The sequence below is a fragment of the Canis lupus genome, chromosome 13 (genome assembly GCF_048164855.1).
Source record: "Canis lupus baileyi chromosome 13, mCanLup2.hap1, whole genome shotgun sequence".
NCBI classification, from domain to species: Eukaryota; Metazoa; Chordata; class Mammalia; order Carnivora; family Canidae; genus Canis; species Canis lupus.
In genome coordinates, this window is record NC_132850.1 from 3,788,024 (window position 1) to 3,932,202 (window position 144,179).

Below are 144,179 nucleotides of genomic sequence, written 5' to 3' on the forward strand. Positions count from 1 at the left end.
CCTCCTTCCGATGTGGCGGCTTGCACCGCAGAGCTGCGAGCCCGAGCCTCGCACTTGGGAGTCTGGCTGCTTGGGGGTTGGGGCTGAGACACGGAGGGGCCGGTTGCTTTCATGTGGGCGGGGGTCCTTTCTGGAATGTCCTCGCCCCGGCTCCTCTGGGCCAGCAGGCGTTCTCACCTAGGGTCGCCAGGGGTCAGAGCATGCGGCCCTCACTCCCACACGCCACTGCGGTGCATAGCCCCAGCCCAGGGTGACCCCTGCCAACCCCCCGGGTATGCTCAGATGCGATTACTGCTCAGGACGGGAGCTGAGAAAGAGCTAGAAGGTGAAGAGTAACGTTCAGTAAAGCAAAATGACAGCTTTAAAAGGAAATAAGCGATAAGGCAGCTGAACTTGAGAAAGCTGAGTTTATAATTAGTGTACATACACACCTTTGTGGTTTGCCGAGTTGTGACTACCTGTTTAATTAGCATGTAGTCTTAGTATGGAAAACTTTGCGAGACAAGGCTTAACTTAGATGTGATGGATATTCAGAAAAATCACTCTCATGCATAAGCCTTCACCCATCATCACCCTACAAAAACGCTCATGAAAGAAAAATAATTCCAAGTTCACACATTTAATACTAAAACTTAGGTTTGCAAGAGAAAAGCTGATTTAGAGAACTTAGGTTGAAGCTCAAGGCTGGACCTAAGCCTCACAACCACTGAAGAAAGGGTTTTAAAGACTTTCACATTATCAAGCAACACTTAAAGTGAAATGTAAAATTTCCACTTAAATCACTGTTGGTTCATGTGTCTTAAAAGAAAACAACAACAACAAAAAAAAGAAAACAGAATTTACATAATGTCAAATTAAAAAAGAGCTGCTATACAGCTCAAGGAAGCAGAAAAGGTTTTCAATAGCTTGATACACCTGTGCTAGTCACCTGGAAATTTCCAAACAAGCCTATTTCTGAATCCACTTCCAAAATGAAAAAGTAATAATTTTCTTCCAGAAGTCTCTGCAAAGGATCATGATGCCTAATTTTTCTAATGAAGTACCCTAGTTATGTGCTGCCTGAGTAGGTTCACTCCTACTTATGTAGCTGTGCCAGTGAAATAGGATGGCTTTTATTTACACGATTACCTGAAGAAATGCGTCTCTTCCTGTATTAAGTGCTTGAAGTATTACAAAACACAGCTGCTTTCTTTCTTCAGTGTCCAATCAGGATTAAATACACACACACACACACACACACACACACGTTTTGGTGTTCTGCATAGACATCAAATATATTACCCAATGTCCCAGCTGAGCAAAGGCAGTACAAGACTTCATCACTCTCTCTGACTTATGTTATTTAAAAGGAGGCTCCAGAAGGCTCAGTAACAACAGCCACAACTATACACAGGTGCCATGAAATGGTTAGAGATAAAGTTTACAGTACTGAACTTTATTCTATACAGTAAGCCATAAGTTTCACGAATTGGCAATCCTGCATATGGTGATTTTAGGTTTGAAGAGACAATGATGGTATTTAGCAGATATTTTACCAGATATAATCCTAGTTTGAAGTCTTATATATTTTTTTATTGCAATAAAATTTACTATTTTAACCATTTTAAGTGTACAATTCATTGGCATTAAGTACAATCACAATGCCGTATAACCATCACCATAACAGATATAATTTTGTGTAAGAAGTGCATAGCATATATTTCAAATCTACGGTTACCCAAACTTCCTCAGTTTTACACTATATAGTACGATTTTCAACTTACAACTCAAAATTTTCTGTAATCTTCTCAATAAAAGTAGTAGTATCACAGAATATGAATTTCAGAGCATGCTTTTCCACATTTATCCAATTCTCATGATGAATTCTTTGCTGCTTCATTAAAAGGCTAATTAACTGCAAGTTTTCCCACATTCATGCAGCTTCCATGTTTTTATGACTTCTTTGATGGAGAATAAGATGTGTCGTCCGGTTAAAAGATTTCCCACATGCACTACATTTGTTTTGGTCTGCTGTAGGAGTTGAGTAATGTTTAAGGAGATGTGACTTCTTGATGAAGGCTTTTCCACATTTAGTACATCCATGAGGTTTCTCACCTGTATGCATCCTCTGATGCATGACAAGCACTGAGGAGTCTGCAAAGGCTTTGCCACATTCTCTACATCTGTATGGTTTTTCTCCTGTATGAATTCTAGAATGTTATAAAGGGATGAACTGTACTTGAAGGTTTTCCCACATTCTTTACATTCACATAAGTTCTCAAGTGTATGAGATTTCACATGTTGGGTAAAGGAAGAGTGCCAAGTGAATGACTTCCCGCACTGATGGCATTCATAAGGTTTCTCTCCAGTGTGAAGTCTCTGGTGGACCACCAGTTGTGCTTTATGCATAAATGCTTTCCCACAATCGTTGCACACAAAGGATCTCTCCACTATGAATTTTTTGATGAGCTATAAGGTGTCCCTTACTGTTAAAGCCTTTCCCACAGTCATTGCATTCAAAGGGTTTTTTTTTCCTCATATGTTTTTTTCATGTCTAATGAGATGAAACTTCTTTTGGAAGGCTTTCCCACATTCAGTGCAGCCAAAGGTTTTTTTTTCTTATAGGCTTCTTTTCATGTCTAATGAGACAAAATTTGTTTTTGAAAGCTTTTCCACATTCCTTGTATTCACAAGAGTTTTCTCCAATATAACTTCTATTATAACTAAGCAAGTACAAATTATGTTGCAGACTCTTTCCATTTGATTCACATTTATGTTGTCTTTGTCTTGAAGAAATAAATTTTATATTCAGATTGCAATTTTGGACTCTCTCCTTGGTCAGTGTTTTCTCAAAGATGAACATCTCTTGATTCGAAAAATTGTCTTTGCTTCCCTCCTGTCTCTCTAGTATATCATCGAGTAAGCAGCTAACTTCTAAAAAGGTGATAAATGAAACATTCCCGGGATCCCTGGGTGGCGCAGCGGTTTGGCACCTGCCTTTGGCCCAGGGCGTGATCCTGGAGACCCGGGATCGAATCCCACATCAGGCTCCCGGTGCATGGAGCCTGCTTCTCCCTCTGCCTGTGTCTCTGCCTCTCTCTCTCTCTCTCTCTCTCTCTCTGTGACTATCATAAATAAATTAAAAAAAAAAAAAAGAAACATTCCCAGTTACTCTTTCCAATCTCATGTTATAAAAAGAAAAAAATTTAAATTTATAAGGTCAGCGACGATGCCTATCTTGACCACTTCTATTCAACATAGCCCTGAAGTCCTAGCTAGGTAGATTCAGTAAGAAAAAGAAGTAAAGGCATCGAAACTAGAGAGGAAGATGTAAAAATATCTCTGTTCACAGATGATAGGATTTCATATGTAGGAAACCCTAAATATTTCACATAAAAACTATTAGAACTAATATACAAAGTCAGCAAAATTACAGGATTCAAAATCAATATACAAAAATCAGTTATGTTTCCATACACTGAAACACTCCAAAAAAGGAAATTAAGAAAATGTTCCTATTTATAATAGCATCAGAAAGAATCAATTAGGAATAAACTTAACAAGGAGGTTAAAGACTTGTATACTGACAACTACAAAATACTACTGAAAGAAATTAAAGACAAGTAAATGGAAAGACATCTTGTGTTGGTGAACTAGAAGACATAATGTTGCTAAAATGTCCACACTACCCAAAACAATCTACAAATTCAATGCAATTCCAATGACATTTTTTTTTGCAGAAATAGAAAAAAACAATTCTAAAATTCATATGGAACCACAAAGGACTCAAATACCTAAAATATTCTTGAGAAAGAAGAACAAAGCAGGAGGCTTCACACTTCTTGACTTGAAACCATACTACCAAATTACAGTTATCAAAACAGTATAGTACTGGCATAAATATAAGACATATAGACCAATGGAAGAGAAGAGAGAGCCTAGAAATAAACCCATGCTTACATAGTCTTCAAAAGCAAAAAGCAGGCTTCCATCCTTCAAAAAGTGAAGGATGGGGAAAGGATGGTCTTCAACAAATGGCTGATATCTGGGAAAACCAGATACTCACATCTAAAAGAGTTAAAGTGGACCCTAATCTTACACCATATACAAAAATGTGTTAAAGGCTTAAATGTAAGATCTGAAACTATAAAATACCTAGAAGAAAACACAGGGGGGAAAACTTCTTATGATTGGTCTTGGCAAAGACTTTTTGGATATGACTCCAAAAGCACTGGCAGCAAAAGCAAACACTGATAAGTGGGACCACATCAAATTCAAAAGCTTCTGTGCAACAAAGGAAACGATCAACAGAGTCAAAAGGCAACCTACAGAATGATTTAGAAGAAATACTTTTAAAACATTTATCAGAGGGGATCCCTGGGTGGCTCAGTGGTTTAGCGTCTGCCTTCGACCCAGGGGTCCCAGGATTGAGTCCCGTATCGGCTTTCCTGCGTGGACCCTGCTTCTCCCTCTGCCTGTGTCTCTGCCTCTCTCTCTCTCTCTCTCTCATGAATAAATAAATTAAATCTTAAACAATTTATCAGATTAAGATCTCAAATCTATAAGCAATTCCCACAACTCAATGGCAAAAAAAAAATGGGCAAGGGACTTTAATAGACCTATCTATCTCCAAAGGAGACATAAATGGTCACCAGGCATATGAAAAGATGTTCAATATCATTAATCAGTGAAATGCAAATCAAAACCACAATAAGATTACACCTCACATCTGTTAGGATGTCTATTATAAAACAACAACAACAAATAACCAGTACTGGCAAAGATGTGAAGATACTGGAACCCTGGTACACTGCTGGTGGGAATGTAAAATTGTGCAGCCTCAAAATATCAAAAATAGAACCACTATATGATCCAGCAATCCCACTCTGAGCATTTATCAGAAAAACTGAAAACAGGATTTCCTGGAGATAGTTACAGCCTCATGTTCATCACAGCATTATTCACAATAGCCAAGAATTGGAAATAATCTAATGTTAATCAACAGATAAAGGGATAAAGAAAATAGAGTATATACATACATACTTTTTAAAAGAAGGAAATTCTGTCATAAGCTATATAGATAAATCCTGAAGACATTAGGCTAATTGAATAAGCCAATCAGAGTGGGATAAATACTGTAAGATTCCGCTCATATAAGGTATTTAAAAGATGAAACACACATGGGGCACCTGGGTGGCTCAGTCGGTTAAGCATCCCAACTAGATTTCGACTCAGGTCATGATCTCAGGGTCCTGAGATAGAGCCCTGCATGAGGCTCTGCATCTGCATGGGGATTGGATTCTCTCTGTCCCTACCCCCTGCCACAATTTCTCTTTCTCTCTCAAATAAATAAATAAATCTTTAAAAAAAGACCAGACATAAATTCCTTTTGCATCTATTATCAGTTATTTCTATCACTTGACATGACTTTGTCCTGAAAATCACCTACTTTTTATAACCTCTTTCAATCTCCCAGATAGAACAGTCTCCAGAACCCTGCTTTGCCCATGCCACCACATGCTTCAAATCAACATTTCCCATTTTGGTCTCCACACTTAATGACTTCTATTAACTCTGGAGACCTGAAACACAAAACTTCTAGTTTTTAGCAACTTTGCCTTTATATGTTTTGTAGTCAAGAAGGTCAGTTCTGATTGTTGCCATGATGCCGCAACTTGTGCAGTGTAACATCATCACGGCCAAACTCAAATCCCTACAATGCTAAGTCCACTAATATAGTAACATTAGGGAAATTGGGGAGAAGAGGGTTTTTCACTATTTCTGAGATCGGATTCCCTTCCATTAAGGGGGAATATTCGTGTAACACTTGAGACTCTTAGCTTATTCCTTATTTCTCAAATCCATACAACATAACTACCTTACAAGAACCAGATGTCTGGAAAAGATCTGTGAACACACCAAGGAAGGAAGAAGAATGAGGATTTCACAAATTAAAAGAACAAAGCAAGGACCTACATGGAACAGGAGGTGCAGGGAGCCAGGGCACAGGGGAGAGGGATATCCCTCCATACAAGAGCTGGCAAAGAGAAAGAGCATCTATGTGGACAGAGTGACAGCGAAGGTGTTATCTGGGGATCTGACGATATTATGTCAAGTGCACCCAGTCACTTCCAAAGGTGTGGGGCTCTTAAGAGGTGCTTCCTGAAAGAGTTGCTTTAAAGGTACCTTGTCCCTCACACTGATCAACTGGAATCTCAATTCCAAGGACTCTCATCTGCCTGGTTTTCTTTCACTCACCTGGATAGTGCCAACGTGGCTTCTCTCCCTCTGCCATCCATGGCTCTTGTCCTTGCTCTGCCTTGAAGATCACTTTTGTTTTGGTAACTGGGTCCCCTGTTCATGAGAAACAAAACAGAACTGGAGACAAAATGCTAGAGATAAACGACTACCTCACAATTCAGGTCTGCCTCCTTGAGTCTCAGGGCCTGGAAAGAATGACAAACAGACTTTAGAATGGACAAGACTGGGGCGCCTAGGTAGCTCAGTGGTTGAGTGTCTGCCTTTGGCTCAGGTTGTGATCCTGGGGCCCTGGGATCAAGTCCCACATCAGGATCCCCGCAGGGAGCCTGCTTCTCCCTCTGCCTGTGTCTCTGCCTCTCTCTGTGTCTCTCACGAATAAATAAATAAAATCTTTAAAAAGGAAAGAACAGGGATCCCTGGGTGGCGCAGCGGTTTGGCGCCTGCCTTTGGCCCAGGGCGCGATCCTGGAGACACAGGATCGAATCCCATGTCGGGCTCCCGGTGCATGGAGCCTGCTTCTCCCTCTGCCTGTGTCTCTGCCTCTCTCTTTCTTTCTCTGTGTGACTATCATAAATAAAATTTAAAAAATTTAAAAAAAAGGAAAGAACAGAAAAGATCCTGCTCCTCCATTTGAGAGGTAGAAGCATAAACACACTGTTTGTGCATGATCTCAAAGAGTTAAGATTAAGAATCTGTAACCGCTACCATTCAGGGCCAAACTTAGGAAAGCTTCAGAACATCCACAGCTTCCACAAGTCCTAAGGGAAGGGCACTTATGAGTATATTCTTAGTTAAATTGAAGAGTTATCACCCACTGTCCTTATCCACTGAGACTGAGGGGGGCACTTGATGGGATGAGCACTGGGTGTTATTCTATGTTGGCAAATTGAACACCAATAAAAAATAAATTTATTAAATAAATAAATAAAGTTCTCCAGCATCACATCCCAGTACAGTTTCCTCTGAGTACATTCAAGCAGCTGCCACTCCTCTGGGGTGAAGTCCACAGCCACATCCTGGAATGTCACTGATGCCTGTAACAGCACATTCATCTTCAACCTGTAGTGAGGCCACTTGGGGGATGTGGAGGGGATTCAGAGCAATTCCTCTGATTCTGTTCATTGTTCTGAGTTTGCAGTGAGTTATACGGGGCAACTCTATGTACTATGTACTATGTACATACTACGTACATACTTGACTCAGAATTAAAATTTGTGAGAGAAGAAAATCACATTCAAACTGTCTCATCACATACATACACACAAGTATATATACATACATGTATATACATCCATATATATGGGGAGGGAGAGAGGAAGAGAAGGAAAAAGAGAGAGAGACAATATTAAGTTCAGTGAGTATTGTTTTAGCCTCATGTATTATGTTTATACAAAAGGACGCTAAACAATGGTCATAGGAAAACTGCTATTGCATCCATAACAAATCTCTTACATAATAAACACTTGGCAAAATTTTTCTTTCATAGTCTGTGCCAGCCCAACCTTTATCAATGGAATTGTTAGACCTTATTCTCTAGGACAAGGGCAAGAATTCACTGACTGCATATGGTTTTCCTATGACTGCCAAGATTAAACACATGTTTACAAATGGTGTGCAAACCCTCTGGCCTTCATATCAGCTTCCTAAGCTTGTATTCAATTTAAATTTCTATCTGTATTTTTCCTGTTTTTTAATATATTGAGACTTTTCCATGTTAGTACGTGGATTCTTAAAAGTCACTGCAAATCTACCAGAAAACAAAGCGAAATTTGATTGAACAAATGGATGAACAGATGGATGGATGGATGTCTTGCCTGGAAACTGGTCATTTTCTGATGCTCATGGGAAAGGACATAGATCTATGAAAACAAGACTACAGGTATTTTTCTCTGCCTTTCCAGCCTAGAGATAAGTATTCATATGCCAGCTACAAAAAAGGCTACTTGCGGAAGAATGACTTTTCAAACAAGTCAAGAAGTCCATATTCTGGAAGCACCAACTTGTCCACTTTTTTAAAAGATTTTATTTATTTATTCATGAGAGACACAGAGAAAGAGGCAGAGACACAGGCAAAGGGAGAAGCAGGCTCCATGCAGGGAGCCCGATGTGGGACTAGATCCCGGAACTCCAGGACCACATCCTGAGCCAAAGGCAGACACTAAACCGCAGAGCCACCCAGGGATCCCCTTCCAGTTTTAATTCTGATATGATTGTAGGAAACCCAGACAAGGATGTTCTCTCTTGGGCAGAGAATAACATTTCTTCCCTATTGATCTATCACGACTTACTGTTAATTTCTTATCTAGTGATTTCTTTTCACCCAGAAATTTATTCTAAGAAATAAAAAGAGATGGATGCAAAGATTAAAGCCTGGGAAGGGGAGCCAGGCAGGCAGGGTTCAAATTCAGCTACTCCACCTACTAACAGTGTGATCCTGAGAGAACTACCTTAACCACTCTGTATTTCACTTTCCTTATCTGCAAAATGCTGATAATAACAGTACATATCTCACAGGGCTTTTGTGAAGATTAACTAAATTAATGCATGTAAAGCATTCACAACAATATATGGCTCATGGTAAGCACTCAGTAAAAGTGTAATTATTTTTAAAAATAAAAAAAGGGAGGACAGGAGAGATAAAAAGCAGTTTTCACATCATTGCTTATAATATGAAAGCACTAAAAAAATAATATGAAAGCACTGACAACAGCCTAAATATCCATTAATAAGGTGTTTTTAAAAAATGCGATAGGAAGATATTGTTATGGAAAGGCGTTCCATCTATATTTGTAGGTGAAAAAAATACATTAAAATACTAGTACAATCCTTCCCTGCACTTTTTAAAAAATATGGACACAGACACAGAGATGCACAACCTTGGCAGCCATATATCAGACTGTAAATAATTATTACTTAAGAGGTGTAAAGAGATAGGGTCATATGTAACTTTTATGGTTGTACTTTCTAGGTTTTTTTATAATGCATTACTTTTTTCAAATATATATATGCACATATACACATAAAAAACAGATTTGCAATTTGCAAAGATACAGATAAAATTTAAGTCAAGGTCTGTAAGTCCCTACACCATCTTGGTTTCACCTCTTCTAACCTCGTCTACTTCAATCTTTCAATCCCTCCCTTACAGCTCACCGTGATCAGACCTCAGCTTTCTTGCTATTCTTCCAAAAGAATACCAAGGTTGATTACTCAGGATCTCTGTACATTTCTTCTGCTTGGTCTGTTCTTCCCCAGGAAAAACCCAGATATGGCACAGCTCACTGTCTACATTCCTCAAGTCACTTAGCAGTGAGGTTTTGCTTCACCACCTCATATAAAATAGCCTCCCTCACTGTCACCATCACTCCATACACCCTTACTCCTTTTCCTCAAACACAGATTCTGTACCTGTTCATTTGGTTTTTATTTCCTTCCATGAAAAACAGGCTCTATTTTGTTCACTGACAGTACACCAAGCACCAGCACAGTGTTTGGTCCACAACAGATACTTAGCATATGTTTGCTGAATTAATTAAATTAAATTAAAAATTAATTAAATTAATTAAATTAAAGGATAAACCCCTTTTAGTGTTGGTTTTCTCCTTGCTACACGTTTTCTAAAGAAACTTATTAAGCGGGCAGCCCCGGTGGCCCAGTGGTTTAGTGCCACCTTCAGCCCAGGGTGTGATCCTGGAGACCCAGGATAGAGTCCCTGCATGGAGCCTGCTTCTCCCTCTGCCTTTCTCTCTGTGTCTGTCATAAATAAATAAACTAAATATTAAAAAAAGAAACTTATTAAGCAACTTGGGCCCAAAGGAACTGTGAGGCAGGAAAAAGAACAATGGTCTGGAAACTAAAGACTGGATCTGGGGCCTTTCTTAGCCACTAACAAGACACGAGGTCGCAGGCACTCAATGGCCATCGCTGAGCTAGTTTCATTCCTCCTTAAAATGAAGAAGTGGAACTAGAAGATTCCTAAAGACCTTTTAGCACTCCTGGTCTGTAATTACTCTGTAAACTATTTCTGCATTTAGGTAAGGGGAAGAGAAAGAATCAGTATCCCCAAAAGGCAAATGTAACAACAAACAGTATGGAGCCAGCCTCATATTGAAAGATCCAATGGACCAAAAGGAAATGAAGGGAACACAGCTGTGCTGATGTGTTTGTGAGAGACGGGGAGAGGGGAGGAGACACCAACAAAGGGAAGGGCAGGCAGATGGAGAGGGGGGTGGAAATGTGTTTAGCAAAGAGCTACCAGTTTCTTCTGGTAGTAGGTCCTGATTCTTCCTTTCCTTGATCACACCCCTCAGGCTCCTCCTGTGACTATCCTCTTCCTGTGGAGTCTGACCACATACACCCAACTCTCCGTTTTTCTGTAATTCTCACCTCTCTTCTCAAACACTTAGGACCCCTCTACCCACACAGTCCTTGAAGGCACTCACAGGTAATGCCATGAGTCAAGCCCTACTCTCACTAGACAGGAGGGACAAACCTTGATGCCTGTCTCTCCTGAAATGGGATTGGAAAGTCACAGTTCCGGACAGTCTCCTCCCGTTTCCTTCTTCTAGAAAAGACGGACTGGATGACAGAGAAGCAACACTCCTTCAACTGGAACCTTCACGTTGGGCCCCAAGTCTGTAAACTCACCATCACCTGTGGCCCTAGGTCGGCCTCCTGCAGATTTTAACTGGGGCGGCTGGAAACCAAAACTGGCAGGAACATGCAAGAGGGACCCACGGGTTCAATTACACAGCCTTCCTGCAGAGACACCAAGAGTTCTCTCAAAAACCAGGGATCACAAAAACACAAAAACAAAATCACGGATCACAAGTTGAGATTCACTTAGCACTCACTCCTCAGAAAGAATGCAAACTTCTTTGTTGTAGGCAGAGTACTACATTACAAAAAGAAATGAAATCTCAGGTAAAACTGCGTGGAGTTTGAATACTATCTCCTCCACTTACTTGCTGTGTGATGTGAAGCAGGCAACTCCGCATCTCTCTGTAAAACGATGAGGACACTTACCCTACAGAGTAACCATGACAAGTAAATGCCACATTCTTTGCAAAGTGCTTAACAGTGTCTGGCACGGGAACGCTGGTTCTCATCCCCGCCGCCCTGAGGGGGTTCACTGTCCTCTGCGAGGCAAAAGGCTCCTGGAGCGGGGATCCCTGGGGGCGCTCCGCGGTTTAGCGCCGCCTGCAGCCCAGGGCGTGATCCTGGAGACCGGGGATCGAGTCCCACGTCGGACTTCCTGCAGGGAGCCTGCTTCTCCCTCTGCCTGTGTCTCTGCCTCTCTCTGTGTGTGGCTCTCATGACTAAATAAATAAAATCTTAAAAAAAAAAAAAAAGGCTCCTAGAATGAGGTGAGCAAGTTCAATGCCCAGGCTCCGTCCGCAGTGCACAGCGCAGTGCACAGCACCTGCAACAGAGCGACTGACCCGCCGCACCCCAGCCACACCCGGGCTCCGGGAGCCTGGCCCTTCCTCGGCTTTCTCCGAGCCAAATGCTCCCGCGCAGACGGGTTACCGACAGGTTTACTTCTTTTGCACGAACCAGCCGGTCTTTGCTCTTCATCTGTCCCTCCAGCCGTTCAGAGTCACTGACAGCTCAGCGACCAAGCCGGCGGGAGAACACAGGGCACTTCCCCCACGGCCCCTCTGCGCGTGCGCGGAAGGAGCGCCCCGCCCAGATTTCCCAGGGTCCTCCAGGGACTCCACCTGAGACTACATTTCCCAGAAGGCTCATGGAGTTTTTGTCCCGAGAGCAGTAGGAGTTTCCTCTTCACCTGGTGGAGATTTCTGGTTGGGTGGCGCTTGAGCTTCATGGCCCAGGGCTCTGGTCATATTGAAGGCAAACGTGTACGGAATTTTTTATTTATTATTTTAGACGTGACATATAATAAGTATATGCCATATCGACACACAGCAAGTAGGAAACAGTAATTCATTAAAAGGAGTTGGTGTCTGAATAGATGTCCAAAGAGATAAAAGTTGATGAATTTGTGACTCACAGTCTTTTGACCGAATTAACTAGGCCTTCGACCTGTTGTATGCAGGAAAGAGCATTCGAACTGTTGTAAAGCTTTAAATCCAACAGAGAAAACATGTCCATCCTTGTACCCAAGTCTTGTGGTCCAACTGGAACAGCCAGACAAGCAGGGAGATGCTCTTCCAAGTTCACAGCCTCTTAGACCTTTTCTACTCCTACTTCTAGAATAACCTTCTCTAGGGAATAATATTTTTTGTATGATTCATAAATCTCTAATCAAGGACAAGGCTAATACAGTCATAAATCTGTTTTCTGAACTCTCCTTCACATGAATAATTGCCAACCCATTAAGGAATATTCTAACATAATAAAAGTAATCTCTGCATCTGTCAAATAAATAAATAAATAAATTAATTAATTAATTAAAAAACATATCTTGGCCAATTATAATTTCTTCTTTCATTTTCTTTCTTTTTTTTTTTCTAAAGATTTTATTTATTTATTAATGAGAGACACAGAGAGAGAGAGAGGCAGAGACACAGGCAGAGGGAGAAGCAGGCTCCATGCAGGGAGCCCGATGTGGGACTCGATCCTGGGACTCCAGAATCAGGCCCTGGGCTGAAGACAGGCGCTCAAGCACTGAGCCACCCAGGGATCCCTTCATTTTCTTTTTAAAAATAATTTAACTTCTTTTAGTGATACAGGAATAACATAAACAAGTTTTGTCAAATAATTTTAAAATATAAATTGTTCAGTGTATTAGAGCCCTGTTAAAAAGGGTTTTGTTTTTGTTTTGTTTTGTTTTAGGCAGCCTAATTTTGAGTATGTTTCAAAGCTTTGGTTGTTGTTTTTAAAGACTTATTTATTTATTTGAGAGAGAGAGAGAGAGAGAGAACAAGTAGACGGAGACGCGGAGGGAGAGAGAATTCTGAAGCGGACTCCCTGCTGAGCTGGGAGCCCCAGGGAGGGTTGGATCCCAGGACACTGAGATCATGACCTGAGCGGAAACCAGTAGTCTGCCACCATCTGAGCCACCCAGGCGCTCAAAAGTTTCTGGTTTTTTGTTTTGTTTTTGTTTGTTATGTCTTGCTATAAAGGAACATTGGCAAGAGGCCAATTTCAAGTTTCATTTAGGGAAAAGACTTTGTAAGTGGAAAACAGATGGATTACATAATCATTTTTAGTCAGCTACAGAAAGAGTATAACTGACAGGCATCAAGGTGGGGGAAACGGCTGATTTCTACAAGTCTTAATCCTATTAAAGTCATTTTAAAATTTCTTATTGGGAATGTTCATTTCTCCCAAAATTCTCCCAGAATGATCATTTCCACTGTAGTATGCAAAACAAAAACAAAACCCTTTCCCCAGACTAGGTTTGTGATATTTTCTCTTCTATAGGATTTTTAAAACCTTTTTCCCTCAACCCTGTGCACCCACCCTTTAAAAGAAAACGTGGGAATGCCTGGATGGCTCAGCGGTTAAGCGTCTGCCTTTGGCTCAGGTCATGATCCTGGAGTCCCACATGGGGTTCCCTGCATGGAGCCTGCTTCTTCTCTGCCTGTGTCCCTGTCTCTGTCTCTGTCTCTGTCTCTCTCTCTCTCTCATAAATAATAAAATCTTTTAAAAAATAAATAAAATCGTTTTAAAAATTAAAAGAAAATATGTGTATACTGTTAGACATTACTGTAAGTATATTTTTAATATTCTTTCAACAAAAACATGTTGATCGAGCTATTGTTATGTACCACACATTGATTTAGATCTGTACTAATGAACAAAACATATAAAAATACTTGCCCTCATGGAGCTAGTGTTCTATTTTATTAGACACTAATGAATTTTTCTGAGGAACAGGATATTTCCCTGCAAATTACTTGGCTTATACTCTTCAAAAATATCAATATCATGAAAGATGTTGAAAGGCTGAGGAATTGTTTCAGATTAAAGGAATCTAAAGAAATATAATGCAGTGGGTAATCCTGGTTTGGATCCTGGACTGGAAAAAAACCAAATGGTTAAAAAGAACATCATTGGTTTAAATGCAGCGTAGTATCTTAGATTGGATCCTAGAACAGAAAAGGCACATTTGTGGAAAAACTAGACAAATATGAATAAAATCTGGAGTTAATAGTGATGTACCAGTGTTGCTTTCTTAGTTGTACTCCAATAACATGAGATGTTAACATTAGGGAAAATAGGTGAGGAGCATATGGGAGCTCTCTACTAGTTTTGAAGCTTTACTTTAAATCTAAAATTATTCCCAAATTAAAAAATTTATTTTAAAAAGAACATTATGGAGGGATGCATGGGTAACTCAGTCTCTTGACTTTGGCTGGGGTGGTAACCTTGGGGTTGTGGGATTGAGCCCCCAGCTGGGCTCCATGCTGGGTATGGAACCTGCTTGGGATTCTCTTTCCCTCTCCTTCTGCTCCTCTCCTCCTAAATTTTTTTTAAAAGAACATTATTGAGACAGTTGGAGAATTTTATGGATGACAGGTTAAATAATAGTATTGTATTAGAGGTAAATTTTTTTATGTTGATGGTTGAACCATGGTTATTTAACAGAATGTCCACATTCAAAGGAATGGAATGTTAGTGGACATCTGCTCAGCCCACTTCCTCCTTATTTCTTTTTTTTTTTAAGATTTTATTTATTTATTCATGAGAGATAGAGAGAGAGAGAGAGAGAGGCAGAGACACAGGCAGAGGGAGAAGCAGGCTCCATGCACTGGGAGCCCGATGTGGGATTTGATCCCGGGTCTCCAGGATCGCGCCCTGGGCTAAAGGCAGGCACTAAACCGCTGCGCCACCCAGGGATCCCCCTCCTTATTTCTTCTTTTGGGAGACTGCACTGTTCCTATTACATGGGTTCTTGGTGATAACATAAATAAAGGTTTCTTGCACTCCTGCAAAGGGGTGAACATGTTATTCAATCTAGGCCAGGAATTTAAATATTTAATAGAGTGACTATATAGTCTGCTAGGTCTGCCATAACAAAATATGACAGAGAGGCTTAAACAATAGAGATTTATTTTCTCACAGTTCCAGAGACTGTAAGTCCAGTGTCTCAGTAGCTATGGCTTCTTCTGAGCTCTCTCTCCTTGGCTTGCAAATGATCTCCTAGCTGTATCCTCCCATGATCTTTCCTCTGCATGCATGTCAGTGTCCAAATTTCCTCTTCTTATAAGGACATCAGTCAGATTGAATTAGGGCCTACTCTAAAGACCTTATTTTAATTTAATTATCTATGTAAATATCTATCTCCAAATATGGTTACATTCTGAGGTACTGGGGTTATGCCTTGATCATATGAATGGGGGACAGTGGGTGGACCACAATTCTGCCCATAGTAGTAACAAAATGATGTTAGGTAATTATAGCTGAGTTATTCCAGAGGCAGCACTATTATAGAAAATCAGAATTTTTAAAAGTAAATCTGTTAAAGACTTTTTTATTCTTGAGAAATTGCATTTTAAGAAAGCCTATTTTTAGATATTTTTAGATTAGATACATTCCTAATATTAAGAGGGTCTTCAGTCTTTAGAATATATTATGCTTATTAAATGTGATTGAGTTCATTAGGATTGTTTGAGTTCATTAGAATTGTTTGAGTGGAGTCAGGATCAAGAGTTTACTTATTACAACCCCCAAATCTCACTGGATCAAGATTAAGATGTAAGATTAGGGCTCAAGTATTTATGTTTTGCACTTGCTACACATCCATTGCAAAACAGCATGAAGTTACTTGCTGTCACTCAAGACCCAGCTGGAGGAGTAGTTCCCATCTTGAACATTATCCTTTGGCATGCCAGAAGTAAATCCAGTTTTGAAGGGTCTTGTATCAGCCATTAAGTACTATAACTGAAATAATTCTTTGGTTTTGTTTATAATTCATGGGCCAGAACTAATCCCTTGGCATCATCCAAACATGGAAAAAATGGAAATTCAATCCTACTCAGTGCCTAAAAAAAAGTTAGAAACATTTGGCAAATGCATTAACTACTGGTCACCAAAAATTCAACTCATGTTCCCCTCTGAAGGCAAAATATTGTCACCCTCTTTCCAACAGAGAAACCCAAAAATTCTCATCCTGTCACAATACAAAACTCCCACGTTCAGGATTTCTGGGTTATGCACAATAGTGTTTAAATAAGAGGTGATAAATGGTAGTCTTTTTATGAAGTCCAGATATGGCCACTTGATCTTTGTGACCTAAAGAGACAAATTTCTGTATGTCACACAACTTGATTTGGCAGAGGGTACAGGGTACAGAATGATAAGAATATACACTCCCATGGTGAAAGATGACAAGTGGAAGAGACCACAGGTCCATTTTCATACTGAATACAACACTCCCTGCAGGGTGAGAAATGAGCCTTGTTTCGGTCTTGGTTCTCCTTTCTGGGAGTAGCTTTTACTAATTGTTGTTTGTTATTGTCCATTATTCTCCATAGGCCCTGGCTCTCTCTTTGAGCCCTAATCTTACATCTTAATGTTGATCCAGTGAGATTTGGCGGTTGTGATAATTAAACTGTTGACCCTGACTCCACTCAAACAATTCTAATTTTCCTTATGCATTATCCTCACCCCCATCCAAAAAGGGCTTTGGAGATTATGTCCTCCTTGTGTGGCTTTCTTAGCTCACTTTCTGTGTGGTCTGGGGCTCCAAGAGCTGTTTTAAATCTTGAAGAGTCACAGTCTCTTAGCTGAGTTGGAAGAGCATATGACTTTTGATCTTGGGGTCATGAGTTTGAGCCCTGTGCAGAGATTACTTAAAAAAAAAAAAGAAAAACTTCAAAGAATTCTTATTTAATAACTTTCCCTGAGTGGCTTCTGTCTCCTCATTGGACCACAATTGATACATATATTAAGTGAAAAAAATAAGCAAGATGCAAAACATTATGAAGTAATATGCTGTGTTTAAGATAAAAGAATATATAATAACATATGTATACGTGTTTAAAAGAAGAATATATAATAATAACATATATGTATGTGTGTGTGTGTGTGTGTGTGTGTGTGTAAGAACCTGGAATAAATCATAAATGAGTGAAGTGGCAATGGAATGGAGGAGATATAGTTTGACTTTTGAAGCTTGAAAATATTTGTTTAAAAATAAATAAGTATTGTTAGTAGAGATAATAAGTATTGTTAGTAGGGACAATCCCATTGTGGTCATGTTTTTAAAAAAAGAATCCTTGACTTTTAGAGACAGGTGTTGAAGTATTATGAATGTAATGACTGGTTTCTGTGATTCACTTAAAAAATTAATTTGAGAGTGAATGGATATTGGGAACAAATATAAAGAAACAGATTGGCCTCAAATTGCTGACTGTTGAAGTAGGAAGCAGGTACATGGATGGGAACTCATTATACTATTCCCTCTTTTTATGTGTATGTTTGAAAATTCAAGAAAAAGTAAATTAAATAGAAAAGAAAAAACAAAAACCCTAAAATTAAAATGCAAACAGAAGAAAATGAACCTAACTGCATATTAAATCAGTAACAAACATGCAAAGAAATGAAGAAATTTAAATAACTTTGAATCATGGTACAGAAAGCATACAATCCTGGGGCTGAAACTCCTCTCCCAGCTCCTGCCCCTCCTCAGAGAACCACCACAGTGTACTAAAGAAGTGCATAGAGGGCTCCAGAGTAGTGAGCAAAGGGCAGCTGAGTCGGTCAAGGTGGCAGGAAGTGTCCAGCGGTATGCTCTAGCTCACTGGAAATTAGAGGTTTTTAATTTGCAAAGGAATTTATTAAAGAATGGGTTGTCTGGGTGGCTCAGTTGGTTAAGTGTCGGATTCTTTATGTCAGCTCAGATCATGATCTCAGGGTTGTGAGATTGAGCCCCGCATTGGGCTCAGCACTGGGCATGGAGCGTGCTTAAGATTCTCTCTCTCCCCTCCCTCTCCAAATAAAAAGTAAAATAAAAAATTAAAGTACTTCTAGAAAAATTGCCTATCAATAATGTTAACTGCAAATGGGTTAAAATCACCTGTGATGAAGAATAACTTCCATTATGATAGGCAATTATTTATTTATGCCTTTGTTTACTTTCTATTTACCTTTTTTCTGCACCTTTCATCTTTCCTGATCACTGTTGGATTTATTACTTTTCTTTTTTTTTTAAGATTTTATTTATTTATTCATGAGAGACACAGAGAGAAAGAGAGAGAGGCAGACACAGGCAGATGAAGAAGCAGGCTCCATGCAGGGAGCCCGACGTGGGACTCGATCCCGGGTCTCCAGGATCATGCCTTGGGCTGAAGGCAGGTGCTAAATTGCCGAGCCACCTAGGCTGCCCTTAAGTTTTCATGATTCCTCTTTTCAGATACAGAAGTCACACATTCTATTTCTAGTTACTCTTAAAGATTTTTACATCTTAGAAGACCTAAAGGTTCTCCTTATCTTTTCGTAGAACATGAAGACTCTTAAACTCAGACTTTCCTTTTCCACTTTTTCTGTTTTCTTCATTAGATTTTTTTTATATTTGACTCTTAAAAATTAGCATGTGTGATATAACCAGAAAAATGAACAGTTTCATTGGGGGAGAAATGCCAATCCACCATCTATGTATAAATAAAGGAGAGAGAAGGCATTTTTGAGTATTCTTTTTATAGAATGAAAAAAGGAAAATCTTAAGGTATGACAAACTCTTAGAGGTGGGAAAAATCAAGGGATTTCTGAACTAAATTGTGTGTGGCTGTTTCAGCCAGAAGCACAAGTAGACTAGGGAGTTCTGGGAATCTGAGATGTTTGGATAGATCCAAGCATAGTTTTGGTCTTCTTGCCAAAATCTTGTACAGCCTAAGACAATGAGGTCAGCGACAAACGCTTCCCAGCAAGCCATTTATATTTGCCCAGTATTGGAAATAATTTTATCTTCTACTGTACTGTTACTTCCATGTAAAAGAGGGGGCAAAGTAATTTATGTAACCCAGATTATGGTACCCTGATATATTACAATCAAAACTCCCTTGTTTTATTCCTTTATTTCCAGAACAGATCATTGCACACTTCTTGCCACCTTGACTTACACAGCTGCTCTTTCAAGGGACCTCACATCATGCTGGCAACAGTAGAGCTCCCTGCTTCCTCCCTCCCCGTAGCCTTAAGTAGTTTAAATTTCTCAGATGAAAGGCACAGGCTTGGGGAAGGGAGATAGGATGGAATGGTAAAACTAAGTAGGGCAAAATGAGGATTTCATATAGAAAATGAGAAAATAGTTGAGCCAAGAAAAAGGCAAGTCCTGTAACTATAAATACCTAAAGAATTTCCTGCATAGCTGTCAAACTGATGCTGAAGACAATTCCAAAAGAAATAAGTTCCAAATTTTTTAGAACTGCAAGAGTGAAATCAGCATGTGGCCTCTTGAAATATTCGGGGTGTTGAAGAAAGAAGATATTCAAGGACACTTGCTAAAGATGGCAAAGCAGACTTTATTGCAATAGGTATAAGGACCGCTGTAATGGAATTTTATTTTTTAAGAGATTTTATTTATTTATTCATGAGAGACAGAGAGGCAGAGGCAGAGACAGAGGGAGAGGAGGAAGCAGGTTCCTCACGGAGCAAGGAGCCCGATGTGGGATTTGATCCCAAGACCCCAGGATCACACCCTGAGCAAAAGGCAGATGCTTGACCAACTGAGCCACCCAGGTGCCCCTGGAATGGAATTCTAGTCGGGTGGAGAGATTGGGCTCAACTGTGAATATAATTATGGGCAAATGGGAATTTACGACAAAGGAGTAGAGGCGAGGGTGATCAATGGATGGAAAATTACTAAGAGAAAACATCAGAGGTAGGGAGGATTCCGACTAAATCGATCTAACAGGAGTGGGCATGTATATACGTATGTATTTATTTATTAGAGAACATGTCTGCATGATATATATCTATATATCTATATATCTATATCTATATCTATATCTATATCTATATATATATAGGGAGAGAGAGAGCACATGAGCAGGGGTAAAGGGAGAAGCAAACTCCTCACTGAGGATCCCTGAGTTGATCTCAGGACCCTGAGATTATGACCTGAGCCGAAGGCAGATATTTAACAGATATTAACTGGCTGAGCCACCCAGGTGCCCCTTGACCTAACAGGAGTCTTGCTGAAGAAAGGCCAGGCGATCAAACCTCACCTGATGGACTGTAAAGGGTAAGGAACCTGATCAGATATCTAGGGTAGGGAATTCTGGTTAAACTGACTTAGCAAGATTCTTGCTAAAACTAGATTTTACAAGGGAGTGCACAGAAGAGAAGGCCTAGAAAGTTCAGAAGCTTAACTAAAGTTGGGTCAAGCATAGAATTTTTGCCTCAGACAGGATTTAATTTAGTTCCTTGAGTTCCATCATGCTTCTTCCAAAAAGTACTTTCACTCATTTTTAATCATTACTCAACATTACTCTTCAAGAAAAAATGGCTAATGGAAGAAAAACATGCAACAGAGTTGTAACTCAGCTTAAACTTGAAAAGTCTTATTTCCAAATTTAGGTTCAGGTTGTTTTGTCACCACTCAAGAAAAGGCATAAGGGTTTTTGACATTATCAAAGAATACTGCAGACAGCAATAAAAACTCTAGCTTAAATAATGGCTGGTTCATCCTTTTAAGGGAGTATGTGTAACTTGCATAATTCACATTCCAATGAAGTTGCTTAACAGAGAAACTTGCTCTTTTCAACTTGATTAATGCTGCCTATGCTGTCACAAGGACGATTCCAGACACCCCTAAGAGCTAAACCTTTATCAATTTCTTTTTTTTTAATTTATTTTTTATTGGTGTTCAATTTACTAACATACAGAATAACCCCCCGTGCCCGTCACCCATTCACTCCCACCCCCCACCCTTCTCCCCTTCCACCACCCCTAGTTCGTTTCCCAGAGTTAGCAGTCTTTACGTTCTGTCTCCCTTTCTGATATTTCCCACACATTTCTTCTCCCTTCCCTTATATTCCCTTTCACTATTATTTATATTCCCCAAATGAATGAGAACATATAATGTTTGTCCTTCACCGACTGACTTACTTCACTCAGCATAATACCCTCCAGTTCCATCCACGTTGAAGCAAATGGTGGGTTATTTTAAGATTTGTATGGAATCAGAAAAGACCCCGAATAGCCAGGGGAATTTTAAAAAAGAAAACCGTATCTGGGGGCATCACAATGCCAGATTTCAGGTTGTACTACAAAGCTGTGGTCATCAAGACAGTGTGGTACTGGCACAAAAACAGACACATAGATCAGTGGAACAGAATAGAGAATCCAGAAGTGGACCCTGAACTTTATGGTCAACTAATATTCGATAAAGGAGGAAAGACTATCCATTGGAAGAAAGACAGTCTCTTCAATAAATGGTGCTGGGAAAATTGGACATCCACATGCAGAAGAATGAAACTAGACCACTCTTTCACCTTACACAAAGATAAACTCAAAATGGATGAAAGATCTAAATGTGAGACAAGATTCCATCAAAATCCTAGAGAAGAACACAGGCAACACCCTTTTTGAACTCGGCCATAGTAACTTCTTGCAAGATACATCCACGAAGGCAAAAGAAACAAAAACCTTTATCAATTTCTTACAGGAAAACAAAAACATACCCAAAACCTCACTCCCCCAAAGTTGCAAAGTATCATGACACCCAACTCTACTAAAATCAAATACAGATGGTACCCCTGTTAAACACCACTTGAGCTAAGCTTATATTTTATGTAGATACACCAAAGAAACGAACAGGAATATCTGAAGTGCAAATGTTTTATTTACAAACTTATTTAAATACTTATTCTCCTCAACTGAATACTTATCGTAATCCAGAATACAACTGCTTTTCCCTCTCATTTGGTGTCTTAAGTTGTTTGTTTTGCTGTTTACATACATAGGAAAATATCTTTTAACAAGTTTTATAATTGAAGAGGGGACTGAGATGCTGTAACACTGCCTTGCCCATTAAAAGTGCCAGCAAATGGATAGAGTTACTGAAATTAATATTTCATATTAAACCACATTTTGTCACTTGCATGTTGTTAGGATTGGAAGAAAAAAACATGCACTTCACCCTTGATTGATATAATTTAATGTAATACATAAACATTTTATACTCACACTTGTATAATTCCATAATTTTATAAAAATAAAAAAGTCAGAGATAATAAATGCAGTTTTCACAGATTCCTTGATGCTTACTAAGCTCTATGCTCTATTATTTACAAATAGATGTTTTCTGTGATCTTTTTCTGTAAAAACCTTATTATCACTTCCAGAACATGATTGACATTATTTTCTATGGAAATCTAGTCTTCCAACTCCATTCAAATTGGTGGATTTCTCACCATGAAATCTGTTTAATAAGACTTAATCTAATATTTAAGGCTTTATCATATTCACAACATAAATATTATGTATGAATTTTCTGATGTACAATAAGATTTGACTTCTGGGAAAATGCTTTCCCACATCTATTACATTCATAGGGCTTTTCTCCTGTATGAGTTATCTGATGTCTAAGGAGATGTGACTTCTTGATGAAGGCTTTTCCACATTCAATACACCCATATGGTTTCTCTCCTGTATGAATTCTTTGATGTGTAACAAGCACAGATGTGTTACCAAAGGCTTTGCCACATACAATACATCGGTAGGGTTTCTCTCCTGTGTGAAATCTAGAATGTTTATAAAGGGATGAGCTATACCTGAAGGTTTTCCCACATTCCTTACATTTAAATGAGTTCTCAAGTGTATGAGATTTCACATGTTGGGTAAAGGAGGAGTTCCAGGTGAATGACTTTCCGCACTCATGGCATTCATAAGGTTTCTCTCCAGTGTGAAGTCTCTGGTGGACTACCAGTTGTGCTTTATGCGTAAACGCTTTCCCACAATCGTTGCACACAAAGGGTCTCTCTCCATTATGGATTTTCTGATGAGTTGCAAGGTGAGCCTTCCTGCTATAGGCTTTCCCACAGTCACTGCATTCAAAGGGTTTTTTTCTTGTATGATTTTTTTCATGTCTAATGAAATGAAACTTCTTTTTGAAGGCTTTCCCACATTCGGTGCATTCATATGAGTTTTCTCCAGTATAACATCCATTATAATTAAGCAAGTCTAAAGTAGGTTGCAAACTCTTCCCATATGATTTACATTTATATGATTTTTTTCTTGTAGGATTAAGACTTGTGCTCATGTTATAATCATGGAGCCTTTCCATAGTCAGAATTTTATTGAATGTGAACAAAACTGAATTCAAAAAATTGTCTTTCTTTTCCTGGTGCTTTTCTGATTCACCAACAAGCATGTAATCAGCTTCTAAAAAGGAGTACAACAAAACATGCCTAGTTACTTTTTTCTATAACAATCTTAGAAACAAACATTATTTCAAATCTAGTATCTGATTCTGAAACAAACCCTGTATTTGCTTTGCTCCTGAGCTTTAAGAATAAAACTGCCAAAGAGGAAGTAGGATCAGATGATAGACAATAATGAGAATAGATGACCTATGGAAAGATAATGAAATAGACACAAGTCACAGTGAATAGGGCACAAGCATCGATACACAGTTATCTCACATGAAGAGATAGATCTCCCACTGTGGAGATCTGACCAATGGATGAGGTGACGAGGAAGGAGAGACTAGGGAGCTAAGCGAAAATAGCAGAGGAAAAATTAGATCTGGAGATGGCAGATCTAGAGTCCTCACCACTTCAGTCCTAGATTACCCTGGTGGGACAGCTCCCCATGTCCCTCATTCATATCTCTTTTTCCTCTTAATCACCTGGCACAATGGCAGTTACCTTCAGGAACATTCTAACATCTCTAGTCCTCTAACTCCAACCAAATCACAGATAAGACATGCCTTTAGACAGGGCTCCAACTCTCCAACAGCTGAGATTCATTCTCCCATGTACTTGTAAGCCCCGGCACAAAGTCAGTCTGCTTGCTATTGCTTTTGTTCTGTTTGTGTTTCTTATTTTGGGGAGTGAGGGGGAAAGCTCCTACATATGACCATTTGTCATATTTCCATTTGACAAGTACTGTTTTTACATTTTCATTCAATCTACCTAACAAACTAGTTCCCAAAAAGCTGCTGAAGTCACATTTTTTCATTCTCATCCTCAAAACCCTAAAAATCTCCAACCACGGGATCCCTGGGTGGCGCAGCGGTTTGGCGCCTGCCTTTGGCCCAGGGCGCGATCCTGGAGACCCGGGATCGAATCCCACGTCGGGCTCCCGGTGCATGGAGCCTGCTTCTCCCTCTGCCTGTGTCTCTGCCTCTCTCTCTCTCACTGCGTGCCTATCATTAAAAAAAAAAAAAAAAAAATCTCCAACCACTTCTCCATTAAAAAGGGGAGGGCACCAGGCTGGCTCCGTCAGAGAAGCATGTGCCCTGTGATGTCAAGGTAATGCATTTGAATCCTAACACTGGCTGCAGAGATTGCTCAAATAAACAAATAAGCTTAAAAAAAAAACTAGGGAGAAGAGATTATATTCCCCACTCCTGAGATTTTTTGCTTTCTTTGAATCATTCTCAGGAAACATAAAAAAGCCTCACTGAAAGAATAAGAAACATCCCTACAGTGGCTGACTTTATAACAGTAAATTAATGAAATGTTAATCAAATATCTGTTGTGTGCTCAGCAATGGTGTAAAAATTTAAAATGGTACAGGACTTTTTCTTCAGGGCATTATCACGAGAAAACATGCCTTTAAAGCCACAGGGTTAAAAAAAAAAAAAAAAACTAAGAGAATATATATCAAGTTTTTATGATAGAGTCATAGGAGGCTCCAAGAAAGTAGAGATTAATCTAGGCTGGAGTTGCCATGAAAGAGAAGATTGAATTCAGACTTAATAGCATGTTAGGCTTAGTTAGGTAGAGCACATCAGCATCAAAAGAACTGATGCTCAGAAGAAAATCATGTACAAAGTTTGCTAAAGAGCCCAATTGCCATGGCATAGGGAAAAGATGGACCATTCTGGTTAAATAAAATGGAATCACACTAAAGAGGGCCTTAAAAGCCATTTATATATCACAATACAAGGTATAAGGAAATAATTTGTGTTAGGAGAGTAACAAGGAAAATGTAATGATTTGGATACATCTTGCAGGAACATCTAAGATAAACCAGAAAAAGAATGGAATTGGCAATATAGAATCATGAACAGTCTAGACATCACATCAGAAGTTAAAATTCATTTGGTCTATGTCATTAGAAGTTGGGATCCTAAGGGACCTAAAATACACTTAATTTGTGTCTTAATCACTTAAAATACATGTCTCTTATGGGGTCTGTGGAAAAATAAAATTTTATTTTATTATCAGTCTTGTACAACTGGTAGTTGAAATCATAGGTAATAAGTCATAATAGGATTTAAGGAGACATCCTTGAGAGAAAAAAGCTAAGTTGCTTACCATAGTGATTTGGAGATTGCAAAGCGGCAGGCCAGTCATTACACCTTTATTATAATGTAAACAGAAACATGAAGGTAGAATACTGAATAATGGTTACTACAAAAATAAAAAAAAAACGATGAAGGCCAGGGAGGGAAGAGTATGGGAATGGGAAACTGGAGAGGCAGAGATGCCACAGGGAGCACAAAGAAAACCATGTTAGTTCTTCAGAGGGATGTAATTTCCAAGGGAGCTACTGTGAAAGAAGTTCTGAAGGTAGCCATGAAGGCAAGAAGCAAATGGAGAAGGAGTAAGTGAGGGTGAGCGCAGATTAGTAAGGAACCAACTCAAATGAAGCTGGGGAATTTCCAAGTGACATCAGTATTACCAAGTGAAGCAGAGATGCACAATAAGGTAGATACCACAAGTCAGCAGTAGACTAAAGATGACCAATGGTGGGAAACACAGGTAGGGTATATGCTATACGAAGAGAAGACTTTTTTTTGAAAAGGGGAAATAATTAGAGCATAATGTTACTAAAGTTTTGAAATAAAAACCAACATATACTGAACACTTACTATATGCCAACTATTTGAAGGGTTTTACATGTATTAACTCGTATAATCTTTAAGAGAAACCAGAGGTGAGGATTAACATTATCCCTGTTTTATAAATAAAGTTGTGCTACAAAATAATTAGGTTAGATATTGACTGGTGGAGTAAGACTTCAAACCCACACGACCTGACTACCTTACAAGAACCAGATGTTTGGAAAACAACTGTGAATACACCAAGGAAGGAAGAAGAATGAGGATTACACGAATTGAAAGAACAAAGGAAGGACCGACATGGAACAGGAGGTGCAGGGAGCCAGGGCACAGGGGAGAGGGATATCCCTCCATACAAGAGCTGGCAAAGAGAAAGAGCAGCTATGTGGGCAGTGACAGCGAAGGTGTCATCTGGGGATCTGACGATATTATGTCAAGTGCACCCAGTCACTTCCAAAGGTGTGGGGCTTTTAAGAGGTGCTTCCTGAAAGAGTTGCTTTAAAGGTACCTGTCCCTCACTGATCAACTGGAATCTCAATTCCAAGGACTCTCATCTGCCTGGTTTTCTTTCACTTACCTGGATAGTGCCAACATGGCTGCTCTCTCTCTGCCATCCATGGCTCTTGTCCTTGCTCTGCCTTGAAGATCACTTTTGTTTTGGTAACTGGGTCCCCTGTTCATGAGAAACAACACAGAACTGGAGACAAAGTGCTAGAGACAAACGACTACCTCACAATTCAGGTCTGCCTCCTTGAGTCTCAGGGCCTGGAAAGAATGACAAACAGACTTTAGAACAGAAAAGACCCTGTTCCTCCATTTGGGAGGTAGAAGCATAAACACACTATCTGTTTATGCATGATCTCAAAGGGGATTAAGAATCTGTGACCACTAACATTCAGGGCTGAATTTAGGAAAGCTTCAGAATGTCCACAGCTTCCACAAGTCCTAAGGGAAGGGCACTTATGAGTATATTCTTAAACTGAAGAGTTATCACCCACTGTCCTTACCCACTGAGATGAGGTTTCTAAAGTTCTCCAGCATCACATCCCAATACAAGGTTCTCTGATCACAGTCAAGCAGCTGCCATTCGTCTGGGGTGAAGTCCACAGCCACATCCTGGAATGTCACTGATCCCTGTAACAGCATATTGATCTTCAAACTACAGTGTGCATAATTTGGGGACTTGCAAGAGAATCATGGCAGCCTCTTATGATTATATCATATTTATTGTTGAGTTTTTAAAAAGTTATATATGATAAGTTTTATATGCTTGACTCAGAAATAGACTTTGTGATAGAAACAAAAATGACAAAAAAAAAAGAAAGAAAGAAACAAAAATGACATTAAAAATATTCACTAGTGTCAGGACAATTCAACTGGGTAAAGAATAGTCTTTTTTTTTTTTTTAAAGATTTTATTTATTCATTCACGAGAGACAGAGAGAAAGAGAGAGATAGAGGGAGGCAGAGACACAGGCAGAGGGAGAAGCAGGCTCCATACAGGGAGCCTGATGTGGGGCTCGATCCCGGTACTCCAGGATCACGCCCTGCGCTGAAGGCAGGCGCTAAACCACTGAGCCACCCAGAGATCCCCAAGAATAGTCTTTTTAACAAATGGTGTTGGGTCAGCTAAATAGCCACATGCAAAAGAATGAAACTAGATCCTCTTCACACATACAAACACCTCATATTATATGTGAAAATAAACTAAAGGTGGATCAGAGACCTATATGCAAGAGCTAAAACTATAAAATTATTAGAAGAATACACAGGAGTACATCTTTCTGATCTTGGATTAGGCAGTGGTTTCTTAGACATGACAGGAAGTATAAGTGACTAAAGAAAAAACAGATAAAATGGAAATCATCAAATTTAAACTTTGTGCTTCAAAGGACAGCATCAAGAAAGTGAAAAGACAACCCACAGAATGGGATAAAATATGTTCACATCATAAAACATGAGAGGAGACTTGTATCTAGAATATTTTTTTAAAAAATTATTTTTTTAACTAACTTGAATTTATTTTTTTAATTTTTTTATTTAAAAAAAATTTTTTTTATTGGAGTTCAATTTGCCAACATATAGCATAACACCCAGTGCTCATCCCATCAAGTGCCCCCCCAGTCACCTCCACCCCCTGCCCACCTCCCTTTCCACCACCCCTTGTTTGTTTCCCAGAGTTAGTTAGGAGTCTCTCATGTTCTGTCTCCCTTTCTGATATTTCCCACTCATAAAAAAAAAAATTCTTACAACATAACAATAAAAAGATAACTCAACTTAAAAATGGGCAAAATATTTGAACAGACTTTCTCCAAAGACACACATGGTCCATAAGCACGTATAAAGATGCTCAACATTATTAGTAAACACAAATCAAAACCACAATGAGATATCACTTCACACCCACTATGATGGTTAAAATCAAAGATGCACAATGACATGTGGTAATAAGGATGTGGAGAAACTGGAACTCTCATACATTGGTAATGGGGTTGTAAAATGGTGCAACTATGGAATACGGTTTTAGAGTTGTTCAAAATGTAAACTACTGAGCTACCATATGACCCAGAATTCCTCCTAAGTATACACCCAAGAAAGTTGAAAATATATGTCCACATAAAAACTTGTACACAAATGTTCACAGAGAAATATTCATAACAGCCAAAAGTGAAAACAATATGAGTATCCATAACTGATGAATAGATGGATAAACAAAATGAGGTATATCCATATAATGTAATATCATTTGGGATACATATAACATCAATGACCCTTGAAAATATTGTGCTAGGTTAAAGAAGATGGTCAAAAAAGATCACATGTTGGGACACCTGGGTGATCTCTGCCTTTGGCTCAGGGCGTGATTCCAGAGTTCCAGGATCAAGTCCCACATCAGACTTCCTGCATGGAGCCTGCTTCTCCCTCTGCCTATGTCTCTGCGTCTCTCTCTCTCTCTCTGTCTCTCTCTCTCTGTCTCTCATGAATAAATAAAATCTTTAAAAATATCTAATTTATATAAAAAAAGATCACATATTATATTGTCCTAGTTACATTAAATGTTCAGAAAAGGCAAATCCATAGAAATAGAAAACAAATTAGGGCTGAGAGATGAAAGAAACAAGGAATGACTGCTAATATGGGGTTTCTTTTGAGGGTAATGAAAATATTCTAAAGTTAGATGGTGGAGATGGTTTTACAATTTGTGAGTAGACTAAAAACCATTGAGCTGTATATACTTTAATGGGTCAATCTGTACTATTTTAATTATGTCTCACTAAAATTATTTAAAATATTTCTTATTTGTCCTTCATTCATTTACTCATAAAATGTTTAATAAGGACTTATCAGACATTGCACTAGTGATACAAAAAAGAAGAAAGGTATTACTGGTCTCAGAGATCTTACAATCTGTAAAACACTACAAAGTAAATACGTAAGTTAGAAGGGCTATAAGGTTAACATGTCAGACTCATATGACCATAACAAAATAGAAAATGGCGTTTTTTAACATGATAAAAATATATCCTCTCAACCATAAAGCCAAAATCATATTTAACTAACTTAAGCTGAAATTAAAAAGGCATGTAACTACATGTCTATCATGGAGATAGTTAAAACCACATAGAACAGGGGTCAGCAAACTACAATCCATGTACTGACCTGCTGTTTTTGTACAAAAAATGTTACTGGAACATTTACACCCATTCATTTACTTCAACTCCAAAGTCAGAGTTGCATAGTTGTCACAGAGGCAGTATGGCCTTCAAGCCTAAAATATTTACTATCTGGCCCTTTAAAAAGTTAGAAGACTAGTTAGGGTTTGTCTTATGAATGCATAGATAGTTCAGTATTAAGAAATGTATTAGAAATTCTCTAAAATTGCTATATTAAAGAAGACAAAATATATTATTTTACCAATAGGCATTTTGAAACATTTATGAAGCAAAAAGTTCCCAATTTATGAAAACAATCTTAACAAGCTAAAGTCTTTTAACTTGATTAAAAACAACAAAAAAACAAAACAAAACCCAACTATCTACCGAAATACAACAGGAAACAATGAAATCCTGGAACTATTCCCATTAAAATTGGAACAAAAAAGATATTGGCTAGTAATTACACCTGAAAATTATAGTTCCTAGAAGTCCTGTCCATTGCAATAAGACAAGATAAAAAATTGAAGACATATATATTGAGCAGTAAGAAACAAAACTCCATTTGAAGAGTATATGACTGTCTATCTAGAAAATCTAAGAACCACTTAAAAACATCTTGGACTTAATAAGAGTTCTGTAAGTTGACAAAAAGTCAAATAGATAAATGCATATTTTCCTATACACCAAAATAGCCAATTAGAAAATATAATGAAAAAAGATTCATCCCATTCTCAACAGCAACTTAAACCAAAAGAGTAAATTTTACAAGAAATGTACAGAAATTATAATAATAAATCTATAAAAATGTAAAGAAGGACTTGTATGAAAGATTAAATGGAGAATACATTATTGAAAACTCATGAATTCTCTAAAAATTAATGTAAAAGTATACTGCAATCACAATTATAACACCTAATATACCCCATTTATAGAGACTGACAAGCTGATTCTAAAATTCACACGGAAAAAAAAAATAAATAAATAAAATAAAATTCACACGGAAGACAAGATGCTGGAGCATACCAGGAGATGCTGGAAAAGGTACAAAGTTTACATATGGGTCCAGAAGAATATAAGAAAGGCTATGTACTTGAACTTACAAATTAAGTTCAAATAGTGCTGCTTGTTGGCACTATGTTCTCTGCTTACTCTGGGAAACACTTTAAGGAAGTCAAAGGAAATCTGATGTTAAATTTATCACAGGGTTGTTGCTGTGAATGTTATTTTTAATATTATCTCTATGAACACCCATTTTAAGATATATTTTTCAAAGAATTGAATCAGGAATATCTTTACTTATCTGAGGAATTGTTTTTGCTTCATCTTCACAGATAATACCAATACTTTTAAGTGGCTATCAATTTCCTGTGATTGCTATAAAGACTGGGTCCACATATGCAACTCAAATCTATTCCAACTATGTGCAGCCCCTGTGACCTGGATATCAACTTAATCAAATTTTCTAATGGACATGATCTATTCAATCCACATTTTTCCCTGTCTTTACATTTCCTTTTTAAATAGATTTTTGTGGGATTTAAATGACTAAATAAATGGATACCTTACCTGGAAGCTGATCATTTTCTGCAGCTCTTACACAGAAATCTATGAAAGTAAAAATGGGAAAAAGAATAGAAAGGCATGAAAAACTAGAAAGAATGTAGAAAACAAGCACAGAAAAGAAGGACTCACATTGCAGTTTCAGTAAATGCCACCTAGTGGGAGAATGAGGATTCTAGGCGATGTCAGAAAAGTCCATATTTTATAAACACCAAATTTGACTGGTGATTCTGTTATGAATATATGAAGGTAGGATAAGTGTTGTACATTTCTGTCCTGCTGATCTAACAGCGAGCAGTTAATCTCTGAACCAGGGACATTTTTTTCCTCCCAAAAATTTATCCTAAGAAAATAATAACAAATGAGTTAAAAGACTAACTAAAAGCCTGGTCTCTGAAACTCAGTAGTTCTGGAAATCTCTGCCCTGAAGCTGGGATAAGAAAGCTCAAGTTAGGTTGGGTTTTCTTGAGAAGGCTGGACCAGGATTTTTTTTTAAGCTGGAGCATGTTCAGTTTAAACTCTAAACCTGTCCCCTCCCTGGAAATTCACCGTCTCCTAAGAGAGCAGTATTGGTTTTTAGAAATTCCAACCAGCAAAACTGGGGGCATAGAAAGACTAATATATGCAAAAGGGACTCCCAACTTTATTTACAGTGTTCACTGGAAGATCTGCAGATTCAAAGAGACTCTTAAAAAAAAAAAAAAAAAAGACTACAAATCCAAATTTACTTAGCATTCATTGCTCAAATATTTCAGAAGGAGAATAAACTCAACTCTTTTTGCAGGGTGCTATTTTGCAAAAAAGAATAAATTTGGAGCAAAGCATAAGGAATACAGTCAATGATACTGTAATAGTGAAATAAGGGGGGGGGTACAGATGGTAAGTACACTTGTGGTGAACATAGCACAATGTATAAACTTGTCAAATCAGTAAGTTGTACACCTGAAACTAATGTACCATTGTGTGTCAACTATGCTCAAAAAAAAAAAAATCTGGTGAGAACTCATCTGGGTCTGAATCTCAGCTCTTCCATTTACTAAGCCTTCAGTATAAAGCAAGTACTTTAAGCTCTCTCAGCTTCAGTTAATTCATATGCAAAATGGAGAGAACACTTCAGATTATTGTTGTGAAAATACACAAATAGCAGTTTCGCTAGAAAAGCTTTCTTCCTAGATCCCTTTGAATGGTTTAATACTACCTTTTGCAAGCTCTGGTAGGGCCAACGATGTTCTTGCAACCAGAAAAGGTAACAGCCTGATGCACATGCTCCTACACAGTGACCTCTACCTACTGGAGCAGGAATGCAAACTGAGTCTGTCCCAGCCCACCCGGAATCTGGGAATCCAATGAGTGGCAGTCAGACCCTCCTCTTGCTTTCTCTGAAGTACTCCAGAATTGCACAGGACCCACACGCCCAAACACCAAATCGCCGCACGTGGGGGTTGAGAAGTTTTGTCTTCGGCTTGGTAAGCCAATAAACTGGTCTCTGTCTTTCTCCCCGCCCTTCCCGTCCGTCCCCAGGCTCCGCAGAGTCATACCTGCCAGCCTTTCACCGCCACGCTCCCAGCTTTGCTTCTAAGAGATCAGGTTACAGAGATCTCCTAGAGACTCGCGGCTAGAGCCGCACGCTCCCTTCACTCCGCGCAGCTCGGAAGGTTACGGAATACCGGCTGCCGCCCCACTGCGCATGTGCGGAAGTAAGTGACGCCCAGGTTCCCAGGTCCCTCCGCGGTGCGGCTAGTCATAGGGGACTACATTTCCCATAAGGCCTGTGAGCTCGTTTCCGGAAGGCGTCAGAGCATCTGCCTCTTAGGGAGGAGATTCCTGGGTTGGTATCTCTGGGGCTTCCCTGAGAACCATGCTTATTTGTAAAAGGGAGGTGTATATAGGATTTTAGTTTAAAAATATAAAAGACATCAGAATTTTTAAAACAAGAAAATCTAAATCAATGGTGTAAAATAATAATCTACCCTTAGTTCAGTTTCTTCTAGCAATGCTCCAGTTTAGGTCCCAACAAAGGAAATAAAGAGGACCCAAGAAAGACGACTGAGAGAGGATAATGTGTGAGACAGACTTAAAAGTAGAAGAGTTTGGATCTGCAAAATCGAGGGAAGAAAATGTTTCAAGATGTGGAGAGTGATCCACTGTGTTAAATGCTATTGATGAATCAAGTAGGATGATAACTAAGACTTGACCATTGGGTTTAGCATGGTGGAGACTGTTAAAACATGCCGTTTTGGTGTAGTGTTAGAAGTTTGATTAAATCTGATAAGGATTTTATAAGAGTTGGATAAAAGAATGGGAGAAAGTGTACAAAGCAAATATAGAAAGTACTTGTAAGATGTTTGGCTTTATTTTTATTTTTTTTATTTTAGATGTTTGGCTTTTTAAAGAAAAAGATAGCTGTCGTTGCATATGGATTTTGGGTCCAGAATTTTTTTTTAAGCTGGAAGAAATTATATTATGTATGCTAACTGAAATGATAGAGTAGAGGAGGAAATTGACAATACAGGAGACATAAGACGATTGCAGGAAGAAAGTCCTTCAGGAGAAAGGGGGTGGAATCCAGTACACAACAGAAGGATAAGTTGTAAGTATGGACCACTCATGGATTGAAATAAAAAGAGAGGCAGAATTTATAGGTTACAGACACAGATAGGCATACAGATTTGTTAGTAGGAGAATGAGGATGTCCTTTTCTGAGTGCTTCTGTTTTCTTAGTGAAATAGGAAGCTGAAAAATGAAGATAGGGAAGGTATTGGACATTTGAGAAAAGAAATACTCTATTACATTGATTCTAATACACTTTTCATATTTTAACATATGTGAAATTGCTGTCTTACAAATGTTGCCATGCCATTGTTTAACTGGAGCATTTTTTTCTTTTTTTAGAGTATATGAAATATTTATGTACCTTATAATCAATGGCATCTGAGATTCTAATGTTAGTTATTTAGGAATGTGGGAGCATGAATAGATTAAGGAAATATAGGGGATCCCTGGGTGGCTCAGCGGTTTAGCGCCTGCCTTTGGCCCAGGGCTCCATCCTGGAGTCCCGGGATGGAGTCCCGCGTTGGGCTCCTGGCGTGGAGCCTGCTTCTCCCTCCTCCTGTGTCTCTGCCTCTCTCTCTCTCTATGTCTATAATAAATAAATAAATAAATAAATAAATAAATAAATAAATAAATCTTTAAAAAAAGATTAAGGAAATATAGTACTGTTGCTTGGTAGCAGTAACAGCCCACTTGATATAGTTAGCCATTGACTTGCATTTTCAGTGTCATAAAAACATATTTTTATATATCATTTTTAAAAAACATCTTTGCTTGGGGTGCCTGGGTGGCTCAGTCAGTTAAGCATCTGGCTCTTAATCTCTTCTCAGGTCTCGATCTCAGGGTCATGAGTTCAAGCCCTGTGCTGGGCGGGCATGAAGTCTACTTAAAAAAAAAAAAAAAAAAAAGAATCCGTTTTTGATCTGTAGCCCACTTGAGCAATTGCACCATTTCCTAACTTTCCTTCGTAGAAAAATTTTCCTAAAGAGTTGCTTCTTGTTGTTGTTCACATTTTTTCCCAATTCTCTCTGCAGTTCACTCTAATGGCTTCTTGACTCTCCTCTCCGGAAACTGATCTTGTAAAGTTACCAATGAAATTCCAATTCTGTCCTCATATTAGACTTCAACAGCATTCAACACTATTAAAACACTTCCTTATCTTGGTTTCTATAACATGTCAAGAAAGCTAGTTTCTCTCATTTCACTAAGAATACTTCTGTATTTCCTGTACTAAAACTCTTCCTCTGTTCCACCTCCAAATGTTTGAATACTCAAGGGTTTGACCTTGGGACTTTTTCTGAAAATTTCCCCTAAATGATCTCATTTGATCCCATGATCTTTAACGCCATTTATGTAATGATGACTGAAAAATCTGTATTCTCCGGCTTTCATTTCTCCCCTGAATAGCAGACCCCTAATTCCTTATGCCTACCTGAAATTTCCCCTTAAATATCTAAGAGTCACCTCTAACTTCACATCTCCAAACCAACTGATTCCTGCTCCCTCCATCTATCCCCCACTCTAGCACTTCTAGTTCAATACATATACCCTCACCACTTCATTATTTAAGTAAAAATTTAGGAGCCATCCTTGAGTTCTCTTAATTCTTTTTCCTTTCTTTCGTTCATTGTATATATGTTCTAGGAAAGCATATATTTTTGTTTTGCGATATTGTGACTTATAAGAAGAAATATATATTTCATTTTCATCCTTGTTTCTGATGCAGAGCTCCTAAAATTCTTGGAATTTCCTAAGTGATAATGGTGTCTTTTCTTGTATTAATGAAGTGACTTTTGGACTGTACCTAAGGATGGGTGGCTGGCTGGCTGCCAAGAGAACCAACCATATGATTAGAGGGTGGGAGGTCAGTTCCAACTCCCTGACTCCTGGGGAGGGGAATGAGGCTGGTGGTTGAATTAACTGCCAAAGACCAATAACTTAATCAATCATGCCTATGTAATGAAGCCTCAAGAGACTTTCTGGGTTGGTGAACACATGGAGGGACAGAGAGAGTAATGACCCAGAAAGGTCATGGAAGCTCGGCACACTTTCCCCATACTTTGCCCTGTGCATCTCTTCCATGGACTCTTCCTGAGTTATATATCCTTTTCTAATAAACTGTAATCTAGAGAATAAAGTGTTTCTCCAAGTTCTATAAGCTACCTAGCAAATTGGTCAAACCCAAGGAGGAGTTGTTGGAAGCTCTAATATATAGCCAGTGGGTTAAAAGCATAGGTGAAAATCTGGACTTGTGACTGGCATCTGAGGTTGGGAGAGAGAGCCAGACTTGTAGGACTGATTCCTTAATCTGTGGGATCTGACACTATCACCAGGTGGTGTCAGAAAATTGTTTGGTGGTGGGGAAAAACCCACAGATTGGAATTGGTATAAGTAGAATTTTAGTTTTGTTCATGACTGTATCTCCAGAACCTGGAACATAATAGGTGCCAAATAAATATTTGCAATTCCAAATAAATGTGTAATTGTCTATAGTTTTATTTCCATAAATGTGTCATGGAATTTGTCATTTGTTTCCCATATCTATGGATCTGTTTCTGTTTTATTTGTTCATTTGTTTTGTTTTTCAGATTCCATATGTAAGTGAAATCATATGGTATTTGTCTTTCTCTGACTGATTTCAGTTAGCATAATATTGTCTAGGTCCATTCACGTTGTCACAAATGGCAAGATTCCATTCTTTTTTATGACTAATATTCCATTTTCCATTTTGTGTGTGTATTTGTGTGTATGTCTGTACACACACACATTTTCTTTATCCCATTCATTTGTTGATGGCCACTTAGATTGCTTCTGTATTCGACTATTGTAAATAATGCTGCAATGAATGTAAGAGTGCATGTATCTCTTCAAATTGGTGTTTGTGTTTTGGTTTTTGAGTTTTGTTTTGGATAAACACCCAGATATGGTATTGCTGGATCACATGGTAGTTCTAGTCTTAATTTTTGGGAGGAATCTCCATACTGTTTTCTGTTGTGGCTGCACCACTTTACATTCCCACCAACGGTGTATAAAGGTTACCTTTTCTCTGCATCCTTGCCAACATGCTATTTCTTCTTTAAACATTTTTTTAAATAATATCCAACCCAACAGGTGTGAGGTGATCTCATTGTGGGTTTTTTTTTCCATTGTGGTTTTGATTTGCATTTCCCTGATGATTAGTGATGTTGAGGATCTATTCATGTACTTGTTGACCTGAGTTTGGAAGTATTCCTTCCTCTTTAATTTTTTGGAATATCTTGAAAAGAAGTACTAACTTGTCTTTAAATGATAGATTTCACCTATGAAGCTATCTGATCGTAGACTTTTTTGTGTGGAGGGGTTAAAAATACCGATTCAATTTCATCAGTTGTATTAGTCTATTCACATTTCTATTTCTTCATCAATCAGTTTTAGAAAGCTGTATGTTCCTAGGAACTTATCCAGTTCTTCTAGGTTTTCCAATTTGTTGGCATATAATTGTTCTTGGTAGTTTCTTATGATCCTTTATATTTCTGTACTGTCAGTTGTAATTTCTTTTTCATTTCTGGTTTTACTTGGGTCCTCTTTTTTTTTTTTTCTTGATGAGTGTGCCTAGAGGTTTACCAATTATGTTTATCTTTTCAAGGAATCAGCTTTTCATTTCATTGATCTTTGCCATTTTTTAAATCTCCATTTCATTTATTTCTGTCCTTCTGTCCTTTGTTATACTAACTTGGGGCTTTGTTTATTCTTCTTTTTCTAGTTCCTTTAGGTGTAGTTATTTACTTTGGATTTTTCTTGTTTCTTGAGGTCACCCTGTATCAACATGAACTTCCCTCTTAGAATTGCTTTTTGCTACATACTATAGATTTAGGAATGCAGAGTGTCCATTTTCATTTGTCTTAATTTTTATTTCCTTTTTGATTTATTCATTGACTCATTACTTGTTTAGCAGCAGGCGTTTAGTCTCCAAGTGTTTGTGTTATTTCCAGTTTTTTCTTGTAATTGGTGTCTGGTTTGATATTATATTAGTTGCAAAAGATACTTGATAAGATTTCAATCTTCTTGAATTTATTATCTTGTGACCTAACCTGTGATGTATCATAGGGAATGTTCCCTTGAAAAGAATGTGTATTCTGCAGTTTTGAGATGAAGTGTTCTGTATGTACCTATTAAATCCATCTGGTCTAATGTGTTATTTAAAGCCAGTGTTTCCTTATTGATTTTCTGTCTAGATGATCTATCCATTGAGGTAAGTGGGCTGTTAAAGTTCCATATTATTATTGTATTATTAGTTTCATTTTTATAGGCTCTCCCTCCTATATGGCCTATGCAATGAATGTGAAGACCTGCACTCTAAAAATCTTGATACATTCTTCACTTTTTCATAGGTCCCGATGTGTGAAAAGATTATTATGATCATCTAAGCTTTTTAAAAGATTTTATTTATTTATTCATGGGGGGTACACAGAGAAAGGGGGCAGAGACACAGGCAGAGGGAGAAGCAGGCTACCTACAGGGAGCCTGATGTGGGACTCGATCCCAGGATCCTGGGATCAGAACCTAAGCCAAAGATAGATGCTCAACCACTGAGCCACCCAGGTGCCCCATGATCATCTAAGTTTTGGCCAAAGCTCCTGAAACTCCTCTGCAATGCACTTTCTGATGAATGTGAAGACTTGAGTCTAACTGAAGGCCTTTCCACAACTACCACATATGTGGACTCTGATGTACATGAAGAAAGATTTGCATTTTGGCTGAAGCTCTTACCATGCACAACACATTTGTTGGGTTCCTCTCTCACCTGCACTCTGACGGATGTGAAGTCTTGAGTTATCACTAAAACCTTTACCTCTCTTCACACATTTAGAGGCCCTTTCTCCTATGTAATCTCTCCAAAGAACTTGAAGACCTGAATTCTACCTGAGGCTCTTGTCACATTCACCATACCTGTAGGGTTTCTAACCATATGGATTCTCTGTTGAATATGAACATTTGAGTTAGCACATAAACTTTTCTGCATTCCTCACATTTAAATGGTTTTTTCCTCTTTTCAGGACATGAAGAATTATATTACAACTGAAGCCTTTACCATATATATATATCACATTTACAGTTTCTCCCGTGTGAATTTTTTCTTTATAGCAAAGATCCATCTCTGTTTGAATCCCCACTATGTCAATCAAACTTACAAGGTTTCTGTATGGTCTTTCTGATGAGCTCGATACTCAGGCTGAAGCATCTACCATACTTGCTATGTTTGGGGGTGGACATGAAAAATAAAATCACTGGACAAAATATTTCAATGGCTACTTGAATAGAAGAGAAGAGTGGAAACTGGAAGTGCTGGAATCTCAGTTAACTAGACTCCTGGGTAAAAGAAGTCTTAGAATGTAAAGATGGAAAACAAAAAGAGTGAAATATGAAAGAGAAGATAATAGATGTAGAAGGCAGGTCAAGGAAATTTTACATATAACAGGCACACCAGAAGAGAACAGAGGAATACTAAGCAAAGAAATACTTTCTAAGTTGAAGCAGTTGAAGGAAAGCACAAAATTTTCAGTACTAAAAGAAAATGACAGAGTATAAAATAATGAGAAAAAGTAGGGAGATGCAGGAGGTATATATAATAGAAATATATGTAACAGTTTGCAGAAAGAGAAAAATAAAAACAGAGAATAACCTACACAGAAAAGCAATAGTTGAAAACATTTTAAAGAGAATACTTTCTTCCTTACATCTTAGTACATTTCTATAATGAACATGTATTATTTAACCAGAAAAATCTACCATCGAGGCAATTAAAAGACATGCAATAAACTGGCTTTTAAGAATCATTTTAAAAGATTAAAATCTTCATTCATAATGTGCAGTAAATATAAGCAGTCAACTCTCTCTCTCTTTTTTTAAGATTTATTTATTTATTTATTCAGAGAGAGAGAGAGGCAGAGACACAGACAGAGGGAGAAGCAGGCTCCCCGCAGGAAGCCCAACAGGGGACCCGATCCTGGGTCTCCAGGATCACACCCTGGGCTGCAGGCAGCGCTAAACCGCTGCACCACCAGGGCTGCCCTCAACTTTTTTTTTTTTTTTTTTTTAAGATTTTACTTACTTATTCATGAGAGACAGAGAGAAAGGCAGAGACACAGACAGAGGGAGAAACAGGCTCCCTGTGGGGAGCCCAACGCAGACTCGATCCCAGCATGATGGGATCACACCCCAAGCCAAAGGCAGACGCTCAACCACTGAGCCACCCAAGCATCCCTAAGCAGTCAATTCTTAAAGGAAATACAAATTACCAATAAATAGCACTCAGCTTCCCAGCTTATCTGAATAGTGGAAACGGTGGTGCAAATTTAGAAAGTGTATCCAACATAATGCCCTTTTCATATTTCGGCCTTATGCTGAATATGTATGGGTGACTGGAACTTGGGCAGCTGTTTTTGGACTATGAAGTAGGAAGATAACCTGTTGATGCTAGAGGAACAAGAGAGAAGGAACCTGGGTCCCTGACACTATGGAGTGCCACCTCAGACCTAGACTAACTATATATAGGTTCTTTGTCATAAAATAATTTCTATTTTGTTTCACCAGTATTGTTTTTAGCAAATTCTACTATAAACAGTTGAATCTAGTCCTAATTAAAGTATTCAATCCATTCTCTGGCCCAGGAAGCATTTTTTTTTTTTAAATCAAGGAAGAGCTTTTTTATGATGTCTCTTCATTTATTCACTCACTGAGCAAATATAGAAGAGCTCCATAATTTAGAGTTTAGATACCTCTCCCTCTCTCTCTCTTTTATGAATAAATAAATAAAATCTTTCTTAAAAAATAAGGATTTGAGAGCTCAGGGTATTACTGAATTACAGAACGATTGAATTCTGACAATATCACTATCTGAAACCAACTGATTTTTTTTCCCTCTTTTTAAAGATTTTTTTAATGAGAGACACACAGAAAGAGGCAGAGACATAGGCAGAGGGAGAAGCAGGCTCCCTGTGGGGAACCTGATGCAGGACTCAATCCCAGGACCCTGGGATCATGACCTGAGCCAAGGGCAGACACCACAATGAGCCACCCAGATGCCCCTCTTTTCAAGCTTTTAGTATAACGGAGATGATGCCAATAGAACCCCAAGCAAGTTGTTTTCTTGAAGACTGTTAACACTATTTATCCTATAAAGTCCAATTTATTTACTATGCCCCCAATTGGATTCCAAACTTCCTACGCCTAGAATAAGATATAGAATAGGAGGTTTAACAACAGCAAAAAATACTTTGCAGTATAATGGTTAAGAGCATAAGCACTGCATTTCAGACATATCTAGGCTAGTCTACCACTTTCAAACTGTAGGATCTTGGGCAAATTTTATAACCCTTCAAAACCTTGATTCCCTTATCGGAGATAATAATGGATATATAGATTTAATCATATAAGTACTTAGTACAGTGCCTGGCACATAATACTCATTCAGTAAATGAGAATTATCATTACAAGATTCCCACTATCCATAAGAAAAGTTTCTATGTAGCTCAGAACACCTCCAAAGATAATCTTTTTTTAAGATTTTATTTATTTGTGAGAGACACACAGAGAGAGGCAGAGACACAAGCAGAGGGAGAAGCAGGCTCCCTGTGGGGAGCCTGATATGGGACTCGATCCCAGGACCCCAGGATCACAACCCGAGCCAAAGGCAGACGCTCAACCACTGAGCCACCCAGGTGCCTCCCTCCAGAAGTAATCTACTGTAACTCCAAAAATGTTCAACTTTTACCAGCTCATGTAGACATGGAGTCACATTAACAATATTCATCATGGTTCTGATGTTCTTCTAGTTCATACAGAAACCTCTACCCTTACAAACTCTTCTCCCCCTCCATCTACTTATGCAAATTCTCTAGTAGTATCTGCATAAACAAGCTTTTTTCCTTCTGGATGATATCCAAATCATTTTCCACTAGCCTCTTTGGCAATGTTTGCAGTAAGGGCTCCACCACCTTCTAAAATACGCTGAGATTCCTCTCCACCATCCTTACATTTTTCTTAAAATGTTTTTATTTTTGTTGGTTCTCCCTTTATTAAAAGGGCACTGTACTGTATGCAACTTCAGGGGGCTTGTTTTTTTCACTTAGTATTGTGCTAAGATTCACCCACGTTGTTGCTGTGGCTCATTTCTTTTAGCTGCTGTACATCATCCACACGCTTCTGATAAGCCCTTGGATAGTTTCTAGGTTCTGGTTTTACTACTGTAAAACTACTACAGAGTGTATTCTTGTTCCTATTTCCTGTTGTATGTATGTAAGAGCTTCTCTTGGCATATCCTGAGGTGTGGTATTATAAGGTGTAAATGTTACATGTTACTTTGTGTATTATATTTTTTATATCTAATGTTTTCATTTTTTTATGGTCTTCTACTCCTGCTTCATTTTCACTTATTTCTTTGAGCATATTTATCATGCCTATTTTAAATTCTCAGTCTGCTCATTCCACTAATTCTGCTCCAGAAATACATTTATGTACTAAAGGCATAGAATAACATACACACAACTATTTATAGTGGTCATCTTTGAAAGATTGAGATTATGAAAAAACAAAAAACAAAACATCAGTTCAACTGACCTGGACAGCATTTCATTTTATTTTATTATATAAAATGCAGAAAGCTTTGACTAAGAAAAAAAAAATAGGGAAGAGACTTAATAGAAATTTTAGAATCTTCTTAGGAAAGCAATGATGGCTAAAGGATACCTTTTGTTCCAGTCATGATGAGCAACTGTCTTCTTGGCAATTCACACACAGTTCCAGAGACCATATAATCCCAGATTCCTCCCACTCACTCCTGAATCTTGGTCATGATTTTAGTCATCAGAGTTTGAGGAAATATAAAAAGATCCAAAATAAGAACACTCTCCGTGAGAGCCAAGCTCAAAGACTGGCCCTCTTTTATTCTGCTGAGTATATTAGGAGCAGGAAGGATCAAAGTTCCTGAAGGCATATCCTTCTGTTCATTTCACTTTTTTGGCCTGGGGCTCTAGAATGGAGCTGGGCATCCCACCGCCCTTCCTCCACTCACAGATATCTGCATAGCTGCATGTCCGGCACTTCCAAGCCTCCTCTACATCAATCCCTTGAGGCTCTCGGTGGCCCATCCAGTAGGCCATATAGTGCTGCACTTTGCTTTTCACCTCCTGCTCTTCAAAGTCCACAATCTCTGTACCCAGCACAGTGGTAGTCTCTTGGTGGATATATTCAATCTTCAGGATATCAAGAAGTGGGAGGTCAGACAGTGTTAGAGACAAGAAAACTAGCTCCATAAGGTCACCCAAGGACTTCACAGAGAAGCCCCCTTGCCGGGCTTGCCTCAGCACTGAAGGTCCCAGTGGCTTATCTGGACATATTTTTGTGTGGTGGATTAGGCTAGCACTGGTCACTTTCCCTTGAACCATGGCATCAAAGATATATTTGTATAGGCTGACTTGAAAACGGTCTTTTTTTTTCTGGGCTTCCAGAGGGAGCATAGGGTGCCTGCGTGTCTTAAGTTCAGCCAGTTCCAGTTCTCCCTTGGCTGTATAGCGCAGCTCATCAATTACTCCAACAAGCAGCACACCCTCCACTTCTCCAAACACTGGAAACTCTCTGATGCGTCCTTGTGACTGCAAGATAGGAATCATTGATAATATATTCAGAAACTTCACTGCCCAAGCATCTTCTTTAGTAGTGATGGGGATAGTCACAAGATCATGAACTTCTAGTTCTCTAGCTAGGTGGATGCTGGCACCGGTATCCAAAACAGCTGCCTTCTCGGGAGCCAAGAAACCAGGAAGCTCCTTCCCATATACCATTTGCTGTTCACACCAGTCCTGAGTAGACAGGTCAGTGACATACAAGTATTTAAGGTGGAATCGCTCCATAGGTGATGAGACATCCAATCTTCTTTTCCACTTTGGTAAGCTTATGAGCTTGTCATCCTTCCCAGGGAGTTCAGAAGAAGGGCCAGGCTTGCTCAGTGAAGCACTTGACTCTTGAGTATCTTCCAGGTCCAGATACTCTAGAAACTCTGAGTCACTCAAGTCTGAGAACCCTGAGGCCTCTGCTGACACCTCTTCTGCCGACACCTCTTCCCCAGTCTCTGCCATGGCACAAGGCACTGCGTATGTTAAAAAAAAAATGTATTATCCATATAAAAATTTTTTCCAAAGCACTGTCAGATTCTAATAAGATTAAAAGAATCGTAACTATTTACATTCTTTAAAGAAGCCTATCTATTTACAACCAATTAGTAGTGTAACAGAGTTGCCTTGGCCTCAATTTCTTCATTTAAAAGGAGATTTGAGGTTTGCCTTTTCTGCTTCAATATTCTACTACTTGGGGGCATTTTACATTATTTTGAGTATAGATTTTTGTAAATGTTGGAGCAATGTTGGTAAAACCATGTCTACTTTGTTTCCTTTGACACAAAGTCCTTGACTAGGAAAATAAAAGTCAATTACAAAATTTTCCTTGAGAAAAATCAGCTCCACAATGACTGTTTTTAATTTAAGTATAGCTCTCAGGAACATAGTATGGCAAAATTCAAAGACTAACTATAGATAAGTAGATCGGCTCACACACAAATTAATGGCATGATGTAATGAGAGAGGATGTTCACAGCAACATGAATAAATCAGCTGCTTTTTATATTTAAGCTCTATTAAGGAAATGGCAAGGAGGAAAAGCTTAGTGGATTCTGCTCTACCCTTAACTGATTTTATAAATTACCCTCCAAACATTACTGAAATTGGTGTTTCCCAGCAGGTTTATTTTTTCATTCCACAAGAAATTAGCTTGCGAAGGAAAATATCTGTCAATAAGCACTATAAAATACCACTGTATTTGCTATAATAGTGAATATTTTAATGTGCAGTTATTGAGTGCTGGACACCAAGCCAAGTGCTTCCCATCCAATATCTCACTACTCTACTGTGGGACAGGTACTCTTTCTGAAATTTTTACTACAAAAAATTTCACACATACAGAGAAATAGAACAATGAACATCTATATACATACCACCTAAATAAATGACAGTTGACATGTTGCTGTATTTGCATCTTTCACGTGTGTATTTTTTTTGTGTGGCTATTTTAAAGTAAATTATAGATATCATAACATTTGAGATACAAATGCTTCAGCATACATTTCCAGATAAAGACATTCTCCTACATTAATTATAATACTGTTATTACATCTAACAAAATTAATAATTACCTAATATTCCCATCCATATTCAAATTTTCCCAAATCCCCTAAAATGTCTTAGGCAGCTTTTCTTTAAACCAGGAAATAAAGACCACACATCATGTTTGATCTGTTTTGTCTCTCAAATATCTTTAATCCTAAGAAACTAGGCAAATTATCTTGTAAAGATATACTTAAGCCTTCTTCCTAACCTGACATATCTAACCTAGCATAGAGACAAAATGAAACAAAATGAAGTATGACCAGTCTATCAGTATTTAACTTTGGGTGCCAGGAAAATAATCTGACACAGAATTCAAACTGATTGAGGTAACTAGGAGCCAAGTTTCCTCTTTGCTAATCTAATAAGTAATGAATAAACTGAATGCGCCAACTCCCATATTAAAAGCTTAAGAAATGATACCATGAAAATGGCATTAACATTAGTTATGGTTGTACTTAACTCATTTTTAAATAATCTAAATGTCCCTAATGAAAAAAAACAGAGGTGTTATTTGCAATGAACAAAAGTAACAGAATGAGAAGACCTTTGCTTATATCCTATAAAGTCACTGCTTTATAGGGTACTTCAATAGTAAGAAAACACAGAAGCTGCACATGTGTACAAGTGTTTTAAATTATAAATGTGCCTTAGATAATGACAGTTTTATTTTTTTTTTTTAATTTTTTTTATTTTTTTTTTTTATTTATGATAGTCACAGAGAGAGAGAGAGAGAGAGGCAGAGACACAGGCAGAGGGAGAAGCAGGCTCCATGCACCGGGAGCCCGACGTGGGATTCAATCCCGGGTCTCCAGGATCGCGCCCTGGGCCAAAGGCAGGCGCCAAACCGCTGCGCCACCCAGGGATCCCAATAATGACAGTTTTAAAATGAGTAATGTTATTTGGATTATGAAGTCCCTGAAAATTGGAGAGAATCTTTACCCTCTGTCAAGAAACTGAAGCTAAATGGTAATTAAAATGTACGTTTGAAAAAAAAAAAAACAAAAACACTTGGAGTGTTCCCCTCCTCAAGGGGAAGGGCACTAAATCCAAAGCAACTGACCTTGAAAACATTTCATTTCAAATATTTAGACCTGGACTGGCCAATATGTAGTCCCTAGCCCCATGTGGCTACTTAAATTAACTAAAATGAAATAAAATTTAAAACTCAATTTCTCTGTTGCATTATGCACATTTCAAGTGCTTTTAACAGCTACATGTAGCAAGTGGGTCCCACATCATAAGTCAAAAATACAGAACATTTCCCTGATCACAGAAAGTGCTACTGGACAGTACTGATTTAGATTATTTCATGTATAAGTATTAACTCCCAAAGAGAGAGTAAGCTCCTGAAAGGTATGGACTTTGTACTTGTTTTTACATACTGAAAATAGGGTAGCCCTGAACAGGTTAAGTGAAATGTTTTGTACAGAAGACACAAAAAGGGGGCCTTCTGTGTGGAATTATTCATCTAAAGGAAGAAAACAATACACTGGGGATGGACAATTTAGACTGAGATGCGTTGCCTGCACTTTCCTATGCAGAAAAAAATCCAGACAAGAGCATGATGCAGTGCATTGTGTCTCTAAATGCAGTTTATATCCTTCGGACATGAGGTGATTTTACATGGTACAAAGGTCAACATTGTTAGATGTATCTCAGAATATAAAGCTATTAGAGTTTCCATTAAATGCACAATTTCATAGAGAGTGTTTCTTAGAACAAGTTGGGTTTTTAAATAAATGAAAATAAAAGGGATCCCTGGGTGGCGCAGCGGTTTAGCGCCTGCCTTTGGCCCAGGGCGCGATCCTGGAGACCAAGGATCGAATCCCACGTCGGGCTCCCGGTGCATGGAGCCTGCTTCTCCCTCTGCCTATGTCTCTGCCTCTCTCTCTCTCTCTGTGTGACTATCATAAATAAATAAATAAAAAATAAAAAAAAATTAAAAAAAAAATAAAAAAGCTAAAATATGAAAATAACGATACAGGTAGTACATAGGAACGGCAACAATTATTAGGTGGTAAGTGAATGAAATGAAATGTGTGGGAAATACCAGCGATACCAGTGTCAAGAGTCTGGGGGTCCAATGGATCTAGATTATAAATCTTAACCTGCCTAGGTCAGTGGTATTTAGTAGAATTCTACTTGCCTCATGAGTACTCTGGGCAAGTTTTTCCTTTTCCTGAAGATACTGACACTTAAGAGTACTCCCTTCCAAAGGTACTCAGCTACCCAACATAATAACGCATTATATACATGCTACCATTCAACCAATGTGGATCTCCTTCCCCTTCCCAAGGAAGAGATGGGACACTCTATTCCCCCTGACAAATGAGATTAAGCTTCAGGAGAAAGGAAACCTAATTCCCTGGGACTTGGCTGATTCTTCTGCTCAACAGAAGTGCAGAATGCTACAATGACACAGCTAGGGGAGGAGGAAGGAGCTCTGAAAAACCAGGTCTGCACTAAAGAATCCAGATTAGCAACTCTGCACCGTGTTGTCCAGAACGGGGACTTTTGGTCCTTTCTCACCTGATCAGTCCATCACATTGCAGCATTCCCTTCTCTCTGATTCATAGGGCAGAGGCTGTTGCCCGTCCCAAATGCTAGGTAATAATGCTTGGCCTGCTCCTGGGTCAAATTCTTCATGACTTCTTCGTTTTCCCCACACCCCGGATGCAGTTACTTAATCCAATCTTTGCTCCCTGCAAGCAAAAAAGTCAAGAATAACCGAAGTCCCCCAGGAGCTCCAAGATCAGGTCCCTCTTACAGCCTCAAACCTCAGCCCAAGTGCTCAGCAGAGACCTCAGGTGAGAGGCTTTACTTCTCTAAAGGGTTCCTGCTGCCTGTGGGACTGCCACGACCTTCACCCTCAAGATCCTGACCTGTTGGGTGCAGCCCGGACTTGTCGGCTCCGCGAGCGCTTGCCTTGAGCCAAGACCTTTCCAGACGCCCCAAACCTCTGTCGCCCCAGGAAGTCCCTAGGGGCCTGCCCTAAAGTTTACTGGGCACCCCCTACAACGTCCTGTAGGAGCGGGAGACAGCAAGGGGTCGTCGGCCTCGGGAAGGGGTCCCAGTGGACCTCCGCGAAAGGTCCAGAACCCAAAGGAGCCTGGCCTGCGAAGGCAGACGCGACCCGCTCCCTCCCGGGGACCCGCTCCCGCCCGGGGCCGCGGCAACAGTGCCGACACTCCCCTGCGCTCCGCACCGCAGCCCCTCAGCTCCCCACCCCCACTCGCGGCCTTGCCCTAACCTTGGCTGCTCCTCCGAGCCCCGGGCTCCACCTGGCTCCGCCGCGGCCTCGGGACCGCTCCCGGACTCTGCCCGGGCAGACCCCGCGCCGCTGCAGCAGAAGAGCCCCGCGCGCCACGGCCCGCCCCGCCCCGCCCCGCCGGGGGAGGACGCCCAGAATGCCCAGAGGCCGCCCGGGCCCGCCCCCTCCCAGAGTCCTCCGCGGCGCCGCCTGGTCCTCGCGATTCCTCGGCCGAAGCGGACTCCCTCTCGCGGCGGGGCGGGGCGAGGAGACGGGGCGGGGTCGGCTCGGGGCTGGGCAGGATGGGGCGGGAGTGGGCGGGGCGAGATGGGGCGGTGGGCGGGGCGACGGTCCCTGCGCGCCGCTAGCCGTGCGTGTGGCTTCAGTCGGGCCGGAAGCGCGCTGCGGCCTGACCCGGAAGCTGTCCCCGCGGCGGGGCTCCCGGCCGCCGCCGAGCGTCTCCCGTGTCCCCGTGCCCCGGCCGCTGTCCGTTCAGTGCCGCGGCCTTGGCTTCGCCTCCCCGGGGCCCCGCGCCGCCTCTGCTCCTCGCGCCCGCCCTCCCGGCTGAGAACACCCAGGAACTCCCTTTGCAAAGATGCTGGCGCCCGTCTTTTAACCGTTATAACACAGCTCTAGTCTGACATAGAAAATAAAGGTAGGGATCCCTGGGTGGCGCAGCGGTTTGGCGCCTGCCTTTGGCCCAGGGCGCGATCCTGGAGACCCGGGATCGAATCCCACGTCGGGCTCCCAGTGCATGGAGCCTGCTTCTCCCTCTGCCTGTGTCTCTGCCTCTCTCTCTCTCTCTCTCTCTCTCTCTGTGACTATCATAAATAAATAAAAATTAAAAAAAAATAGAAAAAAAAAGAAAATAAAGGTAAATTTAAGTATTGAAAAGATATGTCATCGTTAGATCAAAAACAGAGAAGTGGCAAGCCCCTTCCAAATACCCTCCCGTGCCCCCTTCCTGAGCAAACCACCAGCCTGACCTTGCCCAGTCTCTTCCTTGCATTTCTTTTTGTTTTTCCTTTTCTTTTTTTTTATTTTTTCTTGCATTTCTTGACAGTTTTATCACGTATGGGAGACTTGATTTACGGTCAAGGTGCCATCGCATAGTAACGGAGAAAAATGGTCTTTTCAGTGAAGGCTCTGTGATGATAGGGTATCCTTATGAAAAAAAGTATATGAAATGAAACCTGAAACCTCTTACTTCTTCACGAAAATCAATTCCAGGAGTATTAAAGTCCTAAATGTGAAAAGCTAAACTATAAAGCTTTTGGAATATGATACCGTGAGCTATTGTTTGGACTTCAAAAAAGGCAAAGATTTCTTTTTTATTTATTTAATTTTTAATTTATTTTTTATTGGTGTTCAATTTGCCAACATATAGAATAACACCCAGTGCTCATCCCATCAAGTAAGGCAAAGATTTCTTTAAAAATAAAATAGAAAATACTGTATTTGTACTGACACCATAGTCTTACACACCGGTCCCAGAATAATATAAAATTACAACCTCATGTTGTCAGTCTTTGATTTTAAAAATCCTGTGAGTTAAGACCTATCTCTATATTTGGTAAATTCAGCCAAAAAGTCAAGTGTTCATCCAAGAAGGCATAAATTGTGTGTAGTATTCCCTGATGACGTGACTCAGATTTAATCTGAGAGGATAGGTAGGAGCTAACTGAACAAAGAAATTAGGCAGAGGGGCACCTGGGTGGCTCAGCGGTTGAACGTCTGCCTTTGGCTCAGGGTGTGATCCTGGGGTCCTTGGATCGAGTTCCGCGTCGGGCTCCCTGCATGGAGCCTGCTTCTTCTCCCTCTGCCTGTGTCTCTGCCCCTCTCTCTGTGTCTCTATGAATAAATAAACAAAATCTTTTTTTTAACTTGTTTTTAAAAAAGAAACTAGACAGAAAGAAGAAAAGTAGCACAATTGAAGACCAGAAACCATGCAATAGTATGGAATATTTATAAGACTATAAGATCTTTATGACTGGAGCAAAATATGCTTGAGGGGAAGTTTGGGAGCCACTGCCAGAAAAATAAGTAATGCTCTGTGCCAAGTGTTCTGTATTAAGAAGAATACAAAAAAAAAAAGAAGAATACAGAAGGTGAAGTTTATCTTCAAGTTATGAGAACCCATTGAGGGGTTTTAAGCAATGTGATTCAATTAATTAGATTAAGTTTGATTAAATACGTGTTTTGGAATGATCACTCTAGCAACAGTGGAGAGGGTAGAGACATGAGTCCAACTCCAGGGGTGAGGCGGAGCTCTGAGCAGGTGGCACATTATGGCCGACATGCAAAAGCTGGTGGAAAGATTGGAGAGGGCAGTGGGCCGCCTGGAGGCAGTATCCCATGCCTCTGACATGCACTGTGGGTATGGAGACAGCGCCCCAAAAGCAGGAGCAGCTCCATATGTGCAAGCCTTTGACTTACCGCTTGCCAGTCCTGGAGCAGAGTACCTGAAGATCAGTGAAGAGGTTGGAGGAGATGGTGTAGTAACATGCGGAGGTGGTCCACATGGGTCTGAAGTTGGAGCAAGCTCTCTTGTTTGCAGCCTCTCAGTGCCAGCAGCCAGCAGGCAGTAAGCTTTCTGACTTGTTGGCACCCATCTCAGAGCAGATCCAAGAAGTGATAACCTTCCAGAGGATGAACAGAAGCAGCAAGTTGTTCAATCACCTGTCAGCTGTCAGCGATAGTATCCAGGCCCTGGGTTGGGTGACTGTGGCTCCCAAGCCTGGTCCCTGTGTGAAAGAAAGGAACAATGTTGCCATGTTTTATACAGATTGAGTCCTCAAGGAGACAGATGTTGATAAGAAGCACGGGGACTGGGTCAAAGCTTACTTGAGTATATGGACTGAGCTACAGGCTTACATTGAGTTCTATACCACTGGACTGGCCTAGACCAAAACAGAGTCTGTGGCAGAACTTGGTGGATTGCCATCTGGACCCTCTGCTGGATTAGGTCCTCTTCCTCCCTCCAGCAGCGCCCCCGCACCCCACAGCCACCTGTTCAGGCTCAGATGGGCCTGCTTCCCAGCACTGTTGCATAAATTAACCAGGGGAAGAGCATCACACATGCCCTGAAACATGTATCTGATGACGTGAAGACTCACAAGAACCCCGCCCTGAAGGCCCAGAGTGGTCCAGTACGAAGCGACCCCAAGCCATTCTCTGCACCTAAACCAGGAGTCAGCCCATCCCCTAAGCCAACCACTCAGAAGGATCTGGCTGTACCTGAACTGGAGGGCAAGAAGTGGAGAGTGAGAAATCGGGAGCATGTTTCTAACCTAGTGATTGATGATGACACAGAGCTGAAACAGGTGGCTTACATATCCAAGTGTGTCAACATGACATTGCAAATCAAGGACAAAATTAAGTCAATTACAGTAGGTAACTGTAAGAAACTCGGTCTGGTGTTCAATGATATGGTGGGCATCATGAAGGTAACCAATTGCAGGGATGTCAAAGTTCAAGTAGTGGGTAAAGTGCCAACGATTTCCATCAGCAAAACAGATGGCTGACACGTTTACCTGAGCAAGAATTCCCTGGATTGCAAGATAGTGTCAAATCTTTGTTTTAAAGATTTTATTTGAGAAAAGTAGAGAGGGACAGAGTGCACAAGCGCAGGAGGGTGGGCAGATGGAGAAGCAGTCTCCCTGCTGCAGGGAGCTTGATGCAGAGCTCAATCCCAGGACCCTGGGACCATGACCCCAGCTGAAGGCAGATGCTTAACTGACCGAGCCACCCAGACAGCTCAGTGCCAAATCTTCTGAGATGATTGTCTTTAATCCTACAGAAGGCAGTGACTTTAATGAATTCCCAGTCCCTGAGCAGTTCAAGATCCTATGGAATGGGCAGAAATTGCTGGATAAGCAAAGTGCCACTGGGTTCTTTGCCCTCCCCCTCACACCATGGGATAAGTCTGTATCAGGACAGTTCTTTTCTAGATTTCCTTTCAGCTCTTAAACTGCTTCTCTTGGGCAGCCCCGGTGGCGCAGCGGTTTAGCGCCGCCTGCAGCCCAGGGCGTGATCCTGGAGACCCTGGATCGAGTCCCACGTAATAAAAATCTTTAAAAAAATGATTAAAAAAATAAATAAGGGATCCCTGGGTGGCGCAGCGATTTAGCGCCTGCCTTTGGCCTAGGGCGTGATCCTGGAGACCCGGGATCGAATCTCACGTCAGGCTTCAGGTGCATGGAGCCTGCTTCTCCCTCTGCCTGTGTCTCTGCCTCTCTGTGTGTGTGTGTGTGTGTGACTATCATAAATAAATTAAAATTATAAATAAATAAATAAATAAATAAATAAATAAACAAACAAACTGTTTCTCTGCTCTGAGAAGCCCAGCTACCTGCCTTCGCTGAAATATACCTCAGGCTGAGATTTGGGGCAGGAGAGCAGGTCAGCTGATCTTCTGTAGGAAGGTACGGCTTTTCCCTATCACCCCAACCACACCCCCAGTCCATTCTTAGGGAACCGCACACCAGGACTGTGTGTTTTAGCTTTCAGCCTTTGGGGGTTATTTGACCAACAGTCTTTCGGGAAGAATAAAGCAGTCCCCAGGGATTAACAGATCAATCAGAATGTTCACACAACTTCACCTTTTTCTTTTTAATATTTTATTCATGAAAGAGAGAGAGAGAAGAGAGAGAGGCAAAGAGACAGGCAGAGGGAGAAGCAGGCTCCATGCAAGGAGCCCGACGTGGGACTCGACCCTGGGTGCCAGGATCACGCTCTGGGCTGAAGGCAGGTGCTAAAACACTGAGCCACCCAGGGACCCCCCAGTTCATCTTTTTCTAACACTGAGCATGAAGGTAGCAGAGGCTGGTGTGATTCTAGGCTGTTCTTCTAACCAAACTAATTTTTTCACTGCTGACCAGTGAGGCAGGGGTTGCACTGGACCAAAGGCTGAAGCTTGGCCATCTAGCATTCCAAGCAACATGGTTTCCTCTAAACATTCGTTTTATTCTGCATTCCACCCTGGGTGGGCCTGAACCTGAGAGTGCAGGTTCTCCTGTATCAGCTGCTGGCAGTGCCCTGCACCCAGGCCAGTTAAAGGAGTCTTGGCCCCTTCCTTTCACTGGGGTGGGTCCCTGCCCAGCACCTTCCTATAGAGACAACTTAGACAAGAAAAGAAAAGGAAAACCCACCATTCCGAGGAGGAATCTGGAATTCCTTCCTCCTTCCATGCTAGATGCCTCTCCACCTTCACTGCCTCCTTTGCCCTGTCATGCTCAACTGCTTTTGGTTTCTGTCCGGGCACCTGATCAAAGGACTAAAGTCTCCACTGCAGCCTGGTCTTGGGTCTTTTTTTTTTTTAATTTTTATTTATTTATGATAGTAACAGAGAGAGAGAGAGAGAGGCAGAGACACAGGCAGAGGGAGAAGCAGGCTCCATGCACCGGGAGCCCGACGTGGGATTCGATCCCGGGTCTCCAGGATCGCGCCCTGGGCCAAAGGCAGGCGCCAAACTGCTGCGCCACCCAGGGTTCCCGTGGTCTTGGGTCTTATGTAAGAATCTCGCACAGCACTGCTGATGTAAATTACAGTTTTTCTCTCTAGGACACTTACCAAAATATGCAACTTTTTTAGTGGGAGGAGATTGTCCCGTAACCTCTACCCATTTTCTGAGGCCTGTGGAAATAAATCTTTAGGTACTTAAAGTTATACAGGAAATAGAATCAGATTAATGCCAAACTTGGAAAAAAAAGATGAGTCTGTATTATAGAAAAACCACTGGAACCCTAATGAAGACGTTAGAACGTGCTAACAGCCTAACAAAAGAGCTGACAATGGAATGAAGAGGAAGATAGTGAAGAGATCCAAATAGATCATATAGGATTTAGTGATTGAAGGTGGTGATGGACGAGAAGTGGGGAAAGTTTAAACTGGAGAATTGGATGGAGGGTGGTACCACTGTATTGAGGGTACAGATTTTATTGAAAAGATTGAGTTTTGGACAACCTTTTTCTAAAATTTATTCATGAGGGACAGAGAGAGAAAGAGGCAGAGGGAGAAGCAGGCTCCCCCAAATGAGCCCAATGTGGGACTCGATCCCGGACCCTGGGATCATGCCCTGAGCTGAAGGCAGACACTCAACCGCTGAACCACCCAGGCGACCTGAGTTTTAGACAAATTTGAGGTGACAATGGGATATCCAAATGGAGATATTCAGTTGGATGTTGAGTATGTTCTGGAGCTCAAGAGAGATTCCTAAGACATAGGTGGAGATTTAAAAAGTGCTGAGATGTTAACAAAACCAGTTAGACAAAATGTATGGCTTGATAAAAAGAATGTGCCTAAGGACACAGCCCCAGGGAAGAGCATTTATGCGATCAGCAGAGGAAGAAGTGCCTGTAAGATAACCAGAATGAACAGCAATAACAGGCAAAACCAATGGACAGGCTCTAAAGTTAGAGACCTCCTGAAGCAGTAGCAGATCTAAGAAACAAAACTGTTAGAATGGCAAAGAACAGCTTTGCATAGCCGTTAAGGGCAAGTATTTGGAAAGCTAAGCTAAACCTGGAGGAAAAAATGCTCAAAAAATTAACTCAAGTAAAGGACATGAGTAATTAAAGGAGACTCTCCGTGTCTTCATCTATAAAGTGAGGAGTTCTAATTAAGTAAATTCCTAGACCCTTTCCAGTTCTAAAATTCTGATCCTATGAGCTAGTGTTGAAGAACAAATTAGAATCTGGAATTCTATAAACAGTAACTCTTTCTGCTCTCTTGCACCTCCAGCCATCCCACCCCCCACCCCATTTACACCATCCACAAGGTTCCCACAGTTCTCAGTCTTACCATTGACTTTAGAATTGGGTACTTGACCTGTTTGGGCCAATAAGAGACCTTCTCTAGGATTTTAAGATTGGAAGTAAGAAAGGAAAGACAGCATTTTTTTCCTGGGTGATGGAAACAATGTATGTAAAATCTGGAGCTGATGGTAACTCTGATTTGCAGCAAGGTGCTTAAAAAGACACAAGCAGAAAAGGTGAGAGAAAGCTGCCTGGGTTTTCTGAAGTGCTTCAGGTCCTAGTTCCAGTCCGCTGTTAGAATATCTCCTGAGTTTAGTCTGAGCCCCCATAGGAAGGAGAAAAATGAGAGATGGAGCTATAAAGTAATACCTACAACGGGGATCCCTGGGTGGCGCAGCGGTTTGGCGCCTGCCTTTGGCCCAGGGCGCGATCCTGGAGACCCGGGATCGAATCCCACGTCGGGCTCCCGGTGCATGGAGCCTGCTTCTCCCTCTGCCTATGTCTCTGCCTCTCTCTCTTTCTCTCTCTGTGACTATCATAGATAAATTTAAAAAATTAAAAAAAATACCTACAACGGAGGATCTAGGTGCCTGGCTTTGGTTACAACTGGAGCAGTGGCTGTGGGATGGAGAGGAGGGGAAATCCATTAACATTTCAGAGTCACTAAAACTTTAATAAACGTTTACCAGGCTGGAAAAATGAACATGTACAAAACCATGTGGTCCTGATCTTGGTGCTCAGCTTTCACAACATAAGCAATGTTAATTAATGCTCTCATTCATTCATTAATGCTTATTAGAAAGTCACACCCTACCTCTTTTCTGTCTTCCTACGTGTGTTAACTATAAGTTGCTAACATAACCATCCTATAAAATGCTAAGCAGTTGATCATCCATGGCACACCCTGCTATCCTAAGTACCCTGACTCAACTGTCAGTGTCCCTCCATTCCATCAGAGGGGCGACAGCCAAGATTTTACTTGCTAAGACAGATGGAAACGGACTCTCATTGATCAAGAAGCTCCAGCCTCAGAAGTCAGGCATTAGAGCAGTTGATGGCAAAAGGCCTTCTCCTCCAGCTGAGATTTTGGTGGGCCTGGCTGCTGTTCAGGAAGATTCAGATTCCTCTCTGGCTCCAGGAATGGCAAGCACCGCTCTTTTTGGGGATGCAGCTCAGCTGGTACTTCTGCGCTAAGTTAGTGAGACAAACTGATAATTCTTTGATGATCGAAAGGGCAGTTGGTCCAGGACATACTTCAGCATCAGGTGGCTCCTACAGTTCTCTATCTTGCTGGCAGGCAAATAAGTTGGTCCAATGTCTGCATGAAAGCCAGTCTGGCAATATCCATCATACAAATGCACATACCCTCTAGTACAGAGATTCCAGTTCTCAGAATTTACCCTACATAGATATATATATATATATATATACTTACAAGTGTGAGAAATAAAGACAAGGTTTAAGACTATTCACTCCAACAAAAGACTGGAAATCCCAAAGTCCGACCATAGTGAAGTGGCTAAGTAAACTAAAGTACATTCAAACCACAGAATACTACACAGTTGTTAAAAAAAGAATGGGTAGGCACTTTGTCTACTAATATGTAATGACCTTCATGATACATGGTTAATTAATAAAAGTAATGTGCAGAGGTGTTTACAAAAGTAATGTGCAGAGGTGTTTACAAAATGTTGTCATTTATGCTTAAAAAGAAAAAGTCTGCATTTGCATCATTTGTATTCTTTTGGATACAAATAGAAAAATCTCTGGACAGGTGCACAAAATAATTAGTTATAAAAAGTGATTCCCTCTATAAAAAATTTGATGGTGGAGGATATAAGAAAAGGATTTTCACTTACACAACTGTCTATGCCTTTTGAGTTTTACATGATTCTTAAGTTTCCCCATTAAAAAAAATAAAAATTTACTTAAAAAATAGGGGTGGTGATATTTTCAACAGTTCTTCCCAATCGTTGTCTATAAATCAGTGAATGCACGTGAATAATTATTCCACATGAAATCAGAAAGATAACAATTACATGTGCATTTTCCATAATGCTGGATTTAATTTGAAGGAACATAACATCCTTTATTCTTGATTAAGTACTTTGTATGGAGATGTTAGTAGATAGTAGTTATCTACAGGAGTCAATGTACTATTTATTTACACAATGGACAAAATTAAAAGCTGGCATCATGATATCAATTCCTCAAATTTAGAATCATGTAATTAAAAAGCACAGAGTCACTGATTTAGAGTTAGCTCTTGCTCTCATGTTGAATAATCTATTTTTACATGTTATTTTGAAAGGCATTCCTCCTGTGTATCTCATGGTGTCGACTAAGTGATGAATTATAGCTGAAGGCTTTTCCACATTCATTACATTCATAAGGTTTTTCTCCGGTGTGGTGTCTCTGATGTTTCTTAAAGGATGAATCATGCCTGTAGGCTTTTCCACAGCGGTTGCATTCATATGCTTTCACTCCTGTATGAACAGTTTTATGGTTGCTAAGGTGTATCCTCTGCCTAAAGGCTTTCCCGCACTCCTTACATTTGTAGGGTCTCTCCCCAGTATGGATTCTCTGGTGATGTGTTAGATACGCTCTATGACTAAAGGTTTTACAACACGCAGTGCATGCATAGGGCTTCTCCCCAGTGTGAATTCTTATATGTTCACTAAGATGTCTAATCTGTCGGAAGGTTTTCCCACATTCATTGCATGTAAAGGGTTTCTCTCCAGAATGAGTTCTCAAGTGTTGGATCAAGCTAATGTTCTGGCTGAAAGCTTTCTGACATTTATTGCATACATAGGGTTTCTCTCCAGTGTGAGTTCTATGATGCTGATTAAGAGATGAGCGATGTCTGAAGGCTTTGCCACATTCTTCACATTCAAAGGGTTTCTCGCCAGTATGGATCCTCTGGTGTGTAGTAAGGGATGCGCTTTGACTAAAGGCTCTTCCACATTCCTTACACCTGAAAGGCTTTTCACCAGTGTGAATTCTCATGTGTTCAGTAAGATGAATGGGTTGTTTGAAGATTTTTTCACATATATTACATTCATAGGTTTTTGTTTTTATGTAACTTGGATGATTGATCAAGTCTAATTTGTATTTGTTTCTCTGTCTAGGTGTATCACATTTGCGGTGCCTCTGCTCTACAATAACTTTTGAACTGACAATATTTTCCCCAAATTTGTTAGTTTCTTGGCCACTCTTCTTGTGGGTCAGGATGGCTTGCCTTACATCTCTTCCATGGGTTTCCGGGTGCCTTTCTAAGTCACCATCATATTTAGAAACTTTTCTCAATGTGGAATAGATGACATCATCTCTCAGGAACCCTTCCATCATAATACCATGATATAACTGTTCCTGGAAAATGTCATTCTTTGCAGTTGATGCATCGGTTTCTGTTTTATTCTTCAAGTCTGGAAGAATTGGAAAAAATGCAAATAACTCATATTCGTTATGCTTTGAAAAATTAATTATTGTAATGAGTATGAAATAGAAATTTAGAGAACTATACATATAAAGCACAAGATTTTGATTACAGTTGACTCTTGAACAACATGGGGTTTGGGATACCAACCCCAACACAGTACAAAAACCCATGTACAACTTTTGACTCCCCAAAAAACCTACTATTGCCTAGAAGCCTTACTGATAAGTCAATTAACATTTTTTGTTTACCTATCATATACTATATTCTTACAAAAGAGAAAATGTTAAAAGCTAAGAAACAGTAAATAAGGAAAAGGTATGATTTTATATAGAGAGTAAAATTTGAGCCCTTTAGACCTGTTTGTTCTTTCTAATACTAAACAATGACATTTCAGAGCTATGTCTTATGAATGTCTTTTTAAATTGACAACTACTTTTGGAAAACAATCTCAGAAAGATAAAAAGATATCCCTCTCCCCACACCAGCAGGAGATGCTTGTTCAAAAAATAAGGTCTGAACTAAGAACTTTCATAAGAACATTAAGCTTTTATTGAAACTTGTATTAATATCTACATTGTTCTATTTTCTGTGGTTATTAATCTGTCTCTAGAAAGGAGACTTGTAAGAAACCATACTATGTTGCTATTATTACTATGTTGTATGAAAATATCTTTTTTTCTTGAGGGGGTGAATAGGAGAGAAAGAGGAGAAAGAATCTTAAGAATGTTCCATGCTCACTGGGGCTCAATCTCACAACCCTGAGATCATGACCTAAGCCAAATTCAAGGGATGAACACTTAACTGATTGAGCCACCCAAGTGCCCCTGAAAATATCTTTTAACCTTTAAAATTCTGACTGGCTTTTTTACTTGATAATTTGTTGTATCCATTACCTATATTTCAACTGATAGAACTATAGCCTGAAAGGTATAACTTCTAATAAGATTTTCTGGTCAACACAAAAGGATCATTAGTACTTCCAGATTCTTAATGACTAAAGGCAATAATAGAGTCTATGTTCTATAGACTTCTGATTCTACTCCTGAATATGTGAGCGGGAAGAGAAGAAGACAGGGAAAGAGAGAAGCCATCTATGGCCCCTTCCCCAATTCAGTATCAAAGCCTGAAGAAGGACCAAACTACTGAAGAAGAGGAGATTTAACTTTGGAATCAAGTTGGGAGTTTTTGTTATTCCATAAAACTAAACATTTTACTAAAATCAAACTGTTATTATTATTTAAAGGGACTGGATCATCTAGATGAAAATCATGGTAGCTTTTATTATTTTCATTATTATAAGTTTAAAAAGAAAAAATCCAAGAGGGGGATCCCTGGGTGGCTCAGTGGTTTAGCGCCTGCCTTTGGCCCAGGGCATGATCCTGGAGTCCCGGGATTGAGTCCTGCATCAGGCTCCCTGCATGGAGCCTGCTTCTCCCTCTGCCTGTGTCTCTGCCTCTCTCTCTTTGTGTCTCTCATGAATAAATAAATAAAATCTTTAAAAAAGAAAAAAAGAAAAAATCCAGGAGAATATATAACCAATTATTGGAATTAATAATGGGGCAAAAGCAAGGTCACTAGCTATAAGATCAATATGTAAAATCAACTGTGCCATTACATATCAATAACAGAAAACATAATTCAAAAATATATACCATCTACAATAACAAAATATAAGGTCTTCAAGATAAATAAATCTAACAAGAGATATAATATGTACAAGACCTTTATAGGGAAAATTCTGAAGCTTTATTTTTAAAAGTTAGGAAATATCAATAAATGGAGCAATATACCATGTTTCCGGATAATAAAACTCAATATCATAATGTTAATTCCCCCCAAAGTTGATCTACAAATTCAATTTTATTCCAATCAAAATACACTAGAGTATTTGCGTGTGTACACACATGTGTGTGTGAAATCTAGTGCATCATTATATACTTTGTATGGAGGCTAAGAATAAACCAAGATGGGGCACCGAGGTGGCTCAGTTGGTTAAGCATCTACCTTTGGGTCAGGTCGTAGACCCTGGGATTCTATTATAGAGTCCCACATTAGGTCCCCTGCTCACTGGGGAGCCTGCTTCTCCCTCTTCCTCTGCCTCCCTCCACCATTGTTTGTGTGCGCACGCGCTCTCTCTCTCTCTCAAATAAGCAAAAGACATGAAGAGAAATCTCACAGAGGAAGACATAGACATGGTCAACATGCACATAAATAAATGAATCTTAAAAAAAATAACCAGGGCAATTCTGAAGAACAAAGCGGGAGAACTACCTCTACCAGATATTCAGTTTCATTATTAAATAATAGTAATTAAGACAGTGTGGCATTAGAGTAGGGATAGAATCGAAGAACAGAAGAGTGCCTAGAACAGACCCAATATATAAGGAAACTTGACAGGTAACAGTGTGGCATTCACTATTAAATGGTTCCTGGACTGATTATCCATGTGGGGAGATCCTCACATCACACTACATATACAATAATTCCAGGTCAATTAACTCTAAATACGAAAAACCAAATTTTAAAAATATAAGATAATATATATTACATATAACTTTTCTATATATCAAGAAAAAAGATAATAGAACAATTGACAAAGGATACAAACAGGTACTTTACATCAGGGAACTCTGGTCAATAAACATGAAGAGTATGCTCCTTTTGCTAGTAATCGGGAAAATGAAAGACAAAGTACCATATTCACCTAAAAATTTATAATAATTTTATTTTTAAAAAGATTTTTAAAATTTATTTATCTTGGGGGGTCACAGAGGAAGAGAAGGAATCTGGAGCAGACTCTATGCTGAGCATCAAGCCCAGCATGGGGCTCAATTCCATGAACCTGAGATCCTGACCTGAGCTGAAATCAAGAGTTAGATGCTCAACCAACTAAGCCACCCAGGTGCCCCTACAGTAATTTTGAAGTTTGACAAAGCCAAGTGTTGACAAAGATGCTGAGCTCTGGAAACTTATGGCTTGCTGATGAGAGTACAAATTGGTGCAACTGCTCTGTAGAGCAAGTTGGTAATCTCAAGCAAAATGAAGGTGCATATACACCACGACCCAACAATTTTTTTCCCACCAAACATCTCAAAAATACTTGCATATGTACACAAGAAGACATACATAGGAAGACACTGCATTTTGGTAACCCCCAATTTTAGAAACAATATAAATGTATATTAATAGGAAAATTGATAAATTGTGGTTTATTAATTCAAGGGAAATAAATGAAATAAAAGAGCTAGAACAGTATCAACCACATTGAATGAAAAAAGTAGACGTATATATACCATTTATATAAAGAATGACAACATGCAAAACAATACTATATATTGTTTTAGGATATACACATGTAATAAAAGTATGAAGACACATGTGAAAATGACAATATTTAAACTGAAGAGTTGGTTATTTCAAAAGGTAGGAAGGTAACTGCAGGGCCTCAATTCTTTTTTCTTAGTCTAGGTGGAAGCTACATAGAAGCTTGTTACAATGTTCTCTATGCCTTAGTGAACACCTAAAATATTTCATGGTAAAGCAAAGTCTAAGGAGATGGTTGATTAAAGACCACTGAATTTGGGCAGAAGGTATCATGTGGCAATTTCTCTTGCAAGAATTTTCATATAGCAGTTGTTACAAAAAAATTCAACAGATACATGAGTTTAAAAGAGTGAGAATCAGGGCGCCTGTGTGGCTCAAGCAGTTAAGCATCTGCATCGGCTCAGGATCCTGGGGTCCTGGGATTGAGCCCCATGTTGGGCTCCCTGCTGAGGAGGGAGCAGGTCTTTCTTCTCCCTCTCTCGGTCTTTCCCCTCCACTTGTGCACTCTCTCTTTCAAATAAATAAAATCTTTAAAAAAAAAAAAGAGTGAGAATCAAAGCTGAAATTGTGAAATGGAAGTTGGTGAAAAGTGGAAATAGAACGCAAGACAGAAAATTAAAGATCTGTCGAAGGCAGTCAGTTCTGAAGAGAGATGTGTTTTCTGTGAGGAAAGGCCATGTATATCTGACTGCTTAGAGAAAGGAGCTTTCATTTCAGAGTTCAGGATACTGAAGAAAAGAGGGAAGTCAAGTTTAGCTTTAATGAAGACAAGAGCCCCTTCCCTCCAACTGTGGAGAGACCTTCACAAGGTCAGATGAAGGAAAGAGGTGACAGAGGGAGGGGGTAAAGTCAAGTGTGGTGCATGTCCTGTCCAGGGGCTGTGGGAAGACTTCAGGGACTCCAGCCTACATATTATTTTTTTAAATTTTTATTTATTTATGATAGTCACACAGAGAAAGAGAGAGAGAGGCAGAGACACAGGCAGAGGGAGAAGCAGGCTCCATGCACCAGGAGCCCGATGTGGGATTCGATCCCGGGTCTCCGTGATGGCGCCCTGGGCCAAAGGCAGGCGCCAAACTGCTGCGCCACCCAGGGATCCTCCAGCCTACATATTAAAATGTACTATCTGTCTTTGTCTCACCTGGACTGGGATCTCCTGGGCCCTTTTTCTCTGTCATCCATGGTTCTTGTCCTTTCTCCAACTGGGATATCACACTAGGTTTGGAAAGCTGATATCCTGCTTATAAAGTAAAAAAACAAAAACAAACAACAACAACAAAAAACCAAAACATGAATGTTATGCTGAGTTCTAAGAACCATCCCCAGAATTTCTATCCTCTGGTATTCAGGGTCTCTTCAGATGGAAAGGGGCACCACAGAATGTTTCTACTCTAGCTCTACCAAGTAAAGCTGTTCCCCCAAGGAATGCGACATTTCTGATACAGAACCCAAGGCCAAGCTCCAGGGGATCCACAACATTTAATAATTTAAAAATAATGACTCTCAGGTTTTCTGGGTCAATGTTTTGCCCATCCTTACCCACTGAGACCAGGTTCCCATAGTTCTCCAGCATCACCTCCCGGTATAGATTCCGGTGAGCAAGGGACAGTTGTCCCCATTCTTCCTGGGTGAAGTCCACAGATACATCCTTGAAGGTTAACAGTTCCTAGAATATTGAATATATTCCTTTTCAGACAAGAGACCACTTCCATCAAGGTCCAAGGAGTTCTAACAGTATTCCAAGGTCTGAGAGAAGATTCTAAACTAGTTTTACTGGGATCCTCCTTTGGATGTGTTTGAAGATCCTCTAGAGATAACCATAAATAAATATTTAGAAAATCAGATGGTCCTATGTGCCTTAGAAAAAAATAAAGCAGGGATCCCTGGATGGCGCAGCGGTTTGGCGCCTGCCTTTGGCCCAGGGCGCGATCCTGGAGACCCGGGATCGAATCCCACATCGGGCTCCCGGTGCATGGAGCCTGCTTCTCCCTCTGCCTGTGTCTCTGCCTCTCTCTCTCTCTGTGACTATCATAAATAAATAAATAAATACCTTAAAAACAAATAAAAAAAAAAAAAAAGAAAAAATAAAGCAGAATAAGGGAGGAAGGTGGAGAATCACAGTGAGGGTAGAGGGGAATCTTTTATGCAGGGTGGTGGGGAAAAGGTGATATGTGACCAGACACATGAATTCAGTGAGGAAGAACTATGTGGAAACCTGAAGGGAGGGCATTCCAAGCAGGTACAAAGAACCTAAAGGAGAGCATCCCATTAGAAACAACAAATACCCACCATTTGCTTCGACGTGGATGGAACTGGAGGGTATTATGCTGAGTGAAATAAGTCAATTGGAGAAGGACAAACATATTATGGTCTCATTCATTTGGGGAACATAAAAAATAGTGAAAGGGAATAAAGGGGAAAGGAGAAAAAATGAGTGGGAAATATCAGAAAGGAGACAGACATGAGAGACTCCTAACTCTGGGAAACGAACTAGAGGTGGTAGAAAGAGAGGTGGTTGGGGGTGGGGGTGACTGGGTGATGGGCACTGAGGGGGGCACTTGATGGGATGAGCACTGGGTGTTATTCTATATGTTGGCAAATTGAACACCAATAAAAAATAAATTTATAAAAAAATAAAAATAAAGGAGAGCATCCTTGGCTTGTCTAAGGAACAGGAGACTGAACAGCATCACTGGTAGAGGGTGGTGAAAGAAGAGTAGGAGATGATATCGGGGGGGGGGGAGGGGAAAGGCTTTAAGCATTTATTGTCACAACCAATGCATTCCTGCTGAACTTAAATTTTGGGGCCCCACTAGAATTTAATGCAAAGATGACAAAACTGGAACTGTGGTGTAACCGCAGCCTAGCTCAATACTTGAAGAGCTGAAAAAGATCAGCCCCCTAGCTGTGGTAGCGTGGGCTTTTGTAGTTGGCTTCATCAGAAGTGAATTCAATCAAATAAAAGCTGTATCTCAGCCAGAGCTCAGTCACAGCTGTAGGGGGAATATGAATAATCAGTGCCTCACCTTAACCACCAGACAGAGGAAAGGGCTTAGTCTCCTGGAAATAAACAGAACTAAACAAACTATATTTCATCCCCTACTGTTCTTTAATACCCAATATCTGAACTACTATAAAAAATTGTCATACATGTGAAGGAGAAGGAAAATCTGATACAAGAAAATACAAATCAATAGAAGGAAACTCATAGGTGACCAAGTCATTGGAATTAGCAGACAAGAAGTTTAAAGAAATTATTTAAACGTATGTTTAAAAAATGTACCATAAAGTATGGACAGAGGGATGCCCTGGGGTGGTTCAGTTGGTTAAGTGTCTGACTCTTGATTTTGGCTCATGTCATGATTTCAGAGTTGTGAGATTGAGCTGCTGGGCGTGGAGCCTGCTTGAGATTCTCTCCCTCTGCCCCATCCTGGCCCCACTTGCTCTCTCATTAAAAAAAAAAAAAAAAAAAAAAAGGGATAGAATAGGGAGTAATTGAGGACAGAGAGAGAAATGCTAAAGAACTAAATGAAAATTCTACAAATGAGAATTATAATACCTGAAAAATCCACTGAACACACTTAGAGGCAGATTGAACCCTGACAAAGATGAGATCCATGAAACCTAAGACAGGTATTAATTGAATAGATATTATTCAAACTGAAGCACCAAAAAGATTTAAAAAAAAAAACCCCACAAAACTCTAGGAGAATACCAAGTGGTTTAATATACATATAATTAGAATCTCAGAAGGAGATAAAAGAATGGGCTGAAAAAAAATTAAGAAATAAAGGTGGAAAGTTTTCCAAATTTGATGAAAAAGAAAAGTCAAGCCACAGATACAAGAAGCTTAGCAAACCCCCAAAAAAGTAAATTCAAAGAAAATCATCCCTATGCACATTGTAGTAAAACTGAGGAAGAGCAAAGACAAAAGGGAAGATCATGAAGGTAGCCAGAAGAAGGTAGGAAAGGAGGAACAAAAAAAAACAAGAAAGGTTGGTATAAACAAACAAACGCATGTCACCTAGAGGGAAAGAATACTAACAGCTGAAACCATACAGGCTAAATAATCATGGAACACTTTTAAAGTGCTTAAACGAAAAAAAGTCATCCCAGAGTTCTATATCCAGCAAAAGATCCTCAGGTAGGAAGACAAGAAAGACATCTTAGGTCAGCAAAAGCTGTGAGGATGCATCAGAACAGCCACGTTACAGAAATGCTAAACATTCCTATGGATGAAGGGAAATGATGCCAGTTAGAAATTTGAAAATAAAAGAAGGAATGAAGAGTGCTTCTATTGGTAATTACATAGAATCTGAAGAGACTTGGTCTCTTTCTTCTTCTTAATTTCTTTTTTTAAAAAAATTATCTATTTGAGAGAGAGAGAGAGAGAGAGAGCAAGCAAAAGCAGGGGGAAGCGCAGAGGGAGAGGGAGAAGCCAACTCTCCACTAAGCAGAGAGCACCACATGGGGCTCCTCCTGGGACCTAAGATCATGACCTAAGCTAAAGGCAGATGCTTAATCTACTGAGACACCCAGGACACCTCTTCTTTTCCTAATTTCTTAAAAACAATTTACTATTTAAAAAAAAAAAGAGGGGAGTGTGCTCTCAGTGGGGAACTTGCTTGAGATTCTCTCTCTCCCTCACCTCATCCCTCCACTTTTGCATGTGTGTGCTCTCTCTCTCAAATAAATAAATAAATAAATAAATAAATAAATAAATAAATAAATAAATCTTTTATAAAAATTAAAAAATAAATATAAGAACAATGTACTGTGGGGTTTCTAACATGTAAAGTGAAACGTATAACAATATACAAAGAATGGAAAAGAGTAAATGGAATTATGAGGCTTTCATGCCATATGTGAAACAGTCTCATATTAATTCAACAGTGTAATAATTAATCTAAAAGTATAGTATTAGTATTAATTCAACTCAACAGTATAGTATTAATTTGACTGTATAATATTTATTCAACAGTGTAATATTAATTCAATATTATTTCAACTATGTTAAAAACGTGTATTACAATGGCCAGAACAACCACTAAAAGAGAATCACAAGTACAGCTAAAAAAGTCATCAGAGGACATGAAGTGGAATACTAAAAAACTAAGCAATCCATGAGGAAGCAGAAGAGGATCAAAGAAACAAAGATGGGTGAACAGCAGACAAAGAACCAGACCACACACTTAATCCCACTGTGTCAACGATTATGGTAACTGCAAATGCACGAAACACGCAAGAACTGCTGTATGTAAGGTCAGACTTTAAATGTAGAGACACAGATAAGAACTGAAAAAGCCATGCCATACGAACAAGAACTAATAAAAATACTGGAGGAACTACAGTAAATCAGACAAAGTGGACTTAGCAGAAAGAATATTACCAGTCATAAGGAAGACCCATAAACAGTTGGTTCATCAAGACAACAATCCTACCCATGAACACATCTAACAGAATTCAAAATAAAGCAGAATTGACAGGACTGAAGGGAGAGAGAGATGAAGATTTGAAGACTCTTTTCTCAGTAATTGATACAAGTGACAAAGATGCATCAGGGATACAGATTTGAACAACCTATCAGCCAACTGAAACTAATGGACATTTGGTTTCAACTGCAGAATATAAATTCTCTTTAAAACCTTTTTATTTTGAGATCATTATAGATCCCCAAGCAGTTGTTTGTTTGTTTGTTTGTTTTGCTTGGAAACATTCTTGCCTTTATTTTTTTTATTTTTTTAATAATAAATTTATTTTTTATTGGTGTTCAATTTGCGAACATACAGAATAACACCCAGTGCTCATCCCGGCAAGTGCCCCCCTCAGTGCCCATCACCCATTCACCCCTACCCCCCGCCCTCCTCCCCTTCCACCACCCCCAGTTCGTTTCCCAGAGTTAGGAGTCTTTATGTTCTGTCTCCCTTTCTGATATTTCCTACCCATTTCTTCTCCCTTCCCTTCTATTCCCTTTCACTATTATTTATATTTCCCAAATGAATGAGAACACATAATGTTTGTTCTTCTCCGATTGACTCACAGTTGTTAAGAAATAACACAGAGGGGATGCCTGGGTGGCTCAGCGGTTGGGTGTCTGCCTTCCGCCCAGGGTGTGATCCTGGAGTCCCAGGATCGAGTCCCACGTCGGGCTCCCTGCATGGAGCCTGCTTCTCCCTCTGCCTGTGTCTCTTCTGCCCCCCCCTCTCTCTTTCTTGAATAAATAAATAAAATCTTAAAAAAAGAAAAAAAAAAAGAAATAACACAGAGGTCCCAGGTCCTCTCTACTGGGAACGAAGCAAAGTTTTGACTGGAAAGGGGGATGAGGGAACTTTCTGAGATGGTGGAAATGATCTATATTTTGGTTACATGGTGTATACACATGCCAAAATAAAACTATATACTTTCTTTTTTTAAAAAAGATTTTATTTATTTATTCATAGAGACACAGCTAGAGAGAGAGGCAGAGACACAGGCAGAGGGAGAAGCAGGCTCCATGCAGGGAGCCCAATGTGGGACTTGATCCCGGGTCTCCAGGATCACGCTCCGGGCTGCAGGCGGCGCTAAACCGCTGCACCACCGGGGCTGCCCAACTATATACTTTCTTAAGTGTATTTTCCTATAGGTAAATTGTACCTCAATTTAAAGAAAATTAATCTTTTCCTAGTGCTAAAAATCCCAGCAGTTTTTGATAAATGTCAAGAAGCCAGGAATTCCAGATAAGTGCAATGTAGAGGTAACTTTATTTATTTTTTATTTTTAATTTTTTTATTGGAGTTCAATTTGCCAACATATACCATAACACCCAGTGCTCATCCCATCAAGTGCCCCCCCTCAGTGCCCGTCACCCAGTCGCCTCCACTCCCCCACCCACCTCCCTTTCCACCACCCCTTGTTCATTTCCCAGTTAGGAGTTGTAGAGGTAACTTTAATTAGACTATTATAACTTCTTTCTTATTACCAAATAATTCTGAAATGCATTTCAATCCTAAAATGAGCATCTGAACCAGCCAAGGATATCAGGATTGTAAACAGCTAAAGAAAATTGCCCCCATCACCGAGTAAGTAAATACAAGAGATGTGTTCAAATCCTATACCATCTAATCTCAGAACCCAAGTTCTTTTCACTTAAAACTCTTCTGTCACCGAATAATATCTCATCTTTAATAGTCCTCCTTTGTCACTCATCCTGCAATTTTCCTCTGGCTTCTATGCTTCCAGCCAGCAGTGAGGACACCCCATTATAACTGCCCATCCTGTCTAACGTGTGCTGTGTGGACAGACCATTGCTTCCCCACTTACTTCTCTGGGTGCAGTGTGACCTCTGCTCCCAATATTATACTGACGGTCACCCTAGGAAGTTCACCAGCGATATGTGTACAGCACTTAAGGATTTCAGAACTTTCATCTTCCTCAACATAGTTTGCTTTTGAGTATGAAATACTTAAAAAAAAATTGATGTACATCTTTTGACTCCACATGGTATCTGTTTGGTTTTAGGCGCTAGAATTCTATCACTTATTTTGCTTTCTCTATGGAAATTAGTGCAGCGTTCAATCTAGATGTTGGTCACAAACAAGCCACTATGAGTAGGGGAATGGCCACCACTGTAGCCCAGTTGTCTGTACAAAAGGAGCTTGTATGGAGCTCCCTCTAATGGATCTGTTAGCCCCAACACACCCTCACACCAAAGGGGGAAAAAAAAGAAAGACAAGAAAAGGCAAATTATAGCCTTAAAAACCAAGCAGGAGGTCAAGAAAATGAAAGGAAAGCAACCCACCTGGGATTCTGCTGCTGGCAACCGAGAGGTGAATCCATCCTTCGAACTTTCTCCCTGGGTCTTAGCATCCTGAGAGAGCAGAGCTGAAGAAGGAAAAGGGTCATGAGGTTTGCATCTCCCCAAATCTCCCAAAGAGAAAAAGCACCTGCAGATCTGCTGAACGTGGCTTCTCGAACCATTCGGAGTAAGGGACACTTAGAGCAACTCAGAGCAGTGGGACCTCCTTAATGAGGAGGGTCTGCAGTGCGTTGCTTTGAGCACTGCTACTTCCCGATGGTCAACGCTGGTCCAAAAGCACAGATCTAGCGGGCCACTGCTCCGTTCAAAGGGTTCTGGCAAGAAAGAAAAATCCACACACTTCCCACGCACTTCAGGGCGCTCACCTGAAGCATGCTTTCCCAGCATTAGTTCCCGCCATCCACCAGCCTTTATCCGTCCTACACGGACACTGACCATGCTCCTAGCCCTCACACTAGGATGTTCTCCATTCTGTGAACCACTCAAGGCACATTCTGCGTCCTTTCCCCAAATCTTCTACAAAAAAACTCAGACATCTTACAAGGCCCAATCCAATGCTATCTGCTTTGTGAAAATTTCTCCAATAAAAGCAATCAGAAGGATGTTTCTTGTCTCGTCTTCCAAAAGAAGTTTATCATAGCATTTTCTTAGGCTTTTGATGTGGGTATGTGTCTCTCTCCATCAATTAATAAATAGCACTGGAAAACATTATTCATTTTTCCATTGGTCTACGTGCTTAGCAAGGTCCCTGCCCGACGCAACTAGAATAGATGTCAGCTGTACTTAGAGCGTTAAAGGTATGAACTAAGAGACCACATGAGACACACACATTCCTCTGTCCATCTATCCGTCCTGACCAGACCACCAGGTAATATGTAACCTTGGACACGCTTCCCACTGACCTCCTGTAAATTGAGAGTAACCAAGCATGGCATTCCTTCCTCTCAGGAAAAAGGAACTGCTCCTTGAGAAAAACACTGGCTTTGGGACAAACTGACCAAAACTTATGAAGGAAGACCTTGGGAGGGCTTTAGGGGGCAGAAACTTGTAGGCCCACTGTCGGTGAATCACATATACTTGGGAGCCACTGGTGGGGACACCGTTGTGCGCTGGATCTGAGGACTAGAGAAGGCAGCAGCATGGCGCACATGGTGCAAGGAGCCCAAGCTCACAGCCCAACATTTCCTCTCATACTTATCCCCCTCCCAAAAGCCACAGGCACGAACCCCAAAGGCTTTTCCCCAATTTCCCCCCCAAGAGACCACCTCAATGAAGCATACACACCAAATGAAGTTTTCACACACAAAGCAAGAATTCTTCAACAGCCTATTCTCACCTTCTCCTTCAAACATCTTAGTCACGTCCTCCCACAGGGGCGCCCCCTCCTTGGCCTTCTCTGGATGGTGCAACTTCACCCACGCGCTGGCCTCCGTGGGCAGGGTGATGAGGAGCTGCTGCAGCATGACGATGCCCCCCCCCCACAATGGGGCCTGTCCACTTCAGGAGAGAACTGCCAGATGTGTACTGAGAGGCTTCACAGGTGTCGACTCCTCTGAGCACAATCTCCTGCCCTCAGGACATTGGTGTGTCCCCACGTCACCAGAAGCTGGGGGCTCCTATGAATTTAACAACTCCGAAAAACTGATTTCACTCTTAAATTAAGCACTGCCTCCCGGGGAGGCAGCCAGCTGAGGAGGCCTGAGCGCATGCTCTGTATTCTTCTTGGGGAGCAAAAGGCAGAAGAGGAGGGAACCAGAAGCACCAATCACATAGTAAGAACTCCAGAGCTTGCAGGAATAAATTTTAAACTGCAAAGGATCCAAAAACAAAGATTTGGCATCAATGTGGGGATAAGTACAATCAATGCCCTTGGATGTGGCTGTCCCCGAGTTCCAAACGCACATACACAAACAGCCAAAGATCTACAAACAAGCATAAACCGTGCCTTGACTTCCCTCCTTGCAAGCTGCAAGTACCTTCGGCCTGGGTACAGACTTCGGAGTTAGGAGGCCAAGCTTTCCAACCAGACGGCTTGGGTTAAAATCCCGACAGCTGTATTTAAAATCTCTAAGGCTCTGCGACTCTCTGAGCTTCAGGTTCTTCACCCCTACAAAGCGGATAACAATACTCTACCAGGCTGTGACAGGAATTGGAACCACGTCAGGCAGACAGCAAACCCTTAGTAAATATTCCTATAAACCTTTTTACGGTCCTGCTGCATCACAGCATTATCTTTTAAAGCTGCTTTTTTAAAGACAACTGGAGATCGAAGTGTAAAGTTCCAGTGTCCTAAGTGATGGGATAATCACACCGCTGCATTTTCACAGCATCAAACAGCGCCCGATGGATGCGTCCCCACCCACGCAGATGCCCGGCATCCGGCAAGTCCTTTTAACCTGTTAAGATGCCTCTTGGCTTCAGAAAGGTTAAAATTGGGAGGGGGACTGGTTCGGATGGAGGGAATACAGGACTCGGAGTATCAGGAGGACTGCAGAGCCGCTTCTAACGGGAAAAATGTGCAAACAACTCCAATCTATCCTGTCATTCCACCAACACCCCCGCCCCCCGCGCCGCGGCCCCGGCCCCGGCCCCGGCCCCGGCCCCGGCCCCGGCCCCGGAGCAGGTGCCTCCGCAGCGACCGGGTCCAGCACAGCCGGGCCCCACGCACGTCCGGGCTCCGCGCACGGGAGCCGGCCCAACTTCTTGAAGTTTGTGAGGAGGGGGTAGGTAGCTTCGGGGCTCCCCCGCCCGGCCCGAGCACAGAAAGGAGCCGCATGCCGCACCCCGCACCCGGCACCCCGCTGCCCGGGGACACATCCTGCCCCCAGCACCCAAAGTAAACGTCCAGTTACCCAAAGCGGGGACACTTCCGAAGCATCACTTGGCAGCCGGCCGGGCTCGGGGCTCCCGGGACCCAGGCTGCAGCCCCCGCGCAGCCTGCCCAGCGCGGCCCCGCACGCGGCTGCGATCCGACGCGGCGGCGAGGGCGCTCGCTCCCGAGCCTTCCGGCGCCACCCGCCGCCTCTTCGGGGGACCGGGCGCCGGCGGGTTTCGTCCTCCCCCGGCCTCCGCAGACCACATGCCCCCGCTCCCCACGACCCTCCAGGCGCCCCGCGACCCCGCAGCCTTCCTTCGGGAGCCCGCACGACCTCGGCCTCCGCCGCAGCCGCGCGGCTCCTCCCGGTTCCCCGCGGAGCCGGCCTAAGGCCGACCGCCGGCCCGCATCACGCCGCCGCCCTCGCGCGCCCGCTCCCCGCGCCGCCCCGCCTCGTGGGCCGCAGCCCGGGTCGCCCCGCGCCCCCGCCCCGCCCCCCGCGGCCGCGCAGGCCCCCCCCGGCGCGCGCCTCTTCCGGCGGCTCCGCGCGCCGCAGGCCCCGCCCCCAGCCCGCCCGAGGCCCCGCCCCGAGGCCCCGCCCCGAGGCCCCGCCCCCTCCCGGGAAGCCGGCGCGTCCGAAAACCCGGCGCCGGAGCGGCCTGGTCCACCTGTCGTTCAGCCTCCGCTGGCTCGGAGCGTGGGGCGGGGATCAGGAAGGCCCTGCCTCCTGGGATCCGCGCCCGTGAGGAACCGAATAGGTGATGATGTCGAACGAGAGACCCAACCCAGTGCGGCCGCAGGGCTGCCCGGCCCCGCCCGTGCGTGAATGGGGTAGCCGCACCTGGGAGGCCGAGGGGAGCGGTAGCGACCGACGAAATAGAAGGGCTTTATAGGACGGAGGGTGGGGCGAGGAAGTTATTAGCAGAAGAAAAGATTGGGGACCCCTGGGTGGCTCGGAGGTGTGGCACCTGCCTCCAGCCCAGGGCGTGACCCTGGAGGCTGTCGGGCTCCCTGCATGGAGCCTGCTTCTCCCTCTGCCTGTGTCTCGGCCTCTCTCTCTCCTCTCTGTGTCTCTCATGAATAAATAAATAAAATCTTAAAAAAAAAAAAAAAGATTGTTCCAGGGGAGGTCCCCTTGTCTGAGGGGTTAAAGCTGGAGGTGCAGTTGGGTGGATTACCTCGTTTGCCTCTCGAGGCTGGGGAGGCCCCTGTGACATGTGAGCTTAGCGGTGCCAGAGCCCCAGATTCCTGGTTGACTACATTCCTGGGGGTGGTTAGAGCTGCAGTTAGCTTGCGTACTAAGCCCTGGTTTAATGACTTGGCCTGAGTGGCCCCATTTTGAACCAGTGGTTTTCTTCTTAACAGTCAAAAAAAAAAAAAAAAAAATAATATATATATATATATATATATATATATGTAATAGGCAGTAACCTAATAGGTAACAGGTGACCGGTAAAGGTCACCCCACATGATGGTGAGGGCTATGAGGGAGCAGCGTGTGGAAACGGGATAATGAGGACTTTATCTTTCTGATAATAGCGGGGCTGGGATATGTATTTATATCAACCCACCTCCAAAAACAATTAAATTAAAAAACTATAAAGTCTGCGGCCGCCTGGGTGGCTCTGTCAGCTAAGCATCCAACTCTTGGTTTCGGCTCAGGTCATGATCTAAGGGCTGTGACATCCAGCGCAGCATCGGGCATGGAACCTGCTTGAGACTCCCTCTGTCTTCCCTCTCTCTCTCCCTCTCAGAAAAAAGAAAAAAAAAAGTCTGAAATCTATATTTTTAATGTTCTTAAAGGCGTGCATTAGTTTGCTAGGACTACCGCAACAAAATGCCACAGACTGAGTGGCTTTAAACAACAGAAATTTGTTTTCTCCCAGTTCAAGGCTGGAAGTCCAGGATCCAGGTCTCAGCAGAGATAGGGAAGCTGAAGGGGATTCATTTTACTTTTTTTTAAGATTTTATTTATTTATTCATGAGACACACAGAAAGAGAGGCAGAGACACAGGCAGAGGGAGAAGCAGGCTCCATGCAGGGAGCCTGATGTGAGACTCGATCCCAGGTCTCAAGGATCACTCCCTGGGGCGAGGACAGGCGCTATACCGCTGAGCCACCCAGGGATTCCCCGAAGGGGATCCATTTTAGGAAGGCTCCATCTCTGCTGTTGCTTTGCTAGGCCCCATTTCCTCATGTTCTGTATTTCACCTTGCATCTGAGTCAACCGAGGAAGCTATATGTTCCCACTCCAGAGGGGAAGCAAGAAAATTTACTACCGTCTGAGTTTCGTCCTAGGCCCCCATGTACCTGATAACATCTAAGAACAACTGGATCTGAGCTCCAGGACATTAGCTTTGAATAACCTTCTGTCAACACTGGCGTCAATACCCCCTGTCTTCAGTGATTTCTAGAATAACAGCTATTGTTCACCTGACAGTCACCTTTAATGAGACTTGGATTCCTAAAGGCACACATATCCTGGACCTCCTTCCAATATAAACACATAACCCCAAACAACGTAGAAACTCCCCGCTCCTCTTCTGAGGCTCCCAGACACTCTGCCAACTATACTGTGTCACTTACACTATTCAGTAACTTCTGCTCTCACTTCCTCCTGGCTCGAGCTTGATTTCTGTCCTGTGCAGAGCCGAGGACCCTCTTGGCTGGTCCTGCAGGAACCCCTCTGGATCCTTAGACAGGCCTGCCTCCATCAGCAGAGTTTGTTTCTCCTGAGGCCTCACTCCTTGGCTGCAAATGGCTGCCTCGCTCAGTGTCCTCCCATGTGCTCACAGGTCCCTGGTGTCTCTCTGTGTGCCCTAATTTCCTCTTCTTGTAAGTCAGGTTGGATTAGAGCATACCCTAATGACTCATTTTATCTTAATCACTTCTTTAAGTGATTAATATATTCAATCAGTCTAGTTCTGAGGTACTAGAGGTTAGGGTTTCAACATATGAATTTGGCAAGGGCTTGGGGGGACACAATCCAGCCCATAACAAGGTGTCTAAGAGATGGCAAAAGAATATATATAGAAAGTCGGGATCCAGGGGGTAATCCAACTTGTAAAATGCTTTTGCCATGAGGAAATGTGTTACTGACATACATATATGGAGTAGGGGGTGCTTGCTGCTGGGTGGGGAGGGAAGGGAGGATGTGACCAGTGAAAGTCAGTGAAGTGATATGGGGTTGGTACAAGTGGGTTGGAAGAATTTTTCAGACTGGGTACCAGAGTGCATCCTCTGGAAAGAAGTACATCCAAAAATTGAGTGCACGTGTGTGGTAAAAATTAAATAAATAAATAAATAAATAATAAAAAATAAAAAACCCACAAAACAACCCCCACACACATAAAATTTACTATCTTAACCACTTTTAAGTGTCCAGTTCCATAGCATTAACTGTATTCACATTGTGAAACAGACCTCCAGAACTTTTTCAGATTTCTGAAAATCTAAAACTCTATACCCATGAAACAAGAACTCCCTGTTACTCCCCTCCCCCTAGTCCCTGGGAACCACCATTTTACTTTGTTTCTATGAGTGTGACTACTTTTGATACTTTATATAAATGGAATCACATAATGTTGTCTTTTAAAAATATTTTTAAATTTATTTTAGAAAAAGAGAGCCACTGGCAAGTAGAGGGAAGAGCAGAGGGGGAGGGATAGAGAGAAAGACTCTCTTTTAAAGATTTTTTTTGATTTGGCAGAGAGAGAGAGAGAGAATGAGAGAGCACGCAAACAAGCAGAGGGAGAAGGAGAAGCAGGCTCCTTGCTGAGCATAGAGCCTGACTCGGGGCTCTATCCCAGGACCCCAAGATCATGACCTGAACCAAAACCAAGAGTTAGACATTTAACCAAGTGAGCCACCCCGGTGCCCCACAGTGTTGTCTTTTTACATCAAAGTTTTCACGTTGGTATATCTGGGTTCTGTCCTGTTTGTTTTCTTTATATATCTCTGTGTTTTCATAAATGAGTATTTATCACAAGCTGAAAGAGCATAAAATGCATTATTAATAATTTCTGGTTTTGAGTGGCTACGGGTACCTAGCATAATAAACCTGTTGGGGCAGCCCTGGTGGTGCAGCGGTTTAGCGCCGTCGACAGACTGGGGTGTGATCCTGGGGACCCAGGATGGAGTCCCGCATCAGGCTTCCTGTATGGAGCCTGCTTCTCCCTCTGCCTGTGTCTCTGCCTCTCTCTCTCTCTCTGTCTCTATGAATAAATAAAATCTTTAAAAAAAAAATAATAAACCTGTTGTGTGGTGTCTATTAAAAATGCCTCTTGACAGATGAAAAAAAAAAAGAGTTTGACCAAGATCACAAAGCTAGAAGAGTTAGAGTTGGAATTTGAATACATATTTTTATGATTTCTGAATGCAAACTCTTGACCACTCTGCCATGAAGGTTTAGGATCTGAGCACTACCTAATATTCAGTGAAGAACAATTCTAGTTCCAAAGGCAGCTAACCCATGATCCTAACTGTATAAAAGCACACACAAGGAAGACTCGAAATAACCCAAATAATACTGTGTTATTCCCTGAAATGGACGACAGTGAAGCATGATTTTAGCTCTGTCATATTATGTACCAAATTGTCCAGATTGGCATCCCCCGCCCACCTCCAAACACCACCTGCCAGTAAGAATTACATTTTCCTTTTTTTAAAAGTAATCTCTACTTTAATAAATTTTTTAAATTTTTTATTTATTTTTTTTAAATTTTTATTTATTTATGATAGTCACACACACATTGAGAGAGAGAGAGAGAGGCAGAGACACAGGCAGAGGGAGAAGCAGGCTCCATGCACCGGGTGCCCGACGTGGGATTCAATCCCAGGTCTCCAGGATCACGCCCTGGGCCAAAGACAGGCCCTAAACCACTGCGTCACCCAGGGATCCCTACATTTTCAATATTCTGAGAAAACTAGTGAAACCAGTAACCAAAGCGTTGATGGTACTAATTGCACCTGCAAGCTAATAAGCACTTCCACAACTTTTTACCCTTTTTGTTTGCCTTTAAATTCCCCCAACTCTCCTTGGGAGAGGTGGATTTGAGATTTGCCCTCCGATCTCCTTTCCTTGCTGCATGCTCAATGTCTGATTGTCTTTGCTGTCCATTAGATGGGTGAACTTGGGCTTGGTTACATTTTGGGGAGGAACTCTTTGTCCATGGCTCATCAGCCCTCAGCCTGTAACAGGAGCCCGGTGATGGGTCCTAACAGCTGTCTAGGCTCTTTGTCCTGGGGACCATCCCCGGGGCCCCAACCTGATTGGGCGCCTCCAGCTTAATTTAACTCCTGTGGCAAGGAAACAGTTTTGGGTTTGGTTTGGATGGAAGTCTCTAGCTGAGGATTTCATATGGAGGGCATGTGAGCTTCTTTCTTTCTCCTGTTTGGTTTAGATCTTATTTTTTCCTCCCTTTCCAATGCCTCCAAATAGGGGGTTGGGGTTCTTTTGACCTCCTTTTCTAAAAAGCTGATGAGGAAGCTGTTTGGTTGAGTCAGTGAAGCCCTGACTTTTGGGGAGAAACTGAGGCTTACAGAGGTTGGGTTTCATTTGGTTTGCTTGTTACTGCATCTCTTGGTATCTTTGGATAAAAGTGGCTATGTTCCTATGGGAAAATGGGAAACAACAATTTGATCCCCACATGCAACCCTTTGGGCTGTATTCTCCAAAGTTGGGCAATTATTTTTCATAATGCTGCTTGGCCACAATACAGAGAAAAATGACCAGTGAGTGGATCCCTAAATTACAATACCATCTTGCCATTAGATTTGTTTTGTAAAAAGGAGAGATTTGAAAATTGGGCCTTTAAGATTTTGCTTGCATCTTGTGTGTCCATGTATGTTATAAATGTGAGATATTTTCTCTATCTCCAGGTGGTATTGCTAAAATTAACTGATAAAAGATCTCTATTTAGTTGGTTTAAAGCAAGTGCTTGTAGGAATTGGGCATTCTAAAACTCAAAGATAGAAACTAACCCAAATGTTTTATAAGTTCACATGCTCTTGGAAAATGTTTAGTCTTTTTTTAAAAATATTCAGTCTTAAAGCTAATTTAAGGTTGTTGGCTTAATCAAATGGAAATGTCTTTAGAATTATCAGCATTATATACAAAACTTTTATTCTACCTATGTTTACTGAAATTCAAATAAGTTCATGTTATCTCCATTGCAAAATTTGTCAGGAAAGAGGGGAAAAACCTTAGAAGTTTGTCTGATGCCTCATGAAGTTTTATGCATAATCTAAGAATAAACAGATGTGATGCAAGTAAAGTGAGACTGGTTATTTAAAGAGAGACAATATCAACAGAAGCCTTGATTGACTCTCTGAGGAATTCTAAAAGTTGGATTACCCTTCAGACCATCCTAAATATGGGGCAAAATGGCTGGACTTTTATAATGGTCATTAGATGTTAACAACCTGGGCAGAGGGTATGCCCTTTGACAAGACAGCTGTCTTCAGTTAAGGGAACCCCTGATAGCAGGTGAGAGTTGAGGACTATTGGCCACATTCTCTACACAGTCTGTAATTCCTAGTGGGGATTCTGGTCAGCATATCACAGCACCCACCACAAAAACTCAGATCCAAGCAGTGCCTTGCATGTACTTGTCTCAAGAAATATATATCAACATGGGAGATAAGGAAGAAAAAGGAAGGCCTGTATGATTTTTTTAAAAGTTCATCTTGTTGGGGCACCTGGGTGGCTTAGTTGGTTAAGCGTCTGCCTTCAGCTTAGGTTGTGATCTTGAGGTCCTGATATCAGGCCTCAGGTCAGGCTTCCTGTTCAACAGACAGCTTCTCCCTCTCCCTCCCTCCGACCCTCAGCTCGCGCTCTCTCACTCTCACTCTTTCAAATATTTTTAAAACTTCATCTTACCAAGATGAGTTTTGATATTGGAAGTATAAACCAGTATAAGATTGGAGTTTGGTTTTCCTCTGTTAATATCGCAGTTTTCTTGGGTTATTAAAGTTGTAAACAAAGATTATTCTATATCAGCCTAGAAAAACAAAGTTTTTATATTTTGTCTTTAAAATCAAATCTTCTCAACATTAAGCTCTTATTAATGATGTAATCCTCTGTATTTGCCTTTAGAAACATATTGCCACCTTGGCTAAGCAGATGATTATTTAAAGATTTGAGAGAGAATGCATGTGCATGAGCAGGGGAGAGGGGGCAGAGAATCTCATGCAGACACCCCACTGAGCATGGAGCCTGACACAGGGATCAATCTCATGACCCTAAGGTCATGATCTGAGCCAAAATCAAGAGTCCGACACTCAACTGAACCCCCTAGGTGTCCCAATTATTGTTTTTAAATAAAATGTAAGCTTATTTAGGGATGTACTTTAAAATCTGCTATTTCAGACAAACCTCCCAAAACTCAACTTCTAAATGAAGTCTTTTTGACTATTAGGCTTATGTCAAATCACATGGGAAGCATTGTCAAATAAGTGATGATAAGCCTCCTCAGGTTTTTATGGTAGATTGCTATAAGTATTTCAGAAACTATATAAAATTTCTATGGTTAAAGACATTATAGCAGGACATATCAAAAGTTCCAGTGAAGCAGATTTTTAAAAAATAACCCAATAAGATCACTATTCTTGCTGTGCTTATTTGGGGGCAGTCATTTATGTACTCTACAGCAGGAATGGTGAACTGCAGCTCTCAGGCTAAATGTGACCAAATGTGTTTTTTACATTAAGTTTATTGTTTACTGGAACAGAGCTACACTCAATTTGTTTATTCAGTGGTTTTCAAGTACTTCACAAGTGCAATCTTGATCCCCAGGGCACATCTAGCAACATCTGGAGACACTTTTGGTGGTTGTTACGATAGGTGCGGGGGAATTATTGGCTCTATTACTGGCAACTTATGGGCAGATATACTGCTAAACCCATTATGGTGCACAGGACAACTGCCCAAAACATCTGGCCCAAAATATCAACAGTGCAAAAGCTGAGATATCCTGGTTTATGGATTTCTCTGGATGGTTTTGCGCTAACACGGTAGGGTTGAGTGGTTCTGACAGAGCTCATATGCCCCCCACACCTAACATATTTACTATCTGGCCCTTTATGAAGTTTGCCAATTCCCTTTAAGAAGCCATAAAATATACTTCAGTATTTCATGTGTAGTAGGTTACCTATCAATTCTAGAAAGCTTCAAGATTATTTCTTCTAGAGGGATCCCTGGGTGGCGCAGCGGTTTGGCGCCTGCCTTTGGCCCAGGGCGCGATCCTGGAGACCCGGGATCGAATCCCACATCGGGCTCCCGGTGCATGGAGCCTGCTTCTCCCTCTGCCTGTGTCTCTGCCTCTCTCTCTCTCTCTCTGTGACTATCATAAATAAATAAAAATTAAAAAAAAAAAGATTATTTCTTCTAGAAATGAGCCAACCAGTATTTTTATTTATACCCCTTCTAGCCATATAAAGGGCTATAATAAAAAAGTTATATTTTATTCTGATTATTTAAGGGATTATTAAAACAGTGATTCTCAAAAGCCAGTCCAAATAGCCATGATGAACCTTCCACTGGCCCATAATGAAATGAGAAAAATAAAAACAAATTTGGGAGATTTTCATAAACCTAACTTAATTCAATGTTAAGGGTTATTCCTAATGATTACATCCTCCCTATATTTTAAAATATTAAAATGCCCTTTCTTTTCTGAGACAATGTTGGTAACAGGAAGTTTCTTTATTATGGCAAAACTGATAGTTTTTAACACTGGGTCGAGTCATTAAAAAAAAAAAAAATCCTTGCTTCTTGAAATCCAAGTCAGAAAACCTTTGATTTAGAGGCTTTTGTTCCATTATGAGGATTATTTGATGTTGAATGTATGTCACATATCATTGCTGAAAGTATTTCTTAAATGTGTTTTGCAATGTCTAATAAGTGATGAACTACAGCTGAAGGCTTTTCCACACTCATTACAATCGTAAGGTTTTTCTCCAGTATGAATTCTCTGATGTTTAGCAAAGGATGAGTCATGCCTAAATGCTTTTCCACAATGACTGCATTCATAAGGTTTCACTCCTGTGTGGACTCTCTGATGAATAGAAAGATGAATTCTCTGGCTAAAGGCTTTCCCACATTCCTTACATTTATATGGTCTTTCCCCAGTATGAGTTCTCTGGTGTTGAGTTAGGTACGTGCTATGACTAAAGGTTTTACTGCATACATTACAAATGTAGGGTTTCACACCAGTATGAATAATCTCATGTTGCCTCAGGTGTCTAATCTGGAAAAATGCTTTTCCACAGTCTTTGCATGTGAAAGGTTTCTCTCTAACATGAGTTCTCAGATGCTGGATCAGCCCAATGCTCTGGCTGAATGCTTTCTCACATACACCACATTCATAGGGCTTCTCCCCAGTATGAATTCTAACATGTTGAGTAAGAGATGATGGATGTCTGAAGGTTTTCCCACATTCCTTACATTCATAGGGTTTCTCACCAGTATGGATTCTCTGATGTGGAATAAGGGATGAACTTTGGCTAAAGGCTTTTCCACATTCTTTACATCGGAAAGGTTTCTCTCCAGTATGAATTCTCATGTGTTCTGTAAGGTGAATGAGCTGTTTGAAGATTTTTTCACAAATATTACATTCAAAGGTTTTCATTCTTGTATAATTCCTTGAATGATTAATCAAATCTAAATTGTATCTATTTCTCTTTCTAGGTATCTTATATTTATGGTCTTTTTTTCTCAGAGGACCTTCTGGTCTTGGAATAACTTTTGAGCTATTAATACTTTTCTCAAATCTGTTAGATTCTTGGCCTCTCTCCTGAGTGAGTGTTTTCTTGTGGGTCAAGGGAATTTGCCCCTCACCCATTCTTTGGTTTTCCTGGTGGCTTTCTAACTTATCACATTTGGAGACTCTTCCCAATGTGGAATATAAGGTGTTTCCTCTTGTGGACTGTTCCATCATGAGGCCATGGTGTAATCCTTCCCATGAAATATCATTCTTTAAGGAGGACTTGCTGGTTTCTGTTTTATTCTCCAAGTCTGAAAGAAATCCCAAAATACAAATGACCCATATTCAGTGCACTTTAAGAAATAAATGGCCATAGTGAGAATAGGAGGGGGAAAAATTAACATGTACTAAGCATAGAAACCTTGGGCTATCTTCAAATGTAGTTCTGCCCCCTAGAGAGTAATATAAAAATAAATGAAGGAAAAAAAAATAAATGAAGAAATTGTCAAAGGAAAGCAGCTGTTAGAATATGTGGGCTGACTTTCAGGAATTGGGAGGAGTTCATCCATGTGAATTCCAGAAGGAAGTCAACTAAGAAAAGAGTATCACTGTAAGGGCAGATAGCAAGAGATGAGATTAAGGAACACAGGATTCTTGTACCATATTGTCTCAAGTCCAGATTTCTATGACAAAATCTTCCCTATAATAAAAAAAGTTTTTTTTTCAAGTATTTATCTCATACTTTCTACACATTAAAAGAAAACATTAAATAACATAGGAGGGACAGCCTCTCTCCATTTCATCTCCATTCCCTTAGTTTCCTAGGATTTTGGAATATATCCATTTAGATATTCCCAAAAGTATGTACATGTGAATGTATTTATGTATGTATGGTTACAAATATACATTTGCACAAAAAAGGTAATATATTATATATATATATATATATAATATATATATAATTTATCTATCTGTTTTGTTTTTTAACCCAACCATATCTTTTTTTTTTTTTTTTAACCCAACCGTATCTTACAGGCCCCCTTTCCATGTCTGTATATTTATATTTATCTCATTATTTTTAACAAGTACATGCATTCCATTGATGGGCATATAATAATTTGACTTCTCTACTGACAAATATTTAAGTTGTCTCCAGTTTTTCATGTTATCATTATAGAAACATTTGTTTACATTCCTGTCAATACTTCATAGAACTTACTAAAGAGGAATTATTCGGTTCTGGGTATGTGTGCTCTCAGGAGACATGTGTCCTCTCAATATGGGTGCCCTTCCCTTCAAGTTCACTGGATTTTTATCAATCTTCATAATTTTTGCCTATACCTATAGGAGGTGAAACATGGTCTTCTTAATTTGTGACATATTATTAACTATACTATGAAATCTTAATCTTAAGGATAGAGACTATATAGTCTATCCATAGTATATATGGGACAATATTTTGAGATGAGGGAGTTTCTCTAGTTTTTATTCTTTTTCCATTCCCATCCATCCATTTTGGACTCTGCCATCCTAAACCACCAATATTTCCTGTTCACAACAACAAACTCATTCCCCGGAATTTCTAACCTCACCTTAGGATCAGCACATACAAAATGCTCGGGAATAGCTTGGTAAGTCTTAGGGTGGACTTAAAAAGCAAGAGAGAGGTGGGCAGCTCAGTTGGTTAAGCACTTTGGTTTTGGCTCAGGACATGATCTCAGGCTTGTGAAGATAAATCCCATGCTGAGCATGGAATCTGCTTGAGATTCTCTCTCTCCCTCTGCCCCTCTCTCCCACTTTCACTCTTACTCTCTCTTAAATAAATAAGTAAAATCCTTAAAAAAAACAAATAGTAATGTTTTCACTACTTATTATAGGGAATAAGGAGTCACTTAACTTTTCAGCATTAAGAACAAGATAAATGTCATATTTCAAGAGGTCAAATCTGACATTCAAAATGGTTCAGAAAAACAATAAAACATTAACAAATACAACGAAAAATCATAGTAATAGGCATGAGACGCTGGGACTTGGCTTGGCACTGCATCACCAAAGATGAAGAGGAGAAGTGTTTCTAGCAGGTAATATCAGAGAAGCATGAAAAATTAGGGAAGCACTGAGAGTAGAAAAACATGATACAGTCTTGCTGATACCATAATATGTGGTCTTTGAGACTGAAAGTATAGAGGAATCAGGATAAGAAATTTGCTTGGGAGAGAAGATGGTCTGTTTTCGGATGTATTGGGTTTGAAGTGACAACAGCACCCAGACAGAAATGTCCTAAATGCCAGGGATATATGGGAATAGAGTTCATATGGATGTATAAAACAAAGATGAAAATATAGAGAATATCGGTGTCAAGGAACAGCCAAAACCATCACAATGCATTTGTGCAGATATAGAATAGCAGCCCCTCAAGGATTGTGGCAGACACTACTGGATATTCACCAAAATCAGTTCTTCCCATTTTTAGACACACAACTACACTATATTTCCCAATCTTTCTTTCTTTCTTTTTTTTTTTTTTTTTTTGATTTGAGCGAAGTGACAAAGGTTTCTCCCATAAGTGACTCAGAGTGAAAGTCATGTGAACCACTCACTCCAGGCTGGCCCACAAAAACCTCCCAGATGAGCTCCTGTGTGCTTATTCTGTGCTGGCTACACTTAGATGAGGAAGAGGCCCTAGGGAATGGTGCAGCCACCATGTGGAAGAAATATCAATCCCCAATTCACTGGGTGGAAAAGAACTATCTATTGGACTGACCAGTTCCTCCAGACCTATGAGCAAGAAATTCCTCTTCTGCTTGAGCCACACTTTAGAGTCTATCTGCTATAGTAGTTTAGCCTATCCTAATAGAGGTGGAAATGACATAACTGCGTTAAAAAGGATATTGATGAGAAGCACTCTGAAAAAGCAGGAAGAGAAAGAGAGAGGAGATAAAAATTATAAACTGGCTGGTGGAGGAAAGGATAGATACCAAGAAGGTGGCCAGGTCTATGAACCCAATGCTGTCGAGTAGAGTACTGCTGTTAAAAACACAAACTGTGGAATAAGAAGGATTAGAATTCAAATACCAACTCCACTGACCAGTAGCTAAGTGATGCTGGACAAATTTCTTAACCTGCGAGCCGCCTTTTTCTCCTCTGTAAGATGAGGCTAACATATGCACAGGACTCATGGAGGCCAGCTTGATGAAGAGCTGTCATTATTGCTGTTCTTAGATGAAGGAGACTGTTAAAATCTATTTGATTTGGTAAGAAGGAATTCTGTGAGGATTTCTCACAGAGTCCTAAGTTACCTGAAATAAAAAGTTAAATTACACAAATTAAAAAGAGAATCAGAATTGAAGCTAGGATTACAAAGTAAGATTCAAAAAGAAATTTTAATGGAACTGTGAAAGAGTGAAATCCATGATAAAATAACATGAGAATCTGGTGAAAGGTGCTGTACTTAATGAGGAGTGACCCATGAATACCTGGATGGACAGGAGAAAGCAACCATGATGAGGGCAAGATTCAGAATGGGGGAGAAAGCAAGAAAATCTTGAAAGTTGGGACAGGAGAATTAGTCAAGAAAACTAACTCTGATGAGAAAGGCATCTCTTTCCCCCTATTCCAGGGAAACTAATGAGAAGAGGCAAGTGCAGAGTAGTAATCAGGTTTCCTGTGGGTCCCATCTGGGTGGCATGGTCTTCCCCAAAGCCTGGAGAAGGCTTCAAGTGGAGCTCTCTAGCAAACATGACAGAGGCCCCACCTGCTTTGCTCTTACCTGAACTAGGACTTCCTGAAATCACTCTCTTGATCAGCCATGGCTCTTCTCCTTTCTCCAACTGGGAAATCACACCAGGTTTGGAGAGCTGATATCCTGCTCACGAAGAAGAAAATATTGCATGTGCTGAGGTCAAAGAACCAACCCAAGAATTAAAAGATAGTTCTTTGGTATTCAGGCCTGCTGAGGGCTAGGGCAGAAAGATCAAGGCAGAAAAGACCACAGCAATCCTGCCTTGCTGTTTAGAAGGAACTAGAAACCTGTATCACAACCCAAAGCCTGGGCACAGTAATTTGGTTAGAAATAAAGATTTTCTTACAACAGGTAGGTTCTAGTTATAAGGGGAACTTATCCTTACCCACTGAGACCAGATTCCCATAGTTCTCCAGCATCACCTCCCGGTATAGATTCCGGTGAGCAGGGGCCAGTTGCCCCCATTCCTCCTGGGTGAAGTCCACAAATATGTCCTTGAAGGTCAACAGTTCCTAGAATATCAAATATGTTCCTTTTCAGGTCTAACATTGCCTACATGCTAAGAGATTCTAGCCAAGTTTTCTTGGACACTCTCTTGAAAATTAGTTGGCTGACTCTCTGCAGGAGACTACAACACAGTGCAGAAAACATCTAAGTTGCCTTTTGCAACTTATGATATGGCTGAAGGAGAAATACTCATGAAATATTAAAGTAGGTCTCAGAACAGTCTATGGTAATTTGGATTAAGGACAATAAAGATCAAAACTATTTGAGGGAGGGGAGAGTTCAAGACAGGGACTTTGGTTGGGCTGAGAATGAATTGTTAAAATGAGAACATTTCAGCATGGGTAAAGCAGCATTAGCTGGGTGTTTCTGTTAGTGAGCAAAGTATGTGAGAACAGCGCATTTCTGGAGGGAGCACGGATTCTGCCCAGTAAGGAAGATTTGACCAAAGCAGACACTGTGTTGTGAAGTACAAGAGCCTGTCATGTATGACCTACATACGTTACATAACCACCTTGCAGTTATTTTTAAAAATATTACCAAATGCAAAAAGAACCCAGAACCCAGAAGAGTAAGATAACAATACATTCTTTATGTATGAAGATGATTCTAATGCTTTTTATATATTATAAATAACTCTGGAAGGCATTTCAGGCCTATGAGCTGACAAGAGCATCCACATTTAACCCATTAGAAAACTGAATCTGAGAAATGTTAAAGACAGGTGATTAAACCCTATACTGTGTTATTTTGGAAGCTAAGATCGTTCCACTATAAAACTCTTCTGTTCTCTAAGAATATCTCCTTTATATCGATTTTCTCTGATTAATCTATTAATTTTTAAAAGATTTTATTTATTTATTTATTCATGAGAGAGAGAGAGAGAGAGACAGGCAGAGGGAGAAGCAGGCTCCGTGCAGGGAGCCTGATGTGGGACTCGATCCCAGGACTCCAGGATCATGCCCTGAGCCAAAGGCAGACACTTAACCACTGAGCCACCCAGGCATCCCGATCTATGCTTTTCTTGAGTTTCCCTGATTCTGGGTTTTGGTAGCACAGAGCTTTGTCCATTGCCAGTGCCAATAGTTTTATGATTAGTTCATTTATGATACACAGACACTTCCTACTGCTCTTGGAAATTTTCCCTCCTTCTCTGGTCAGCCTATTTAGCTTGTGCCCTTCATGATCTGCCAATAGTTTATTTCCCTTTTCATCTACAATTCTGCTCCAAAACATAACCAGATATCCTCTCTTAAAGGTCATTAAAGAAGCATATACATCTCCCAAGAATATCAGAACTGCATTCTGTTGATCTTTACATGCCGCTTAAAATGTTTTACAATGTTTTGTCTTTCCCCCCAGAAGACATCTGTGAGGTTTTAGGGCAAGGACTACATTACATACTTTTACACACATACACATTTCAGGGCAAGGACTACATTACTTTTACACACACATACACGCACCCACATGATTTTTTTTCAAATTTTTATTTAAATTCTAGTTAGTTAACAAATAGTGTAATATTGGTTTCAGGAGAATTTAGTGATTCATCATTTACATATAACACCCAGGGCTCTTTATAACAAGTGCACCCCTTAATGCCCATCCTCCATTTAGCCTATCCCCCATGATTTTTAATTGTGTTGGATAAATGGCCAGAGGTTTGCTTGAAACAAGAAGGTTCCTGAGGAACCTTCTATTATGGTGAACTTCTATTATGAGGAACCTCTTACTATTGGTGGGAAACTTACCTGTGAAATCAACCAATGTGGCCTGGTTTGGAACAGGCTAAGGAAATCCAATCCAGCAAATTGAGTCAAAGAATATCAAAGTCCAAGGCTTTTAAAATCTGAGAAACAATTTCAATAAAGTGACAGGAAACTGCAACCCACCTGAGATTCCACTGTCGAGGGTGCAGAGGTCACTTCATCCTTGAAACTTTCTCCCTGGGTCTCATCAGCATCCTGAGAGAGCAAAACTGAGAAAGGAAAAGAGCCATAAGGTTTGCCTCCCTTGCCCCCCCACACCACCACCGAAAACAGAAAACCGGCTTGCAGACCTGCTGAACTTCAAGCTCCTCTCTCAAAACATTCACAAATAGGGACATTTAGAGCAACTCAGAGCAGACTGGAGCTTCGTTTTTTTTAACATTTCATTTTTTTATTCATTCATGAGAGACAGAGAGAGCGAGAGGCAGAGACAGAGGCAGAGGGAGAAGCAGGCTCCACATAGGGAGCCTGATGCAGGACTTGATCCCGGGCCTCCAGGATCACACCCTGGGCCGAAGGCGGCCCCAAACCGCTGAGCCACCTGGGCTGCCCTGACTGGAGCTTCCTTAATAAAAAGGAGCTACAGTGTACTTCTTTGGATATTAATACTTCCCAATGGTCAACACTGGTCCAAAAGCACAGACATACTGGGCCACTTCTCTGTTCAAAAATCCTCAAAGCTTCCCCACTGATAAGAAAGAAAAATCCAAACACTTTCCCATGGATTTCAAGATCCTCCATAACCAGTCCATCTTTGCTTCTCTAAGTATTATCTCCTTCTAAACACCCTTCTTCATCCACTAGACACACCCAACCCACATAACTAGTCACTGTTCTTGAACATACATCCTACTCGTTGAAAAACAGATGTCCTTCTGGACCAGTTTAGGTGAAGTTTTCTCAAACACTCTTAATGCGAAGAAAGCTTTCTCTTCCCTGTACTCTTCCAAGGCTTGTTTTTATCTCTACTCTGCTATCTTTCTCAGACTGCTTCCTATTATATTTATTTATATAATTATCTCCCTCAATTGAATATTAGTATGAATATATGGGTAGAAACTATCCAGTTCATTTTTTTTAATCTACTAAAGTGTTAGGCATAATACTCTGCCAGGTTGCTAGAATTCCAAAATATTGGCTGAACGTGACGTATTAAAAATATAAACTAGGAATTAAGGCACACGAATTGCTGTCCTGGTATTTTTCCCTCACTTCTTATCATGAATTTTGAACACCCATGCATCCACCACCTGCATTCAATGACTGTTAATATTTGCCATATTTTCTTCATCTATTTTTCTGAACCATTTCTTTTTTTTAAGATTTATTTATTTATTCATGAGAGACACACAGAGAGAGGCAGAGACACAGGCAGAGGAAGAAGCAGGCTCCATGCCAGGAGTGATCCCAGGACTCCAGGATCGTGCCCCGGGCCAAAGGCAGGCGCCAAACCGCTGAGCCACCCAGGGATCCCCTTTCTGAACCATTTCAAAGTTGCGGACATTATGATATTTCATCCCTAAATATTTCATTTTCTTTTCTTTTCTAGATTTTATTTATTTGACAGAGAGAGAGCGCACAAGCAGGGAAGCAGCAGGCAAAGGGAGAGGGAGAAGCAGACTCTCCGCTGAGCAGGGAGTCCAATATAGGCTCCATCCCAGGACACTGGGATCATGACCTGGGCCGAAAGCAGATGCTTAACTAACCGAGTCACCCAGGTGCCCCCGCTCCCCAAAATACTTCAAATAAGGATCTTCTCCTGCATAACCACAATACCATTTATCACATCTAAGCAAGTTAATAATTTATATTTAGATTTCCTCAACTCTTCTCAAATTATCTTTTATTCTGGATTTATTCTGACCCAGGAGCCAACCAAGATTCACACATTCAAAATGGCTGTTATCGGGATCCCTGGGTGGCGCAGCGGTTTGGCGCCTGCCTTTGACCCAGGGCGCGATCCTGGAGACCCGGGATCGAATCCCACATCGGGCTCCCGGTGCATGGAGCCTGCTTCTCCCTCTGCCTGTGTCTCTGCCTCTCTCTCTCTCACTGTGTGCCTATCATAAATAAATTAAAAAAAAAAAAAAAAAAATGTTTAAAAAAAAAAAAAAAAAAAAAAAAAAACAAAAACAAAATGGCTGTTATCTCCAATCTCTCTAGAATAGTACTTCCCCTTTTCTCATGACATTGACTTTTTAAGAGACCAACAGTCTGATGGTGCTACGTTTACCTTCTCTATCCCTTGTATTTTCTTTAAACCTTAAAAGGTTTAAAGGTTCAGCCTTAAAGCTCAATTTAGGATCATGTTAAACATTTTGGCGGAATTCTTCATAGGTGATACCATGTGCTTTATACTACATTATCCAGAAGGCACAAAATGTGAGCTTATCCCATTAGTGGCACACTTGGTTAAGACAGTGACCCCCAGATACCACCACTGGAAAGGTGTGTTCTTTCCTTGGCATTTAGCAAGTAATTTATGGGGGCAATACTTTGGCACCATGTGAATACCCTGTTCCCCATTATTTCATTTATAGTAAAATATTCTATCATAATATTCTATCATAAATATTCTTCCATTTTTATTGGCAGACTATTTTCTGTAAAAAGCTTTGCCTCAACAACTGAAAATGATCTCAAAAGCAAGGTAAATGTATTATTCCTTGTTCCCACAATAATTTATTTTCAAAGTAAGAAATCAGCATATGAATCAACACCACTGTCAGTAAATGAGTTTTTCCCCTTCCTCTATTTTGTCATCATGAACTTATGGAATTTTATTTATTCCAGTGTTAACAATCAATCTGGATACTTAGCAGTCTTCTAAAGGTCTGTCCAAACTGCCCAACCTGCTGATACATGTCCATCTTGCACTCTTCCTTGCTTTCTAGCACAAGACACTTCAGGCTCACCTAGTCTTTCCCTGCTGCCTTCTACTCCTGACCTAGCCACTAAGTGCCTGCACAGGGCTCTCATTTGATTCACATTTCCTCACCGTAGGGGCACCTGGGTGGCTCAGAGGTTGAGCATCTGCCTTTATTTTTTTAAACTTTATTTATTTATTAACGAAAGAGAGAGAGAGGCAGAGACACAGAAGGAGAAGCAGGCTCCACGCAGGGAGCCCAATGAGGGACTTGATCCTGGGTCTCCAGGATCACACCCCGGGGGCCAAAGGCTGTGCTAAACCACTGAGCCACCCAGGCTACCCGAGCATCTGCCTTTAGCTCAGGTCTGATCCCAGGGTCCTAGAATAGAGTTCCACATCAGGTTCCCCGCAGGGAGCCTGCATCTCCCTCTGTTTATGTCTCTGCCTCCCTGTGTGTGTTTCATGAATAAATAAATAAAATCTTTTAAAAAATTTTCAGGGATCCCTGGGTGGCGCAGCGGTTTAGCGCCTGCCTTTGGCCCAGGGCACGATCCTGGAGACCCGGGATCGAATCCCACGTCAGGCTCCTGGTGCATGGAGCCTGCTTCTCCCTCTGCCTGTGTCTCTGCCTCTCTCTCTCTCTGTGTGTGACTATCATAAATAAATGAAAAAAAAAATAAAAAAAATAAAAATAAAAAAAAATTTTCATCACTGTAAAATAAAGAAAATCAGGCAAGTCTTCCCAGCCTCACACACCCACGGGGGAAAACGAAAAGAAATAACCTATACAGGCATGACACATACTGGTTTTGGGTTGAACTGACCAGTAGTACTATCCTGGAAACCCCCAGGCCAGGTGCCATAATCAAGAACCCCAGAGACCTTTTACCCAAGTGTCACCCCAAGGGATGCTTCTGCTCAGGAGTCTACCTCCCTTCTCACACTAGAGGACGACGCTGCTTTTCCTCCTTCCCACCAACCAGCCTATTCTCACCTTCTCCTTCAAACATCTTAGTCACGTCCTCCCACAGGGGCGCCCCCTCCTTGGCCTTCTTCAGATGGCGCAACTTCACCCACGCGCTGGCCTCCGTGGGCAGGGTGATGAGGAGCTGCTGCAGCATGATGACTTCAGCACTCCTTTCTGGAGCTCTCCGCCTCAGCCCACGAGGCAGAAGGTCCTATTTGGGCATGGCCATCTTCGATAAGGAAACTGCTGGAAACTCAAGCCTCGCGGTGGTGCTGGAGTCCTCCACGCTCAGGCACCCAGCGAACAGAGTGTACCCAATCCGGAGTCGGGACCTTTTAACGTCTAGGCTCGCAAGGCCCATCTCGTCTTGAGTTCCATCGGTCTTCTCAGCAGGCAGCTGGAGGTTCCACCTCAAAAGACCCCTGGTGATGTTGGACAGAAAACATTAGTCGGCAAAAGGACCTGGAAATCGCTCAGTGGCACAGTGAATTCTAGAACTTACACCGATCAGTGAAAACTTTTTACGAGAGGTACATGGAGACGGTGGACATGCACGGCCCACACGGGCCAAACCACTGCGCTGGCCAACTCCGCTGCAGGTGCACGATGCTTACACTAGTCTGGAGGTTTGGAATGCCAGCTCCGGGGCCGTCGCCGGGGCCGCAAGTCACCGACCCCTGCCCGCCCGCTCCCGTCCCCCTCGTCCCGCAACGGAGGGAGTAATAACCCTTTCTCCAGGCCCGGACCTCGCAGCCTTTGTCTGAGCCTGACCCGGGCGCTGGGCGCACCGCGCGCCACCCGAGACGCCGGCGGGGAGGAGCCGCCGCTCGCCGTGGTCCCCGCCCCAGACCCCGCTGCCCCGCGCGCCCCCCTCACCCCGCGCGCCCCGCTCGCCCCCCATCACCCCTTCGCCCCGCTCACCCTCCTCGCCCTGCTCACCCCGCGTGCCCCCCTCGCCCCGCGCGCCCCCCCTTGCCCCGCTCACCCCGCGCGCCCCGCTCGCCCCCTCACCCTCCTCGCCCCGCTCACCCCGCGTGCCCCCCTCGCTCCGCGCGCCCCCCTCGCCCCGCTCGCCGCTCGCCCCGCTCACCCTGCGCGCCCCCCTCACCCTCCTCGCCCCGCGCGCCCCGCGTGCCCCCCTCGCCCCGCGCGCCCCCTCGCCCCGCTCACCCAGCGCGCCCCCCTCGCCCCGCTCGCCCTCCTCGCCCCGCTCGCCCCGCGCGCCCCCCTCGCCCCGCGCGCCCCCCCTCGCCCCGCGCGCCCCCCCTCGCCCCGCTCACCCCCTCGTGCGGCCCGACGCCCTCCGCGCAGCGTCGAGACGCCCCCACGTAGCGCGGCCCCGACCTGTGCGCCTGCGCGGCTAGCGGCCTCCGCGCGTGGCTCCCAGCGTCCTCCGGGGCAGCCTGGGGCTCGCGGCGCTTCGCGGGATGCTCGCCCCGGGGCCGCGTCACCCCGGGCTCGCGGGCGGCCGGGGGGAGGAGGGGGGGGCTCGGAGCCGGTGCCGCGTCCCCACCCCGACCTGCTGAAGAAGCCGTCTCCCCCCTGCCCGCAAGGGGCAAGGGACTGTTGCCACGGGGAGCCTGGAACCCTCGACCAAAGGAAAACATCTGTATCTTTTTTTTTTTGTCCAAACAACATTGCTGTAAACGAATCCATACCACTTTATTTCATAGGTACGTGGAAAAGATTGAAAATGGAACGGAATCCTGTGTTTTACTAAAAGAATGATCGGGTCTTTTTTTTATGCTAGCATTCAATAAATTCTTAGGTTAATTCCTTTCTTGCATTTCTGAAGTGCCAGAAAATACCCAAAAGCAAAATAATTATTACCTAGAATCTCATCAAGCAGAGATAAGCACTGCTAATATCTGGTGCAGACTTACCTACACACACCACACCATTTTTTTTTTCATGAGTTTTTATGTATTCTCTGTACAAATGATTATACTGTAATGCACTTTTATTGGTAGGTTTTGTTTCCTTAACAAAATAGGAGTACACCATTCCGAATACACTTCTACATCAATAGCTTACAAAAACAACAATTTAGAATATAGAATGAAACTATGTTTTGGCTAGCTGTTGTGGACTGAGTCTTTGGGTCTCCCCACCCACCTCTGCCATTCAAATGTTGAAGACCTAACCCCCTAGTGTAGCTGTATTCGGAGTGAGGAAGCAATTATGGTTAAGTGAAACCATAAGGGTGGGGCCCTGATCCCATAGGATTAGTGTCCTTATAAGAAGAGACATCAAGTGGCGCACTCCCTCTGAAGGTGCAGGCACCTGGGAAAGATCATGTGAGGATTTAGCAAGAAGGTGGGGGATCCCTGGGTAGCTCAGCGGTTGAGCACCTGCCTTTGGCCCAGGGCGTGATCCTGGGGTGCCGGGATGGAGTTCTGCATCAGGCTCCCTGCATGAAGCTTGCTTCTTCCTCTGCCTGTGTCTCTGCCTCTCTCTGTGTGTCTCTCATGAATAAATAAAATCTTTAAAAAAAATAAGGTGGCATCTAATGCCAGAGAATTCTCATCCTAAACTGACCGTGCCAGACCTTGATCTGTAACCTCTTGCCTCACAAATGCAAGAAAATAAATTTCTGCTTAAGCCACCCAGTCTATGATATTTAGTTGTAACAGCCCAAGGAAATTAATGTAGTTGGCATACAGTGTTTACAGAGCACGATGAGGCTTTGTTCTCAGTGCCTTACATATTTTAATCTATTTGGCCCTCATAATACCCCCTGAGGCAATTCCCAGTTTGCAGATAAGAAAACAGGTTTGGAAAAGTTAAGTAACTTGCCCTGCATTATGTAGTTTACAGGCAGTGAATCCAGGCAGTCTATGCTCCCATTCACTGCCTAATAAAAACACTGCATAAAGTAGAGTAAGATGTTAATGGTAGGTAATGATACATGGATGCACACTGTAAAATTATTTCAACTTTTCTGTATGTTTGAATATTTTCACAAAAAATATTGGGAAATATAGCTAAGAATAAACAAGAATTAAATGGGACATTATAAGTAAAACTACAAAAGTTACTGATTTAAATGGAGAGAATAGTGACAAGCACCATATTCATGGATTAAAATAGAGCATCCTAAATATGTCACTTTCCCTCCACTTCAGTGCTCCTCCACAAAAATCTCAACTTTTCTTTTTACTCAATTAAATGATTCTAAAGTTTACTTGGAATGGTAGGTATTCTAGAACGGCCAATAAAACTTTGCAACAATTATAAAGTCAGACTTGCCCTACCAATATGGTATATTATCTTGTATTATAGAGGGACAATAATCAAGATAAAACTAGTGCTAAAATACACTCATAAATTTGTGAAATGATTCTGGAAGCTCAGAAATTATCAGACTTGATAATTTATTTAAATCTAATATAAAAGTGACATTTCAGGGCAGCCCCAGTGGCGCAGCGGTTTAGCACTGCCTGCGGTCCCGGCCATGAGCCTGGAGACCCAGGATCGAGTCCCCCATCGGGCTCCTTGCGGGGAGCCTGCTTCTCCCTCTGCCTGTGTCTCTGCCTCTCTCTCTCTCTCTCTCTCTCTCTCTCTCTCTGTCTCTATGAATAAACAAATTTTTAAAATCTTTTTTAAAAAAGTGACATTTCAAATTAGTAATGATGGATTGTTTGATAAGCAGCATTGGGTCACTAGTTAGCCATTTGAGATAATTGTATTAGTCTGCTTGGGCTGCTACAACAAAATACTATAGACTAGATGACTTAAACAGCAGAAATTTATTCTCTCACAGTTTTGAAGTTGGGAGATCCAAAGCCAATCTGAGGCCTCTTCTCTTGGTTTGTAGGTGGGTGCCATCTCATTATGTGCTCAGATGACCTCTTCTTGTGTGTGTATGGGATGAGAGAAGAAGGTCTTTTATATCTCTTCTAATTAAGATACTAATCCTATCCTTATGCCCTCATTCAACCTTAAATACTTCCATAAAGGCCCTTTCTGCAAATATAGTCACTTTGGGACTTCAACATGACTTCAAACACATTTGAATTTAAACATTTGAATTTGGCCAGGACACCAAACACTCAGTCTATAATAGGAACAAATCAAATGGGGTTTCTATGTACAAAGGGTAGTGGAAAGGGAGGTGGGTGGGGGGTTGGGGTGACTGGGCGATGGGCACTGAGGGGGGTACTTGACGGGATGAGCACTGGGTGTTATGCTATATGTTGGCAAATTGAACTCCAATAAATTTTTTTTTAATTTTTCCAATTTAAAAAGGGGTTTCTACTGCACACGTTACACATTGTGTCATTTCGGGAAAGTCAAACTTTGCTTGAAAACAAAAGCAAAACTATTGAAATATTCAAAGAAAAGTGACTCTACATCGTTTTGTAATTAAGCCTCTTTTATTTGCAAGTAACAAGTTCACCAGAATTACTTTCTAATTTAAAAGGATGATGGTGGTGGTGGTGGTGGTGATAGTGATAATAATGGGGAAGGATTCTGGAGTATTTTTGAGAATCCAAAGAAGAAGTGATTAGCCCAGTCTGTGAAAGGTGAGGAACCAGTATGTCTGGTTGGTGTCCAAAGGGATGTCCTCTGCACCACCCCCCTTACCATGGTTCAGTTTTAGCCACTTCCAGTGTCTGTCACTCAATTCAAAATTCCAGACCTTGGCAAGATCATTTAATCAGTGAGCTGTGACCAGGTGGGCAGGCAGTGTCCTAGTCAATCTGGTTTCTGAGCACTCACCCTCATGAGTAGGGGGCAGTTCTCAACAAAGAAGTGTTTCAGACTGAGAAAAAATATGTATGTTCCTTGATTCATTTAATGGCACAGAAACTTTAATGCCAAAACATGATTTTTAGTACAAAAAATAGATAAATGTATGACTATTTCACATATTCTAAATAAAATATTAGCAAATAGAACTAGCAATGCATTAAAGATATATATGACCAAGCAAGGTTTTCCCAGGGTGTTCCAATACCAAGGAATATATTAACACAATCCATAATGCCAAGAGAAAAACCATATTGATCATGTCAGTAATCAATGAAAAAGGCATTAATAACCTTTAGCAGTCACTATAATATACCTTTATTTAACAAGTAGTTATAGAGCACTTACTCCTTACTCCTTGTCAACTATTGCTCTAATATACTGAAAACTCAAAGTAAAATAAGAATAGAAGGAAACTACTTGAATGTAAAAAAGACTATTTACAAAAGATCATACCAAATAGTATTCTAAAATGATGCAACACTAAAACCATTTTGATTAAAATCAGAAATTTGCCAGCACAGTATTTTTTAACATTGTCTTGGAGGATTTATCAAATACAGTAATACAAGGAAGCTAGCAAAAAATATTAGAAAAGAACAGATACATATATATAAATATCCTTTTGCTGATAATATATGATAGATCATCCAGAAAAACCCAAGTTTTAAATTAAAACTACTACAATTAATAGGAGACTTTCATCTGAGGGACTTGCCTCATTAAAAAAACCACACAAAATTAATATCTTCCTCGTTCTAGAAATGAGCATCTAGGGGTGCCTGGATGGCTCAGTTGATTAAATGACCGACTCCTGATTTTGGCTCAGGTCATGATCTCCGGGTCCTGGGATTGAGCCCTGCATCGGGCTCTGAGCTCAGCAGAAAGTCTGCTTGTTCCTCCCCTTCTGCTCCTCCCCACTCATACTCTCTTTCTAAAATAAATAGGTAAAATCTTTAAAAAAAAAAAAAAAAAAAAAGAAAGAAAGAAAGAAGTGAGCATCTATATCAGAATGTAGGTGAAAGCAGTGAAAACAAAAATTATTAAAAAGTCATGAAACAAGATTTAAATCAATGTAAAAAAAGTATATTATACTTGAGGGAGATTTGATATCATAACTGTCAAGTAATACAAAATTTCATTGCAATTCCTATTAGAATTCCAACATGGTTTCACTTTGATTTCCGAACTAGATAAAAGGATCTTAAGATTCACATGCAAGAATAAGGTCCAAGAAGAGACAAAAATTCTCTTTTTGGAATGAGAAAAGGAGAACAGTGATGGAGGACTTGCCTTCCAGATACTACAACAAACTGAAAACTCATTATGGCCATGTAGCTATGATACTGCTGAGAATTGACAAAGAAAACCAACCTAACAGACTAGGAAATCCAAAAATATTCTGGTTTATGTGAGATTTTATTAAATGACAAATATGATAGTTTAATCAATGAAACCTATAGAATTTTAGTATTTAGCAATCTGAAAGAAAATAAAAATGGACCTCTATCTTAACTCATATTAAGAAATAATTCCAGTTGCATTAAGCCCTTACATGTAAAAACAGAACAAAAATCTTGCAAGAAAAAAGTCTTGCAAGAAAATCCCAGAGAGTACATTTAATCTAACAGTGGGAGAAATGCTTTTAACCACGCCTGGGAACCTAATCAACATGCTTGACTATATAAAAATTTAAAACCTTTATAAGCAAAAGATGCCTGAAGCAAAATCAATATGACAGGAAATATATTTGTAATGTAGATGACAGACAAAACATGTATTTGACTCTAAAATACCATTTATGTTAAAATACACCATTATGTATGTACCACTAACACAGAAAAATCCTGCAATTAAATTAATGCACAATGCTTTTTTATAGCTTAGAATTTTGCTACAGTTAATGAAAAACCTCTTTAGACTACTTTTACACATCAATCTTTATCACATCTTATGCTGCTGAGATTCTCTGCCTTTATGAACATGACAATTTTTTCACTGTATTGCCAAATCACTCTGCAACTATTAAGACATTTTAAATAGTAATTAAACTCATCTAGTACCAACAATGCACATAACTGACGCTTGGGCGATCACAGTTGATGACAACAGTATCTCAACATATATATAAATATCCTTTTTATAAATATCCTTATAAATATCCTCAACTACTGATTTCAAGTTAGCTTCAGCCATGTAAAAGGGGTGGGAGCAGAGGGAGAAAAAGTAACCCCATAGGACAGTGGGCAAAGGATATAATTAGATAATTTACAGAAGAGAAACCCAAATAGCAATGTGGAAATTAAAAGTAATAATATTTTTACCCAAATCGGTCAAAAATAAGAACTGTAACAGCTATTGCAATTGGGAATGCAGAGAGAGAACATTCCCATACATTGTTAATAGAAGCATCCACAAGCATGCACCATGGCGCCTGAGTGGCTCAGGTGGTTAAGTGTCGGACTCTTGATTTTGGCTCAGGTCATGATCTCAGGGTTGTGGGATCAAGCCCCGCATGAGGCTCTGCTCTCAGCAGAGAGTCTGCTAAAAAAATTCTTTCCTTCTCCCTCTTCCTTTACCTCCGTCTCTTCCTCCAGTCATGTTCTCTCTCACTCTCTCTCTCTCTCCTAAATACATCTTTAAAAAAAAGTATACACCAGTCTTTTGGAAATCAGTCCAGCAATATCTCTTAATACAAAAAATATATACTTCTTTAGACAAAGCATTCCTGCTCCCCATCTATCCCTTGGAAACAAAAGCACTGTTACAAAGGACAACTGTACAAGGATGGTTACTGCAGAACTGTTTCTACCAGCAGAACATGGGAAGGTAAACGCCCAAGAGTACAGAAACTGAATAAATCATGATACACTCATACACCAAGGCCCTGTAAAAGAATTAGAGCTATACCTCACTTGGCAGGATTTCCAGGAGATATTTTTTTTAATATTTATTTACTTATTTGAGAGAGAACACGTGAACAGGGAGAGAGGGATAGAGGAAGAGAGAGAGAATATCAAGCCGACGCCCTGCTGAGTGTGGAGCCCCCTGCAGGGCTCAATCCCAGGATCCTGAGATCATGACCTAATCGAAATCAAGAATTGGCCAATTTACTGACTGAGCCACCCAGGTGCCCCTCCATGAGATATTTTCAAGGGAGAAAGTATTAGATTAAACCACATGAGCTCCTGGTATGTAATCAGTTTTAACATACAAAAAGGCAATTTCATATGCTTTAGCCTAATAATTATCCCATAAATATTTATCTGTGTGTGTCTATACATATATATGCATACATAATAGTGAGGGTTATCTTAATATAGAGAAAAAATACACACTAGGTTGTCAACATGTACCAATGAAACAAAAGAAATATAACATGATCTAAAAGCAGGCAATTATAACACTGAGCTTGAACTGGGGATTTATGCCAAATGATGTTAGCTGTATCCTACTGAAGCTCTCAAATGCTGTTTTTATTTCAACAAATGTATTCAAAAAGATAACTTGTCTACTGTATATAGGAAAGCAGCAATGCCATAAAATAGGATAAAAATATTAAAGGTAAGAAATTAAACTTTTAAATAAAACAATTAAAATAAGTGATAATAAATCCAGTCAATTTTTAAAGTACATATTTGAAAATATGTACAACACAAAGAATAGAATTGTTTATCAACTTAAAGGTGGAGAAAGCTTTAGGTTGAAGTCACTTACTTAAAGAAAAAGCAAGAAAAAGTGGGCTTCTATATTAATAAGTCTACGTTTTTCAGTTTTGATATGAGCCAGCACTGAAAACCCATGCATGGTGTAGGAAGGCAAGATACTTAACTGTATTCTCTGATAGAACTGGAAACTCACCGAAATTATCAGAGATTTTTGTTAATAAACTATTATTTCAGTAAGACATATAACACAATATTTAGAATCCGTTCTTCAAAGTATATCCAGTTATTTGCTTATGTCTACAGAGATTTTGGGGAAAAGGTTCCTTATCTAGTCATCTTTGCTATTAGATTCGGAAAACCCTTATGAAGAGATTTTATCAAGTCTTTCAAATGTCTCTTCATAATCTTCAAAATATAGACTCAGATGACTCTATATAGTAGTTCAGATGAGTTAATAACCATGTCATCCAAAGAAAAGGTCCCAACTCACCATTTTAAAGAGGTATGCCCCCAACTCCAGTTTCACAATATAGAATTTAATGCACTCAATCTCTCAAGTGGAAAATAGGTTTAAGCCTTGTCGTGCAGGACTGCTGTCAACATTTTGAAAGAGAAAAATGAGTAATTCAGCCAGCAAAATCAAGTTTATTCGGAATAGCAGAGAAATTGTAATTCAGGACAAGCAAACTATGGTAAACCACGGACAAGTCCAAAGAACATAGGAGGAGAGCATCCTTTCATAGAGGAAAGAAGGAAGTTGGGAGGGGTTGCTTTGAACAAAAGTTCATTGAAGGAAAAGGAGAGTTCAGGTTGTGGTAGCTTCTCACTGGCTTGCAGGAGATGGAAATGGCAGTGGCTTCTCACTGGCTGCAGGCAAGGGCAGCTTGCTGTTGCCATGCACCTGTTACTTGCTGTTGCCCAGCCACAAGGAAATTGTCCTTCTTCCTGTTGGACTATGCAAACTGTGACTAGTGGTGCTTAAGTGAGGGCCCTCCCTTCATGGCTTCCCAACTCCAATTTGAGTTAGGTTTCCTTAACACATTTTCACAAAGTTATATATATATATCGTGAGCCAGTGCCTGTTAGGTACATGCTCTCACAAAGTATTTGTGTTCCAGAAAGATGAAGTCATTTTATCATCTTGAAGAGACAAATGGGGATTCTTCTATGGGAAAACCGATGAGCTTCTGAGTGAAACAGAAGGTGTTTTGAAATCATTGCCCATCTCTTCATGGAACTGAGAAAAAAGGAGAATTCAGTGACCCACTCTCAAATGACTGACAATTAATAGCTGCTGTGGGTACTTGTCAAAAATGTTCATCGCCAGGTCTCCTTGTGCATAATAAATATATTTTATTCAAGACATCGTAACTGCTCATATTTTCATTACAATTCTCAGTTCTATCTCTTAGAAACACCTTTTTTTTAAACCACCGATTTATGATAGAGTCAAAAGGAAATTAATGTTATCAATAGTCAGGCCCCATTCCAATTTACAATGATATAGACTTTTACACATTTTCCATGACAAATGATTGTCAACTTCCAGCAGAAGAATGCTGAAGAGAATGCAGAAGAAATCCAGGCTAGCACTCAGAATCATCTATACTGTCCACACTTCCAAGCTTTTTTGATGGAAAATGTAGTTACAGTAGCTAACGCAGTCTGTGTCCTGTGCATATTCTTCAGACCTTCCAGTGTGCTTCAGTGGATGTCAGCTGCCAGCGTCTGCACCTCTGTGCCTGAAGCTGGGCTGCCTCCAATGCCGGGGAATTAACACTGACTACCCTCCCAGCACCACAAACACTAGCCCTCAACCAAGGACTCTTGGCGTTAGTAAGAGAATGCCCAGTCTGCTCACCACTAGGTGGCATAATTCTGAGGTTTGTATTTTGCAGTTTCCCAGAGTTTTGGTGAGACTAAAACAACTACAGTGGTAACTAGCTTACTAGCATGATGTACTTTACTGTAGGCTATCTTCTTTGCCTGTCTGATTCCTCCAGCTTCCCGATTGGTATTTCCTGTGCTTCCCAAATACCCTACTTGCACTCCACCCTTGTCTCAGAGTCTACTTCAGAGAGAACCCAGATCAGTCATTGAAAGCATGAACAATGATCCCATAAGTTACACAGTCCTTGTAAGGTGAGTTATCATGCCTTATGAGGCATGATTACCCTAGTTTCAAGCAATACTCTTAGAACTGCCTATATAATGTACCAGTTCTAATTCTTCTAGTACACATTAAAAAAGATACATACACAATTCATCAAGCTATACATTTATAACATGTGTGCTTTCCTATATGTAGGATACACTCTAATTAAACAGTTAAAAAGGTTAATAATAACAGTTAAGATTGTCACAGTACCCCTAGCTCTGATTTTCTGCTTCCAGTGAATTCATTCAGCTTATAAGTCATCTTGTCACCCCACTTAAATACTCCAGAATTTTGCTGAAGTCCTTTCTTTTCGGGGAACAACCTTCATTAATATATGAGAGTAAACAGAAGTCATTATCTCTTTTCTGATCTTCTCTGGAACAATCTCCAGAGTTTTATGTTTACAGCTACTGGTTTCACTAGAGGTGGGTACTCAAAGATAATGCCCCTTTTCTATCCTTGGAAACAATGGGACGGAACAAAGTCATCTTCATCTTGCTTTCCTTAAGCCCCAACCCCCAAATGAATAAACCAGACACTATAGTTGTGACAGTTTTTATGGAAGAGTAAGGGAAATTCAGAACTCAATTTGTAATTAACTTGAAATCTCTTAAAGAGAAAGTACTTGACAACATGGGACTTCTCAAGGACTGTGGTCACAACCCATCCCGCCGGTGCCCTTTGTTTTGAGGCTCTAAGTGTCCAATTAATTCCCTCCCCTGAGAAAACAACACACCAACACACCTTCACAAAAAAGGGTCTCATCCCCTGCTTTCTACCTCCCCAGTCTTTGTCTCTTGGTCTTACAGTCTAGCTAAAGGCAACAGATGCAATGCATGTATTTGTCCCCACTCCCTCACAAGATCCCATCATAACAAAGAGAAAGGGATTTGAAACCAAAGCCATAAACTCACAGGGACAAATTGAATGGAAAAGAGAAAAACAACAAAAAAATTTCAAAACTAGAAAACAGATGGATGAATGATGACAGAGTTATGAGTTCTGAAAAGGCTGGATCCTAGGCAAGCAGTGGAGAAAGCCAAGAAGCAATCCAATTTATATTGCAGAGTCCCAAAAAGCAAAGCAACGGGTTGCCTGGGGAACTTCTGAAAACGAGGAGTAAAAGTGATGCTAAAAAAAGAATATTGATTGCAAATCTATTGCAGAGAGAGTTAGATTTCCAGCACTTCTACGCGATTTAGTCAAGTGACTATCCTTCTTTCACCTCTCTGCAGGAGACTGGAAGAAGAGTCTCAGAAGAGGATAAAACAGAGGGGTCTTTGGACAAAAGGACACCAGGCACACCTGAGGCAATGGAAGAGGAAACGGGGCAAGGATATATGAAAATGTACACATTGACCTTGAGAGTCCCAACCTTTTTTCCAGAATGCTTCCAGCCAGGTCTATACTCTCTGGGCAACAGATTGGGGTGGGGGAAGTCTCTAGTGACTCCAATCAGCCTATGAGAAAAAGATCTAAGTATATTGACATTGAAGGTTCCCCAAGGATATGGTCCAGGCAGACCATCGCCCAGTTCACGCTGGGCAGCTCTGGTTCCATGGCACCTAGGTCTCATGATCTGGGAATCAATCCCCACCAGGGCCAGGTGGGGAAATAGTCACTTGCCAATCAGGGCATAGCTTCAAAAACCATAGTTGCCTCCTTGGTGGTTCTTTAATTGAGGTGGTGAGGGTCTCCACACAGATCCTGATCTGCTACTGATGTAATGAATCATAAGGGCTAAGGGCAGAGCTGCCTGTAGCATAAACTAGAAGAAACATCTCTTATTCTGGGTTTTACTTGAAGTAGGACACTTTTCAGGTCAGTCCAGTAATTGGCTGGGCACCACACCCAACCACAATATCTGTGTTTATCAAATCCAGAGACTCACCAAGTACTATACTTCTCTTTTAATACTGAGGGTAGAGAGTTCAGAACTTTATTATTTTTTTTATTTATTCATGATAGTCACACAGAGAGAGAGAGAGAGGCAGAGACATAGGCAGAGGGAGAAGCAGGCTCCATGCACCGGGAGCCCGACGTGGGATTCGATCCCGGGTCTCCAGGATTGTGCCCTGGGCCAAAGGCAGGCGCCAAACCGCTGCGCCACCCAGGGACCCAAGAGAGTTCAGAACTTTAAAGCGGTCTTCCCAACATATCTAAAATAATTCATTGATGTGGCTGGACTTCCCTATAAATTGGATTATATTACAGACTACCTATTACTTCCTGCTTAAAACAACAAGAATCATTTACAATCTCTCATAGTTTCTATGAATCAAGAATTTAGACAGGGCACAGTGCAGACAGTTTCTCTTTGCTCTATTACATTGGGAGCCTAACTGAAAAACTCAAAGGCAAAAACTGGAATCATTTGACGTTTTATTCATTACCAAATATGGTGGCTGAGCTTGAAGGGCAAGAATCCTGAGGGAGGGGTAGGGAGTCATAAGCCATATTGCTGTTTTATAATCTAACCATGGAAGTCACATTGGGTCATATCTGCCGCATTCTATGTCAAGGCAGTTATAAAAGTCTACTCATTCAAAGGGAGAGAAAATGACCCCACCTTTCAATGGAAGAATACCAACATCACCTTATAAGATGAACATGTGTGATGGGATATGCACTGGTGTGGCCACCCCTGGAAAATATAATCTACCATAGTCATGCAGTCCAAGCCTCTATAGACTAAATTTGGCATAGATCTAAGAACCGGCATATTCTCCAGATGGGATGGTAAACTTCTATCAGGTGGAGCCAAACTGCTTCTAATATTTTTATTAAAAAATATACAAATAGGAAAAATATATACACAAATAGGGATAGATACCCCCCTCCCAAATTATCATGGTAATAGATGTCTATCAGGTGTCAGGTGCTATCCTGATTTGATTCAATAGGGAAATGACTTTCTGGAATAGCAGCTATAATGGGTATCACTGTTTGGAGCTCTTAGTATGATTAAGTTAATGATAACCTATTGCCATTCTCCTAAACCCATCCATCTGCTGCACCAGCTAGACTGACAAGTTAAATGGACATATAATAGGAATCATCACTGCTGCATCTGCTATGTCTCTCTGGTAACACTAATCTCTACAACTCCTCCCAGAGCCGTACTACTGTTACTGATTCATTAGTTTGGCAGAGAAGAGCTCTAGGAGCTTCCTCTTTTTTATTCATTTCTTAACAGTTCTTACTTCACAGATCAGCAAACCAATGTGGGAATTCCATCAGTTGATAAAGACAGCTTTTCCAACTAGACACCCAAGAACTTAGGGACTTAAGATTCTACTAGGCCCTATGGTGAGGTTGAGTTGGGTCAAAACTCCATTACTTGATCTTCATATGCTCCCACTCTAACTTGTGGACAGTGACATTTTGGGGACTTAGGAATTAGTGAGTTAACAGCTAGTATCCAAATGCTGCCCAAGTGCATAGTTGCCCCAATAAAATGGTAATGGGTCCCTTTGGGGAAAGCCAGAAATATACACTTACAGGGCTCTTATACTTAGCTCCCTCCTCAAGGATACCTGGCCTCTGCATTATTCAGTAGGCTCTAGATCTGTGAACTAGAGCAGATCTAACAACAGAATGCGGGGCTACATTTCTATCTTGATGACATCTGTCTCTAAGCCTGGAGAAATGTTGGCTAAACAAATAGGACTTAAGTGTGTGGCCATTTATTATCAATTAATCACCTCCAAAGATCTTGGTATCCATTCTGATTATCATAAACTGCAGACAGGTCACTATTAAAGACTTCTGTTTTGGAATATCTTAACTTCACCAAAAATAGGAAGTCATGACACTACCATTTTTGACCTACAGGGAACACCTAAGTCATGTTTTAATGATTCTAGTACTCCTATAACAAAATATGCCTCAAGCTTTTGGTAAAGGGAGTATCTCCAGGATTCTTATAGGGATAGGTTGGGAAAAGGGGTGACATATTTGGTCCAGAATTCCTCAAATCTTGGATTCTTTTCTCCACAGTAGACAAAGAAATTCCATCATCTCAGCTTCTTGGATTGGTCAATATTATGTTTAGTTTTTATCTATAAAGCATGCCCAGATACTAGATCCATGACATTAAATCTAAAATCTGTGGTAGGTGCATCCATATTAATAAATACCCCCATACTGTAAATTATATCCTTCTCTTCTTGATTGAACACTCTCAATATTTTCATATGAATGCTACTTTTTTTTTTTTTTGCCAGTGACTATACAAGTCCATTCTTTTGGGTATTATTTTCTCCCTGGTGTACTAAGGTGTACTCAAAACAAACTACAAGATAGTCTCACCAACATATTTAACCTGAATCTAACTGGGCCTCTAGACCTAATTTTTTTAGTTTCCAGGTAGATCAAAAATATAGAACTTTCTACCGATTGTTTTGAGCCCTTCAAAAAGTCAATGCCATGGGGGAGAAAAGCTGGCACTGTTCCAAACTAAAAGAAATCAAATAGACATAGTAATTAAATGCAATGCATAAACCTAGATTGCATCTTGATTTTTAAAAAAAGGCAGTAAAAGACATTCTTGGGATAAATGGCAAAAATTGAATATGGACTGAATTGGAAATTTTTGGAATATGGACTGAAATATGAACTATTAACTTACAATGGTATGAAAATGGCATTGTGGTTATATAGGAGACTATATCATTCTTAGTGGGCATGCTCAAATACCTAGGGGTAAAGCATCACTATGCCTACAAAGCATACTTTCAAATGATATAGTAAAAAATGTGTTCAACATGAAGTTTGTGAGATTCCTTTCTGTGGCTGTATAGAACTGTAGTTTGATCATTTCCATTGCTGTTTAATATTCTGTTACATGAATTTACCACAGTTGATTCATTTTTCTGCTGATGGACATTTGGGTGGTTGTATCCATCTATACCCCCACCAGCTGCATAAGAGAGTTATTGCTCCACATTCTTGTCAACATTTGTATTATCTTTCTCCATTTTAGCTACTCTAGTAGGTGTTTAGTAAAGTCTCACTGTGGTTTTATCAGTATTTCCCTAATTACTAGTGAGATTGGGCATCCCTTCACATATCCGTTAGTCATTTAAGTCTCTCCCTGAAGTGGTGTCAAACTTCCATTGCTTAGTTTTCACTAAGTTGGCTGTCTCTTTATTATTTTGCAGGAGTTTTTCATATATTCTGGATACAAGCCCTTTATCATGTGTTTCAAATATATTCTCCAATCCTGTGGAAAGCCTTTCCACCGTTTTAATGGAATCTTTTGATAAACAGTTGTTATTTTTAATCTAGCCAACTTAAAAAAATAATAATCTAGTCAACTTTATAAACCTCTTCATGAGTAATGCTTTTTAACTCATGTTTCAGTGTTTTTCCTTCTGCCATGAAGAAAATATTCTCTATTACCTTTTAGGAGCTTTACCATTTTGTATATCACATTCAGATGTGCAATCCATCTAGAATTCATTTTTGTTATGGTGTGAGGTAGAGGGCCAACCTTCACTTTTTTTCTATATGTATATCTATGTCCCAGCATCCTTTATCTGAATGACTTTTCTTTCACTGTTTTGCATTGCTACTTTCATAAATCAATGTGTATGGGCCTGTTTCTGGGTTCTGTATTCTATCCTGTCGGTCTATATGTCTATTTTGCAACAATTCCTCACTGTCTTACTCCAGTTTCATAACAAATTTTAAAATCTGGTAGTAAAATCTCTCCAAATGTTTATTCTTTTTCCAAAATCATCATGCTATTCTAGGTCCTTAACATTTCCATATAAATTTTAGAATCAGGCTGCCAGTTTCTACAAAAAAAAAAAAAAAAAAAAAAGCCTGGTGAAGATAGTTTTATGCAGTGATGGTAGATTGTCTCTTTCTCCTTGAAGTTCTATAAATTTTCGATTTTGAGGTTTTAAAAATGCATACTGGTTTAGAATTCTATTTTCCTTCTCAATTGAATCTTTATTACATAGAAATCCTGTTTCTAATAATGCTTTCTCTCTTAAAGTCTGTTTTGTCAATATATTGATCTCTGCTTACTTTTGATTATTTGTCTGCTCTTTCTTTTCGTTCTTTTATTTTAGATTTTCCCGTCCTTATGCTTCAGGCAAGACTCAAAGAGGCCTTCACTAAAGGAACTTCCAAAAGATATACTCCAGTTGAAGGAAAGCAGTCTTAGAAGAAAGGCCTATGATGCCAGAGAATGGATTTTAATTATCCAATTTGATAATCTCAATATTTTCAATATTCTATTTATTGTATTTTAATTTTTAAATTCTATTTGTTCCACTTTTTTTTGTTCCACTTTTCTATGCTTACTTAAAAAAAAAGTTTTATTTATTTTAGAGAGAGAGAAGGGAAAGAGAGCACGTATGCTCAAGTGGGGGGGAGGAGCAGAGGGAGAGGGCAAGAATCTCAAGTAGACTCCATGCTCAGTGCAGAGCCCAAAGCCAAGGATCAAATGCTTAACCAATTGAGCCACCCAGGCACCCTTCTATGCTTACTTTTTATTCTTGCTTTGCCTGACAGCTTAAGGAAGAAGTTTGATATTTTTGCTTATTTGCATTTTCTTTTTTTAAAGTATTTTATTTATTTATTCATAGACACACAGAGAGAGGCAGAGGCACAGGCAGAGAAGCAGGCTCCACGCAGGGAGCCCAACGTGGGACTCCATCGGGGTCTCCAGGATCACACCCCAGGCCGCAGGCGGCGCCAAACCGCTGAGCCAGCAGGGCTGCCCGCTTATCTGCATTTTCTTATTCCAAACCTCTTCATTGGTTTGTGATTTACACACTCTATTTCTATTCTTAAGAGTAGCCCTTAGGGGGCACTGGGGTAGCTCAGTGGTTGAGCATCTCCCTTTGGTTCAGGTGTGATACCAGGGTCCTGGGATTAAGTCTCACATTGGGCTCCCCACAGGGAGCTTGCTTCTCCCTCTGCCTAAGTTTCCTCCTCTCTCTACGTGTTTCTCATGAATAGATAAAATCTTAAAAAAAGAAAAAGAGTAGCCCTTAAAACCTACCATGTATATTTAACTGAATACAGCCTGTTTCTCTACCTTCTCAACTCCTTCAATTCACTCTTCAACCCACTATTTCCCAGCTTCTGGCCCTACCATTCCACTAAAACTGCTTCTCCAGAAGTTTCCAAATGCTGAATTCCACAGTCCTTTTATAAATCAGTATCTCAATGATTCTCCTGCTAACTTGATACTTGTGATCATCCCTCCTTCTTGACATTCTAATACCTAGGGTTCCTTGACACTGCACTTTCTTGGAGTTTTTTTGTTTTGTTTTGCTTTCCATAATTCTCTGACACTTCTCATTCTCACACCACCTCCTCTCCTTCTTGGGCCTTTCCTCCTTAATCCTGATTAGGAATTAATATTTCCCCCAAGATTCTGTGCCTAGCCCACTGCTCTCATTTTAAAAATCTATCTTAGGGTGCCTGGGTGGCTCAGTTGGTTAAGGTCTGCCTTGGCTCAGGTCATGATTCCAGAGTCCTGGGATTGAGCTCCACATCCAGCTCCCTGTTCAACAGAAGAGTCTGCTTCTCCCTCTCCCCCTGCCCCTGTTCATGTGCTTGCTCTCTCTCACTTTCCATCATAAATAAATAAATAAATAAATAAATAAATAAATAAATAAATAAATAAATAAATAAATAATCTTTTTGAAAATCCATCCCATATGATCCCCTCCACTCCTATGGCATCAATTATCACCTCCAAGGGGCTGATTCTGAAATTCAATTCTCCATCTTAGCTTCTTCCTTGAACAAACCTCACACTCAATTCCATTTCCAGCTGGTCAATCAGACCTAAATATATCACAGGCATTACAAATTCAACATGCTTAAAACCAAACTTCTAATTTTCTATATTCCTCCCTTGTGAGGTAAAAACCAGCTTCTCCTCCTGTAACTTCTCACACAAGCTAGAAACGTGGGAGATTTGATTCCTTTCTCTCCCTCCATCCCACATCTCATCCCTGTTCTACTTCCTAAAATATTTTTTTTCTGGTTGTTTTTTTCCAAATAGTATTATGTAATTGTTAGGTATTCCAGAAAAAAATGGATTTCATGGAAAAATATGTCTTGATAAATGCTAGAAAACCATGGGGAAAAAAGGTCTTTACTCAAGAGAATGAGAAGACAAACCATAGCTTGGGAGAAACTCCTCAGAAAAAAAAAAACACAACTCTGAGAAACACTCTTTGGACTGTTATCCAAAATACAGAAATAACCCTTAAAATTCAACACTAAGAAAACAATCTAATTTTTAAAATAAGCCAAGACCTGAACAGACACCTCACCACAGAAGGTATACAGATGTCAAGTAAGCATCTGAAAATATGTTCAACATCAGGTCACTAGGAGATTGCAAGTTAAATCCATGACATACCACTACACACTTCTTAGAATGGCCAAAGTAAGAAAACACTGACAACATCGAATGCGAAGATGCAGAGCAATGGGAACTCTCACTCACTGCTGATGGGAATGCAACATGGTTCAGCCACTTTGGAAAAGAGCTTGGTAGTTTCGTACAAAAGCAATCATACTCTTAAACTTATATCCAGTGATCATACTCCATATATTTACCCCAATGAATGGTATAGTTGTGTCCACACAAAAACCTGCACTTGGATGTTTATAGCAACTTTATTTATAATTGCCAACACTCGGAAGCAACCAAGATGTCTATTGGTAATTGATAAACTATGGTACATCCAGACAACGAAATACTCTTCAGTGCTAAAAAGAAATGAACTCTCAAGCCATGAAGAGACATGGAAAAATATTAAATGCATATTTCTAAGTGAAAGAAGTAGATCTGAAAAGGCTACATGTTCTGTGACTCCAACTATGACATTCAGAGAAAGGCAGAATTATGGAGACAGCAAAAAAAAAAAAAAAAAAGTGTATGTGTGTGTGTGTGTGCACGCGCACGTATCAGTGGTTGACAGGGTCTAGAGAAGAAGGAGGGATAAACAGGAAGAACACAGAGGGTTTGTACCACTGTGGCATGGGATGAAGGTCAACAGTGAAGGAGGTTGTGGGAATGGGGAGCAGGGGGCATATGGGAACTCACTGTACTTTCTACTCAATTTTGCTGTAAACCTAAAACTGCTTTAAATCATGTCTATCAATTTTTTTGAAGCCTTTACCACAGGACTTTCCAGAGCCATTACTATGTGAATATTATATTCTAGATGCACAAGAGGTGATAGAACATGCAGTCTTTCCCAAACTTATTTCAGGGTATTTGTGGAACACCTTTTAGCATCTCATATGCCTCATAAGCAGCTCATGAGCTGCTGCTCTGAGCCACTCCATTCTCCCCTATCCCTCACCTACCAGGGCCCTAGTCCAGCTTTTGCCATCTCTCTGGTCCCCTAGGTCTGGTCTTATTCCCTCAAACACATCATCCTCAGCAATGCAAGAGTGAGCTGCCTAAAACTCAACTCAGATGATGTCACTCCACCATCTGTAACACTAAGGCCAAACCCCCTCCTAGGGTATGGGAAGCACCCATGGCTTGGCCATACCTGTCTCATCTCTTCCACATCAGACCTTACAAACATTGCACTGCTTGTGCTTCCCCAAACGGGTTATGCTCGTGCAGATGTCTTTGTCTTTGTTCACACAGTGCTGTCTGGAATACTCCTTTCCCCACTCCCATCCAACCTGTGGGTTAGCTCCTACCTCTTCCTTAGGACTCAGCTCTAACACCCTTATCTTTAGCGAAGTTCCCCTGACTGCGCTAGGAGACCCTTAGCTCCCATAATTTACTGTATAAGCAATTCTAAGTCTGTTGCCCTGTGAGACTGTTTCTTGAGAGCAGGAACTATGTCAGATTCATTTTTCCTCATCTGTTCTTCCCAAATTCTAAAAGCTGATGGGCCCCCAAGGCTCCATCCTCTTCTATCCTTTCTCCTGAGGCATTTCATCTGATCTCACAGCTTTACATACCATCCATAACTCTGATGACTCCCAAATGGACACCTCCAGCCAAACAATTTCCAATGCAGACATGTACACTTGCTCCATTCTTTTTCCAGATCTCTATGCAAGTGGCTGCTTATTCAGGTTTCAGTTCAAATGTAACTAACTTCCTGACTACTCCATCTCAGCGGTCCTATCTTGTATCTGAAATTAAATAGTTTACTTATTTATTTGTCTCTCCTACCACACCATCCCATGAAATTGGGGAGTATTGATTCATTGCTTTATTCCAGAGCCTATGACAGTGTTTGGCACATTGTAAAAACACTTATTAAATATTCATTGAATGAATTAATGCCCAACATAGGTCTGGCACATAATAGTCAACATTTGAATGCCAAGGATCCCCTACTGTGCAAAATGTACCACAGGAATAGCTTCATTTGACCTCCAATATGACCATAAGCTCCATTTTACACTGAGACCCAAAGGTTCAGTGGCTTGCCTGGGAGGGGACACAAATACTGGCAGCCTGATCCAGAGCTTACTTTCTTCACCACTACGCTATCCTCTCATTTGCCTCTGGAAGTATTTAAAAAGTACACTCAAAGGAAAGGAGGGGTGGGGATGAAGGGAGGCCGGTCTCAGTTTCTCTATCTGGTGGGGGAGAAAGGGGACTTCAAGTTTCAATGTTCTGTGGCTCTAGCAGGAGCAGATATCCACAGTTCCCTCAGCTCACAAATCCAGACACCACTGGACAAAGGACATAAAAGGTGCCCTTTCTGACTGCCTGAGCCTGGGTCTGGTCCTTGGCATTTTCAGTATAAAATTTTTTAAGATACAGGAAGTAGGGGACCTGTTCCTGGAAAGCAGAAAACGTAGGTGCAACTCATCCTCCATGAGTGATACACAGTAACAGCCAAGCAAAGGGTCCTTCCCTGCAATATTTATTAAGGAATATACACATACACAGGAGAAAGGCAACCAGGAATTGTGGTTCCCACAGGTGAAATCTTTGAAGCAAAGTTTTCTTGTTTTAATTTTCAAGTAGGGTGAACAACGAGTGAGAGGAAAGCTATCCAAGCTCTCCACCTCATACACCTGCAGAAGGTGGGGAAACAGCAGCCTGGGATACATAGGCATGAAAGAGTGATTGGCAGACTGGGAGAGGGAGGAGGAGGACGGGAGCTATCCATGAGATTACAGTTTTTTTTTAAACTATAAGAAAAAGTCGTAACAGTTTTAGGCTGTTGATAAATTAACTCCTCTCTGTGTAAACCTAAAACAAAAACAAAAACACCCAGAGCAGATGGGGAAAGAGTGGGAGGTGAAATACACATACACACACACGCACACACACACACAAGCAGTACACACGTTAAGCTCTGCATTCCCACTGGAGGGGCTGGTCCTCCAGCCATAGAGCCAGATTCCACTGCAGGGAGGATGGAGGTGGGGCAGGGTGTGTGTTCTTGTATGGGACCTTCATAAAGTCTTTGGTGCTAATAAAGGCTAACTGAAGCGACAAGTCCTGAAGCCTCAGGTCCAGAAAGCAAGTCAGGGCAAGGAGAATATTTTTGCTCATCCTCACAGGAGAGGGTTTGCCTCGGCCCAGGGCTAGGGCCAACCTGATCTAAAACCCAAGGTATATTTAATCTGATTTCAGTACTTTCTTCATTCCCATAATTATGGGAGCATGACGTCTCCCTCTTCAACCAAAAATTTAAACATGTAGAAATAGCTTAGCAACACATACAGAAGTACCTCTAAAGCTTCCCCACTTTGCCTAAAAGAACCACACCTCCAGACCTTTCTGAGAGTCTGATAGGAGGTTTAACCTAAAGGAAAAGTACTCAAAGGTGTGCACCTTTCTCCCACAGTGTAAGTGCCTTCTGCCAACAATTCCTAAGGTGCTGGTGCCAGGAGAGGACTGGGGTTGAGGCTGCAGAGAGAGTCGGGATGGCTAGGGGACATGTACAACATAGAGCAACAGAGAGGTCTGCGTGTCCAGGAAGTGGCTGGGCTGGGCAGAATGCCAAACCCCAGGCAACAGATTGAGCAATTTCTAAACCAAACAGAGAGGTAGGAAAGGGAATGGGATGGGGAAGTTGGGGAAGGAGGAAAACTGGGAGAGAGGGGGCTGAGGTGAGTGGGAGCCATACAGGTGTTTTGTTTTTATTTCCACATCTGAGGGCTGAGAGTCTGATTCGCTGCCTGTCCATTTCCGCCGTTCATCGACTGTCCATAGCTCAGCATGCCATGGGCTCCACAGAAGTTCATCCCAGCCATCTGCTGGGTCATCTGAAAGGGAGAGAGGAGACTTTCAGACCAGGCTGTGGGCATGCAGCCAATTACTGCAAAAAAAGCAGGGTAGGAGTCCTCCTGTCTGTGGGGAGGGGGAGAACAACAGGACAAAGGGGAACTGTTATGGCACAGATCTGCCCTGAACCTTAATAATAGATCATTTTGAGGGCTCCAGACCACGTAAATAAATGAAGGACTTCTCAGAAGGGAGATGTTGACAGAGACTAATGCTCAGGGAGGGAAAGGAGTCCTGGAGCTAGTCAACATAAAAGCAGCATGAGACGTTATTCTCTTCTTTTCTGGTCTCTCATCCTAAAAAGAAGGGGCCTATTGTTAACTTGCCAGCCCTGAGAGTACACAGATGAGCCCCTGTGGCAGTGCTCCTGTCTTATCTCCAGCAGAGTTATTACTGTCAGGGCCAGTGAAAGTGCTCGTGCACGCTCAAGCGGAGAGAAAAGGAAAAAGACACTGGGCTGTTCAGAATGAACAAAGGCAGGCAAAAAAAGAAGAAAAAAAAAAAAAAAGACCAATGGGCCTTCAGTGTGTGAGAGGGGAAGTTGCTGGGAGAAAAGAATCAGTGGAATAAGGTCTGGGTGGGGCCGGGGCCTCTATGAATGAGACTGAAAGCCTGGCCTCTGGCAGTGAACAGAGGAAACTATTTATCAAGAAAAATGCCTTAAATCTCCCAAGCCCGGTACCTTTCTGTGTAAGTTCTTTTTCTTGAGGAGAAGGTCTATTTTTCAATCCCACCAACTTCTTTAAAGAAAACCTCAAGCTTATAGAAAAGTTGAAAGAACAATAGAATGAAAAAAAAAAAAAGAACAATAGAATGAAACCCATATATCCTTCTTTAAATTCTCAGTTGTTAACACCATGCCCCATTTTCTCTCTGAGATTTATGTATCTTGTGTGGGATCTTCATACACATGTATGTGTAAATGTTTGGTGAACATGGAAAACTGCAGGTATCCTGACATTTCACTTCTTAGTAAGGCAGGAGGCATCTCGTAGGAAAGAGTACTTTCCTAAAATCACAATACAAGAAATTTAACATGAATACAATATTCTAATATAGGTTACATTTTATTTTCATATCCCCTTTGTCTCCTAAGTTTAATATAGAACAATTCCCCCACCACTTTTTCTTTCCTGACATTGTTTTTAGAATCCAGGCCAGTTATTTGGAGAAAATCTTTCAATTTGGATTTACCTCATATTTTCTCATGATTGGATCCAAGTTAAACATTTTAGGCAGTGATATTGTGTCCTTCTTAGTACAAGATACCAGGAAGCACATGATGTTCATTTGTCCCATTGTTGGTAATCTTATGTCTGAGCACTTGGCTAGGGTAGTATCCACTGTGGGCTTTTTCACTGTAATTAGTAATTAATCTAAAGGGTACTTCTAAAAGAATATGTGAATATCCTGTTCTTTCTACAATTACTAGTTGCCATTCTTCTATAAAGAAGGCTTTCCCTCCCTCTCTCCCACACTCATTTCAAAAAATATATCACTATGGACTCATGGATTTTTTTTTTCCTTTGGTGTTATAATTCATCAGTGTCATTCCTTTTGATGTTCAAATTGTCCCATATTTGGACAGTGGGAGCCTCCAGAAGTTGGCCCATGTGTCATTTTGACATGTTCTCATCAGTTTTATAGCACTTCATTGTGTATACAGATAAACATGGAGGACTGAAAATAAGTGAATTAAAATCCCAACTATGAAAGCTAGAAAAAGATCAAAGTAAGTCAAAAGGCAGCATACAGAAGGAAATAATAAAGATAAACCAGAAATTAAGGTCAAAAACAAATAAAAAATATAGAATAAATAAAACAAAATCCTGTGGTATATATGTATATATATTTTTTGTTTGTTTTAACAGAATAGACCACTAGTTAACCTAGTTGAAAGAATGGACAAGGAGGAAGGAGAGCACAAACATACAAAATAAGACATGACAAGGGAAAAATAACCACTGAAACAAGAAACTTTAAAAAAATCATGAGATAGACTGCTTGCTTGGCTTAACCTTTGATAAATGAATCTGAAACCCTAGATGAATTAGCTAATCTACGTAAACAGAGTTTTCCAAAGCTGTCTTTCATAGAACAAAGAGAGAATGCAATCAAAGAATTACTACACAAAAAAGCACAAGGCTCATACAATTGCACATAAGAATTCCACTCAATCTCCAAAGAACAATACTATATAAATCATTCCAGACTATAGAGAAAGGAAAACATGAAAATAGTTTTCATACAGCGGGTGAACCTTGTCACCCAAGCCTGAGAAAGACATGCACACGTGTGGGCACACACATAAGCCATTCCAACAATACCTCTTTGTCCATTTCTTTTTTTTTAAAGATTTTATTTATTTATTATTTATTTTATTTTATTTATTTATTTATTTATTTTTATTCATAAGAGACACAGAGAAAGAGGCAGAGACACAGGCAGAGGGAGAAGCAGGCTCCATGCAGGGAGCCCAATGTGGGACTGATCCTGAGACCCCAGGATCATGCCCTGAGCCGAAGGCAGACACTTAACCTCTGAGCCACCTAGGCGTCCCTGTTTTCAGACTTTTGAATCACTTTGTTTCAGCTGGCTTTGTTTGTATGTAGTATAAAATTAGGCGTTGCTTTGTGAGTCAATTTAAACATCTTTTTCTTTTCATAGGAAAGCTACCTGATGATATGACTGATATGTTTGTTCTTAGTTCTATCACATTACATTTTTACTGTGTTTATTATATTTGTTATACTTCATAGTCTATGTATTCCATTTTATTGTAAAATATTCCTTAGGTATCTATAAAGTTTTGTTTTTTCTTCTAGTGGATACCTTTATACTAATAATTTCTGTCTTTAGTTTCCTTTATCCTGTCCTCAAGCTTCTACCATTTGGTATGTCACCTTATTACATCGTTTAACTTCCACCTTTTCCTGTACAATAATCAATTTATCCTACCTCTTCCTTCTTACCTTCTCCCTTTACCTTCTCTTGTTATGTTTGTTTGTTCTAAAAAATATATGCACAACATATATTTTTTCTATCCTTTAGATTCTCAAACATTTAGTCACCATCAGTTCTTTTGCCAAAATGTCCTCAGTCATCTCTTAAATGGATGTAGCTTAAGTTCTGGTACATTCCACAAGAAAGATATAAGTATGATATTCTCTGATTTCTTGCATATTTAATATTTTTTAAAATAGCCTCAATCCTTGAAAGATAGCTTGTCTGGCTATACTTGTCTCACATGTACATGAGTATCTTGAAAATACTACTCCCATTGCTATGTTTTATGTTGCTGTTAAAAGTCCAATGTCCAAAAAAAAAAAAGTCCAATATCAATCTGGGTGTTCTTTTTTCTTTAAAAATAGCAGGGGGGCACCTGGGTGGCTCAGTGGTTGAGCCTTTGACTCAGGTCGTGATCCTGGGGTCCTAGGATCAAGTCCTGCATCGGGCTCCTCACAGGGAGCTTGCTTCTCCCTCTGTCTCTGCCTCTCTCTTTCTGTCTCTCATGAATAAACAAAATTTTTAATAAATAATAAATAATAAAAATGGCAGACCTGGGGGTTTGGGAGGTAAGGAGATGGTTAGAGCTCTGAGAATTTTTCTTGTTCCATAAAGTTTAAAAGTTTCCTGGAACGTATGTTAGAATTTACCATTCTGGGTCAACCCTCCATACATACTCAATGGACTCTTTCAATATTATATTCAAGTCTTTTATTTATAGGAAGTTTTCTTGTGTTATAGATTTAAATATATTAATTCTGCTTTACTATTTTGTTTTTCTTGGAGAGTCTCCAAATATATTTATGTTAGGCCTTCTTTGCTTAATATCTGTATTACCTTCACTTGGATTTATTTTCCTGCTTCCTATATTTAGTTTCCATTCTCTGACCTGAGTCAAACATTTCTTCAATGCCAAATATATTTTCAGTTGAATCTATTCTCTTCTGGCTAATTTGTAATTCAGACATTTCTAAGACAATTGTGTCTTTTTTCAATTTCTTTCCTGAATTCAGTAAAGTTTCATTTCATAACTTCCAGTTTTTTGTCCATCTTGGTTCTAAGTTTTTAAATTTCTGATTGAAGCTGTTTTGTCTTCAAGTGTTAAAGGACATTTCATTCAGGTTGGTGGTTTGTATAACAGTTTTCTTCTGCTCATGCCTGTTTGGGGGGTGGTGAGAATTTTCTTTCTTAATATGGTTTGATTTTTTTTAAAGATTTATTTATTTATTTATGATAGACATAGAGAAAGAGAGAGAGAGGCAGAAGGAGGAGGGAGGAGGGAGAAGCAGGCTCCATGCCGGGAGCCTGATGTGGGACTCGATCCCGGGACTCCAGTATCGCGCCCTGGGCCAAAGGCAGGTGCTAAACCGCTGAGCCACCCAGGGATCCCTGGTTTGATTTTCATTTTCTATTTAATTCTCATAGCAGTTCTGTATAAATGTCACCCGCCACTTTCTGTATATTTTGTAGTGCCTTATTTTTCTGAATAAGGAATAATAGAAGGTGTGAGGGTTTGGGGAGGTTTACTAGATTTCTTGGTTCAAGAGCGCCCTCTTCTGTTGGTATAATAATATGATTATATGGAAGGAGGGACGAGGATGGTTTATCTTCTCATTTTGTGATTCCCTTTTCCACTTCTCATTTCTTACTTTCCTTTCATCATCAGGTCCCCCCAGAGCACCTCTTCCTTCTAAGTCATCCCCATAGGAGGCGCCTGAGTGGCTCAGTCAGTTAAGCATCCAACTCTGCGTTTTGGCTCAGGTCATGATCTCAGGATCTTGAGATCAAACCGTGCATCAGGCTCCATATTGCTGGGTGTGGAGCCTGCTGAAGATCCTAAGTCACTCACATGACCCTAGAAGCAAAGCTTTTTCCAGAGCTATCATCTTTAATCCTACATATTTCAAGCTCCTCATTTTCAATTCTCCACATAACAAGAGTTCTAATTGCCAAGTCTCAGACCTCTTCTCATCATGCTTCTGGTCAAGGTAGGTCTTTCCAGGGGGTGATTTTGTCTATGCTCTGTCACCTTCAGCCCCCTGCTCCCTCTCCTCTTTCTACGTAGTTTCTCTGATGCTGGCTCTGCTGGATTTGGGTGTTTACTGCCATGTAATTTGAAGTTTGCAGTATTATGCCTACTAGATGTGGCAGTCGTAGGTTATGAGGGGCTTTATTTGCATTCCTTATTTACCTATATAAGTTGCTTTTGTTTTTGAAGATTGTGTGAAGAAATTTAGATTGAGGCAATTACCCTCATTCTACATAGTAACCCAGAACTCCTCAGAAAGTTTGACATTAGGTAGATCTTCTACCAAAAAAAAAAAAAAAAGAAAGAAAGAAAGAAAAGAAAAGAAAAGGTGGGGTGGGGTAGCAAATCTAAGAATGTCTGCATTATCACATTTACACTGTAAGGGTTCAAAGGATAAGGGAAAGATGAGGTGAGACAGTCTTGAGGAAGGCTCAAAACTCTTGTCCCAAGTAAAATGGGGTAGCTTACCTGAGTAAGGTTCCACTGCAGCTGCTGAGCTGGCTGAACCCCATACATGGTCTGGGGAACAGCTGCCATGCCTGCCATGTAGCCAGCCTGCTGGGTGGTCATCATTCCATTTGGCACACCCATCATTGAAGCCTGCATGCCACCCATATAGCCTGCAGGCATGGCCATGGGGGCAACCATCCCAGAAGCTCCTGGCTGAGCTACCATGCCTACTGGTGGGGGCATCATGCTCCCCATTATGCTGTTAGGAGGTGTGACCCCAGGGAAGCTGGGATAGGCCGTGGGATAGGCCATCTGAGCTGGAGCCATGAACATTGCTGCCAAGAAAACATAAATAGAGTACTATTTAAGAGGAAAGTGTCCATCTAAACCCTCACTGGCTACTCCTTTCCAGCTAAATTTCTCAGTAGCATTTCTACTCAACCCAGAATGCTCTTCTACACAGCAAAACAGAGATTCCCTACAAGACTTGCAATGGCTTACCAGTGGGCTGCTGACCTAGCCACTTTCCTTTCAGGCTCCAGGTCCAGTTCTTCAGTCAGACTACACAGAGGTGTGACACCAGACCCCACAAAAGTATGGCTCTGAGTTACATTAATATCTATCCACTGACACTTTGTAGCTTCACAAGAAATATCACGTTCAGGCCTGTTTGGAGAATAATGTCCTGGCCCCCAAAGCAACTGCCCCCATTACAACAAATAATTCCTGCATGTAAGTCCTCATGTTTCTATCTGACACAATGCTACCATCCCCATGAAATCTACCTTGGGCAGGCATTTGAGGTGTCTGGGATCCATACAGTGAAAGGATGGAGTCTTTAGAGAGCTGTTTCTTGCCTGTTTCTTCTGATTTGCTCCCTGGCTCTGGAAACAGGTTCAGGTTTTCAGGAACAGAGCCGGCACTCCCTGCAGTTGGCATGGAACCTACAACCTGAGGGCAAAGAGGGCAGGAAGAGAGAGTAGAATTGGAATGGTCCTCACAGAGGTCTCGGTAAGGACCACCCCCTTTCTCTGCTGCTTCTAACATCTCCAATAAGAATTCATGGGCAAGTTAATAGCTTCCTGTTATTTCTACCACACAAATATCTGAAAATACTAGACAGTTAAGCTCTGGTACAATTCTTTGTCCTACAAACAATGTGATTTAGTGAAAAACAAACAAAAACAACCTACAAATGATGCACCCACAGAGAACTGAGTTTAGATCCCCATGCAGCCATTTACTAGTTGCATAACAAGAGGCTAGTCATATAATTTTTCTGAATTAATGTTTCCTCATCTATAAAACACCCATTTTGCAGGGCTGTGGTAAATATTTTAAGTTATAAAAGAAATATGCAAACTGATATACAAAATCACCTAGTGCTGTGCCTGTTCATAAGCAGGTATTCCACGAATGGTAGCCATTAACAGTTTCAAGTCTTTCCCATCTACAAATTCTCTGGCAGTAACCCTCATGCTGAGGAGCTAACCTAAAATATCAGCCTTTACAATGGGACACATCTTCAACAAAAGCCCATCAAATGATCCACTTTTTTTGGGTGGGAGACAAAATGGAATGAATAGCAATCCTAGGTTGTAACAGAGATGATGCAGGGTGAAGGGAAGAATTAAGAAAACCAAAGTCCAATTCCACCAAGGAAGTATGACTTGCTTCCATACTATCAAAATTATCCTTTTTAGAATGCTCTTTAATTCTAAGGAGCCCACATGACTCACCTTTCTGGAAACTGAAGAAGAGGGGGATGGAACAGAAGCCAAAAGATCTAAATCCTTCTCTAGGGTATTGCTGGTCTTACTATTTGCAATGGAGCAGGACACAGGAGCATCTGGAGAGAGAGAACAAAGCTCAACTGTAGCACTGCTCATTAAGCCTATGCCTTCCACCTATTCTAGACACAAAGAAGAAAAAGCCTCTATGTTCTATCAGGGACTTGGAAATCTAGGCTTCTTTTTTTTTTTTTTTTTTTTTTTAATTTATTTATTCATGATAGTCACACGGAGAGAAAGAGAGAGGCAGAGACACAGGCAGAGGGAGAAGCAGGCTCCAAGCACCGGGAGCCCGATGTGGGATTCGATCCCAGGTCTCCAGGATCGCGCCCTGGGCCAAAGGCAGGCGCCAAACCGCTGCGCCACCCAGGGATCCCGGAAATCTAGGCTTCTGCAACCATTTAGCTTGGATGGGGCATCTCACCTTCCCAGGAGCATGCTGGAGAAGTGTGGTGGCCAGCTATCAGGGACAGGGCAGCAGAAACCCAGGCCTGGAAGCTGTATTAGCCCCATACCAAAGGGGCTGGCTGGCTATTTGAGGGGTACAGCTGTGTAGCTTTTATCTCTTTTTCAGAGATAAACGGAAGGTATGGAAATCATAAGTCTAAATAGCTAGTAACCTAAATCAGCAGAAATGCACTGAACCTAAAGTACAGCCATGAGATCTGTGAAAGGTAAAGAAAAGGCTCTATTTCTGACAAGGGCAGAACCACTAGTTCAGGGTTTCAAAAGTTGAAGAAAAATAACCACAAGGTCATCTCAAAGACAGGCTGCACCTGAAAAAATGAGAGGGATGGGGGCATGGCTCATGGCTGCTGGTTTAGTGAAACTTGCTAACATTTACTGAATGCTTAGTTCGTGCCAGGCAAGGGGCTAAGAGCTTGAGAGGAACTATCTCATTTAATCCTCCCCAAAACATTTTTGAAGTAGAGATGCTTATCATCCTTACTACACAGATTAGGAAAGCAATGTTCAGAGGTTGAGTTAACTACCCAGGTCACATAGACACTCAGTGGCAGAGATGGCACAGATGGCACTCTAACTCCAAAGGCATGCTCTTAACCACTACACTATTGCTCTGAAAAGTGTAAACACTTCTTAGACTAACTGCTCAGATGTAAAACAACAGGAAAAACATAAGAGAACAATCTTAACGATGAAGAAACAAACTAAAGAATCCCAACAGTACCTATCTTCCCAGGGTGACAGGGAATTCATCATAATTTGTAAGATTATTGGAGTGGAAACATCTAACTCTTACCAAGGCCCAACAAATCCATGACAGGTGCTGAGGATTTCGGGGAGCTTTTCCGAGGTAGCTGTGGATCTTCTTTTTTCTGTGGCTAAGGTGAAAATATGTTAAAGAAAGAAATAAGCAGGTGTTTTTGAACATTTTTTTCCTTTGTCACTGTAAGGACACAGGTGTTCTTGTGGTCTGGCCACCATTATTCAAGGAGTTACTACCAAAGAAAGAAAATTCAGGAAGTGTCAGGTAAAAGAATCAAGTCAGGAAACCAAAGTGCATAAACCAAACCTAAAGTGAAAAAGAAATCATCTGTGCTTGTTTGGCTTTCTGAAACCAAGGCAACCACAGATCAAAAGATCCAACAAAAATAGCAGGTTTTGGTCCCAGGAAAAGCAAAGAATAAAGGTAAGTGTCTGATGGTACAAGAGCCAAGAGCCAACAAATCTCCCAGTGATTAGAAAGCCTTTAATACCAAAAGGGAGATCGATTTAAAGATTACCTAATTCATTCTGCCAGTATCATTAATGACTGTGTTCTGCAGACAGTGTGATTCAGAATAATAAAAGACTCTTCCTTAAGCAAATAGTAAAAAGTCCTCTCTCCCAAGATTGCAAGCTCTTAAGAGTATCTACTACTACAGTCACAATGTCCTGTGAAAAAAGAAAGGTGTCTACTTCAATATGACATAGTAAGAATACAAGAAGGATTAAAATGGGTTAGTATGGCCAGACTTCTGGACTGTTCTTAACTGTAACAGGAAAATGAGGTAAAGAGGGCCTAATGAGAGAACGATGCAGGTAACATCTGCTCAGGAGGTATCACACAGTCACCACATTATGGCATGGAATGTGCCTCTTGCTCAGACAGGACAAATACAGTTCCCAAACTCCCAACTGGTCCCAAAGAGAAGTGTCACAGAGCAGACTGGGCAACAACAAGGTTCTCAAGCATGAGAAATGGCATCAGTGGAACCCTTTGGCCCCAGGTAAAATGGTGCAATAGGCTATCGACCCCACCCCACCCACCAGGAGGCCTGCTACCCCCTCCTTCCACATAAAAACACACCTGAGGCCATCCACCCAGTGCAAGGACTTTCCCACTTACCATTTTAACTTTCTCAAAAACAACAGGTTCCATTTTTTTCTCTGGAGCTGGTTCACTTCCTCTTTTCCACTTGTCATCTTTTTCTTTCTATAATGATTCAACAAAATAAGACAAAGAACACAGGCCCCATGGTAACAAATTATAATTCCAAATGTGCAAAAAGGACACAAAAAATTATTTTTGAATCTTATTAAGGAGTCTGACAAACTCGGGGGTGTCTTTGTATGGGGCATCAGAACTACCTCTTCCACATTAGCCTCAATGCTTTAAGAGGCATCTTTCACATATCATTTAGTATCTCCTCGTTCTGTCTGACTTACCTATGACTCCTGAAATGTGAGCCCAGGCTACCTACAGAAGTTAAAAATGTTTCACCAGTTTGCTGCCCCTCTGTGACCCTAAGTTAAACCTGCTCATGCTTTGAGGGGTCCTCCCTCATCTTGGTACACCAGTAAATAAATTCATGTTCATCTTACTTGACATACATCCTTTGTGATTTTAAATTCAACCATAAATTCTCTCAATCTTCATCTCCTTTTTTTAATATCAGAAACTATAATTTCAAGCTTAAAGATTAGGAAAACAAAAATTAAGGAAATAAGGCCCCCCCCCCAAAAAAAAAGAGTTAAAGGATTAAAGTATCCCTTCTAGAGTGTCCTAAATGAGTTGTCTGAATAAAATTTTAAAAAAGCACATCAGAAATAAAAGATGAGAAAGTCTCTCTCAGTTTTTGTTACTTCCAGAGGCAGTTTCATAATACTGTCACAGATTATAATGCTACTGGTCTCATTTTTAACATCAAATAAACATCTAAATGCAAAACAGAAACACTGAGTAAACTTAAAAACACAGGCATATAAAACGAAGTGCATTCAAAAAGATGTTCAGTCTTGCCAATGATGAAAAAGTGAAACCTAAAATACTTTTTTGAGGAAAGAAAAATCTCAATAATACCTAATGTTGATAGGGATGGAGTAAAACTAGCACTCTTATATAATGCTGAGAAGACAGTATAAACAGTACAACCTCCAGAAAGTATACTGGCAAAAATAGGAAGAGACAAATAATGAAGCCCTTTGACCTAGATAATACTATATCTTGTAATGAATCTTTAAAAAATAATCCAAAATGTGGAAATATAACCTATGCACCAAGAAGTTCATCCCAGAATTATTTATGCTGAAGAAAAATTTAAACAACCTTTCTTGTCTTCTATATTGTCTCCTCCACAGAAGGAGAATGGTAAAATATATTGTGATCTAGTTACTCACTGGAGGATGCAACAATTCAAAGTTATAATGAAGGGCAGCCTGGGTGGCTCAGCGGTTCAGCACCTGCCTTCAGCCCAGGGCCTGATCCTGGAGACCCATGATCAAGTCCCGCATCAGGCTCCCTGCATGGAGCCTGCTTCTCCCTCTGCCTCTGCTTCTGCCTCTGTCTCTCTCTCTCTCTCTCATGAATAAATAAAAAAATTAAAGTGATGAATGCTACATAAGTAACATAAAAATACAGGATATGCTAAATTGAATGAAAATAATAGTTATAACTATATAATTATGCCTCCTAAAAGTAACTACAAAAAAGAGGGAATACACCAAAGTGATAATCACTGGTAAAGATTATAAAGGTAGACATGGATTTTCCACTTTATTTCTTGAAGTTAAAAATGCTTTACTGTCCATTTAAAAATAATACTCTAATTAACAGAGCCACTTTTTTTCAATTTGATATTAACTGTCTTCACTTAGCAAATATTAATTCTTGGCATATAAATCTTCACAAGAATATTTTTAGAAACTAAGTACACTAAATAAAAAATTCTTGGAAAAGCTTTTTGGTAAACAGGAGCTATTTCTTTCCTAAGTGAAAATATGCAGTGAGTAGAACAGGCTGTTTACATGGGTACAGTACACCTGCAACATAATTATGAATGGACACTATCTTCATTTGGCAACTCCTTCCTCCTCCCTCATCTTTTGGATTATCTCAGATACTCTTTTCTGACCTCGTTGTGATTTCATATCTTTTGGTACAATGAACAAAAGCTAAGCAAACAGATCACAGTTTTCTACAAAGCAAAGGAAATGTGTGTGCTTTGGTTCCAAACTTTTCTGATGATGCCATCCAAGCTGTGGCTGTACACTGGGTTGATTATTTCACAGAACAGTTATGACAAATTCCACGTCCCTTTTCTGGATGACTATGAAGTAAGAGTCCTTCACACTAAGTTGGGAAGGAATTATCTTTACCTAACTAAATGTACTACCTTGCACCTACTTGCCTACATTGAAACTCACCTACCAGTTGATGCCCCTTTTCACAGCCTAAAGATCAATCTGGAGCAGATTCCAATTAGTTTGACTTTAAGTTACCTGGAAGGACTTAGAGGCCTGTATATCCTCTGTTAAAATACAAAACAAGATAGATGATTGATAGATAAATAGGTAGTAGGTAGGTAGGTAGATAAGACTTGCTAGAACTGGATAATCCTATACTCTCTGTACTTTTAAAGCTAAAGAAATAGTCAATTATTCCTAAGCAAATTTACTGTAGAATCTTACTAAAGGCTTTCTTAGGTCGTCATATTGGCAACTCTTTAGTTGTCATTAGCCAGGCACCTTTTCTTCTTCCAGGAATAATTTGTATTTCCTCCTGTATATTATACTTGTCCTAGTTACCAGACTCTGTATTTCAGATTCTAACCACATGCCTAAGATGGAAAGTGGTAGTCCCCTTTTAAAACCCTTCTCAGGAATAGGGTCCCATTGGCAATTAGTCCATCAACACACTGGAAATATATGCTGGTCAAACTGAAGAAAACTCTGATGATTTAGTTAATTTTGTAGACTTCATTTACAGATAAAAATACATATATACACACACATTTATACACATACATACACACATATTACTGTTTGATCTAGTATGGCCAACGTGTCCATTTGAAGAAATAATCTGGAACTGGGAATCACTAAACCTAAATACAAACCAAGGCAAAGAACTCACTGATGGTTTTCCCTCTCCATCCCTGACATGAAAGTCTGTTCCATGATATCTTGTAGTCTTGATTCAGTAACTGGCTTTCTTTCTACTTTTTTTTTTTTTTAATGTTTTTGGAGTATTTTGGTAGCACTTCTCAAATTCTTCCCTGGCCTGATGTAAAGCAAATTACTCATTTTGAGCAAAGCTTGAAAGATTTATAACCAACCCTAAAGGCATTGATGTCCAAACTTCGGTCCATGTATTTCTTCTTCTCATATTTATCCCGAATAAATCCCTCGACAGCTCTGGAAAAAGCTTATTAAGGGTAAATCAAACAAATCTTTCCCACAGTATGACTATCACAGGTCGATCTGTATTCAATGGAATGTTGTTCTCTCTCTCCCTCCTGGCTGGTTTCTCCATATGGCTCCTGTATTTCTTCACATGCAGTTCCCTGACCAAAACTTTAAAATGCCTCCTTCATGGTTACTGCAGGGAATCACTACTTCCTATGAGTTTCCTTCAGGATAATCACAGCAGCAAATGGGATTAGTCTTCATAATGACATAAGAGGAACCTGTGGCTCTTCTAGAATACAGGTAAAGCAGGAAATTATCTATTTTAAAGTCTTTAGGTCAACAGGCCTTAAATAAATGCACTTGAGTACCCCTTAAAACTATAAACCCTTGTGCCCCGCTACCAGATTCTGATTGGTGTGTCTTCTGCAGGGTCCCAAATCTGCATTTTAACAGGTTCCACCTGCACCCAACAAAAAAGCAAACTCTAACAAGACAGTCTATAAACCACATTTAGAGAAGCACTGCCTTTAGGAGGTTTGGTTTTGTGAGTAGGGCGCTATCCCCTGTTGAAAGGATGAGGGAAGAAAGTTACTAACTAGTCAATAATAGTTCATTCTTTCACACAGAACATAGAAAAGGCATTAAAAAGTGAATGGTAGTTTTGCTGATTCAATACAGCACAGTAATCTATTCTTTTAACACACAATAGTTTCAAAGATCCAAAAACTATCAGAGATGTCACTTTATGGGAGAATTCACAGTGAACCACTACAGTCTTAATTCCTGAGCGAGTCTTCCTCGTGTGACAGCACTATTCCGACATTAGAAAGTATACTTTTTGTATGTGTTGGTGGCAGGAAAGGGAAAAGCAAGACTTTGACTAAACCACATAGAGAGGGCCCAGGCAGATCAAGGGGCTTGAGTCTTGTGTGACTCTCCCAAAACACCAAAATACCACTCAGCCTTCTAACTTGCTCCAAAAAAGATACGGGTCTATTTGAGGTCGGCGAAAAGTCTCAGGAAGGTAGGCTTCATAAAGTCGGTTTGCCTTTCCATTCCCCATCTCTTGCATGCACTGCAATCAGAGAGATGTGGAAACATGGAACGTCAGGTGAGGAAAGACTTGAAAAGTTTCTCGCCCAACTGCAGCATTTTATAACTGAAGAACCAACCTGACAGTGGCAGAACCAAGATCTATGTGCATACTCTGATTTCTAGCCCACGATGGTCTCTATTACCAATCATTTGCCCTCATGGTTGTCCTTCCTGCCCCCTCCACCTTAGTTCTTTTTATTGAAAAATTTGTCTGACAGGATACATTTAATTCAGTAATAATTCAAGACCCCATTTCAAACCCCAAGACACATAACTACCAATTAAAATGTCTACTTGATAGGCAATAATCAGTACCTAATCAGGCAGGCAATAATTGAGCAATAACTACAATTTTGAGTTTATACTATTAATTAAACTATTCAGCTTTATTACCAATAAATGTGTTTCCCATTTGGCCTTTGAAATAGACTCCTTAACACTTGTGAGGGGCAAATCCCAAGGTTTTTTAAATTTTCAAATTCCCAAATACCTCCATGGCATGTAAATTCCTTCATAAGATAAAGTATAACTGAAAAATATAACTAATCTTTTAGACTTTTAGTGAATCTATAAAAGCAGCCTAATGTAATTTAATTTCTAAAGCCATTTTCTAGCTAAGAATAACCTCTTATTTCTATCACCAACTTTAGCAACTGTTTTCTTTGGACCCTTTCTCCCATCCCCACTTCTCAAAAAAGAAAAAAAAAGTTTTAATTACTTCTAAAAGTTTCTATGCAGGAAGAGAATAGAGAAAAATGAAGCCATGTAGAGGTGCAGATCTTAAGTCCGCTAGACTAACTTACGTGTCTTACTCCCAGCCCACCAACCTAACAGCATGCAAGATTCACATACACGTTTTAGCAATAAAATATTATGTCTGTAAGTTGGAGGATTTGTGTGTGACTATCTAAAACTACAAATGTTAGATCTGCAAATGCCAGGGGCCTTAGAAAATAATCCAAAGATCCCCTTTAGACATTGGGGGTATATTCACGGAGTCCTAGACCACAGACTTTGTGTTCTGAAGAAGGTAAAATATGGGTGGAATAAACTCATATCTTAAATAGAAAAAGGAAAAAAATTCTCTATTAAGGTATAAAAACCTGACATAAGTGTTTCACAACTAAATTTTTCCTTTATCTTCATCTTTGTGCCCAATTTGACTGAAAATTCATATGGAACTACTCTTACATGGAAATAGAAGCAGCTGACTCACTGCTGGGCTATGTAAGTACCTGAATTTGTTCTTGAGTCCACTGGTCAAGGTTTACTGATTTTACCCTGGAAATGTGCACCCCCAGATTTCTGTGGATTCCAGCACATCGAATGCAGATGAACACACCAATGTTCCAGGAGGCCCATCGTGGCCCTGTGAAGGTCAGGAACAGGGCAATAAAATACAAATTAAAACAACATTCAAGACCCAAGCTGGTATATTTAGATTATCAGGCAGTCATTCTGCTAGAACATAAATGAGAGAACGGTTACCACATTCACCTTTTTTATTGGATTTGTTCATTCCTCCATGGATCAGCACTTTTTTTTTCTTTTAAGGTTTAGTTTAAATTTAAGGGAATAGACCGTACAGTGGCTTTTCAGTATATTCACAGATTTGTGCAATCATTACCACTATTTAATTCCAAAACATTTTTATCACTCCAAAAAGAAATTGCAAACCTAATACAAGGCACTCCCCATTTCCTTTCAACTCCTCCCCACCAGGCCCCTGACAAACACATGTCTCTGTCTCTATAGATTTGACAATCTGGGATATTTCATGAAAGTGGAATTATACAATATGTGGGCATATGTGTATGGAGCAGCTTTTTACAGTGTCTGATAATATGACTGCTAAAAGGCAGATGTTATAATACTGTTATTTATATTTTTAAAAATCCCAGAAGAACAGTGCAAAGTCATGTCCATTCTATTTAGTATCTTGCATGAATAGCCTTCTCTCAGGAAACTTTTCAGTGGTGCTGGGGCCTGGATTCAGTTTTCCTACCCGGAAAAAAAGATACATGGCTTTGCCATGCCAGCCCAAGTCTCAGCCTGAAATTTAAAACTTTGTTTATCTTCCCCTCCCCGCCTGGCCTATAAAATATGCATCCTGATTAACTTAATAAGATCCTCTCCCCTTGAGCTGGTGTCCCTACTTTACCCAACTACAGAATTATCTCAATTCAAGATTGTCAAATAACAAAGATGCCTATTGCAAATAAAAAAGAAATCTCAAATATATATTTTAATAAAAAACTGTTATGTAATCTCCCATCCCTTGACAACTTTGCTCATTCTAATAATCACTCTGGAAAATTATCAAACTTCTCTTCATAATTTTTATACAGGAAAAAAACAACTTGCTTTTATATGATACCTGCCAAAAAATACTGAAAAATCACTAATATTTCTTTCTCTATCATTCCACTAGGCAGAAATTTACCACATAAAATAAGTATGGTATCAAAATTAGAGGTTGTAATAAAGAGTGAAAAGACACCAACTGATTTTTTACAGAGATAAATAGGACCTGTTGCAGGAGCCAAGGGCACCAGACTTCAGTTCTGCCAGACACAATCACTTAGTTGGTCTGCAGGTTTTGACAACCATTTTAATGAAGCAATGCTAGAATTGTATGGCATAAAATCATTCTTAGAAATATGAATTCATGATTATTATAAATAATGTAATTTTTTATATCATTCTGGTATTATGCAAATACAATGAATACAGAAAGCTCAAATTCTCCCTATAACCACCAGGTGGTGATCTCTGCCTGAAATTTTATCCAAATACCTTCTTATTGCTACTATCTTGATAGGCTCAGATTTATCTTCTAAAAAGACTTTCAGATAAATAAATAAATAAATAAATAAATAAATAAAAATAAAAATAAAAATAAAAAGACTTTCAGTCCCTTGAAATCCCTATATAGATTGGCATAGATCTGCCATATAGTTAATACACACAAATGATTAACACACATCTTTCAGTGGTAGGGAGCTATATAGAAACAAAATGAAAAGCCTAAACGGATATGAATGAGGTTTCTTATGGTGTTGTGTGTCTATGTGCTACAGTTTTCATAAAGGGATACGCAGAAGATTTACGTTATATAGAATTAAAAATGGACCAAAAGTTAGTATTTCATGTTTCTTTACCATTTTCTCTTTGTCTAGATTCTAGAACTCATGACGAGATAGTTAAAATATATTTGTTTGCTAATACAATCAGAAGGCACGCTAACTAAGAGTTGGCTGTAGAATGTTACGCTGTTTGCTTCCAGGCCCTAAGTCCAGAGAAGGTGATTTCCAATCATCTAAGTCACTGTCACAGCTGTGGAATTTCTCCAGCTCCCATTACAGAGTATGTAAAGTCCCTTTGCCCTCTGAGGAATACAAAACCAAGAACTGATACTCTGGAGCCACAAACAAGGCCTCAGTACAGAAATGCAGGCAATAGGAATGCCTGGGTGGCTCAGTGGTTGAGCATCTGCCTTTCGCTCAGGTCATGATCCCTGAATCCTGGGATCCAGTCCCGCATCACACTCCCCACAGGAGAGTTTCTCCCTCTACCTATGTCTCTTGTCTCTGCCTCTCTCGTGCACACAAGTCTCAAATAAATAAATAAATAAATAAATAAATAAATAAATAAATAAATAAAAAATATTAAAAAAAAAGAAATGCAGGCAATAATAGTTTCATTATTACGAAACTCCTCTGCTCCCCTCCCACATCCATCTGTCCACATCTTCCCAGTGAAATAGTGACAGTTCTAGCTCAGACACTCAGCCTCCTCTAGTTTTAAGCTACTAGATTGATTAGTCAATAACTGCACGCTCCATAAAAGATTATGAAATAGGAGAAGAGGAAAACGCAAAAGATAAAAGTTACTTTATATAGCTGAAAGTGTGGGAAAACAGTGTCATTATTAAAAGTACAATTTTTGCAGCCAGAAAAAGCTTAGGTTTGAATGTCAGTTCCATCAATAATTAGCTGTGTGACCTTCAGAGAGCTACTAAAACTTTTTGTTAGTTTCCTCATCTATAAAATGTGTCCCTCACAGAATACAGAGGGACGATAATATAAGAGAGCTACATGTAATGATATGCTGTAGAATGAGATTTCCAGAACCCGTTTCCCATTCATCATCTTCCCTGTAAAGGCTAGTTAGCTCATTAATATGCATATGCCAACAGTCTATGCAACACCACAGAATACTTCTTTTTAGACAGGAATATGAATTCCAGTTCTAAAATGTCTGAACCAAAATTGACTATCTATCTGAAAGAAAAAAATTACCCTGGATCCAATTTCAAATCTTCTAAAAACCATTAAATTTTATAAGCAGATTCCTTTATTTGCCTGAAAATATTCCTTGAAAAATATACTACCTAAAGCCCCACCCATTCCCCTTCTCTGCTGTCCTCCCCCACCCTGCCTTTGTGCCCACACAGGTATTCACAGAACCTACAAAGGCCTCAAACTGTCAACCTGACATACTTGAATTCCACAGTACCTGGGATTGCTGCAACAAGGCCAGCCTACTTAAATCTGGTAAGTTTGCCAAGATAAAACAATTGTTCAATACACATGGGTCATGGCAATGGAGGAGGAAATACAGAAGATACCCCTTCGAAGCTGAAAATGTAAAGAGACTCTGGGAGGCAATATTCTGAACTATTTTGAAAGCAAACAAGCTAGAGAAATGATATAAACTGGTAGCAATTAGCGCAACACAAGAACAAGGTCATAGTTAAGTGAACATATTCCTCAGGTGCCTAAGAGCAGGCTCCAGAAGCATTAAGTAATGTTAAAACTAACATATAATCACTCTGCAATAAGCAAACTGAAAAAATTTTAAGTATTTGGATTTGGCTGATCTGTCAAGAATCTGGCTGTAGTAAGTACCAGCCCAGGATCAGGGAAATCTGGGCTTACACTGACTAGTTGCATGTGTTCTGACAAGTCTCTCTAGGGCTTATGTTTCCATTTGTAAAATGGAAAGCATGTAAATAAATCCTATTTACATTCAACTACTGGACCACTTCTACATACCAACTACTGCTGCCCTGCTGTACATTTCCTTTGCTGCTACAACTTCCCCCACCACCAGAGCTGTTAGCTTTAAAGGGTTCTAGGCTTGAGAGGTCAATAGAGAGAAGAAAACTAGAGTAACAGATAGCTTGAAACTACTATTATAATAATTACAGCTTCCTGATCTCTAACCTATAGAGTTCTAAACAAATAAATATTGAGCAAAAGAAAGACACACTGATAAATCAAAGGCTACATTTACTGAGACTTGCCAGAAACACACACACACACACACACACACCTTACATCCAAGCCCTGTTGAAACTCCCCAAATCTATCAATCTCTACTTAAATCTATCTCATCTGTAAGTACTCATTCCTTGAACATTATTTACTGAGTACCTACTATGTGCCAAACACTTTGCCCTGCGTAGGTCCTAGGGATACAGAGGCAGGGACAGTAGAGATGAGATCCCCTGATTCAAAGAGCTCATGGACTAACTGGTCTCCAGCCTCCTACCAGAATAATCTTTCTAAAACTCAAATCTATACAGATCGGAAGCCCGAATATAAACCTTACACAGGACTCATATAGAGATATGAAAATGAAGACTGGTGGGAATTTTCTGAATGGCATATTCCAAACTGAGCTCTCAATCTCTTGCCACAAAACTTGCTCTTCTTCCATCCTTCTCAGGATCTTAGTCAATTACACCTTCACCCATTTATCTGTATCGGTCAGAAATGTATAGCTTTCTCTTTCAGCCCCAATATCTACATCATCACCAAGACTGAAATATCTCAGTTCAGTATCCCTCCTCTCCATCAGCAACCCTATTTCTCTAATATGAAGTCTCCAGATCTAGACTTGTGCAATAACCTCCTGATGTCTCTCCACTTTCACTTTTATGTTCTCTGTCCCTCTAGCCCTAAACCAAAACCATTCTCCACAAAACAGTCAGCTTGAACTCTTAGGGAGGCACAAGCGATCTTGTCATTCGGCTGCCCAAACCTTTCTGTGAAAGGCTTCTTCCTATCATGTTGGGTTAAAGAATAAAATCCTTAACACAGTCTCCAAAATCTAAGTGATCTGGCCCATGCCCACTTCCCCAGCCTCTCTAACACCAGTCTTCTTTCATTTCCTCAAAGCACCAACATGTTCCTTACTTAGGGCTTTGGCCTTTGTACACACTGACCCCACTGCCTAAAAATCTCCTTCCCCAACCACCATCCACCACTAGTGGCCTGGTGGACTCCTATGTGTATCAAGGTCTCAGCTGAAAAGTTTCTTCTTCAAAGGAACCTTTCCTTGGCCCCCCCAATCTAAACCAGACGATAATCTCTCTTCCATCTTTTTCTCTAGTTTTTGCATTTTATTATGGAAAATTTCAAACACACAAAAGCAGAGTATAATTCACCACCACCTTCTGCAATTATCAACCTCTGGCCAATGGTTTTTCAGCTCTACTCCCACACACTTTCCCTTCTCCCAACCTTGGAACATTTTGAAGCAAATCTCAAATATCATACCATTTGATCTGTACATGATTTGATGTAAATCAGTATGAGATAGGACTTATTAAAGGTTACAAACTTTCATTTATCTTTTACTTTTTCCTAAATCGTACCACACTTTATCATTTTTGTGTGATGTTTTAACACATCTTTCCCACTAAACTGTGAGTGCCACAAGAGACAGCAGACCTGTGATGTTCACTGTCATGTTCCCAGGGCACAGCACAGTTCCTCACAGAGGCAAAATTTATTTAAAAATTATTTAAAAATAAGTAAATCCTTTGACTCCCCCCTCCAAACCCACTCAATTCAACAGAGAAAGAACAGGTAAGAATTCATCAGGGAAACAAGAGGTCAAGAAGCCAAAGAAATATATTAAAAACATTAATATATTAAGAATGATTTAATAAAATTAGAAATGACAGATTATATAAATATAGCAGAATAAATATTTCCATGTTATGCTAATTTTTAAAAGGATTTTTATTTTTTTATGTTAGCTAATTTTTTAAAGAAAATTGTAGACTCACATGCAGTTGTGAGAAATAATACAGAGATCTTGTGTACCCTTTCCCCAGCTTTCCCCAATGGAAATGTTCTATATCCTGATTGTATTAATGAAAATATCTTAACTGCAACATAAAAGATTTTAAAGTAATCTCTACACCCAACATAGGGCTCAAACCTAAAACCCCCACATCAAGAGTTGCATGCTCCATCAACTGAGCCAGCCAGGCACGCCCCCATGTTATTCTAATTTTAAAATCCAGTTTTATAACAGTATATGCAGGGCACCTGGTGGCTCAGTCGGTTAAGTGTCTGCCTTCGGCTCAGATCATGATCCCAGGATCCTGGGATGGAGTCCAGAATTGGAATAGAGTTCCCTACTCAGTGGGGAGTCTGTTTCTCCCTCTGCCCCTCCCCCCTGTTTATGCTCTCTCTTTCACACACATTCTCTCTCAAATAAATAAAAGCTCTAAAAAAAACTGTATATGCAGAACAATTCCATTTTTGTTTAAGAGTGTGAATAAATATATACATATGCACAGAAAAAATGTCTAGAGGAACATATGTAAAATAACAAAAGCTATTACATTTCTGGGTAGTAGGGTTGTGAAACATCTATTTTCTTCTCTATATTTTTATAGATAATCACTGGATTATTTGCAATGAGCTTGTATTACTTTTATAATAAGAAAAAAACAGTACAGGTATTTTAAAAACAACACAGCCATCCATGACTCCTTATTGGCTGCAGGAAAGGCAGAAATTCCTTAACATGATTTATAAAGCCGTTTAGGAGCTTGTGCTTTACGTATGTTGAGCAAATCATCATTCTGAAATTTGCCATGTACTCACCTCACACCTGTTTGCCTATGCCATTCTTCCTACCTGGAATGGCCTTCTCCCCATTTCCTGCTTCACAAACATCAAATCAATGTTACCTCCTCTGTGAAGCCCTCAAATGGAATAAATCTTGACCTTCATGGCTAATTGTCAGAGTACGCTTTGCTCTTCTAATACTTAGTATCTTATTATAGCTAGTTGCTTACAAGCCTCTCTTGCCCTAAATAGACTGGGCTCTAGAAGGCAAGGACCATACTCCTTCATCATTTATCTCAAATACTTAGCAGGATGCTTGCAAATGGTACATCCAAAAATCAATATTTGTAAAGTGAAGTCATCAATAAGATAAAGGTATACGTTTTTTCCTGTTTTGCAAAATGAAGGGAGAAGATGTTTTCAAACACCTTAAAGGTGAAGCTACCACACAGAAAAGGGATTAGGTTACTTTGGTGAGGCTCCAAAGGCAGAACTAGCACCACTGAGTAGAAGTTAACCTTAGCACACTCTGAGGAAGAAATCTGTAACAATTAAGGCTGTGTGAAAACAAATGCAGCCTCTCCAGAAATGGGAGAATCCAGTGAGTGCAGGTGTTCAAGCAGAGGCTGGATGACTACCTCTCAGGGATGGCCAGCAGGTGGGCAAACCACAAGCCCCAAGTCACTTCTACTACCACAGTTCTACTAGCTGATTTGTAGGTAATTTGGGGAATCCCTTCCTGCTTGATGTTCAATGGCTCTGAAAATGCAACATGAGATAATCAATTTATGAAGATGTTAGGTCTTGATGAACCTAAAGAACTAAATCAAATTCAGTTTATGGACCCTGTGACTGGCACTGAAAACTGGTATGAATGTGAAAGACACATGAGGAAGAAGCTAAGTCAACAAACTCTGGTTTGAAACAGGTTATTTGGCTCGGCCTGTCATTAACTCCAACATGAAATTTGGGAGTCAAAGGGATGAAGAAGCAATGATTATATGAAGAACAATTCTAAGCTAGTTACCTCATTCCACTCATCATGTCTCTTTCACCCCAATTCACTACAAAGAATACATAGAAATGCCATCTTGGAGAAATTAAGTAAGGCTGTTGAGAGGTATGTTTACCAGCCTATTTTCCTCTACACAAAAGAAAATTCACTTACTTCTCTATTCCAAAATAACAATAAACAGTAACTTTGAACTTCTGTGTGTATGAACATTTTAAGGAACTATCAGATCAAAATAAGGGCTTACTCAATCAACCTCTGCTCTCAGAATGTTCTGCAAGAAAAGTTTCTTTCCATCCGGTCTGTCTTGCAAAAATGCTGTTTCCTTTTACAAAAAAAGACACTGTCCACGTTCATGTATTTGAAAAAAGCAGAAGTTAAGTTTTTAAAAGTCTGAGAAAAGCAAGTTGAAATATTTCTGAGATTGATTAGAGAATAAAGGTAAACACTACAAGGAATTTTTTTTTAAGATTTTATTTATTTATTCATGAGAGACACAGAGAGAGGCAGAGACACAGGCAGAGGGAGAAGTAGGCTCCCTGGAGGAGGGAGCCCACGTGGAACTCATCCCAGGACTCCAGGATCACACCCTGAGCTGAAGGCAGACACTTAACCGCTGAGCCACCCAGGCATCCCACTACAAGGAATTTTAAATTGGAAAATCAGAGGTAGAAAGAACCTTAGAAGTCACTGAGTCTAATAATCCCTGACTGAGTATGGGAGATCTTTCTACAGGAGACCATCTGGGTCCTCCTTGAACAGGTCCAGTGCTAAGTAAGTTATGTACCTTTTTAAAAGGTAGTCACGTAAAATAAATAAATAAATAAATAAATAAATAAATAAATAAATAAATAAATAAATAAATAAATGAATGAATGAATGAATGGATAGATAGATAGATAGATAGATAGATAATAAAAATAAAAGGTAGTCACGTTTACTGTTGGTTGGTACTATTAAGAGATGCCTTCCTTATACTGAGTCCCATTATTCTGCATTTGAATCTTCTGGTGCTGCTTCTAGACTGCTACTATATTTATATAAAATAACAAGGTATGCAAGATAAAGATGGAAGTTTGGAGATTCTAGCAGAAGATAGCAGCTAATCATACACTCAACCAAATAGAGGACAATGAGCCAACTCAACCCAGGAGGTCAGTGATAGAACAGAAATAGCAATCAGATTGCTAGGACATCAGTGGAGATGAAGCAAAGCAACATTATCCTCCTACCAGGTAACCTGAAAAAGGTTAGTGAAGACTAAACCTATTTCAGCAGTTAACTTGTGTTTTCTCTAAAGACATTAAGGCTAAGAAATCAACAGGCAAGTAAACATTCTTCATCTTTCCATAGGTGTTAGCAGTGCTTACAGACCTGGATATGCTTTACTGTGCTCAGCCCTGGGCAAGAGAGGGACCAAAAAATTAAATACAACTGAAAAAGAGCCTAAAGGAATAAGTCCAAAATAATAACATAGGCAAAGGGCCAGGGGCCAAAACAAAGCACATATCTACAGCTGCACCCAGCTGTAGCTTTCCTCAGCAACTTTATACACTGGCTGTTCATTTCCTTGATATCCTAGCAAAACCAGTACTTGCTCTGAACTAGTCCGAAACATGCTTACACACGGCTTATATTATTTACTTAGCCCCTGCTATCCACACAGCTAAAGATAGGGGTTATCTAAGCTGTGCCACTAATCAGCTGTTTGACTTCAGGCAAGTCAATTCATTTCTCCAAGAGTCAATTTCCTTACCTAGATTAGATTATCTCTGAAACCTACCTCTTCTCAAAGGTAGTAACAGTATCTCTAAAATTCATTGAGCTACTCTGAAAAGACTAAAGAAAGGGAAGTTAATTTTCAGCAAATTTAGGTCCACACCACTCTGATTTTCCTGGTTAGTAGTAGGTAGGGATTCACTGTAGGTTACACTGTAACTCTTCATTTCTGTCTGTGCCAGCTGTGGATAGTAACCAGTGCATACCTAGGTGATGTTTCTGGTAATGAAAACCTACCAGGTCAATCAACCTGCATCATTATTACTCAACTCTTCAGATTATTTCAGAAGGGAAAGGATGGATCCTACTATGGTCTCTCTTTTTTTTCTCTCTCTCTCTCTAAAAAGAACATTCTGGCAAGGTATGTTCTGATGTTATCACCTCATTTAAAGACATATAACTAAAAAAAAAAAAAAAAAAAAAGACATATAACTGGACCCCCATGGTCAAGTGAATTCCAAACTCCTAAGTATGGCTTAAATTCTTGTCTGATCTGGGCCTTTCTAGAATCAATTCTTATTACTCCTCTCTTCACTTCTATATACCAATAAAGACACCAATTCCCCTTAAAACTGTGTGTACCAGTGCCAGCTGGTATTTCCAGCCACAGAGAAATGTCTGAGGGTAAATCTTAACCACAGACACCCAGAGGCCTTTTTCACATTCAAGAATAGGACACAGACAAGGGGACTCCTGGGCGAAGTGAATTCTTGATTCCAATCAGAGGTCCTCCAGCCTGTCTTGGAACAGCTGTGCAAGGTTCTTGGTGGTGGTGTCTGAAAGCTTGAAACAAGGTCCAAGTCTCTTGGGGTTTCCTGAGAGGTTCTGGTATGTGCTGCTACGATTGTTTTTATAGTAAAGAGCCAACATATTTTAAGGAGGGAGAAAGAGCTAGTCAAAAGATTTTCAGCCTAGGGTTGGAGAATCTCATAAAGTCAATGAGAAGATTAGGCTGGTTACACAAGCTGATGCCTCCAATGGAGGCCAGTCCTCTGATGTTACACAGAGTATGGCAAAAAACAAAAACAAAAACAAATCTGAACATGTTCACCTCTTCACTTGAAGACACAGTAGCCTTTCTCAAAAAAAGAACAGAAAAGTGAGCCCCCTAAGCTTTCATTTCATGCAGTGATGACAGTTTGTCTTCAAGGACATACATGGTACTCAAAGATACATCAAAATCTCTCCAATTCCTAGTGACTGGTGCCAAAAACACTAAAAGCATCTCAGAAGAATGTAGAACAACTTCAGAGGAAAAGAATGGATGGTATGGTTGAAAATACTTCTCTTCAGGAAAGCCTAGAGCTGCTTTCCCAAGAAGCTGCAGGGTAGAAGCAAAGTGTGGGAACAGAAGGAAAAAAAATGCTTGAAAACTCAAAGACAAAAATGAAATAGGCATAAATGATACAGAGAGCCAGCTAAAAATCTATGACTGAAACTGTCCTGAGATGGTATACATGCCTGCTCTCTTTAGAGATTACATGAATGATGGCAATTTGGGATTAGACAAAAAGAGTGGATCAGAAAACAGAGACCATCTAGACGAGTCCAAAGTTGATTTGAAGAAACTCATCCATGCTGTTAACTTAAACATCCCCTTAAAAAAGCTTGAAGAAAAAAAGCATGGAACATTTAAAAAAAAAAAACTATATGAAAAAAATCAAATGAAAAAAGAGCTTACAGGTCCAATGAGAAATTTCCAAACTGAGCAAGCATCTTTGCAATTTGAATATTCATAGCTTAAAAGTAAAATTCAAGAGCTTAAGCTGAAACTTCAAACACTGACCTAACTATAGCAAGAACACATAATGAAAAGTGCAGAAAGCTAATCAAGGGGATAACTTAGAAATAAACAGCTTAGAAATAAAGAAACTTCCCAAAGTGCATGAAAACAGCAGCAGCTCCTATGAAAAAAGGGCCAAAGACCTAGAGAGAGAACTGGAAAGAAACACTTCCTCTGCCAAAGACAGATTATGTCCCATGAGAAAAAAAAACTCAACAAAGTTGGTTGGCGCCCCTGTCGACTGAGAGGAAAGCTCAATGAGCTAAGAAAAGAAAATGGTCACAGCAGACAAAACTTAGCCAAAAGAGTTTAAATTCCAACTTCCCCTCAGTAGCCATTCAGCAAGCAGAGGCCTGAATGAGCCAGGGCATCCCTCTCCTTCATCAGGTTCCCCAGGAAGGAGGAGGGTTAAATCGTGAGGCCTGAGGGACCTAGGGTCACATGCAGGTTTGATTTTTTTTCTACAGGAGCTGCCCCCTGATCATCCACAACCATCCATGGGACATTTGCCCATTCCTCTCTTTAAAAGTAATTTTGGGGATGCCTAGGTGGTTAAGCATGTGCCTTTGGCTCAGGGCGTGATCCTGGAGTCCTGGGATAGAGTCCCACATCAGGCTCCCTGCATGGAGCCTGCTTCTCCTCTGCCTGTGTCTCTCCCTCTTTCTCTCTTTCTGTGTCTCTCATGAATAAATAAATAAAATCTTTTAAAAAAGTAATTTTGATTTATTTCTTTTTAGGAAATGGGTGTTATTTAATGCATGCTACATTTGCTCTCATAATTTCAAAGATACTGCTTAATATCATTCTTAGGTAATTGGGTGATGGCCCTTAAGGAAGGTATACGATGTGATGAGCACTGGGTGTTATACGCCACTGATAAATTATTGAACACTACAACTGAAACTAATGATGTACTGTATGTAGGCTAAATGAATTCAAATTAAAAAAATATCATTCTTAGGAACATGTTATTAATAATTCATTGGTCCAAATTGGGCCATACAATTATTGCACTTTGATGGAAATAAAATATTCACTATCACTTAAACTATTAATTGAAGTTTGACACAATCATGTAGAGATACCTGAAACAATACAGGAAATGCAATGAGCTGTTATTTTAAAATCTATGAAAGTAACGTAGTATTTATCTCAATAAATTTTTATTAGTTTTAAAAACAGTGCAACACAGATGCCTGGGTGGCTCACTTGGTTGAGCATCTGACTCTTGATTTCGGCTCAGGTCATGATCTTAGGATCGTGAGATCGATTGAGCCCCTAGATGGGCTCCAAGCCCAGCAAGGAATCTGCTGGAGATTCTCTCTCTCCCTCTGCCTCTCCTCCCTCTAAAAAACAAACAAGCAAAAAATAAACAACATCCCCCCTCCCCCGGCTAAACTTAGTAATATTTATATCCATTTAGCCCTATATTTATAGATTAATTTAGGGGAATTAACATTTTGCAATTATTTCTTTCTTAATTTCTAAATTTCTTTTTAACCACTGTTACTTCATTTAGAATGTGCTTTGCTATTAAAAAAAGAATGTACTTTGCTGTTTAACTGTTTTTACATTTTAATGCAGTCAAAATAAAAGTTTTCCCTTAAAAAAAAAAAACACAGTATGTACACAGTTCTTGTTAAATAAATCCTCCCATGAGAGAGTAGTATACAAGTTGTGGTACCTACTACTGGGCCTCCAAGTGGAAAGCCTCACTCTTTCTGGAGAACCTTCATTTCTACTTGGAGGATGAGGTCTCTAATTATGTCGATTACCTCAGGAAGAGGCCTAGATGCCTAACTACAGAGAAATGAGTAAAAGAGCCCTACAAGAGCAGTAACACAAGAAGACAAATTTGGTTTTACCTCTAGGTCAAGTTCTCTAGAGAGTAAACTCCTGGGTGGTGGATCCTATGATAGCACCTTTCACATAGAGGAGAGCATGATGCTCAGCAAAAACAAATCAAACAAAGTAACCAGGAAGCTACACTGGTTCTATAAAGCTAAGGCACAGAGACTTTAGGATTAGGAAGTAGAACAGGGACTAGGGCACGAGCCAAAGCAGGATCAGCAATTAAGCTTTGAAATGGTGATTATTGGGGAGCCTGGGTGACTCAGTGGGTTAAGCATCCACCTTCAGGCCAGGTCATGATTCTGGGGTCCTGGGATCAAGCCCTGCATCGAGTTCCTTGCTCAGCTGGGAGCCTGCTTCTCCCTCTCCCTCTGCTGTTCCCCCTGCTTGTGCTCTCTCTCATTCTGTCAAATAAATAAATAAATAAATGATTTTTAAAATGAAAGGGTGATTTTTAGTTTCATATATTTCATAATAAATTCATTTTTTGTTCTCCCTTTGTACTCAAAGTTCTGAACAATTTTAATAGGGCTAAGGGGAAAGAACCAAAGGAAGTGATTTGTGTCTCTATTTGAGCCAGAGTTTCAGAACAGAGACAGCAACGTGATAAAGGATTGATAATCCAGAAGAAGCAACCCAGAGAGGGAAAGAGAAGCAGGACACATTGGAGCTGCCTGGGGATCCTATCATTTCTACTTTGGGCTCTCCCTCCTAAATTCATATTTTGGATGTTCTAAATTTTGGTATGGAAAACTGGACTACTTATACTTTCCTGGTCAACTTTGGATCTCAATACAAATAGCTGTACCTGGGCCACTACTTGCATTTGCAAAACATCATTTTGTGAAAAACTTGCTCTATCCACTTTCCCAATCAGGCCTCTTCTCCTTCCTGCCCTGATTCCCAGAACATCTTATTGTTGTCCTGTGGCACTCATCTATCTATGGTTGTTTTGTTGTTGGGTTTTATTTTTCTT

At 40.4% G+C, this 144,179-nt stretch overlaps 5 protein-coding genes and 2 pseudogenes across 25 annotated transcripts in view; 1 reads left to right on the forward strand and 6 right to left on the reverse strand.

Moving 5' to 3' along the window:
• Positions 1-1,414: 1,414 nt before the first annotated feature.
• LOC140602357 (uncharacterized) lies at positions 1,415-11,901 on the reverse strand (annotated as a pseudogene).
• Positions 11,902-21,977: 10,076 nt separating this feature from the next.
• On the reverse strand, positions 21,978-33,078 carry LOC140602353 (uncharacterized). Of its 3 annotated transcripts, none has more exons than XM_072771720.1 (5): positions 32,921-33,078; positions 31,389-31,427; positions 27,175-27,301; positions 26,745-26,840; positions 21,978-23,538 (listed from the first exon to the last, which is right to left on the reverse strand). In XM_072771720.1, the coding sequence occupies exons 2-5, from the start codon at positions 31,401-31,403 to the stop codon at positions 22,634-22,636; spliced, it is 1,143 nt and encodes a 380-aa protein (XP_072627821.1). In that variant the 5' UTR covers positions 31,404-31,427; positions 32,921-33,078; the 3' UTR covers positions 21,978-22,633. The 3 variants fall into 3 exon arrangements, with proteins under 3 accessions (XP_072627821.1, XP_072627823.1, XP_072627822.1); XM_072771722.1 differs by having other exon boundaries at positions 26,745-26,932; positions 32,921-33,074; XM_072771721.1 differs by lacking the exons at positions 31,389-31,427; positions 32,921-33,078 and adding an exon at positions 25,641-25,684 and having other exon boundaries at positions 26,745-26,932; positions 27,175-27,307.
• Positions 33,079-42,520: 9,442 nt separating this feature from the next.
• EXO5 (exonuclease 5) lies at positions 42,521-48,539 on the reverse strand. The gene is made up of 3 exons (XM_072771723.1): positions 48,381-48,539; positions 47,660-47,832; positions 42,521-44,058 (listed from the first exon to the last, which is right to left on the reverse strand). Exon 3 carries the CDS (start codon positions 44,045-44,047, stop codon positions 42,917-42,919), a length of 1,131 nt encoding a protein of 376 aa, XP_072627824.1. The 5' UTR covers positions 44,048-44,058; positions 47,660-47,832; positions 48,381-48,539; the 3' UTR covers positions 42,521-42,916.
• A 280-nt stretch (positions 48,540-48,819) lies between these two features.
• Positions 48,820-52,610, forward strand: LOC140602358 (adenylyl cyclase-associated protein 1-like; annotated as a pseudogene).
• Positions 52,611-55,787: 3,177 nt separating this feature from the next.
• On the reverse strand, positions 55,788-72,738 carry ZFP69 (ZFP69 zinc finger protein). 9 transcript variants are annotated; one of them, XM_072771715.1, is made up of 8 exons: positions 72,546-72,738; positions 72,090-72,195; positions 71,670-71,800; positions 71,030-71,501; positions 69,676-69,758; positions 63,438-63,564; positions 63,040-63,138; positions 55,788-58,560 (listed from the first exon to the last, which is right to left on the reverse strand). In XM_072771715.1, the coding sequence occupies exons 4-8, from the start codon at positions 71,154-71,156 to the stop codon at positions 57,428-57,430; spliced, it is 1,569 nt and encodes a 522-aa protein (XP_072627816.1). In that variant the 5' UTR covers positions 71,157-71,501; positions 71,670-71,800; positions 72,090-72,195; positions 72,546-72,738; the 3' UTR covers positions 55,788-57,427. The 9 variants fall into 9 exon arrangements, with proteins under 9 accessions (XP_072627816.1, XP_072627814.1, XP_072627812.1 ...); XM_072771713.1 differs by lacking the exon at positions 72,090-72,195; XM_072771711.1 differs by having other exon boundaries at positions 71,670-72,195.
• An 8,455-nt stretch (positions 72,739-81,193) lies between these two features.
• On the reverse strand, positions 81,194-93,462 carry ZFP69B (ZFP69 zinc finger protein B). 3 transcript variants are annotated; one of them, XM_072771707.1, is made up of 6 exons: positions 93,347-93,462; positions 92,094-92,488; positions 88,354-88,439; positions 86,340-86,466; positions 85,982-86,077; positions 81,194-82,523 (listed from the first exon to the last, which is right to left on the reverse strand). In XM_072771707.1, the coding sequence occupies exons 2-6, from the start codon at positions 92,218-92,220 to the stop codon at positions 81,358-81,360; spliced, it is 1,602 nt and encodes a 533-aa protein (XP_072627808.1). In that variant the 5' UTR covers positions 92,221-92,488; positions 93,347-93,462; the 3' UTR covers positions 81,194-81,357. The 3 variants fall into 3 exon arrangements, with proteins under 3 accessions (XP_072627808.1, XP_072627809.1, XP_072627810.1); XM_072771708.1 differs by lacking the exon at positions 93,347-93,462 and adding an exon at positions 92,569-92,855; XM_072771709.1 differs by lacking the exon at positions 93,347-93,462 and having other exon boundaries at positions 88,354-88,425; positions 92,094-92,232.
• A 20,052-nt stretch (positions 93,463-113,514) lies between these two features.
• The window catches only part of SMAP2 (small ArfGAP2), a 47,235-nt gene continuing 16,570 nt past the window's right edge, over positions 113,515-144,179 (reverse strand). For 7 of the 9 annotated variants that reach the window (XM_072771729.1, XM_072771737.1, XM_072771733.1 and 4 more), the window contains 9 exons: positions 130,140-130,273; positions 128,799-128,884; positions 127,737-127,815; positions 124,529-124,615; positions 123,440-123,521; positions 122,128-122,237; positions 121,174-121,339; positions 120,407-120,723; positions 113,515-114,884 (listed from right to left, as the gene is read on the reverse strand). In XM_072771729.1, coding sequence (XP_072627830.1) covers positions 114,759-114,884; positions 120,407-120,723; positions 121,174-121,339; positions 122,128-122,237; positions 123,440-123,521; positions 124,529-124,615; positions 127,737-127,815; positions 128,799-128,884; positions 130,140-130,273 — 1,187 coding nt within the window. In that variant the 3' untranslated portion in view covers positions 113,515-114,758. Of the gene's footprint in view, positions 114,885-118,605; positions 119,068-120,406; positions 120,724-121,173; positions 121,340-122,127; positions 122,238-123,439; positions 123,522-124,528; positions 124,616-127,736; positions 127,816-128,798; positions 128,885-130,139; positions 130,274-144,179 lie in introns of those variants that run through there. The other 2 variants (XM_072771730.1, XM_072771731.1) reach the window with 2 other exon arrangements.

What these genes read in the sequence shown, in the direction of transcription:
- ZFP69 (XM_072771717.1), bottom strand. Translation starts at nt 71,156, where the DNA reads ATGCTGCAGCAGCTCCTCATCACCCTGCCCACGGAGGCCAGCGCGTGG. An exon ending in TGCCAGCAGCAGAATCCCAG is followed by an intron (nt 63,565 to 69,675) that starts GTGGGTTGCTTT and finishes TCAATATTCTAG; the next exon opens with GAACTGTTAACCTTCAAGGA. An exon ending in CCCAGGAGATCCCAGTCCAG is followed by an intron (nt 58,561 to 63,039) that starts GTGAGACAAAGA and finishes CAATTCTTCCAG; the next exon opens with ACTTGAAGAATAAAACAGAA.
- LOC140602353 (XM_072771720.1), bottom strand. An exon ending in TAGAAACCTCATCTCAGTGG is followed by an intron (nt 26,841 to 27,174) that starts GTAAGGACAGTG and finishes TCTCATGAACAG; the next exon opens with GGGACCCAGTTACCAAAACA. An exon ending in GCCATGTTGGCACTATCCAG is followed by an intron (nt 23,539 to 26,744) that starts GTAAGTGAAAGA and finishes ACTCCTTTTTAG; the next exon opens with AAGCTGATTACATGCTTGTT.
- EXO5 (XM_072771723.1), bottom strand. Translation starts at nt 44,047, where the DNA reads ATGGCAGAGACTGGGGAAGAGGTGTCGGCAGAAGAGGTGTCAGCAGAG.
- ZFP69B (XM_072771707.1), bottom strand. Translation starts at nt 92,220, where the DNA reads ATGCTGCAGCAGCTCCTCATCACCCTGCCCACGGAGGCCAGCGCGTGG. An exon ending in CCTCGACAGTGGAATCTCAG is followed by an intron (nt 86,467 to 88,353) that starts GTGGGTTGCAGT and finishes TTGATATTCTAG; the next exon opens with GAACTGTTGACCTTCAAGGA. An exon ending in TTCAGGAAGTCCTAGTTCAG is followed by an intron (nt 82,524 to 85,981) that starts GTAAGAGCAAAG and finishes GATTTCTTTCAG; the next exon opens with ACTTGGAGAATAAAACAGAA.